The sequence below is a fragment of the Gossypium raimondii genome, chromosome 3 (genome assembly GCF_025698545.1).
Source record: "Gossypium raimondii isolate GPD5lz chromosome 3, ASM2569854v1, whole genome shotgun sequence".
In the NCBI taxonomy this organism is placed as follows: domain Eukaryota; kingdom Viridiplantae; phylum Streptophyta; class Magnoliopsida; order Malvales; family Malvaceae; genus Gossypium; species Gossypium raimondii.
In genome coordinates, this window is record NC_068567.1 from 4,691,742 (window position 1) to 4,835,920 (window position 144,179).

A 144,179-nucleotide genomic window follows, 5' to 3' on the forward strand; every position below is an offset into this window, starting at 1 on the left:
TAGAACAGTTGGAAGAAGAGAAGATGCATTTGAGGCTAGACGTCGATGTCCAAAAATTAGAACCTGAAAAATTAAAGAATGGGAAGAATAAAGTAGAGGAGGATCTCGATAGCTTAAAGACAGACTACAAGAGGTTACAAGTATCAATGAGAACTGCCGGGCTGGGAAAGACTTCAGAGCAGTGGCGACAAGAGATCCAGAAAGAAAGAAGCAAAGCTGATCGGTGGGAAAGAAAGTCCCGGGAGACTCAAGTTCAGAAAGAGACCTTAAAGCGGCAAGTGTTAGAAACTCAAAATTATCAAGCGGACCTGAAAGCTAGAATAGCGGAACTCGAGAAATCACTTGCTGCGTATAGAAGTCGTAATTCTGTAGTGGAATTAAGGACAAGTCTTTGCAAGATTGAAGAATTGAAAAAGAGGATAGAAGAATTGAAGTACACATTACAAGGCTGTAGACAACGGATCGAATCCTTGGAAGGAAACGAAGAGCGTTGGAAGGAGCAACTTAATCATTCGCAGAATCAAATTCAGAACAGGGATTACATTATGGGCAGAGCTATTGCTCAGGTTCGGGAGGTAGCTGATCATTTGCAAACAATGGCGATTCAGACAGATGTTTTAAGTGTAAAGTATGAGCTGGAATCGGATCGGGGTTAGGAGTTAGCTTCATTGTTGAAAGAAGTTAGAGCTCTGAGCATCAGGGCAAAGCGATATCTGTAATCCATTTTATGTAAAGAATTTTGTTTATCAATAAAGTTTTCTAAAATGAAATTGAATCAGAATTGACACTCCATTTTGCATTCATTTCATGCATCTGCAATACATGTCATCATATACATTTAAAGATTATTAAAAGGGGTTTTAATTGGTTAAAATTGTGCTTCAATTAATCTAGAAACCGGCAAAAACTCATCAACCAAGCACCGCTACGGTACCCGTGCAAAATCAAAAATTATGGATCAACGATTGAAAAAGTTAGAGCGACTTCAAAAGGAAATACAAGATCAGTTACAGATACAAATGAAGGAACAATTGGAAAAAATTTAATAGGACATGATAGAAAAGATGTTGGAGTCTCAAAAAGACATGATGACTGAGCTGACACAAATATTAAAAGGATTAAATAAGGGGAAAGGCCCTATGATCAATGATGATGAAGAAGACAAGACTGGACCCACCTATCCTCCAGGCTTTACACCTCCGCATGCGCAGGATTAGACTGAGGTGCAGCCGCGTAGATCCTCTGTCTCAAAAAGGCCTCAGCGGTTTCAAGCTGGATCAGGTTCTAACCCCGGTGAAAACCCAGTGAATCTTGCTATCCCGAACTTCGATGAAGTAGCTGAGAAGGATAAAGAAAAGGAAGAATTACCAAAACAGTTTGAGGAGAAATGGAAATAGATTGAAGAGAAGTTTAATGCGATAGAAAACATTGAAAGTTATCGTGGAATAGATGCAAAAGATCTGAGTCTGGTTCCGGATTTGGTAATTCCTTACAAGTTTAAGATGCCGGAATTTGAGAAATATAGTGGGAACAGTTGCCCTGAAGGCCATATTACAATGTTCTATAGGAGAATGACTGGGTACATTAACAATGATCAGCTGTTAATACATTATTTTCAGGATAGCCTCATTGGGGCGGCGTCTAAATGGTATAACCAGTTGAGTCGGGCTAAAATAAACACTTGGAGGGATTTGGCGCAGGCTTTTATGAGACAATACAGTCATGTATCTGAAATAATGCCTGACAGAATTACTTTGCAGAACTTGGAAAAGAAATCGAACGAAAGTTTTAGACAATATGCACAGAGGTAAAGAGAGATTGCAGTTCAAGTTCAGCCACCACTTTTGGAAAAAGAAATGACGATGCTTTTCATCAACACATTGAAGGCGTCGTTTATCACGCACATGTTAGGAAGTGCCTCAAAGAGTTTCGCAGATATAATCATGAATGGCGAAATGATTGAACATGCTATTAAAAGTGGAAAAATAGATGGTGGGGAGAATAATCGAAGGTCAGCTTCAAAGAAAAGAGAAGGTGAAGTAAACAATGTGAACGCATACAGTGAATCAATTACGGTGAATCAACCAGGGAAGATGGTTGCTAATCACCAAGGCTCATCGAAACAAGAATCGAGAATGAGGCAAAATACTGAGAAGCCCCAGTTCACTCCCATTCTAATGACATATAAAGAGTTGTATCAGAAGTTATTTAATACACATGTTGTTGCCCCTCGTTACCTAAGTCCTCTACAACCCCCGTATCCAAAATGGTATGACACGAAACCTCAATGTGGCTACCATGCGGGGATTTTAAGACATTCAATAGAAAATTGTACTGCTTTCAAGAAGGTTGTAGAAGGACTTATAAAATTGGGGGTTGTCAAATTTGATGACTCACCCAGCACAGAAGGTCCATTGCCCAATCATGATGATAAAGGAGTGAATATGTTGAGCGAATGTACAGGGGAAGAAGTCAAGACTGACATTGCTGAAGTAAGAACTCCATTGAAACGGGTTTGGAAAGAGATAGCAAAAAGAGGGTTAGTTATTTCAGATTTGGAGGAAGAGTATGAGATGGGAAATTATTGTGAATTCCACCATAAAACAGGGCACAAAATCCAAGAATGTGAAGGATTCAGGGCTTTAGTTTAAATCATGATGGATAACAAGGAGATGATATTCTATGAAGATGTAGAAGAAAGGAGGAGCATATGTGCGATAGAGTCGGGAACAGGGGCCCCGAAAATAAATCATCCTGTAATTATTATCTCACGCCCTAAGAGTAATGAGGCTAGGGCTCAGGTAACACCAAAAATTGTAATCACGAAACTGTCAAGTTTCACATATAAGGATGATAAAATGGTCCCGTGGAATTACGGATGCAATGTGACAATCCCAGGAAAAGAAGTTGATGGCAATATGGTAAAAGAATACCAGGAAAGGGGTTCCTATACACGTAATGGGAAACGTTATGACACTCGAGCAGAATTTCAAGAGAAATGACTCCGACGGTGGAACAGAGAAAAGGGAAAGCGGTGGAATCTGAGCCATTGGTTAATGAACCAATAAAAGAAGAAGAAACAAAGGAGTTTTTGAAGTTTTTGAAACACAGTGAATACAGTGTTGTGGAGCAACTGCACAAACAACTGGCCCGTATTTCTGTATTAGCTTTGCTCCTAAGTTCATAAGTACATCGAAGTGAGCTGATGAAAGTACTAAACGAAACATATGTGGCCGATGACATCTCAGTCAATAAATTGGATCGCTTGGTCAACAATATAAGTGCTGACAACTTTATCTTCTTCAATGATGACAAAATACCTTCTGGATTTAGGGGTTCCACTAAGGCTCTACACATTACTACCCGATGTCAGGGGGACACATTAACGGGGGTTTTGATCGATAATGGATCCGCATTGAACGTATTGCCTTTGTCCACTCTTAATCGATTACCTATGGACAGTTCACATATGAAACCCTGCCAGAATATAGTAAGGGCATTTGATGGAACAGAAAGAAGGGTTATAGGAAGAATTGAAATACCATTAAGAATTGACCCAATTACTTATGAGGTGGACTTTTTGGTAATGGATATTAAGCCTTCCTACAATTGTTTACTGGAGAGACCGTGGATACACTCGGCAGGGGCAGTACCTTCATCGTTACATCAGAAGGTGAAGCTAATATCAGAGGGTCGATTGGTAACGATAAGTGCGGAGGAGGATATTATCGCGATGGTAACGGGTGATGCACCTTATGTAGAGACCAATGATGAGGCAGTGGAATGTTCCTTCCGGTCTTTGGAATTCGTGAATGCAACATTTATCGCTGAAGGAAATAGGATCCCGGTACCAAAGATATCCAAGACTACTGAGATAGGTCTGCAGTTGATGGTTGGAAGAGGAGCTTCGCCATGAAAAGGGTTGGGAAAGTACCTTCAGGGAAGGGTTGAGGCACCCATGCTAAAGGGAAAGTTTGATCGTTTTGGCTTAGGTTACAAGCCGGATATGAAACAAAGAAGAAAAGAAGTAGAGAAAAGGCAGGAGAGAAGAAGGGCACGTTTAAGCGGAGAGGAAGCCAAGTGGGAGCTTTTGACCTTCCCTCACATATTTAAATCCTTTGTGTCAGGTGGGTTTATTTACCCTGGGTGAGGGGTGTCCAGAAGGGAAGGCATTGAGGAGATGTTGGAAAAAGTTCATATCAATGCTATAGAGACAGCTGAAAGAAGGTCCTTGTTGAAGATTGGCCCTTACGAACCTAGGAGTGAGCTAAACAATTGGACTGCGGAAGAAATACCTGTAGTCTTTAGAGCTTATTCAGAGTAATGTTCAAAATGTTATTGTTGTTTTTAGCCTAAGAATGATAACAAATCCTTTGTGAAGTAGGCTTAAGTCTGAATATCTTTATCCTAATAAAATACATCTTTGCATTCATTTCGAGCATTTTTTCTTTTATTCTTTCCAAGCGAGTAAATATTTTCCATTTGATTAATTATCTTCCAAATATTTTTTCATTTATAACTTAATCGTGCAAATAATTATTCATAAATTTATATTTGGTATATTCTTCGGTGTATCCCCATAGGTCCTCAGATATCAATGACATGAGTGATGTCGTTTCAAACACGGAGTCTCTTTTTAAGCAAGACATGTGTTTGGAAGGATCTCATGACTTTGAAAATGACAAAGACTGTGGTGTATCTCCGGACTTGTTGAGAATGGTGGAGCAAGAGGATAAACAAATCCTACCTCATAAGGAATCATTAGAAATTGTGAGCCTAGAGAAAGGAAAAGAGGTGAAAATCGGAACTGATATCACCGCAAAGACAAAATGTGACCTCATTAAGTTACTCCGAGAGTTCAACGATGTTTTCTTATGGTCCTACCAGGATATGCCAGGGCTAAATACTAGCATTGTGGTACATCATTTACCTATAAAGGAGGATTGCAAACCAGTTCAGTAGAAAATTAGAAGAATGAGACCTGATATTGTGTTGAAAATAAAAGAGGAGGTCAAAAAGCAGTTCGATGCTGGGTTCTTACAGGAGGTTAAGTACTCAGAATGGGTAGCAAACATCGTCCTTGTTCCCAAAAAGGATGGAAAGGTATGAATGTGCGTGGATTATAGGGACCTGAATAAGGTTAGTGCAAAAGACAATTTTTCGCTGCCGCACATTGACACTTTGGTAGATAACACAGCTGGCTACTCATTATTTTCTTTCATGGACGGCTTTTCTGGATACAATCAAATAAAGATGCATCCGGAGGACATGAGGAAAACCACTTTCATTACCCTATGGGGAACATTTTTGTTACAAAGTAATGCCCTTTGGATTGAAGAATGCAGGAGCAACGTATCAAAGGGCAATGGTCACCTTGTTTCATGACATGATGCACAAAGAAATTGAGATTTATGTTGATGATATGATTGCAAAATCTAGAACTGAAGAGGATCATCTCCGAGTCTTGAGGAAATTTTTCTTAAGATTGAGAAAACTTCAACTCAAGCTCAACCCAGCAAAATGCATATTTGGAGCCAGATCAGGAAAGTTGTTAGGCTTCATAGTCAGTAGGAAGGGGATTGAGATTGACCCTGATAAAGTTAAAGCAATATGAGATTTGCCTCCTCCAAACACCCAGAAAGAGGTCCTAGGGTTCCTTGGAAGGTTAAACTACATTGCTCGGTTCATTTCACAATTGACTGAGAAATGCGATCCAGTATTTCGTCTTCTAAAGGAACATAACCCAGGAGAATGGGATGAGGAATGTCAGAAAGCTTTTGACAAGATAAAACAATACTTGGCTAATGCTCCAATACTATCACCGCCTAGTCCAGATAGGCCTTTGATATTGTATCTAACGGTGTTTGACAATTCCATGGGATGCGTCTTGGGCCAACATGACGAAACAGGAAAGAAAGAAAGAGCAATATACTAATTGTGAAATGAGGTACTCGTCCATTGAAAAGTTGTGTTGTGCTTTAATTTGGATAACCCGAAGACTAAGGCAATACATGTTGTATCATACGACTTGGCTGATTTCAAAGTTGGATCATTTAAAGTACATGATGGAATCAACTGCTTTAAATGGGAGAATGGCTAGATGGAAAATTCTGCTCTCTGAATTTTACATAGTATATGTAAGTCAGAAGGCTATAAAAGGAAGTGCAATCGCTGATTTTCTAGCCAGCAGAGCCTTGGAAGACTATGAGCCTTTGAACTTTGATTTTCCAAATGAAGACTTATTGTATGTGGCAAACACTAAAGAAAACCCTCGAACAGACCGCATCTGAAAGTTAAATTTTGATGGAGCTTCAAATGCTATAGGTAATGGAATTGGGGCAGTTTTGGTATCCCCAAGTGGAGATCATTATCCTGTCGCTAGAAAGTTGGACGTCGATTGCACAAATAACATGGCAGAATATGAAGCATGTATTATGGGTATTCGTACGGCCATTGAACGTAAAATCAAAGTGCTTAAAGTGTACGAAGATTTCACATTGGTGATATACCAACTCAAAGGAGAATGAGAAACCAGAGACCCTAAGTTGATCAGTTATAAAGAACTGGTTCTTGAATTGATTGACGAGTTTGATGACATCACTTTTTGTTATCTCCCACGAGAGGAAAACTAGATGGCTGACGCACTAGCTACTCTAGCCTCGATGATTAAGGTGAACAAGTTAGAAATCATGAAACCAATTCAGATGAGCATATACGAAGTTCCGGCTCATTGCTACAGTATTGAAGAAGAGGGAAAAGATGATCACCCTTGGTATCAGAGTATACTACAGTATGTGAAGAATCGAAAATACCCTGAACAAGCGACAGAAAACAATAAGAGAACGCTGAGAAGAATAGCCATTGAGTATGTCTTAGATGGGGAAGTGTTGTACAAAAGAGGGAAAGATCAAGTGCTGTTAAGATGTGTAGATGCCATGGAGGCTAGAAAGATCCTGGAGGAAGTCCATGAGGGCATTTGCAGAACCCATGCAAATGGTTTTACAATGTCCAGACAGATCATGCGATTTGGATACTATTGGTCTACTATGGAAGGGGACTGCATTAGCTATGCCAAGAAGTGTCATAAATGTCAGATTTATGGAGATAAGATACATGTACCTCCCTTACCTCTGCACGCTATGACTGCTCTGTGGCCGTTCTCAATGTGGGGCATGGATGTTATTGGGCCGATATCACCAAAGGCTTCGAATAGGCTTCGTTTCATCTTTGTGGTCATTGATTACTTTACCAAATGGGTGGAAGCTTCTCCATATGCAAATGTCACGAAATCGGTGGTTAGTAAATTCTTGAAAAAGGAGATCATTTGTCGATATGGAATGCCTGAAAGAATCATATCCGACAATGCATTGAATTTGAATAATAACACAATAGCGGAGAATTGTAGTCAGTTCAAGATTAGTCACCATAACTCGTCCCCATATCGCCCAAAAATGAATGGTGTAATGGAGGGGGCCAATAAGAATATTAAGAGAATTGTGGGAAAAATGACTGAAACCTACAAGGATTGGCATAAAAAGCTATCATTCACTCTCTTAGCTTACCGAACAACTGTTAGGACCTCTACTGGGGCAACACCCTTTTCTCTAGTTTATGGGATGGAAGCTGTTTTACCCATTGAAGTGGAGATTCCATCTTTTCGGGTATTAGCTGAATTGAAATTGGATGAGGTAGAATGGGTTCAGTTTCAATACGACCAGTTGAACTTAATAGAAGGGAAAAGGTTGAGAGCCATCCAACATGGTCATATGTATCAAAAACGGATGATACGAGCCTATAACAAAAAGGTTCGTCCCAGAGAATTCCACGAAGGGGATCTGGTATTGAAGAAAATTCTCCCTATACAAAAAGACTTTAGAGGAAAATGGATGCTAAATTGGGAGGGTCCTTATGTCGTAAAGAAGGCCTTTTCTGGTGGAGCTTTGATTCTAAGTGAGATGGATGGAAAAGACTTGCCAAATCCTGTAAACTCAGACTCAGTCAAGAAATACTTCATTTGAAGGAAAGGGAACAAAGTGAAAACCCGCAAAGGGCGCTTTGATTCCTAAAAAAAAATGATGATGATGAAAAATGGAGAGGCTAAAGGGAAAACCCGCAAAGGGCACCTTAGGCCAAAGGGGGATTTGAGTTGAAAACCCGAAAAGGGCGGTTCAAATATTGATCAGAATGGGGCGTGAAATGTTTAGAGCAGCTTGTATCTTGATCAGATCGGGGCGTATGGCAATCTTGCTATGCCTGAATCAACAGGAAGGGATAGACGACGTCTTAGGGCATCGACAAAGCACTGAAGATCTCCTAAACACATGTCAAACTCAGAATGGCCTTTAGAAAGTTTGTACAGAGAAGTTCAAGCTGCGATATCTGGGGGACCCAATTCTCCTATTATCTATATTGAATTTGTTGATTCTCGGAATAATTTTTTTCTTTTCCAATATCTACATTCCCAATCAATTTCTTTATTATCCTCCTTTACTATTTGTGATAATTTATTCATTTTGAGCTATTCCCAGAACCAACTTTATTCTTATCCATTATTATGACCATTTTTGCAAGCATGTTGCATTGGAATAATGATTAATAGACTAATAAAACTTTCACAAAGGAAGTTTTGCATATTACTCTAAAAAATTTCTAAATAATATAGGAACCTGAAACAGGACTATTGTTTAGAACACACCAAATTTAAAGGTTGGAAATTTGAGAAGAAAGAGTCTAAATTTGGACTTTCTCTTTGGATTTTGTTGTCAAATGCATTGATTGAACAAAATAACAAGATGTCATGTTAATGATAAGGCTTAAATAAACGAGTAAGCAATGATCATCAGGCAATCAGAAGAGGTTACCTAGGAGAAGAAAGCCTTCACTTGCACATGAGCCTTTGGTACGACACCCCGAGAATGGTGTAAGAAACCAGAACGATCCAGATCCTATATCCTTGAATTGTAATAAGAGAGGATTGACGAAAAGCCACATATTTCTACCCTTGGATTACAGTGGGAAAGTGGTGGTACAAGTTTTGGGGCCTCAATTGATTAAACTTTAAGGTTTACAGTGGGGGCAATCTGACTAAGTGATGCTTTCAGAAAAGCCGGTTAAGCGAGAAGGAATTGTAGCACGCCAGTGACAAAGCCTTAATAAACTTCAAGTAATGACAACTTAAGCAGAATCATTTTCGAAAAAAATTAAAACTCTGCATTCGTGCAAACACTATTCACATGCCTAGTTAGTAGCATTTGATTCATTTTGATCATACCATCCTAATCATTAGGCATAATTAGGTTCATTATACAGGTCATGTTCCCCGGAGAACAGATCTAGGAAATTACAGATCTTGTTTCCCTAAGCAATAATGGAGCAGATCGAAGACGGCAAATCTCATCTTCAAGTGTAAGGAAGCAGATTGAAGCTAGTAATCCTATCTCCCTGAGATTACAGTGGAGCGGATTAAAATAAAGGATATTATCTCTCTAAAGTTACAGTAGAGTAGATCGCATCAAATTGAAACCAGAAATCTTATCTCCCTGAGATTACAGCAGAGCAGATTGAAGCTAGTAATTCTATCTCCCTGATATTACAGTGGAGCGGATTAAAATAAAGGATCTTATCTCTCTAAAGTTACAGTAGAGTAGATCACATCAGATTGAAACCAGAAATCTTATCTCCCTGAGATTACAGCGGAGCAGATTGAAGCTAGTAATCCTATCTCCCTATGATTACAGTGGAGCAGATTAAAATAAAGGATCTTATCTCTCTGAAGTTACAGTAGAGTAGATCGCATCAGATTGAAACTAGAAATCTTATTTCCCTGAGATTACAGTGGAGCGGATTAAGATAAATGATTTTATCTCTCTGAAGTTACAGTAGAGTAGATCGCATCAGGTCTTATCTCCCTAAGATCACAGTGGAATAGACAGAAGAAACCGATCTTATCTCTCTGAAGTTGCAGTAGAGCATATCGCATCAAGTCTTGCCAACTGGGGATAGCAAATTGTATTATTTTAGAAGTTACAGGCTATGAATCCTATCTCCCCGAAGTTGCGGTGGAGTGGATCAAAGCACCAATTCCTATACCTCTGAAGATGCAGTAGGTTGGAATGAAACTACCAAGGTCCAGCTCGACCAGACAAATTGGCCATTCTTAGTCTTTGCTTCATTCCCGTTACACGACAATAAGCAAAGAGAGGCAGCTGTAATAAGCCCAATTTGCCCGGGCCCAAAATCACAAACAAAAATTAAACTAAATAAAAAAAAGTCCAAAATAGCACAGTCCATTTCTTTACAACAACAGGGCCAAATTCAAGTAGGCCCAACTAGCCTAAAATTTCAAGACAACCTAAGCCCAGACGCTACAAACCCATTACCCAGACCCAAATCATTTTTTACCCAAACCCAATACAAACCCACTAAGCCTAATCAGTTAACCCTGGCCCAACCTAGCCCTTGGCAACCCAACACCAAAAGAAAATCAGAAAACCCTAGCCTTCAGTAGCATTGGCTCCCAGAGCCGCAGCGGCCAAGCTTTCCCCCCGTGCGTGCTGTGCCACCACGCGCGTGTGCGTCTCCTAGCTGGCCTCCGTACACTCCACGTCCCAGCCTCGTGACGATCGCACTCGCAAATGTAATGAAAACAAAGACAAAGAAAGAGGAACCAATAGGGGTTTTCTATTTTATTTTTTGATTTCATTGTATTTTTATTTTCGGCTTCTCGGTCAAAAAAAGAGAGGATATAAGAACCGGAAGAATGATTGTACTACTACTTACGCAATCAAAATAAAGAGAAATCAAATTTGAAAAGAGGTGATTTTCTGGGTTCTTCCCTTCTTTTCCATTCGCAGTTTGTTTCGTTTCGGTTTTACTGATTGCTAGCAAAGAAGGTAACAGAGGAGAAAGGTTCATAAACCTTACCTGGTGGCCGATCTTCCTTCTGCTCCATCGTAATCGGAGTTGGGGGGAGGATAGAGGCTCGAGGCGTCGCTTCATCAAAACGGCGCAGAGGGGTTTGTTTGCTTTAGTCCATGTTTTGTTTTGATGTAGAGGGTAGTGTTTTTTAGGGTTTATTTAGTCTTAAGTGCAGGATTCAAAACGTCGTCGTTCAAAGCCCATACAATGGCACTGAAACGGCGTCGTTCAATGGCCCGACCCAGGCGGTGACCCGATCCGGGAAGGATTCGCGTCTACTTGTTGGTTGGTCTATTTTCCTAATAAGTCCCTCCGTGTTTAATGAAATTATGATTTGGTTTCTGTTTTTTATTTGTAATTTATACCTCGAATTTAATTATTTATTCAGTTAGATCCGAATGTAAACGGCGTTGTTTACTGACCCGATCCGAGCGGTGACCCGGTCCGGGAAGGATCCGCGCGTTATGAAGCGTTTGGTTTATTTATTCGACGGGTCCCTCTATGTTTACTGCATTTGTAATTTGATTTATTTATTTGTTTGTAATTTGTACCATATATTTGTTTCTGTTTTCATTTAGGTCCAGATTTAAACAGTACCGTTTTGTGGATGATTGAGATTATTTCGATACTTGTGTTTAATTGCTGGATCGATCCCTCAATTTTGGAATAAATTTCAATTTAGTGCAAATTCATTTTTTATTTATTTCAACAATATTTATATATATATACCTAATCCTATTTTCATATATCTTAGATTTTAATATTACTTATAGTATTTAATTTTAATAATGTTTAAAATTTATTATTATGATAGTTTAATATGTAATAAATTATTATTTTAGTCCGTATTTTATATTTTGGACTCGTTATGTATTAATGCTAAGCTATCGTATTTTATTTAATTTTGTTTCCCTCATCGTTTTAATTTTATTTAAGCCTCGTTTTAAAATTGGTTGATTATTATTTTCAAAAAGTAAAAATACATTTCCTATTCAATCATGATTTAAAAGATTTCTTTAATAAATCAATTTTTATATATATTTAACCATTTTATTTTTAATTTTGATTTTTTTACAATAATATTATCGATTACTAAATGTATAATTTATACTGGAATTATTTTAATATATATCCATATTTATAAAATGTGTTATAATTTGAAATTTATATTGTTTTATGTTTTAAAATTTTATTCATTTTGATTATTTCAATTGGTTTACTTGCGATTAAATTATTTTTATATTTATTTTGGCTATTTGTAGGATGGATTATTAGTTATTTGATTATCATTGTTAATGCATTATACGTTTGGGTGCTCCAAATTGTAGAATTAATTTGTTGTTCATCATTTGCTTCAGATATTGTTAATCAATCATATTGTTTGTAAGAATTTCATTTCATTAAGATATTATAATCATTTCATTTCAAAATTCAAAAAAGGCTTGGTGTTAAATAATTCTCGAGAGAATTGTGCCCTAACTTCTTGGGCTTCAATTCTTCTCGATGAATTTATATCATCAAGTATCCATTTTTAAGACGTACATTTTTAAAATAAAATTATTTAGATTTTAAAATGTTGAATCCTAACTTCTTGGATATGACATTTTGTTATCTCGTTTTTAAAATAAAGGTAGTATTTGGTGTTTAGAAATTTTAAAAAAATTGAACCCTAACTTACTGGGTTTTGATTTCTCGAATGATCTAAATAACCAAATATCCTTCTCAAAATGTATGAAATTTTTTAAAAAGGATGAATCCAACTTCGAAGATTGAATCGTTGCGCTCTAACTCACTGAATGTGACGATTTATTTCTTTAAAGTGGGTAAGTCTTATTTTCCAATTCGATTATTAAAATTTTCTTTTCAAAGGATCGTAGTCTAAAATCTTTTCAAATTCTTGACACTAAGACATTAAACATTTGATTCGGTACCAATTTTGGGCGTCAGGAAGGTGCTAACCCTTCTTCATGCGTAAATGACTCCCGAACTTGTTTTCTCAAATTCGTAGACCAAAATCATTTTAATGGTGAACCGATCACACCTTAATAAAAGATCGGTGGTGACTCCCGTTTTCTTTTTAAAAGTCGATCCCCGTTTTTTTAAATATAAAAAAAAGTGGTTTCGACAATACATAACTTACATAATTGATCATAATACAGCACTTACATAATTCACAACTTACATAATATTCATAATACATAACTTACATAATACATAACTTACATAACTTACATAGCTTAATTATACTTATTCTTAAATCCTAAACCTGTGCAATTTATTGTCAAGATCAGACTTCAAGAATTAAGAAATGAACCGGTCTTGGATGAATTTGTCAAGGGTAAGCAACGGTTATCGAAATGGAGTACAGACGTTTCTAAGTTTTGCATTTCAATATGCAAGCCAAGAGAACATGATTCTTGTAATTATTATAAGACAAGAGACCATAAAAGTACTTTGAAGAAATATTATTATAAGACAAAAACAACCCTCGATGAGAAATTGCAAAATGTCCCGCCGGGTATGCTGAGGTACCAATGGGAAGATGCGGTTAGATTTTGGCATTCAAAGAAAGGCGAGGTATAACGTACTTCCAAACTCTTATAATTATTTTGGTTTATAATATTTACTATTTACGTACTAAAAATTTCATAACGTAGGATCGTGAACAAGTTGGAAAAAGCAGCAGGCAGAAACAAAAATTCACTCACACAGTCGGGTCGAAAAGTTTTGCATGTGTAGCTGAGGCGGAGGTATTTTTAATTTTTTAATACTGTCAATTATTGATAACTTTCCATTAAATAATATTTTTACTATTATATTATAGGAACTGTCGTCCGGTCAAAAAGTTGGATGCCTTCAACTTTTTGAAATTACACATAGGAAGAAAGATGGATCTCCTATGACTCCTGAAGCTGGTGAAATTATGGTACGTTTACTTAATACGATTTGACTTGTTTTAGTTATTTATAGTGTTTATTTTCTAATGGTTTAATTCATTGCTTGTAATGCGACTATTGTTATGTTGCATTTGTTTTTTTAATATATATTGCGTTCCTAACTATGTGATTTATTTATTAAGAAAAACTAAAGGATAAAAAGGCGGAGTACGAAGCGATTGCTTCTAGTGATAGTTCTGTTCATCTTGAAGACATTGATAACCGGATTATTACTGAAGTTTTGGGTCCTTAAAGGTATGGTCGGGTTCGATTTCAAGGATCTTTTGTTAGCCCAACCCAATATTTTGGATCCAGCTCGTAGCAATACATGCATTTGGGGAGTCAAGCTCAAGCTGAAGTTCAGAGGTTAAAAGACTAGATGGCTTAGATGCAAGCGACCACAGTTGAGGTTCAAAGGAAATATGAAGAACTCCAGCTGCAACTTAAAGCAGAGGCGGCAGCGAGGGAAGCAGAGGTTGCAGCGGGAGAAGTAGAGGTTCAAAAGAAATATGAAGAACTCCAGCTACAACTTAAAACAGATACGGCATCGAGAGAAGCAGAGCAGAGTAGAAAGTACGACGAACTCCAACAGCAGCTTAAGAATATGATAAAGATGTTTTAGCAGCCGCAACTTCCGCCGTCATAGTGTATTGTATAAATATTTTTATCATTTTAACTTTTAACATTTTTGTAAAAATAATATGAATTCTATTTTATTTATTGATATTAATATTATTTCATTCGTTTAATTTGAAATATCATATAAATTTATTACTTTTGGCTAGTTTAGATTTGGTTGCTTTTGATTTGTTGTTACAGGAGAGCTGAAAAAATAAAAAAATTTATTTTACAAAAATCCCAAAATTAGTGGCGTTTTTATAAAAGCGCCGCTAAAAGCTAAAGAGCATGACCATAGCGGCGTTTGTGGAAAAAAACGCCGCTAAAGAACATTACTTGTAGCAGTGTTTGTGGAAAAGGCTCCGCTAAAAGAACATGAGCTTTAGCGACGTTTGTTGGTATGCGCCACTAAATGTCATGTTCTTTAGCGGCGTTTGTCGTAGAATCGCCACTAAAGAACATGACCTTTAGCGACGTTTTTTTTTGAAGCCCCGCTAAAGAACATGACCTTTAGCGGCGTTTTTTTTTTTGAAGCGCCGCTAAAGAACATGACCTTTAGCAGCGTTTATTTTTGTAAACGCTGCAAACGTTAGCGACGTTGTCAATAGCGGCAGGCCTAAATAAACGCCGCTAAAAACCTGTTTTGGTGTAGTGCCTTCCCTCATTTTACTTTCTTATATTCTGGATTTTCGCTATTTTAACCTAATAAAATTGTAGTTTTTGGTTAATTAATAAAGGTTAAGTATACTTTTAAAGGGATTTGGAAATTAAAGTTTTGTGCGAGCAGGTGGGAAGCACATTGTGGCCTCGTTCCCCAAACTTATATTTAGCAATTTAAATATATAAGGAATAGTCGATTGAGTCTTAAAATTTGATTGGCATGAGTATTATTGTCAATGGTGGAGGATCTTGGTTCAAGTACGTTGAAGCGTATTGTCCTCCTATTTATGAGTTAGGGAGGAGCTATGTGTAATTTTAAACATTGTCTCAAAAAGTTTCACTTATATAAATGATATGCATTCGTGATTGTTTATCTAATCAATGGATTTATTGGGTATATATTTAGTAGTGATTTTGAAATTTCTAAAAATTGTGAATTTAACAAAATTATATTTATATTTTTTAAAAATATATATAATACATTAAAATTCAATTAACTTATATACAGAATTTATACATTTCATTCTACCATTTCTATAACAAATAAAATTAAAATTCATATATTTAAAATCGGCATATAAGAAACTCAAGCTTCCAAGACCGGTGCAATACATCATTAGTGGTGACGAATGATAGGGAAACAGCATCATTTATGATAATCAAATAAAACCAAACACACCCTAAACCATCTTACATATAATAATACCTATTTTTAAACAGACAAAAGAGTTTGACCAATTGCGCAAGTTGCACAATTTTTATTGGTATATTATTTCTGTCTCTGGGCTTCATTTTCATTTTAGGGTCGAAAATGACTTTTCAGAAAATGATTTTTAGAAACAAATTTATTTTCCTGAAAAAAGTTAATATTTTCTTATGTGTAAAATATTTTCTGTTGTTTGATAGATTTCTTAAAATATTTCACAAAAGTTGTTTTGAATAAAACAAACATACATTGGAGATTTTCTTATCTTTTCATTGTTTAATTGGGTTTATTTTATATCTATAATTTTATATTTTATATTGTTTTTGCATATATTAAAAATATTTTTTAAATTCACGTTCATTACAACACCATTTTTAATTACATGACTACTAAGGGTGTATTTTTCTTTAAAATGTGACATCAATAAATTTGACAAAAAATTTAACAATATCAATAGTTGGACTTGATTTTCAAATATTAAAAGTAGAGGGAGTAAATTCTTGAAAATAAAAATACAGACTAAATTGCGAATTTGTGAAGAGTACGTAGATTTATGACATATTTTAACATTTATACTACAAAACATTTATTGTTAATATATTTATAATTGCAATAAATATTTATTATTAAAATATTAATATTGAATATTTTCAATAATATGTGAAGAATATTATTTTAATTATCATTTTAAAATTTATTATTAAAATAAAATTAAAATATTAAATAATTTATTAAAATAATAAATTATATTAATATATTAATAATTTATTATATGACTAAATATAAATAATTAAATATGTATGGTTAATAAATTTGAAATATATAATATTTTATATTAATATTTAAATATTTTAAAATAAAAATAAAACTATTATCAATATAATAATATTAAGCTTGATTTAAGTTGATTTTTAAATAAAAATAAAACTACCTATAGAGGAGCTCTTTTCCGAAAAATAACTTACGCTTTCATTTTACAGGAAAAATGGCTTATTTTCCGTTGACCAAATTATTTTCTATGAAACAAACATAGGAAAATGCAAAAAATATGTTTCGTAAAATTTTTTTACATGTAAACAAACGGACCCTTAGTTGATGTGGAAAGGAAAAAGGTTAAGATTCAATTTGAGTTCATAATTAGGTTTAATGGGCAGTAAATTTGATTACAGATTAAAAAAAAAAAGTAATCGTGATGAGATTAGTTACTATAATAATAAAATTAACCATTTTAGGGATAAATTTAAAATATATTAGATTCAAATGTAATAGTGATATCAATTACAGTTAGATAACAAAATAACTATTAAAGACATTAAATTAATTTTATGTATATAATAATATTTATAAATATATTTATATGTTTAATTGATGTAGAAAAAATATTAATTATTAAGTAAGAATAATGAATAAACAAATATTATAATTGAAAATGTTAAAATAATAAAACAAAATTTGCTATGACGAAAAAGATGTTCAATGTAAGGGTACTATACGTTGTGTGCAAGCATTTGGGCTTGTAATGCTTTGTGCCTTCTCCGGCTTTAAGTTCATTTACGCCGGCCGGCACTTTTTTCAGTTGTAGTATTTGGGCTAGGCACGTTTCACTATGATCCAGCATTACCCGAACAGATAAATAGATTTGTAATAGTAAGTGATGTGATCCAAATTGTTTTGAAATCTATAAATGCACGTTATAAAAAAAGATTAAAAAGTTTATTCCTGCATTAGTAACAATGTCCATGCCAATCGAATTCACTTCCCTCTGCATTGGTAACAATGCCCATGCCAATGGCACATTATAAAAACTTAAATGCATGTATACTTTCTAAAATTGAAATATAAATATATTTTTAACTTTTCATTAGTGAAAAAGATAATGGATGAAATGGGATCAGTATTGTAAACGATATTTGTATTTACATTCATATTTGTAGAGGGTGACTAACCGTTAAATTCTTTTGTATTTCAATCGACCACTTTGTTAAGTGCTCGATACCCTCAACTATATTTGGGGACAAGAGTGAGTTCCTCTAGCAAAACTTATCTATCATCAGCATTCCACCAATCATATTGAGTCACACTAGTGACAACAACGCTTTCAATTGAAAGGATCAGGATTATGGCTACATTTTTCAACGTGGTTGTCATTTCATCAGAAGGAAAGCAAAAGTTGAGAGTCTTTGATGTCCACCTTTCCACAAAAGCTATAAGCAACGATAATTGCATTAGATTTTGAAGTATCACATACACATTAAAAAATTGCTACCTCTAGACATGCTTTTAGTCGACCTTACTCTTTATTTGGAATTAGATAATGTTCATGTTGTCAATTTTGAAGGTTTCATTTGTAATGCCCAATATTTTCCCGGCCCAAACAATAAACCAACATATAAAATATATATATACAACAGTAGGCCAATTTTAAGTATCCATTTACAAACAACGGGCTCAATGGTCCAAATAAACCCAAAACAGAAAAACAATTTTTAGAAACCCCTAGGGTTTCCAGAATGACTCCAGCCACCGCAACAGTAGCCTCCCACACGTGCGCCTCCATGCCACTCTCCTCCGTACGGCCGTACCTGCAACAGACACACAAACAACAGCAAAGAAAAAGTCAATAACAAAAAGCCAGATGATAACAATAAAAAATATATGGATTTCTTTTGTATTTTTCATTTTTCTAGCTATATAAAAGCCAAATATGCATTGTAAACGGTTAGGCACAATCAATACACAAAAAGAATAAAAAAAGCAATAGAAGGGTTTTTGGAAGGTGATTTTCGAAGTTTTTTTTTCTCTTTTTTCGTTCTGTTCTTGCTCCTTTTTCATATACACACGAAACAAAAAGAGAAAAGAGGGGAATCTTACCTATGAGCACGTCGTCAGAACCTCTGCTTGCTCCGTTCCAAATCGGAGTTGATAGTAGAGGGATTTCGGGCTTGTGAGGCGGGTGAGAGTAGAAGGAAAGGTCTCCTGATTCTTAGGTTCTTTTTAGGGTTTTTAAGAGGCATTTATAAGTGTTCAAAACGACACCGTTTGGGGCTAGATTCAGTGGCTCCAAAACGGTGTCGTATTAGCATCTGACCCACGCTTGAACCCGACCCGGACGCAATCAGATCCGCGCGTTTTGGGTCTGATGGGATTTTTGCAATGTCGGTCCCTCCGCCTTTTATGGTTTCACAATTAAAACTTCTTTTATTTTTATTTTTACCCTGAAATTTTTGTATTGTTTTATTTTGGTCCTTTTCGAAACGTTGCGCATAGAAAAGACTGGGCTATTTACTGTTTAGATTAGATCCCTGCTTCTTCGCGCGCATTGTAATATGGTCCCTTGCCTCCTTTCATTATTTACTATTTGTACCCCATGTTTTGCTGTGGTTTCAATTTAATTCTTAACCTTTATTTTGATTTTTTTAATATATATTTTATCGTTTTATTTCCTATTTTTACATTATTTTATTTACATATTTTAAACTATTGTATATAGCACTTATTCTAATATATATATACATACATATATGTTATTTAGTTTAAATGGTTTTATATGTATTATTTCAAAATTTGATTAGCTTTAAATTGATTTATTTTAAAATTCCTCTTTTATATATTATATTTAACTCATTATATGTTATTTTGACTTGCTTTGTAAATGATTTATTTTAATTTATTTTACATATTATTTTGTTTTTAGTTGCTTTATATATATTAATTTTAAAATTATCCTATACTATTTGTTTTAAATTGATTTATATTAGCTATTTAAAACTCGTTTTCACGTACTATTTATTTGTTTTTTCATCACTTATTTAAATTGTTTTATATATCTATCTTTAAACCCTATTTTACTATATGCTTGGGTTATTTCAAACTTTATATATATTATTCATTTTAGATTTTCTTATACAAATAATTCATTAATTATAATTTTGCTTGTTTCATATTTCTTAAGTTATTTTAAAATGTGTACAATTTCATATGTGTTAATTTGTTTGGTGCTATGATTGACCTTTAATTCATTAGCCTTTGAATGTCAACATAATATATGATGTGAGATTATTATGTGCATTGTATTAATTATTTGTATTGATTGATTATTTGTGTTCATTAGTGTATATTTTGGCTTACGAACTATCACTTTGCATTGCACATTCCATCGCGCTTTATTTGCTTAGAAAGTTACGTTCAATATGGTTTAAGCTTCGAAATCATTTTATTCAAAACTTTCAAAATAACGCAACACTCGGAATTTGGGATCCCCGAAAAGATTGTGTCCTAACTTACTGGATCCCAATCTTCCTCGGGATCTAAGAGACCGAATATCCTTTTTAATTAAAACATAAATAAAAAGCTCATTCTCGGGAATTCAATACGTGGTGTCCTAACGCATTGGATATGACATATTATTTTCTCGAGACGAGGATTCTTCTAACAAATGAAAATAAAGGTAATATTCGATATTTAGGAATTTTGTGAAGTCAAACCCTAACTTACTGGGTTTAGATTTTCTCATTTGACCCAAATAATCAGATATCCTTCTCAAAATGCATAGGTTTTAAAAGTCAAAAGATGAACTTAATTTTGAGGATTTAAAATGTTGCACTCTAACTTACTGAGTGTGACAATTTATTTCTTTGAAATGAGTGAGCCTCATCATCCAATTTATTTCATTCAAATTTTCTTTTCAAAGGTTCGTATTTTAAAATCGTTTTAAATTCTCGACACTAAGACATTAAATAATCAATTCGGTACCAATTTTGGGCGTTACGAAGGTGCTAACCCTTCCTCGTGCGTAACCGACTCCCGAACCTATTTTCTCAAAATTTGTAGACCTAAAATCGTTTTCAAGGTGATCCGATCACACCTCATTAAAGATCGATGGCGACTCCAATTTTCATTTTTAAGTCAACTACTAAATTTTTGTTATCTAAAAAAATGGTTTCCACATCATTCCTCAACCTAATAAGTGCACAAAAACAAAAACAATCAAAATACTATGTGCAACAAAATAAAAAATTAAATATTGAAATTAAATATTAACAATAAATAAATACTAGATTAAATAACCAATTAATAAAAATTACCATATCCACATGTTATGCATATCTTGCTAGAATGGGCTTTGTCAACCTTATCTTTCCAATCACAATCTTATCCATGGGTGGCACCCTTCCAACTATGGTCATCGCCAACACATGCATGCTCGACACATGGAGTGATTTTAAACTATCTTGTCAAAGACAAATGTTCAGTCTCTTCCTTGCACAAATTACACAAAGAGCCCATGTAGGCTTTCTTCAAATCCGCATCAATCTAATCACAATCGAATCGCCAAATCCATTAGTTCTAATGTCTCCTGGGTAGAAGGCTATCATGTTCCTTAGGAGGTTAACCACAACAAGACCAACATAGACATGTATCAAGACCTAATGCCAAGGGGTAGTCAACCTTGAATATAAATACCCCTCCCTTAGCCTTAAAGAGGATCTTCTTCTTCAACTTCTTCTCTTTATGCTTCTACCTTGCTTAACCTCCCACTCAAATGGCGTTTAGCAAATCACCACTGTATGAGCCACCCTCTTCATTCTTCTTGTTTTCCTCCTCAACACCACAACTACTAAAGCAATGTAATCCTATAACAGAGCCACAACTACTAGAGGCCATTTTGTATTTGTTAGGGCTAAACTCCCTACCAATCAAAATTAAATACATTAAATTCAAAGAAACTCGATGTTTATAGGTGTCGAGTAGAATTATCCATGGGATTGGGATTGGACAAGGACTTTTATTTTTGAGTCGGCCTGACTCAAATTTAAATTAAATAAATTTTAAAATATTTTTATTTAAATTTAATTATTAAAATATATAAATATTAATATAAAATAATATATTTTATTATTTTATTATCTTTAAATTTGTCTGTTTTTGTGAAGAATAAAACACAAATTAGATTGAATTTTAGTTTAAAAATTATATATTATATATTATAAATATATTTAACTATTTAAAAAAGTAAACATTGGCCAATAACTAATCTACTTAACCTATTTTAACAGCATACAAAATTAAATTAATCATCATAACTAATGTAATTCATCCAACTTATTAAATCGATCGGCCTGTTTAATAGTGCTTAAAAAAAAGCACTTCTAGGTCCAAAAACACTTTTAGAAGAAAAATTGTACTAAACAAGCTGTTTTTTTTTTCTGAATTTTTGACTTTTCAGAAATGTTTTTCAAAAGCACTTCTAAAAATGAGAAGCAAAAATTTTTAGCTTTTCCTCTCCGAAAAGCACTTTTAGTGCTTAATTACTTTTTCACCCCTCCAATAACATAGTACTTTCTCCCTTTTTTTTCTTGGTGCTTAATTACAAATGTGTTAAAATCATTAATTAAAAATAAAAAATATTTTTTAAAATACTAATTACAAATATTTAACAGTTATATTTAAATATTTAAAATATAGTTTATATATTCTAATTAAATTTTATAAATAATTAATATTTATTGCTTAAAAATATTTAAAATTTATATTTCATATATTAAAATATTAACAACAAGTTATAATACTTTTTTATATTCTTATTAAAATATAATAATATTAACTAATTTAAATATTATTTAAATGCATATTTGTTACTTAATAATAACATGTCTAAAATGGACATTTTATTTCTCAAAAGTATTTTTTAACAGTAATACTAAACATTTAAATTTTAAACCAAACTTTTCAAAATCACTTCTCAAAAATACTTTTCCACGTCGCTTTTCAAAAGCATTGTCAAACTAAATCAGTTGCGTGGTTAAAATTGTAATAAATTATAGTTAGTAATTGTCAGAAGATACCACGTGATCGCTTGTCCCTAAACCAGTAGCCCATTTACGAGGTAAGCACCAATCTTGGGCCATTTGACTGCATATGATGGCAGGGAGGCTATAATATCAGAAGTACTACAATTTTTTTTTTTTTTAAAAAAACAACTTAAAACATGAGTCGGACTAGACCTGATTATGGTCCGGGTCAAATTTAGGCTGGGTCAATTTAAAATTTTAAGCCTTTTTTTAAGTTTGAGTTTGACCCGATCCGAAAAATGAGCCTAAAATTTTGTCGAAGCTCAACACAGATAAAAAATGCTAAAACTCGAGCCTGATTGTTCAATATCAAAACTTTTTTTATATAAAAACAAATTTAAAAAATGTAATATATCAAATATACTAAAGACATTAAAATAAATATTTTCCAATAAATTGAAAATATATTAAAAAATATCTTTATATTTAAATAACACTAATATAGTTACAGCTTAGCAAACAAATGCTTCTAAAATAGTAGCAAAATTAATAATAAAACAAAGTTAAACAATATCCAAATAATTACAAAAAAAATAGTAATATAATAGCAAAATGGCAACAAAACAATAACAAACAATTAGGAGAAAAAAAATTAGGTAGATTTGGGTCAAGCTTGAGTAGAAAAGTCTTACCGGAGAGCTGGTCCATTGTTTAGAAAACAGACATTATTTTTTTGTCTAAACTCATTTTTCAAACCTATATTTTTATCTAAACTCTTACACTTTTTGAGCAAACTTTTAGACCTAGGCGTGTGACTTGCCCATGATTAAGTCTAACTCAAACCCTAAGTATTGGAGCTTAAACTCAACTCATATTTTAAATTAGCTGAATATTTTTATTCAAATTTATTTTTAGAGCCTAAAAGTTTAGGCCAAATCCTCTCAAGTTCAGACGGATAGTAGAGATAAGTTTAATCGGCATGGTTTTCCACCATTGACAAATCCTGATTTCACAATACAAATTCAACCCAGCAACAATCATTACATGTTGAAGTTTGAAAGGATAAAACAAATGCTATGTTACTTGGACTTTAATTAAGCAACGTATACAGGTATATCCAATAGATTTTCATGTATTTGGAGGAATAGACATAAGTACTCGAACATGGAAGCAACATAAAGGCGCAATGAGTAGATAAAAAAAGCCCTCATGCCAGAAAACTAATGAGTGGATGTCCTCATGACTTCCCATCAAAAAGGGGAATAAAAGGGTGGCACTTAAACATGATGAATGCCAGTTTCTCATTATCAGTTAACATCTTCATGAAATCAAGGCATTCAAGTACAGGGTAATGATGATATATATATATATTATATATAAATTTCAGGAATGCTTAAAACCAATAATGCTATTCATTTTGCATGCTTCCACTACATCAGTAGCTACTTTCATATTGGGACACCATATAAATTGATTGCATTAAACTAGCAAGGAACTACAAGGAAACATATATGGATTTATATTTAATATATTAAGGGTAAATAATTCTATGCACTATTAGGGAAGATAGGCGTATAGAATTATAGATTGTAAGTGCATCAAATATTAACCCTTCATATACGAATATATTTTTTATAAATTAATCCAAATTATATATACTAAAGAAGTAAAGATTTCCCATACCTTCAAAAGTGGATACATTAATCTACTTCAAGCTTTGATTACAGGGAAAGCCTTTCCATGCGTAACTGAGATATTAACATCTTGTTGAACTACGAGGGTCAAGAAAAATAGGCTACAAATCTCTACATGTATTTGTAATATTCGAACTTCGTAATTAATCAATGTACAAATTTCCATATTTCATCTGCCATTCCATGCAGTCCTCGAAATCGAAACTGCTTGCACAATCCAACAAGGCGTTTTGCTGCTGCTCGTAACGGCATATGTAATTCAACCCAACAAGAAGCTCACAGATAGCTGCTTCGATCTTTTCCCTATCTGCAAAATATAATGTTTGGAGGAGAAGAACGTTCGTCCGAGTAACAATTTGTTGCTGCTCGAAATTCCGCTCGCTTTGCCATCGGATCATGTTATGTGCCATTGGGGCAAGCCAATGTAATATCCCGTCGAGAGTTTCTTTCCAATCGTGAGCCAATGGAGCATCGTATATCGCCAAGCTCTTGACATAGGACTTGAGATTAGTCCTCAGAGACAGTCTCAGACTTGTTGGCAACATCTGATACAGATCGTCTCGAGCTTCTTCGCCGACCAAATGAGGGTACCGCAGCAACTTCTCAATGACGATTACTACATTCGCGTAATGCAAGGCAAGAGCAGAACCTCCCACAGTGGAGGGTGAAGCATATACTGCTAACCTACTTTTAGGACCAAATTGTGCATTATTCAACACACCAAACTTGGATTGTCTCTGGTTTTCATTCAAAAGAACACTACATTGGGACTGAAGAAAAGGGGAGCTATTCTGCCGCTCTCTCTTCGGCCCATCATTTGCAACACTACAACATCCCGAAATCTGGCTACTTCGATTATCACAACCAACGTTACCATCATCATTGCCGTTGTCCCCGTACCTTGAAACTGAACAATTCAAACTAAGGCAATCAGTGAAAAACCTCCCAGGACTAGTCCCACAAGCAAAACCGAAATCCTCAACTCCAAACAACCCGAACTCACCCTTTCGAGAATCAATCCCCCTATGCTTCAAAGTCACTCCCCGTTTCTCCGTCACATTCCCAGGCTGAACACTCCCAACACTACTACTCTTACTAAGAACCCGTTTCAAATGCCTCGAAACAACGACGTCGTCTCGATCACGAAAACCACCATTAACCCTCCCAAATTCACTATCCTTTCTCAAAGAAGACTCCCCAAAAACAACAAGAATCCTAGCAAAAACAGTACAAACAGTCCTAACCAACAACTCAACAACCTTATCAAACGTTTGGTTCCAAAGTGAAACATTTTTAAGATGCCTAACATCTTGTTTCTGCCAAATCAATTTTTGCTCAAAAGCTCTCTTACTTTCCTCATGAGGGTTTGCTTGAAACTTCTTAGAACCCTGTTCTAATTCATTCAAAACCTCCATTTCATTATACAAATTAGCAGTGGAATTAACATAGCTTTCCATTTTCTTAACCATTCCATCCATATCTTTGACTAAAAATCCTAACTCTCTAACATCAATAACCCCATTAATTACATCTCCATAAACATGTTCAAAACCTGTTAAAGCAGGTTCATTACATTTTTTGCCTAGTCTAGAGACAACATTGGCAACCTTGTTTAACTCATCGAGCTTTTCAGCTAAAACAAGGGAGAGAAGGTAATTCTCATCAGAAGAAATCAAATTGGAAATGCCTTGGGAGTTTAAGATCTCGAATTTGAGCTTAGAAACCTCGGGTTCAGACAGGGATTTGTGGAGATGAATAGTTTTGGACATGACATTGGCAACTTCAAAAGACAAGATACCGACAGTTTCATGCTTTTTGGATGTTGGGTTGTTTTGGGTGTTCTTTTTCTTGGAAGAAGGGTCGAGAAGAAAAGCATGTTTAAGATTGGAACTTACCTGGCTTCCCAGTTTATGTATCCAAGTTTCTGCTACCATTGCTTCTTTGCCTTTTGGGGTCTCAACAGCTGAAACTGAAAATCTCCTTATTTTTTAAAAATGGGGTTTCCCTAAAGAAGAAGACAATCCTTTCGAGTTCATTTTATTTCTTTTGGGTTGAAAATTAGAAAGGAGAGAGGCGTGAGTGTTTGAAAAAAGAAGGGATGGTGGTATTTGAATGTTGTCTATGAGAGCTTTGAAAATGTTTTGCCATTGGCTATTCATCTCTCTTTTAATTTTAACCCTTTTTTTAATTAATCAACATAATTATGATTTATAAATAAATAACATTATAAAATTACTCATAATCTCTTCCCAAATCTTGATTAGAAGGATAAAGCGGTTCAGCAGATTCGAACCCACATCCTCCTACATTGGTAACCATATCAATATCAATTAAACTAAGATTCAATCGATAAATTAATATAGATTGAATTAAATCAACTTGAGCAAATTTACTCGATTTGTTGAAATCTAATTCAAATATGGTATCAAAAAATTTCTTTTTTTTAATATTATTTGAATTTAACTTTCTTATCCAACCATCCTATAAACATAATATAATGGACATCAAATGTAGAGTTTGCTAATTGAGATGGACATTTTTATTTAATTTCTATATTAAACAAGACAAAAAATTTGTGCTAGCACTAGGATATTACTAATTGAGATGTACATTAATGGCATTCATTACATTTGAAGGTTCACTTATATTGTGGTTGATATCACCACCTAAAAGGTGAGACCTCATTAGTACTAATATATCAAGTGGTTTTGACCCAATTTTTTTTTCTTCTTATTTGTCAAAAAAGAGAAGCAACCCAAACCCACCCAAACCAACATATTTAGAAAGTAGTTTGACTTAGTTTCCAACCCAAATATTTCACACTTTTCACACATACACCATAAAGCTTTCATGTATGAATGTTTGTGTGAAGGAGAGAATGCATTAGATGTTGCTAGACTGTCAGTTGGGAGGGTTTGGGGAGAAAAAAAAAATGGTCCCAAAAATAAAACGTTTATTAATTTCCTATACCTTCTCCAAGGGGAATAAAGCATTTCCAAAGTGGGCAAATTGCTTTGCAAATTGGGAATTTTAAATATGTAGAGTAATTGGTCGAGTATTAGCTCGATTGCATCGATATTATTGTCAATGCAAGAAGACGTGGGTTCGAGTGCGTTGAAACGCATTATCCTCCTATTTATGAGTTGAGGAGAGACTATGGATAGTTTTAAGTATTGTATCAAAAAGAGCATATATAATCGACTACACAATGACACTCTTTGAAGCCTTGGTCCCACTCCGTTGTCATCACTAACAATTAAATTAACAATTTTAATAATGGGAGGATCAGATTAGTATAAGATAGATAGTTTGAAAAGATAATTAAAATAAATTTCAAAATTTAGAAATATCTGCAATTAACTCAAATATAAAAAAAATAACAATAAACCTGAGACGATACACTAAAACATACCAAAACAAAACAAATCTACCGATACAATGTTAACCCCTTTAATTTCAAGTCAAAGGTTACATGTTTTAAACTTTTTCCCAACAAATTCCAATCAAAAGAGTTCCATCCTAAAGAAGGTAAAATGTTGGTTTAATTATTACACTTGCAAGTTTAAAACTTTGAAATGTGCATTCGTTACACCATTTAGGTCTAACTTCTAAATCCAACAAATATTTGGTCAAATAAGAGGAATTCATGTAAAAATTAACGTAGGTTTATATATTTTTGTAATTGTTTATATGATTATTATTTTAACGATTTGATGTTAAATTTATCAATATAATTATATATATTATGTACGTAAATTCTCAAACTAATCCAATGCCTCTATTACATCAATTTAAAACACTCTATATATAAATATATATTCAATGTTTGATTTTATTTTATATAAAACAATTAATTAGAAATTTAAATTTACATCAAATTTGACATACATAATCTATATAAATATATCATAAAATATAACGATTGAATCGTTAAAATATTATTCATATAAATAATTAAGACAATATATGAAACTATTTTAATCTTTACATTGAATCCTCTATTAGCTAAGTTGGGTTAGGTATGGTGGCAGAACAACAATTCCAAATCTCTTACCTAAATCTATTTGGATTGTACTTGGAATTTTATCTAAATGATTCATGTTATTAAAATATTTTTAATAATAATTTTTCTAGTAAAATTTTAATTCGAGTTGGGTAAGAAATCTAAAATTTCTATTTTTAAATTATGACTTCTTTTAAATAGAAAACTCCAAACGGTAGTAATTATCTTTTTCAATGAAGCAAAATAATATAACAAAAGTTGAAGGGTTAAATCACTATTTTGGGGTCTGTACATTGGGCCCGAATTATTTTTATTTAAGTTAGATCCTAAATTTGACAATTGTTCCCATATTGGGGTATGAACTAAGTAACCGTTTCCATGTTGGAGCTTAGACTTTTTTTATCCAAATTAGTCATTGAATTTAGAAATTGTTCTCACATTAGGGTTTGAACTTGACAATTTTTTTACATGGGGGCTTGAATTTTAGGGCTTTCAAGGTTAATTTGGACAAAAGAAATTCAAGCCTCAGTGTAGAAACAATTTCCAAATTTAGTGCCTGACCAAAAAAAGCTTAGACCCTTATCAAATTTAGGCCTCAATTAGTTATTTATCCCTTCTTTCAAACGCAACTCGTAGTAATCAAACAAAAAGGAAAGAGGTTGTTGGATGAAAAACTAGCCACATGGGTTGGCCACCCTTAATAAAAACAGGTCAAGTAAACAATAAAATAGTGACAAAAGGAAAGGCTTGAAGATGGGGTTCTCACTTCAAATTCCAATTCCACTTCAACAAAAAGAAACAAAAGAACTGAGTCATGGCAATGCTACCAGCTTATGATCTTTCAACACCAGTCTGCAAAAGGACAAACCCACAGATTTTCATTTTGGGGACATAAATAGATAACATCTATGAAAAGATCCAATGTTTGTTCCAACAAACATATGACTACTAATAATATGACGTTTCATGTTCTCGTCCATTTTATGGTTTTGAGTGAAAAGTAATCTTCATGTACAATAATAATTTCAGAATTTAAATTTGATTCAAGAAAAAGTCTACTTCCAATTGTTGCAACCACTTTTTGAGTCCTCGATAAATAATTTGAGATTTATAGTTTTATCTTTTCAAACATTTTGAGGCATTCTCATTTTATAAACCCTACAAAATTTTCGATAGAGTTGGGAAACAAAATTTTAACTGATCATGTTGTGGGCTCAAAACACTCAATAATTTTCTGATGTTTCTTTTACTTTCGTTTTCAATTCAATTCTTATTAATTTAAATTAAATAAATATAAAGTCATCCTTAAAGAATATAATATTTTTATAAAAATGATTTAATTCATTGATTTATATTTTATTAACAAATTTAATTTAATTGGAGAAAAGTTATAACGACATGATGTGATTGGGCCCAAAATTTTCTCCTTACCAAAACATAATTGTCTTCATAACAGAAGTCTAAGATTAAGATCCCTTTAGGAGCTTGTTTCTTTTGAATTTTCTATCTTTTCACCCAAAAGAAAAATGTAAGTGAAATAAATAGGTCAATTAGTGGACAACCAAAGTGTAATTTCAAAAAATTAAAGTGCTCATCATGACAATTTGCCCATCCATTAGCTGTTCAGGATAAGTTACATTGCAAGGAGAAATCAGCAAGCAAAAGGGGTTGGTTGATGCTCACATTCTCTCTCCAAATTTTCCCAATAGCTTTGAGGTTGGACTCAAATTTTATGGGTGAGAAATAATTAGTCATTGGAAAATTTCTAAAATATACATCAAAACATGATATAACCCACATGATAAAAATCATATATAAAAATATCAAAATTTCATATACCAAATATTAATCGTATGTCTTGAATTTAAATCTTATCATATAAATGCATCATATTATATTGGGTCGAAGGTTACAAAAACTACTTTATGTATTACACAACTGGGTTGCTTTTGATGGAAATGACATACGTAGAGTGGCACTTTCATGGGGGGGGGGGGGTGGCATTGTTTTTTAGTGTTTATCTTTATAAGAAAAGATAAAGATTAGAATAACCTCATCATCTTTTTGACTAATTTGATTGATTGATTAAGGAATTGGATAATTGGATTCATAATTATCAAAAGTCATCAAAGTGTAAACAACTTCTTTAGCAATCAATCAAAGTTTTCTTCCATCACCAACAAATCTTTTGGCAAAAGTTTTGATAACGCGGGAAATTGTTACTTTCTTTAGGTTTAATTATGAATTTCCTTCTTCTCATTAATTTTCTCAAAATTGAGTTTCTTACTTTACGAAAATTGATAAACTAGTCCAATTTAACTTGAATGGTTAAAGTATTGACTTTCTGGTAAACAATTTAACTTGCAATGTTACCAGTAGTGTCCAATTAGATTAAGTACGATGGTTAATAGTATCTAATCTCACCGTCACTACTGTTTTTACATTAACAAAAGGTAAACACACTGTCCATTCAAACCCACCCTAAATTTTTACAAATGAAAATAAAAAGATTATTCATAATTAAACCCTTTCTTTATGTATACATTTTATCCCAGGTTTAGGTTTGAAAATTTTTCCAGCCAAAATAAGACAACAACGAGAAAAAGAAAATGTTAATTGAAAATAGGTTAAAATAAGCTATTAATCTCTCAACTTTACAAAATTTAAGATTTAGTTCATGTACTTAAAAGTTAGAAATTCAATTTTCTTATTTTTAAAATTTATCAACTTAGCATGTTTATTTTCTGTTAATCATATGAAGACATTTAATCAACATGTCAAATTGACAAATTTTGATAGAAATTACTTACGATTTTAATGATTGGACTAAAATTTTAAATATCAAAACAATTGGAAAACTTAATTTTAACTTTTAAATATAGAGACAGAGAACAAATTTTAAAAATAAATTTCAATACCAAAAAATAAACTAAGTCGACTATTAAGTTAGGTTGAGTTCGATTTTTTGTCTTAACGCATAAACAAATTTGTCTAAATTTTTATATAAAATGAGCTATTGATTTCTACCAACTCTTTTGACTATATCTCAAATAGTAAAACGGATCGGACCAAGACACAATATTTTATCTAACTATTGACTCGGTAAGTATTTATTTTTGTCTAAATATGTTTTTCAAATTTAATATTTTTGTCGGAACTCTTTTAAATACTAGATAAATCTTCAATATTAAATGAAAAGTTGAATAGATATAGAAAACCTAAAGCCAAAATAAGTTTTTTAATACAAATTTCAAATTACTTATAAATCTTCTAACACTTGAATCCAAAGATATTATATTCCTAAACATATTCAAATTCAAAACCTCAAAATTATTGTAAAATGAAATAAGACTGATTTGATTAAACCTAAAATAATTAGCTCAACAAGTAAGAGACTCTTGAAAATTAAACTGAAAAATGAATCCAATTAATTGATACTCATGTGAAAGAGATCAAATGAAAAAAAATTGTATGATAAAAATGTTTAATATATATATATTTGGTGAAAATTAAAAAAAAAATACATGCTCAAAAAAAGTTAGACCTTCAAAGGAGGATCCTCAAACAATCTTAAACCTGGTCGTCTATCACGAATCATCTTAACCATACTATCTGCAAATGTGTTTTCTAAGGATTTCAAGTAAAAATAATTATGGAGCTCATAATTATTAAGAGTAAATTAATTCTAAGAGAAATATTAAAAACCCCAATTGGCAAGAAACCTAATGAAAAGATGGGCGAGACATGTAGTTAATAGAAAAATGGGATAATAATGGCCTTTTGGGTCTACACTTTAAAGGAATTGATAAACCCAAACAAAAATTGCTTTCCAATAATAATTTATTTTTAGGAAAATATTATTCTCCATCTTACTAAATACTACTTGATTGAGCCAAATTCAACATTAACCCTATTGTAAGTTACAAAGTACATTTACTCACACATGGAGTTGGATGAAATTAGATTCAAATTTATTCTTATTTAAGACTTAATTTGATTAGTTGAATTTGTAAAATTGTAATTATTATTTAAATTATATTAAAATTTTAAAAATTAAAAGAATATTTTGGATATGAGTTTTAGCTTCTTCAAGAATGTCTTTTCTGAAACAAATAAATGTACGAAATCTTGACATGAATAAGTAATTTTTAACTTTTTCTTTTTAGGATACTGATAATTTTATTGACTTATTTTGGATATGTGATGAAACCGCTGGCGAGGTGACGACGGCGCATGAAAAGAGGGTGCGGCGCTGGAGGCTAGGGTTTTCAGCATTTTGAAATTTTAGTTTAGGCTAGGGTTTTTGTTAGTTTGGGCTTGTAATTTTTCTTGGACTTTAATTTATATTTTTATTTCTATTTTTATTTTATTTTGGGTTTCTATTTAGGGCCCGTGCAAAATTAGGCCCTTACATTGATGATTTGAGTTCAAATCCCATGATTCTTAAAATGTGCATAATTTATCAAAATACAAAAAAGATATAAATACCATGAGGTGTGATATAGTGGTTTCATTTTTTCTCTTAACCACGTGATTGAGAGTTCGATCACTACTCACGATAACGAAACACATTGAAGACAATAAATTTTTGATAATTTGTTAATTAAATTGAAATTGATTAATAAAGGAAGAAATAAGGTGATGTGGTTGGACAGGATAATCTAAACCCAAACAAAGTTCATGCTCTGCATCTAAGCCTATATGACTAGGTTATAATTGTAATGTGGTCGCACCACCTTGTGCTTCATCAAAAGCTTCTACTATTCCATCATTCACGAAATGGTAGATGTGATATCTTTAGCAGTTTAAAGGAGGTGAGGGAAGATGATCCATTGAAATGTGGATGTTTTTGTCAAATTATTAACATGAACAAATAAACAAATATTAATGGCGTGTACGTTGAACAAAACCAAAATAGAATAACAAGCTCAACACACGCCGTTACATCTAACAACATTTCTTTGTTTACATCTAAACCGGCACAAACGGCGCCGGTTCGTAACAAAACGGAGCCGCTGGATGTTGCCACATCGCAAAAACACGCTTCTGACGCTCCGTTGTCTGCTTTTGCCGCTGCTGCTCTTTTCGCGGTAGCTCTTCTCTTTTCTCAGTCATCCCCAGATCAATCGAGGGAGGCGAAGGAGGGACCGGTGATAAGAGAGGGATCGCAACGTTCCAGTTCGAAACCGGACTGATCCGTATAGAAGCCGGAGAACACCGTTGAAGTCGACTAGGTTGCCGCCGATCGGAGCCGTCGACGGCGGAGCTTTTTCTCGGTGCTGTTGACATGTATGAGGTGAAATCTGAGTGTTTTTGTGATTTATTTGAGAGGAAAAGGAAATTATTTTTTGAGAAAATATGGAAGTGTATTGATTGGGTTGGGGGATTTATATAGGGAGGGGAAAGCGTGTGGAGCGCACGTGGAAAGGGTTGGCACAGCTGTCAGCTTATTGGCTTGGCTTTTACAGCTAACAGCTGTGCATATTTACGAAATTATAGGGAACTATTTGACTTTGACCGCTTTTCGAAGAATTCTAGAAATTTAATTAAAAAATATTTATTTTTTTATGTCATTAACCTGTTAAAATTAATGCTATATGTCTTTATTTGTTTATAATGTTTATATCAATTAAAATTTCTTTTTCTCATTTTCTTTTACAATTTAATTTTTTTCATCAAATAACTTTGAACATTATGAATTTGTAAGTTAAAATTCAAACAGTTTTTTTCTTTAGTATCTGACACTGATCGTCTGATCAGCTTGGATTTAAAGTAAATTCTTACACTTGTTGATGGGTACTAATCCAATATATTAATTGTCGAATCGTTGTTTAGAACTTGTTAGCTGGATTTTTAAAAAAAAAACTTAACTGCTCAATGACTTAAATAAATTTTTTTAAATAATTTAATGATCATTTTATAATTTTTTTTAAAATTAAAAGTCGAAAAAATTCTCAAAAATAATTTTAAGTAAAAAAATATTTTAAGAAAACAAACAAATAAAGGCTGAGCCGAATAAAATATTGTGAAGCCATTCCACCTCCAAAGTCGGAAAACACGCCTCAATTGACCTACTAAATATAAAAAATAAAACCGGCTTGTCGACTTCGGCTACGGGGCCGCAACTATAAGCCGTGTAAGGCCAGTGTACACGCCATTGGGTTTTGACGCTTTTTTATATAAATAATATAAAAAATTAATTAATTATGAAAATAGGTTGAGATAAATTATTTACAAAAATAAGCTATTTTCAGCCATGTTCGTCTGTGTTGCTTGATAGATCGGTGGCATCATCTTCTCTTTTTGATAATCATAGCTCAATCATGTGTTTAAAAGAAAAATTTTGTGTCGCTACCCTGTTAAGTAATACTAATTTACATTTTTCGAAAATACTTGTAAAAATATGAGTATATTAACAGAGAAAAACAAAAAAGAAATTTAATAATGTTGTCGATGTGTCAAGCAATATCGATCAAAATTTTAAAAAATATTAATTAAAAAAATTACGGATTAAAAAAAGAAAATGGGTGATTGATGCTTCAATTGTATCGAGACATTAATTACTTTTTTTTTCCTCTCCTTTGTAAATGAGGCAATGGTCTCTCCTTGCCTCAACACCTCCATAGGGAGTTTAAGAAAAAAAAAATTGTGTGGGCTGTTTTGTGTTAGTGTTTGGGGGGAGAAATTACTTGTGTAGAAGTTGTAGGGAGAGAGTGATAAAATTAAGGTATGTTTTTTTAATGTAGTTTGTATATTATATGTTTGTTTATTAAATAATTATTAATATTTAATATTTAATATTTAAGATTGTTTGTGAAAATTTTGTTATGTGTTGTAGTTTTTTGGGATAGATTATGATAGTTTTAAGTATATATTATTAATATTTTTCTTAATATTTAATATGTGATGTTTAAAGATTATATTTTTATTTGTAAAAAGAATAGTTTGAGTTGGATTTCTGTGGTGAAAAAAAGAATGTATGGTTTTTTTAGTAGTAAAATGGTAGAATTACGGTTGATTCATGAAATGATGCGCTAAGAATGGGAAATTTGATTACGACATGTGCCGAGATCTCAGAATGAAGCTACGGATTGCTTGGCTAAAATAACCACTCGTCTTGCTAGTTTACAATCATTTGTTGCTCCTTGAAATGTAGTGAAGGACATTTTGTTAGAGGATTGTAATAAAGCTTTTTTTGTAATGAAACCAGTGGTTGTAATCATATAATAAGTTGCTATTTATTTTCTACCAAAAAATATATGTTTATATTGTTATTTTTATGTTTGTAATTTCTATTAAACTAGATTAGTTAGGTTGATATTTCTATAATTTTTAATAAATATAGATTTCAACTGCAAGAATATTTTATTATGCGTATATGACCATATCGATTATTTTAAAATTTTTTGTTTAATTGGTGATTAATTATTTAAAATGATATGTTTATTCAATTTTATTTGTGCAGATCATATCGAAATGAGTTCTCTAATCAAAGCAATCAATCACACAACAACGATGATTAATGTGCTGGTAAAAAAATTTATTTATTTTTTTGACAAAAAAACTCAGAGGTCAAAACTCAATTAAAAGAATCACGAATTACAATATCATGGATTTCCTTAGATAATTCATACCAAACAAGATATTACAATTATTTAGAATAGCATATTTGCACATAAAGTCCGCAACGTTATTGCAGCTACGATTGGCCCACCATCAACAGTAGTAAACATCTCCAAAGTTTTATAGGTCTTCTTAATGCAATGGCCAATATTAGTAATATCATCTTTACGTTTCTTGAACCTATTCATGAGGCTGGCACAATCAGTTTCGAAAATGGCGTTAGCAATAATCAAAGAACGTACAAGCTTAAGGCCCTCCTCGAATGCATATAACTCCGTCCATTCCATTGTCATTTCCTCATCTTTGAAGCCACCACCCCCACCAAGGACAAAACCATCGGAGTCATGGATAATCACTCCAAAACTTGTTTTGTTGTTGAAGACAGTAGCATCAATATTAGTCTTCATAGACTCGCACAATGGCTTTTCCCATTTTTTAATAGCAGGAGTTAATGGAAGCACCGAATTGTTGACCAAATTATGGATCCAAAAATCATGACAATGCGTTCTAGCCCTATCCCAAATGACCCAAGCTTTATCTTCCTTCCCACAAAACACAAAATTGTTTCGGTTATTCCAACTGTTCCAAAGCATCATTATAAAGTCTTCAACAACTTTTTTATCCAAAATACGCATAACATCTTCGAGCCAATCAATATAGTAGAGGTAATCTTTGTTGAGGGGACTACCATCTAAACCACCAAGGGTAAGGATGGCCCTAGTAGTAGGATAATCTTTGAGAGCATGGATGAGACAATGTGGGTCATTTTTTATTTAATCGGAAAAATTTAAATAATGTGGTAATTGTAAGGGCCCGATTTTGTCCGGGCCCTAAACAGAAAATAAAAATAAAAATAAAAATTAACAGTCCTAAAGTCCATTTACAAAAAAAAAATCAGGCCCAAACAGCCCAAATCAATAACCTAAAGCCCGATAGCCCCCTAAAGAAAAACTGAACTTTTCAGGAGCGCCAGAAACCCTAGGGTTTCTATTAATTCAGAATAAAGCCTTTTCTATTAAAATATCTTAATACGAAGGGATCGCATTTTAAAATCTCTTCGAATTTTCAATTTTCGAAATTAAGACATCAAGTAATCAATTAGGTACCAATTTTGGGCGTAACGAGGGTGCTAATCCTTCCTCGTGCGTAACCGACTCTCGAAACCATTTCTTGAATTTCGTAGACCAAAAAATCATTATTTTAGTAAATCAAACCTTTTATTAAAGTGATCAAATTACGAGGTGATCCGATCACACCTCATAAAAAGGATTGGTGGCGACTCCCATTTTTGTTTTTAAAAAAAATGAAAAGTCGATTTTAAAAATAGGGTTTCGTTAGTAATTTAATATAGATAGTGTGATGCCACATGTTGAGGGCATGTGTCCACAATCCAAGCTACCGGCCGGACAAACGTATTTCTCCATACTTGGATGCCGTCAAATTTGGAACAGCGGCATTGATTCGGATGTTTGAGTTGATGGTTAACTTAATATCCACCTTGGTTGAGAGATGGCGCTCGAAGACCCACATATTTTATTTTTCATGTCGGGAGTGCACCATCACCCTGGAATATGTTGCATTGCAACTCGAGCTTCCAGTTGAGGATGATGTGCTCACGGGTTAAAGTAAAGTGTTCAAACCTGCAACGCTTTGCTATCAGTTGCTTGGACGTTCGCTCAGTGATGGTGAAGCTAGGTTTACAAGTTTGAAATTTTCCTGGTTAAAAGAAAATTTTGAAACCTTACCAAGTAGTGCCACTGAATGGACAAGATGTGCGCTGCTCAGGCATATATACTGCAACTGATAAGGGGTACTTATGCTGGACAAAAATAATAATAAAGTCCACATGGTGTACTTGCCACTATTTTTTGATTTGCAAGCTGCCCATTCGTATAATTGTGGTTCAACAGTATTAGCAACGTTGTATCGTGACATCTTGAACATGCTCCACATTCACAAACTCAACTGGTTTAGTGTTCATGTTCTAGTCGAGCAATAAAGTGCGATAATTGTATCTATGCCGTCATCATCTATAAGTTTCATCTCGGTATATTTCCATGGATTTGACGAAATTGGAAATTTGTTTCATATAATTGACTTTTATATTCTTATTAAATCTCATTCCTATTTATTGGCGAGATTCAAATATATAACCAACAGTTGTTTGTAAAAGTACTTCCTCAATATTAATGTATACAAAGAATTAATTATTCATCTTCAATACTAAATCTATAAAATAAATTAAAAATAAAAATAGCTTTTATTTAAAGAATATTAGGTCCTTATGAAAAAAATAATTACAAACTTGATTTATTTTAATTTAGTCACTTAATTATTAATTTTTAATTTAATCACTTAATTGTTCAAAATTAAATATTTTAGCCACTATTATTGTTAATTTAGTAAAAACAGTTCAATAACAAATTTATTGGCCTAATATTTTTTCATTATCTAGGGTTGCTTTTTTTTATTGGCCTAATGACAAATTTAGTCTTTCTATGTTTATGCATTCTATCAATTTGATCTTAAATTTATTTTTTAAAATTTCTAATTTTTTTAAAATTAGGACTATAATGATAAATCTTGTAAACATTGAGGGCTAAATTTGTTGAATTTTTATATTTAGAATCGATTGATAGAATGTGTAAATATTGTAGGGCTATATTTGTTATTAGGCCAATAAAACAAAGGCCACATTAGACTTCCGTCAACAACTCAATGAAAAGTGAATAAAATATTTGATTTGAAAAATTGAGTTATTAAAAGCGAAAAAAATTAATAATTGAATGACCAAAATAAAACAAACCGAACACTAATCGACTATTCTTATGCTTTACCATAAAATTAACAATTAAAATTTTAAATATTAATAAAAAATCATGAAAAGTGTAATATATATCAATTTAAGTCTAATATTATAAGTGAATCTCTCCTAAATTATATATCAAGTAATTTGCATTTTATTTTTTATTTTCTTATTATCATTTTGTTCAACTCATAAATATAGGAGTTGATCCTAAACTTGGAATTTAGTTAACCTCCTTTTAGTCTTAAAGAGTGGGAAGAATGGCATTTCTTTATATTTACTCAAACCGATAGAATCACTCTAAGTCTTACGGTCATTTTCATTTTTTTATGCAAAATGAAAATCTTGATTAAAATAGTTTAATTATAATAATGTATATTTTATGAATCTCGGGTTGTGATTTATTAATCGTGTGTTTATCTATCCTAAATAGTGCGGATTTGAATCATTATTATACTAAAAACATATATTTTTCTATTATTTTCATTTATTTGATACTTTTTTTTTTCTTGGACATATTTATTTGATATTTGAAAAATTAGATGTTAATATATACTTCTAATACATCTAAAAGAGGTCTATGTTCTTATATGTGTATATATTTTACACGTATAATATAATTAATGTCGGTACATTGCTAATCACATCCACTACACCAAAACAGACTTTTAGCGGCGTTTTTAGTGGCATTTGGATAAAAAAACACCGCTAAAAATCAATCTTTAGTGGCGCTTCTAAAAAAACCCCGCTAAAGATCGAGTGTTAGTGGCGTTTTTCTAAAAACGCCGCTAAAAATGAGCATTAGCGGCGTTTTCCAAAAAGCGTCGCAAAAGCCTAAGCCCAAGGACGTCGTTTTTGTGAGTTTTTGGGACTTTAGCGGCGTTTTTTCAGAAGCGCCACTAATGCTCAGGGTTTTAGCGGCGTTTTTGAAAAAGCGCCGCTAATGCTTGGGTCTTTAGCGGCGTTTTTGAAGAATCGCCGCTAATGATTGGGTCTTTAGCGGCGTTTTTGAGGAAGCGCCTCTAATGCTTGTGTCTTTAGCGGCGTTTTTGAGGAAGCGCCGCTAATGCTTGGGTCTTTAGCGGCGGTTTTGAGGAAGCGCTGCTAATGCTCAGGGCTTTAGCGGCGTTTTTAGAAAAGCGCCGCAAAAAATATTTTATCTGTCTATTTATTATTTAATTGATTTATTTATATTAATTAAAATTCAAATTATTTTTAATTGAATATTCAAAATCTTCAAAAAAAACAATGACACGTAGAAATAAGTTGAAATAAAAAACATAGAAAAATATTTGTTAAAAATGGAAAAATTAAAATACTATTTTTTAAAGTTTTTCGGGTACATTACTGAGTGTTTTTAATTTACATAGTAAATAATTTCTTATATAATCGTAAAAGAGATAGTATTAATTTTAAAATATTGAATTAATTAGTAACGTATATCCCATTCTACAAAGATATACGAGGATGAATTGTTTAGATTATAGGAGTAACTGATGTTATGGTAAGGATGAAATTTTATTAAGAAAAGAAAAAGAAATTCAGTGGTGCAGCAAACGTCAAGCATGGATTGTACATTTTATGCTCTTTATCTTATCGTTTGTGCATATTTTAATTCTCTCATTCTTCAAATAGTTTAAATTTGCATGAAAATACGTGAACATATTATCAGAATTGTGTGCAAAGCAGTTATAATTTCTATAGTGCTATCAAATTGTGTTGCATGAAAATAAGAAAGTTTTTTTTTTCTTTAATACAAAATTAGCTTTTGTTGTCTTTTTAATATCCAGACTTGGCGTTAGGGTTTCTACTTTCGGTTCATCGATTCTATGATACACTATTTTATATTAATCATATCTCCTCCTTCGTTTTCTCCATTACTAATTGGAAGGAATTCTATCAATTGATCGGTCATTTTGCATGTAATATTTTTTAAAATTTATTCCTTAATTACATTTTTAAAATTAAGCTTTTATAGTTTTACGTTTGATTAACGTGATTAAAATTATGGTTCTCATCGTGAATACTTCCTTCATCGTATTTTACTTTGATTCTGATTTCATGTAAATTTGTGTTACTTTATTTGCGAGTTAATAGCTTTCCACTATGGGGTTTAAAAGGTTTATAAATGTTTGATGGATATTTCCCTGGTATTTCTTTTACTCATTTTAATCCCATGCTATAATTGATTTATGTATGTGTATAACATAAAGCGTGGTGATTTGGAAAAGAAATGTAACAAACATGCGGTGCAAGTATATTTTCTTACACCCTCGCACATGTTGATTCACAATTCTAAAAGTTGTTGCTATCGAGAACTCTAAAGATGTAGACGCATTGCGGAGATTGTTCTGTCGAGATTACGCCTTACCTATCTAAACGAACCGTGGTGGTAGTTCTTCCTCATGGAATAGGAGCCCTCTGTGCAAGCAAATGAAGGTAGCTTTTTTATGATTTAGTTGTAGACTTGTTTTTTTCGCATTGTGCTTTGGCGGTTTGCAAGTTTGTGGAATAATTAGTTGTTATCTCTGTATGTTCTGTATTGTGGTTTGAATGTAATCGCCTTGCATATTGGAGCTTATGCATTGATCTATTCACTGTTTAATGTCATGCATATATTGTTCATTGAACTTGCACAAGTAAAGCAAGTAGCACATCATCTTGCACTTCATTTTCATTAACATAATGCATAAAATTTTAGGGAGTTCGGATGTCCATCCTATAGTCACCATTGTGTATTAAAGTTTATTGTTTCAGTGTACTAATGTTAGAGCCAGAAATTTGCCCACCTGCTTCATTTTTCCACAATAAGGTAATAATTCAAACTGTTTCCTTGTTGTGGGAAACTGAAATTGCTTGATACTGGCATCATTTAGTATATAAGTCTCCTTCTCGGCACAAAAGGTCTCACAGGGATCATTCTTTGGAAAGAGAGAATCGTTCTAGCCATACGAAGTCTCCAAAACATGCTAGTTCACGTTCTCCTTCCCCCAGGACAAAGAGGTTGAGGAGCCCACAGGCTGAAAGGGAAGTTGAGAAAGTGGAGAGGGAGTATGAGAGAAATCATAGCAGGGGTAGTGAGAAGAGTACACATAAGGAAATTGAACATACTCATCTCAGACATGCCTTCATACCCATATCTGACATGTCTTTATACTGACACCTAACACTCATACCTAAGTCCGAGTAACATGGTTCTTTTCTTTTTCAAGTTATAATTTGTTTAACAATAGGTTCTTTGTTTTCTTAAGCTGGGATGATGAAGATGATTCTGTTGCCAAGATGAAGGCAGCTAAGGAAGCCTTGGAAGCAAAACAAAAAGTAACAAATAGCTTGTCTGCTTCCTGTTCTTTTTATTTATTTATCATGTTTTATAATTTTGTGACAAATTGTTCTTGATACTCAAGATATTTATGCAAAATTACCCTATGATTCTATTGTATTTATCTTGCATGGTCGCACCATGTATTTCTTAACTAGTTTGATAAATTTTATGTGTGGTGTTTAATTTTTCGTTATTGTCTGTGTAACTTGCGGCAAAAACCTACATTTGAGCTATCTTTCCATTGTTTATTTTAGTTTTGATTCTAAATTTTATTTTTACTTTAATATTTACGACAACTTGAGTTCTAACTTTTGAATTTTAATTGTGTTATTAATTTATTATTTTAAATTCTAAAACTAAATTCATTAATTTTTATATTTAGTTTTAAAGTTAAAATTTTCATAGAAAATTTAATTTACATAATATTTTTATTTATCCTTAAAAATATATTTAAAGTTCAAATTTTAAAAATAAAACATAATATAATATTTATCATAAAAATAAATATTATTTGATTAAAATAATTTTTTTAAAGATTATGTTTTAGCGGCGTTTGTGGGAAAAGCGCCGCTAAAGGTTGTGGTCTTTAGCGGCGTTTGTGGGAAAAGCGCCGCTAAAGGTCATGGTCTATAGCGACGTTTGTGATAAAAGCGCCGCTAAAGGTCTTGGTCTTTAGCGGTGTTTTTGGGAAAACGCCGCTAAAGGTCTTGGTCTCTGGCGGCGTTTTTGGGAAAAGCGCCGCTAAAGGTCATGGTCTTTAGCGGCGTTTGTGGGAAAAGCGCCGCTAAAGGACTTGGTCTTTAGCGGTATTTTTTTTTCTAAAAACGCCGCTAAAGTTAGAGACGCGTTCTTTAGCGGCATTTTTTCCGGCGCTTCTCAGAGCGCTGCTAAAGGCCTAAAAAAGCGCCGCTAAAAGCTTATTTTGGTGTAGTGATCATTAGTTCAGTGGTAAATTTGGGTTTCAAGTTGATTGACTTGATGTTCATAATTCGATTTGTAAATCTTTTCTCCTTCTTCATTATAATGTAATTGTTCACTTGTATAAAAAATATATGCATGTAAGTTAATTAATGTAGTGTGATTCTTATAATCACTCTCTCTATTAGTTATTTTGTTATTATAATACATGAATACATGTGTATATTTATAAATATATATATGTATATATTTATGTTTACTAAGAGATTAAGAAAGTAGTAAGAGTATTATGTTGTAAGTATAAGAAACTGGATTCAATCTTAAATAATTCTATTCCCTTCTTCGAGTGGGATCATTATAAAAATAAAACCTAATAATGGATAATTAATGAAGTTTGCAATTATTTGAAAATATAAGTGTAAAACTAATATTTCAAAAATTAAAAAGAAAAGTGTTGATAAGGAAAAAAGTTTAAAGAATTCCTTCTGTAAACAACTTCTTGATAGCTTCAAAAATTGGCAAGAATAACTAGCACAAATAAAACTATAAAACCATAGATTAAACCTCCCCAAATGCATGATTTTGTTTCCTTAACCAAATACTTCAAAAAATTTGAGAACATTAAAAAAAAAAAAGTGAGAGAAAGAGAGATGGATATGGAGATAGGATCACAACACTTTGGGCACCAACATCCGGTGGTGTTCAAAGATGTGTTGAGTGATCAAACTAAAGAAGCTATTTGCTTAAGGTGCGGGGAGATGGTGTTCGGTTCAAGCTTTAGTTGCATGGAATGCGAGTTTTACCTTCACAAGAAATGTGCTGAGGCACCTTCGAAGATTGATCACCCTTTTCATCGTAACCACCCTCTGGTTCTCTTACCGGAGCCATCATACAAGGGATGCCTCTGCCATTTTTGCGGCAAAACTTGTGAGAAGTCTGTTTATCATTGTTCTTGTAAATTAGACTTCCATATCAAATGTGCTTTATTTCCCCTTAACATGGCTGAAAAGAAACTTGAAGAGCTTAAACACATAACTATCAAAGTTCCATTGCTCTTCACTGAAGATGATAATAAGGAACTTGAAAAGCTTGACTGTTTTATGTGTTGGGAGCCATTATTAGAATCTATGTACTTTTCTCTTGATTGCGGGTTCAACCTACATAAGAAATGTGTTGAATTGCCTCATGAAATCAAGTACCCTTTTCACAAGAGACATCCTTTGATTTTGCAGTTTAATGTTGATCATTTCTCTTGCAAAATATGTCTCCAAAAGCCATCTGGAAAGGGATTTGTCTATTCTTGTTCACCTTGTAGATTTGCCGTTCATATCAAATGCGCAGAGTTTCCTCCTATACTCAATCTCCCATGCCACCGTAACCATCCACTTTTTCTACATGTCAAAAGGGAAGGTCGCTCTTGCCACGCATGTAGAGAAAATCCTTCTTTTATGACATGCGAAGAAACCCAACAAAATAAGTTTTATCGTTGTTCATCTTGCACCTTCGGCCTTCATTTAGAGTGTGCTTTACCACCTCTCACCATTAAAGAACAAATTCATAAGCACCCTTTCTCTTTGTTTTGGAGACAAGTCTCATTCATTTGTGATGCATGTGGTCTCGAGGGAAAGTTTGTTTCCTATATATGTTCTACATGCAACCTTTTAGTCCATAAAAAATGCATTTCCCTACCACCCATAATCAGAATCCCACGACATAAACACCCAATTTTTCACAAATATTTTCTTCAAGGTCATCAATTTAAGGATTGTGATTGTAGACTTTGTGATTGTCGGGTGGAAATAGAGTATGGGAGTTACTCTTGCTTCAATTGCAAGTTTGTCGTCCATGTGAAATGTGCTTTAGAGAAAAAGGGTTGGTACAAGGAAGTTGACCCAAAAGATATAGATAGGAAGTTGGCAATAGTTCCCAAAATGTCTACTAACCCCATCGATTGTGTCATTGAGAAAAATGACGATGGAGAAATGACAAAAATAAAACATTTCAGCCATAAGCATAATCTAATATTAAGCAAAAACCTCATTGAGGAACATTGTGATGGGGCCAGTCTCATGGATAAATATTGTGATGGGTGTGTGCTACCCATCTCGAATCCATTTTATTATTGCTCAGAATGTGATTTCCTTCTCCACAAATCTTGTGCTAAATCGCCTAAGCAGGAACAGTTGTGGTTTCATATATGTCAAAGGTTCCTCATCCTTCTTGTGGGCTGCATTTTCAGATGTGACCTTTGTCAAAGTGAGAGCAACGGCTTTTCCTATATGTGCAAGAAATGTGATGTTCATTATTGCCTTTATTGTGCAACAAGGAACTACAGAATCAAGCATCAAGCGCATAAGCACCGACTTTTCTTTGATCGTAATCATAAAGGACGATGCTCTGCTTGCAATGTTTCTGTACGTGGTCTCTTCAAATGTAAGAGTTGTGGCGCTTTCAATTTACATGTCGATTGTTTAAGACTACCACTCACAGCTTGGCATAAGTGTGACGAACATCGACTTGCACTCACTTATAAAGAGGTTAATAAGTACTCAGAATATCAATTCTGTGACATTTGTGAAAAAAAAAGAGACTCAAGGAAGTGGTTTTATCATTGTGCAACTTGTGATATTTCAGCTCATTCTTATTGTGCTCTCGGAAGGTATCCATTTATCAAACCAGGAAGCATTTACAATGAATTAAAGGATCACCCACATCCTCTAACTTTTGCAAGGAAGATTTTTTCTGGTCCTAGATGCCACAAATGTTTTCAACCATGTCGAGATTTGGTTCTTGAATGTGCAGATTCTTCATGTGATTATGTTGTGCATTGGGACTGTGTAAAGCCCGCTTACCTTCGTAGCGAAAAAACTGCACGTCCTAAAACTGAAACAGGTGAAATCGTTGAAGATACCTCGGAAGGCTCGTCTTGCATAATCTTGGTACAGTCCTTTGCTAATTTCTCATTCCAATATTTTTTGCTTCTCTAATTTAATATGATCCTTTCAAATACTTACGATTGAAAACTTTCCTATAACATATTTTTCTCCTTTCTTCCTTCCCTATAATTTTTTTTTTAATTATGAAGTTCTTATCTGTTTATCAAGGTCATGGACATTTCCATGTATTAATCTGATTTATTGGAAAATTGTACAGTGAAGAAGAAGAAGAAGAAGAAGAAGAAGAAGAAGAAGAAGAAGAAGAAGAAGATTTATAATGTTTATTAAATGTCATAATTATTGTAATGCATATATTGTGTGTCCATTCGTGGATTCATACAATTTATTAATAATGCCTGTGGGGAAGTTGTTGCTGCCCCTTCTATGTTCTGTTGTGATTAAAGTTGAATTTAGTTTGTAAAATATTTGACAAAATAAAAGTATAGTTGGACTTGGATACTATGTCTTTCAGTCAAATACTTTGAAGTAATTTGATAAGCTTGAAAGGTTTTTTTTTTTTTTTTTGGTGATTGAAGTGCTATTTTTTAGAGATAAATATCAGATTTATTTAAGAGAGTGTTTTGGAACTATTAAAAGATAGATATATAGAAGAATTTACTTAATAAATACTCAAAGATAATTAACGAGATAATTTCAGCTACTAAATACAAGTTTAAAGCCTATCAATATACTGTTGTTGATTACATTGGGGAGCATATAAATAGGCTATTGATCAACACTATTCTTCAGTCCTGTGGGGTGTCTTTGACACGCTCTTGTGTTGGGATTTTTATAATTGGGGTCAGTATTGGAGTTACAATTACTTTTTTTGTATAATGATAAATTGGGTTTAAGCCAATAGGTGATCCGAATAATTGATGAATAAAATCATTTTCTAATCAAGACTTTACAAATGTAGGATAAGAGAATCCGAATTGCGTTAACAAATATCATTTGTCGATTCTCTCTTATCTTTTTGGCTCACTTGTATTTTAAATTTATTTTGCAAACTCTCTTAATTTTACCTATATATTTTTCCATCAGAAGTTAGAACAAAATTATTTTTTGAACGATTGTAAATCAAATTTTATTATTCCACCAATAGTATGTACATCAATGCTCAAAACGTAGTGTTCAATACACATTCCTCACTTTCATGTCAATTGTTATATCAGCAATCAATCAACTTATAGATCCAACTTAAAAATAATTTTAAAATTATATTTATCTTTATTTAGTTTTAAAATTATTTATTAATTTACTGATGATATGTGATATGGAACCCCAATATTTAAACTCCCACTTTGATTTTTGAATTACTTAAATTCAAGTATAAATTAAGAATCTCTTTGAACCTTAAAAAATTAATACTTGGCTAAATTTTATTAATTCTCAATAAAAATTAAAATACAAAAGGTATGATGGAAAAATTAATTTTAATGTTTATATTTTTATTAATTTGATTTTATTTTTTAATTAAATTTAATCATCATCTTTTAAATATATTTGAATTTGATCATTAATTTTTTTAAAGTTCAATTTTTTAAACAAAATTGTTTAAAATATTAAATTTATAAATATGTCAATCCGTATGATAATTCACATTTATTTCATGCTAATTATTATTATTTTTAAAATTTTGAATATTATATTTTAAAATTTTTAAAATATTTGTTGATGTGGCATATAAGACAATTAGTACTATATTAGTATGAAGTACATGTAGACTATTGGGTTGTCAAGCCAACTTTGTTCAAAAATTATTATTTTAGTTAATTTTTTATTTAAAAAAGATTTGATTCTTTTAACGGAATTGACAAAAGATGTAAACACTGAAGATTAAATTTATCTTTATGTCTATTCTATATATAGACTTTGGGTATTTTTCTCAATTGCTTTCAAAAGCATTTTGAAGTTAAAAGTGTTTTAAGAGGCAAAAGTAATGCAAAATATATAATATTTATAAATAATTAATATTTTGACAGCAATACTATATATATTTTGACAGCAATTTTCATTAGATTATGGTACCTATTTTTAAGAGAAGTGGTGTTAAGATAACTTTTCGATCATCAAAGTTGAAAGAGTAACAATTTAAGAACTTATAATCATTCTCTTATTGAAAAGAGATAGAAATAATGTGGAATCATAATCTCATATAATTGATGAGAAATTTTTATTGGCATCAATTGGGTAATAGTTACGTGTTAAAATGCTATTCTAGATATTTTTTAAGCCCCCTATTTCTTATTTTCTATTAACACGTGTCTGCTCCATGTTGAATAAAATCTAATATAATCTAGATTTTGCAAAATGTGCCACAATCAATTTTTTACCCTTAATCATATTGATTATCAAGCTTACCAGTTTTTACCAATCCAAAATGTGCTCCGTAGAGAAACGTGGAAACCTTTTCATCCTCACCCCTCGTTGGCCAAAACATCGAGAACAGGCTCAACCCCGAGGTCTTGAGCTCCATCATCTCAGCACTTTCACGAGCCAAGGCTGAGTCAACCCGTGGTTCAGCTCTGATCACTGTGTCAAGCATCATTTTATGTTTATTTTAGTTGTATATAAAATAATTTTTCATATTTTATTTGGGTGAGTATTTGACAAGCCAATATGTCACAAGTAAATCTAGGATGATGCAACAAGTATGGATGGACAAGCTGTTTCAAACAAAAGCAAGCCCATCGTAGACCATGCTATTCCACTTGCAAGGCATTGATGTGACACATTACAATCCTTTGTATAGGCCATCACTCCCATTTGTGTGAATCCATATCCTCAAACCCCAAATTCTATATTTTATTATTTCAAATTCTTTGCTATATTTCTAACCCCAAAACCCGAATAAACAGCAATAAGAATAGGATAGATCCGAATCCAAAACTTTCAAAACCCGATACATGTTCTTTAATTTACAACATTTAGTTTAAAATGAATATTTTATTTCTTAAAATATTTTTAACATTAATATTAAATACTTAAATATTAATCAAATTTTTCTAAAATAATTTTTGTATCACCTTTTAAAAGCAACAAGAAGCTAGCCTTTAAGTTATGTGAAAAATAAGAAAACGATCCTTCTTCTTTTTTCTCTAAGCAATTAACTTAATCATGACCCTAATTAATATATCCTGAAAATATCATGCTTATGTCAATTAATTAATTCCAATTATTCTTCCATATTAAAAAAATAGGAGGACATAGAATTAAGTTTAATATTATCCAATAATGGTTTAATTTTTATTAGCATCAATTGAGTAATAGTCATGTGTTAAAATACTATTCTTGATTTTTTTTAAGCCCCTGTTTTTTATTTTCTATTAACACTTGTCTGGTCCATATTGAATAAAATCTAATAAAATCTAGATTTTGAAAAATGTGCCACAATCATATTTTTTACCCTTAGTCATATTGATTATCAAGCTTACCATTTTTGTACGAATCCAAAATGTGCTCCTTAGAGAAACGTGGAAACCTTTTCATCCTCACCCTCACTGGCAAAAACGTCGTGCACAGGCTCAACCCCGAGGTCTTGAGCTCCATCATCTCAGCACTTTCACGAGCCAAGGCTGAGTCAACCCGTGGTTCAGCTCTTGTCACTGTGTCGCATGGCAAGTTCTTCTGTAATGGCTTCGACCTAGATTGGGTCAATGCCACCGGTTCCAAACAAGAAGCCCAACAACGCTTCGATTACTCGCTCGACTGCCTCACGCAGCTCGTCCAAGCCTTCATCTCCCTCCCCATGCCAACTGTCGCCGCCGTCAATGGTCATGCCGCTGCTGCCGGCGTGGTAATCCCCCTCTGTCATGACTACGTGGTCATGAGACGTGACAGAGGTGTGCTTTACGTGAACGATTTGGAAATGGGGCTTAAGATTCCTGAACTGTACATGGCATTTTTTAGGGCCAAAACTTCGGGGTGGGCGCTACGTGATTTGGTGTTGCGTGGGTTGAAGATAAAGGGAGAGGAGTTGCTGAAAATGGGGATAGTGGACGCCGTTTACGACGGCGAGGAAGGAGTTACAAATGCCGGAATGAAGATGGCCGATAATTTGGCCAGAAGGAAATGGGATGGTGAAGTTTACGCTGAAATTAGAAAAGGGTTGTATTCTGAATTTTGTGGAATGCTGGGAATAGCTTCCAAAGCTATTGGAACCCCAAAACTTTGATTAACATGTTAGTGCATAAAATTAACAAGGGAAGGAAGTGGTGGTTTGGAGGGCGGATCACCCTTAGCCATATAGGTGAAGAGAGAGAGAGAGTGCCCCCAATGACCCCACCCATGATCAAATGTGATTACTAGTGTGGGCCAAAGCCTCTTGGCGTAGCCACTGCTTAACGGTGTGGAAGGTAAGTTTCCTTAAGATTATTTCATCATATTCACTTTTAGAATTTCTTTTTTATATTTCGATTTGAATATATCTGGGAGTATTTTATGAAAAATTAGTTTATATGTTTGTTTGTGTAAGTTTTAAATTTTACAAGTAGATTTAAAAGTAATGTTGTTTAAACTTGATTAGATCAGATTTATCAGGAATTGATTGAGATATCCGTTCGAAAAGAGGTTTTGAATTGGTTGATACGAAAATCGGTATGAACCAATTAATCAAGGTAAAAAATTAGTTGAACCGATTGAATTGAATTTTTAATCAGACCAATAAAATTAGTCAAACTCGTTGGACCGATGAATTGGTAGCCTCTAACCGATTAGACCACAGATTCAATTTAAAAAATATTTGTTGAAAAAGCTATACATGACCATAAAGTATGGTAAAGAAAAATAAAACCCATATTTAAAAAAAATTGGGAAACACGTCACCCGTTTAATATTACTTTCGGAATCTAAAAATTTTATTAGTCATATATAAACTAATTATTCAGATTTTATTTAGGTGAGTATTTTGCATACTGGTCGTGCACTTTTTTAACTCTACAAACAAATCTAGGATGATGTCTGTCGAAACCGTTTTTTGAAAATAAAATTTTAGTTGTCGACTTTTAAAAATAAAACTGGAGTCGCTACCGATCTTTTATTAAGGTGTGACCGGCCCACCTTAAAAATTATTTTGGTCTGCGAATTTTGAAAATAGGTTCGGGAGTCAGTTACGCACGAGGAAGGGTTAGCACCCTCGTAACGCCCAAAAATCGGTATCAAATTGCCTATTTAATGTCTTAGTGTCGCAAGTTAAAAAAAGATTTTAAAATAAGCTTGAATGATGAAATTTGTAAAAGGATAATCAATTGTTCAAGTCATGTAAAGGAATCGAGTCCCAATACGTTAGGGTACAATTCCTCATAATCCCCAAACTTGAATATCACTTTTATTTTATACGAAAAATCTTCATTTCGAGAAAGTAACATGCCACACCCAATACGTTAGGGCACAACAAGTTAAGTTCCCAAAAATGATTTTTATGCATTTTGAATAAAAAATATTCTCGGTCATTTAAGATTGACAAAGAAAACCGGAACCCAATACGTTAGGGCTCAATTTCCCTCGAAAATCCCAAACTTTCAATAATGCTTTTATTCAAAAAGAAAAAACCTTTAAGTCAAGAAGATAACTTTGATGAATGGTAAAAACTAAAATATATTTTCAAAAAGGGTATGTTAAAAAAAATAATGTACAATATGATACAGATACTTCAATTTAACATATACATGTATGAGTATACATATAAAAAGAAGGAATGAATTATACCAATAGAAAACTAATGAAAAATGCATGTATATGTATTTGAAAATCGTGAAAATAAAATGAAAATAGAAAAATATGTATATATGTATATATTTACAAAATAAAAAATGTATAAATGTATGTATTTTTAAAAAACGTGGAAAAAAGGGTATGTAGATGTGCATATCTTTGCGAAATAAAACGTATAAGTATATATATCTATTATAAAAAATGTGTATTTTGAAAACATGTGTATTTTAAAACGTGCATGTGTACATATACATATATTTGTAAAATGTCTATGAAGGATAATAAAAATACGTATGTACATATTTTCAAAAAAGAGGGAAAAAATCATTATAAGAGAATATATAGAAACTAGGGAATGAAATTGAAAATTAAAACGGGTGAAAAAAATATATATATATATATATATATATATAAACGTATACTTATAAAACGTATGTACATTATATAAAAACTATGCGCATATATGTATGTATAGGAAGTAATGAAAATAAAATAGTAATAGGATATATATATATATATATATATATATATGGAAAATGCACATGTAATTATAAAAGTATGTATATGAAAGATGCGTGAAAATGTATAAAAATAATGAAAATGATAATGACGACAAAAATAATAAATAATATAATAGTAAAAATGCAATAATAATATTAACAATATTAAAAAAAACTAAAATGTCAAATGAAGGATTAAATCGAAAATAAAAGAATTTTGAGGGCCGAATTTAAAATTAGAAAATACGAGAATGGACCCAATTAAAGTGCGCACAACAGAAGGAGGACCCAATTGGAAATTAATCCATCCTCTCAAAACACTGTGCAGCTAGGGACCAAATCGAAACAGCAATAAGGTGTGCGGTAAAATTTAAAAGACTTAAGAAATCTAATTAAAAACACTGCAAAAATAAGGGCGACCAAACGCGAAATTAGACCATTTAAGGTCTGAACGCGCGGGCCCCCCTCTCCCCAAACGGTGCTGTTTGTTTCTGCTTTAAGGAGAGCAAATCTGAAAAAAAAAGGAAAAAAAAAACATTTTGTTCTTTCTTTTTTTAAAAAAAAAAAAATGGTCTGCTAGGGTTTCTTCAACCCCCTTTCTTTTTTTGCGCCGCCGCCGCTCATCAGTCCTCTCACCAAAGGCCCCACCGCGGCGGAGATGGCGAGGGCTCGGCGACTTCAGTGAATAGGCAAGTTCCCTTTCTTCTCTTTGAAAATGAGTTAAATATCTGTATTCTCTTTGAATTCCTCTGCTTCTCTCTATCGTATTTCACACTGAAAAATCCCCCCTTTTTACAAATTTTAATCGGCTTTTAAATAGCCGAAAGTAGCAAAAAAAATAAAAATCAAAACAGAAAATCCCCTCTTTTTTGTTATATTTTCCTTGTCGTTGGTGCCTTGTTCCTGTTTATTGTTGCAGGTGCAAGACGAGGCGCACGTGGAGGCGCGATTTGCGCGGAGAGGGACTCTGGCTGCTGCGGTAGAGGCGGCTGCGTATAGGGGAGGCTGGTTTAGGGTTTCAGCAAACTAATTTTGCTAGGCTAGGGTTCGAAAAAAATGGTTGTTGGGCCATACAGGTTATTGGGTTTGGGCCCAGGCACTATTGGGCTTGTACAATGTCAAAGTATCATTTTTAATTATTTTATATTTTATGCAATATTGGAGCAATGGAAGGGGAATAACACGGTCTAAACACATGCTAAACATGTGTTTGATAAAAATTTTAACCGTTTCTCCATACAAATCAAAATATTATTATTACAATTTTAAAACAAATGACACTAATCTAAACCCGCTTCTAAAGATTTTTTTTACTCCAGCAATAATGTATAAGATAATAATCCTTTATTTAATTTTAATGAAACTTATAAATATTTGATTTTAGATGATGTTATTATTACTATTAGTTTAGATCAAATTATATCATTTTGTTTTGAATTTGCTTTACAAATTTTCATAATTGAGATTCATCACAATTTGATAGTTTGATTTACACCATTATTGAAATGGTTACTAGCATAGGTTTTTCCTTTTTCAATGAGAAATTTTCATTTATATATAAATAATTATAATAAAAGAAAATGAGTAACAAGGACATCCCCATAATGATGGGTATAAATATTTGAATCGTGAATCTAAATATTATGATGGGTATAAATATTTGAAAGTACATTAGTTGTTATAAAAAAATCTTATATTAACATCACCTTTGTAGAGCATAAAAAATAAGGTTGGATCGTACTAACATTCATAACTTCATTAATAGGTGAAATTGAGGCAGTCCATACTTTGAAGAGTATGTAAAAAGAGATCATGACAATCTGAATAATACAAATTCAAATTTAAAACTCGATCAAAGACCAATAGACGATAATAAAGAGTATATGTAAAATATAAAACAAGGAATAACCAACCTACGAAAGAATTGTATATGATGTTTATTTTTCTTATTATCTTTTATTAATAATTGCATTATTGACTTCTTTTTAACCTAATATAATTTTTTTATTGTATTGATAATTTGTACGGTAATTAATTTTTTTAAAATATATAAATTATGTAACCATATGTAATTGTAATTACACTTTGTATTATCAAATATGGCATAAGAAATTTTTTCAGCCAAAGATGTATAGGGAATTATAATTCTATATAACCATAAAAGAGTATAAATATAATTACTAGTCTAACAATTACACTTTTATCTAATTACTCAGTACTATCCAAACAGACCCTAAAAAGATAAAATTACATTTAAATAAAGTCAAATGTTAGCTAATGGTTGACTATTTTGCAAAAAATAATAAATGATGAAAATGTAATTTATTGAAAGTTTAGTGATTATTTGTGTAATTTGCTTTTTCTTTTAAGGAAGCATAAATCGAGAATTTTAAAGTCAAACATGTTACTTCCGAGCACCCAACTTTAATTATGTTGAAGATCAAGCTAGATCTTCAATAGAATAATCTTACAAGCCTTTTAATCTTGGATTTAATTTCGATCAGTTCATCATTTGTTGCAATTAGCGCCCGGTTTTGTAGCTTTACAATTTTAAGTGCCAATCCGGCATGTGTTCCTTAGAAAAACGTGGAAACCTTTTCATCCTCATCCTCACCGGCCAAAACGGCGAGCACCGGCTCAACCCCAACCTGTTCAGCTCCATCATTTCAGCACTTTCACGAGCCAAGGCTCAGCCAACCCGTGGTTCAGCTCTTGTCACTGTGTCGCATGGCAAGTTCTTCTGTAATGGCTTCGACCTCGATTGGGTCAACGCTGCAGGATCCGATGAAGAAACCCAACAACGCTTCAACCTTTTACTCGACTACCTCAAGCAGCTCGTCCTAGCCTTCATCTCCCTCCCCATGCCCACCATCGCCGCCGTCAATGGTCACGCCGCCGCTGGCGGCATAGTGCTCGCCCTTTGTCATGACTACGTGCTCATGAGACGTCATAGAAGTGTGCTCTACATGATTGATTTGGATTTAGGGATCAAGATCCCTGAACCCTTCATGGCTTTGTTTAGAGCAAAAATTTCGGGCTCGGCTCGACGCGATCTATTATTGCGCGGGTTGAAGATAAAAGGAGAAGAAGCACTGAAAATGGGTATAGTGGAAGCAGTTTACGACGGCGAGGAAGAAGTGACAAATGCCGGGATAAAAATGGCCGACGATTTGGCCAAAAGGAATTGGCATGGTGAAGTTTATGCTGAAATTAGGAAAGGATTGTATTCTGAACTTTGCGACATACTGGGAATCGCTTCCATACCTATTGCAACTCCTAAACTTTAATCAACATAGTTGAAACGATTTAAGAATAATACTGGAGGGTCGGCCGAGCGAGCCAACCCTATTTGTTCCCACAAATTATGTCGGCCATATGTCTTGATAGCCATACGGCACCCACCAGACAAGGGTGGGCGTGGCATATTTAGCCAACCGACCCTTTTAAGTTTACCATTTGGTTTCTACGCTTATATATAGACGACCTCTTTCGTGCCCCTTAGGATCTCCACCCGGTGTGGGATACACATTGTAATACTAGAGAGTGTGCTACACAAATTTGTATTGTTTGAATGCAACAAGCATGGATGGACAAGCTGCTTCAAACAAAAGCAAGCCCATCGTAGACCATGCTATTCCACTTGCCAGGCATTGATGTGACACATTACAATCCTTTGTATTTGCCATCACTCCCATTTGTGTGAATCTATCTTCAACCCCAAATTCTATATTTTATTAGTTCAAATTCTTTGCTATATTTCTTAACCTGAAAACCCGAGTCAACAGCAATCAGAATCGGATAGATCCGAATCCAAAAAACCGGCTATTTTACTTATCTAACTCAAAAAAAATTAATATTTATAGAAATGACCCTGATTTAAAAACATTCATCAAAATAACCTAAAATAAATAGTAGATTTGGGTTCTAGGAACTCAATGGCCAGCAATACCTAGTATTTTGGCCCCATCATTACCTGATGATCGTGTCAGGTTTTTAAAAAATTATTTTTTTGAGTTTGGGAACCCAATGGGCGGCACCAGAGTATTTTTTTAAAAATCGTATTATACTGGTATACAAAAATATCAGCATTTAAAAAAAATTGGTTCTAGCCATGTATTGGCCGACACCAGTGTATTTTAAAAAAAATTTAGGTGCTGGCCAAGTACAAATTTCGACTCCCAATGCAAATTTTTTTTTATTTTGGAACACTGATAGCTGACGCCAGTGTATTTTTAAAAAAAAAGATGAAAGGACGTCCCATCCAGGCTTGCTTCAGGCCTGGTACATTAGCGGCCGGCACCAGCAGGCCTAGTACCTGCAATTTGACCCAACATTTAAGGCCTAAAAAACCCAAAAAAATAAAATGATAAATTTTTTAATTTAAATTAAATTTAAAAATTTGTAATGGAATGATATTTAAATTTAGAAAAAATTTAAATAAAATATGAAAAATTTTAAATGACCACGATATTGAGACTACTTCTAATTAAAATGAAAAATATGAAATGAATTGAAAAAATTTGAATTGAAAAAGATAACTTGAAATGAGACTACTTGTGATTAATATGGAAAAAAAATTATATTAGGAAAAAATAAATTTAAATGAAAAAATTAATGAAATGAAATGTTAAATGAATATGAAATGTAATGTAATTTGTAATAAACATGAAAATAAATTAAATGTTAAATGAATATGAAATGAAATGATGATTATGAAATGGAATGAAAGTTTAAATGAAAATAAATTATAAATTCAAATGAAAGCAAAAATTGAAATGAGAAATAATTAAATTTAAATAGAAAAAAGTAATTTAAATGAATGGAAATGTAAATGAAATGAAATGAAAAAAAAAAGTTTAAATGACATGGCTTATGGTCCCCCACTATAAATGGGGGACTTCAACCCAAAACCGCTGACCATTGCCGAGAATTGCCGCTCTCCGCAGATCGAAGACCACCGATCACCTCCAAATATCTCTGACAACCGTCGTTCACCGTCAACCACCGCTAATCACTCCATGGATCCTAATTCTAATATTATTTTAAATGACAACAACCACATTGCAGCCTGTGTGAATAAGGTAAATAAGAAGAAAAATGTCTCATTTAATTTTAAATATTCATTTAAATTCTTTTTTAAACTAGAAATATAAATTCTATATTTACTATAAAAGCAGGATATGTACCGAATTGTGAGACCCCAATTGCATGATCCGGTTATTTTCTCGATTGAAGAGTTTTACCGAATTTGAATGTCGCGAGTTATGGGATAGCCGCATACAATCAAATATCTGAGCTACGGGCCGATTTAATATCGGCCTTAGTTGAAAGATGGGGCCCAGAGACACATACGTTCCACCTCTCGTATGGGGAGGCAACTATTACATTGCAAGATGTAGCAATCCAACTTGGGCTGTCTATAAACGACGAAGCAGTGACCGGGCTTAGAAAAGTGCTCGATCCGTGAGGCACTTGCGAACGGTTACTTTGAAGAGTGCCCCCAACAATGAGGAATGACGATTAACCTATATTAAATTTACTTGGTTAAGAGAAAATTTCCAACATCTTCCGAGCAGTCCAGCGCAGATGGACATTATCTACGTTGTAAGAGCGTTCATTCTGCAACTTATAGGTGGGATACTATTGCCGGACGTCAATCAAAATAAAGTCCACATCATGTATCTCCCTTTATTAGAGGATCTCGAGCTTGCTGGAAGATTTAGTTGGGGCTCTACAGTATTGGCGTGCTTATACCGCGAGCTTTATCGAGCGACAAAGCCATCTATGAAAATAATGGGCGGTTGCTGCCTTCTGCTGCAGTCTTAGGCGTTATACTGAATGCCATTTCTAGCATCAGTGAGCCACCAACCGTATGTGTAGCTACTTGTGAATAGGTAAATATATAGTTCAATTTTGCCATCTATTTTTTAATTCTATAGTATAGTATACTTATTTTTACATGGAAAAAATAATTATTCATTTTTTTAGATGGGCAACTGCACTAGAAATTGGACGATCATTCACCGTACCTGTGTACCGTATGATGATAGAGACTCATTTCGGGGATGGCGTAAAATACGTTTTCGAATCTTTCTTTTTTAAATACAATAATTGCACAAAAAAAATTAATAACGTATTGTCTATATTATGCAGTTTCTCTGGATACCATATGTCGAGGAAGAGATCGCAGGGCTCATACCGTCATGGGTTATCGAGCAGCAATAGCTGTTCATGTCAAATGTTCCGTTGATTCATTTTCATATGGTGGAGTGGCACGATGAAGGTCGGGTATTGAGGCAATTCGGTTGCGCACAATCTATCTCAAACCCTCCTATCGACATTAAAGAAGTCCATGGAATGGACAAAAAGAATTCGGGTTGGGAGGCTTTAAATTGGGCAGAAAAATATGAACCGTATATCTTTCTGTGGAATGATCGACATTCGAGTTACCCTCCCTTGTATGTCTTAGAGGGAGGGTTCTCTCCTACGCACGAGTACGCAAAATGGTATATGGCACACGGGAAGCCCTTTATATTCCAAGGTCGTTATATGCTGATCTCGGAAGATGCGCAACCGAAATCTTTTCGATGGCAACAGAGGAACGCGCGACCGTGCTATAACCGGGTTTCACCATTCGGGAACACCGAAACTGATTCTGCCTCTAACCCCGATCTCAAGCCCCAATATAAAGCATCCAGCTTCTCATCACACCACCCAAAGCCCGAGCTCGAGCCTTAATTTCCTTCATCGTTTGAGGATATTTTTGGTGACGAGCCCAAGCCTCAACATTTGATAATTAATCAAGATAAACATCATCATAATCAATGGGTATATATGTAATGAATGTCATCATAATCAATCAAGATAAATATCAATATCACTTTATAATTACTATTTAAACCCATGAATTGTTATTGTATTAGATATAAGTACTATGACATCCTCAAAATTAAATATATTGGTATGATCCTTCAACTAGGTTCTAACTCAATTAAGAAATTAACAAAAAATATTTTATTTACAAAGTAAAATTATATTATTATGAACCAAGAACACTATAAATATCGAATCTTCAATGTTACAATTTTGACTAAAGTATCATTTAATTTTTATGTAAACTTTTAATAAGTTTATATAAATTTCAAATTAATCGAGTTGATATGCCTTATTTTGTCAACTGGATTTGATTTGAATATCAAAACTGAATCAAGTGAAAAGAAAATTAAGTAGAACCAAATAAAAAATTATTCAAATTAATCGAATTTTCGAATCATATTTTACCGATCCCACTTGATTTGAATTTTTAAATCTGAGTCTTATTTCTAATTAGTGGTTGTAATAGTTAGAATTTTTTTGGTCTAGATAATGACATGTTTGTGGCCAAGTCAACGATGGAGTTGTGTGGACTTTGTGGAAAGGTTGCTTCCTTTATATCCTATTAGTAACATAGACTTTATTTTGATCCAAAATTGCCTTATTACATAAACAATTTCATTCAAAAATCAACACCATGGGCTCAAAAACCAGTGAATTTCAGGTAGATTCTAACCTAGATTACGATCGCGAAAGTGAAGTATAGGCTTTTGATGATTTAAAAGCCGGTGTAAAGGGAATAGATTCGGGTGTCACAAAAATCCCTCGTATATTCATAGATCAAAGCATTATCCTTGAGAAGAATAACACCGATTGTTCCAATAATCAGCTGAGTGTCCCGATCCTAGCCCTCCAAGGCATCAATGGAGACTCGGCTTTGCGTGCCAAGGTGATTAACCAAGTTCGAAATGCTTGTGCGAATTGGGGTTTCTTTCAGGTCGTCCATCATGGGATTCCTGTAAGCGTTTTGGATGAAATGATTGATGGGATCCGTCAGTTTCATGAACAAAACACAGAGGTGAAGAAATAGTTCTATACACGCGATGCAACTCGAAAGGTGTTGTATCTAAGAAACTATGACTTGTATAAACCGAAAGCTACTAATTGGAGGGACAGTTTGGGTTGTATCATGTCTCTTGATGATCCAGCTCACCCGCAGAGTTGCCTCAAGTTTGCAGGTACGTGTTAGTACTAGGCTACGTTACTCGAATTCAGTTGTGAGTATTGTATAGGTGATAGATATTGAGTTTTGTTGCAGTGACATAGTAATGGATTACTCCAAGCAAGTATTGACATTGGGGTTCACACTGTTTGAACTACTGTCTCAAGCTCTTGGGCTCAACCCTAGCTGCCTTAATGATTTGGGTTGCGCTGACTTACTACTTCTAATGGGACATTACTATCCTCCATGTCCTCAACCAAAACTAATAATGGGAACCACCAATTACAAAGACAGTAACATCATTACCATTCTTCTACAAGATTAAATGGGTGGGCTCTAAGTTCTTCATCACAATTATTGGATTGATGTCCCTTGCATACCTGGAGCTTTGGTAGTAAATGTTGGAGATCTTCCACAGCTTGTATCAAACGAAAAGTTTAAAAGCATGAATCATAGGGTGTTGGCAAAATGGGCAGGGCCTAAAATATCAGTGGCATGTTTTCTGATAATGCAAGCGAATAACAAAGAAAATGAATCGAGACTTTATGGACAAATCAAGGAACTGTTGTCTGAAAACAATCCTCCGATCTAGAGAGAAATCTTGATCAAGGACTATTTGTCACAATACTACTCGAAAGGGCTGAGCAGTAGCGGTTCACTTTCACATTTCAAGCTGTCTGAAAATTAGTCTACGTAAGATCATTGTAGGCAAAACTTATGAGTTGCACAAGAGATAATAGTTCTTACTTAATCTTTGAATAAATTAAATTTGTATACATATATGATGAACAAGTTAAGCACAAGTATGTTCTGCCTTTGTCCCTGTCCGTACATTGCTCTGTTTTTAATCTTTATGAAGAAAAAATAGTGGATAGTAAAGAGCATGGGACCAAGCAACTATCACTGGTATCATCGTTTTCGACGTGGTTGATTACCATCCACACTACTGATTAACAAATTTCCATATTTTTCTGAATCGTTTTTTTCGAAACTGAATAAAAAGAATTGATTAATAATAAAAATATCTAGGTGTAAAATTTTATACGAGAATGATCTGTTTTCTATAGTGACTATCGGTGTCGCCAACTTGATCGGCGATATCACCCCTCATCATTACCCAATGATTATCGATTTTAATGCCGCCAACCTGTCCGGCGATATCACTCATCATCATTACCCAATGATTATCGATTTTAAAAAAATAATTTTTTTGTGCCGCCATTGTGTCTAATGACACCGGTATGTATTTTCTTAAATACCCTTTAAAAATACGAGTAACCTGAGAGGAAAAAAGTTTATATTTTAATAGGTGTCGTCCTCTCTAGCGGTAGCGGAGAAATTTTTTTTAAAGTGTCAGATAAAAAGTCAGTATACTTTTTGGTGCCGCCATTCTTCTTGGTAGCACCGGTGTCTTTTTTTAAAAAAAATCAACTTTTTTGTGCCTTTGGTGTGTTAGGCAATCCTGTTAAAATTTTTTAAAAATCCAAGAAAATGAATATTAAAAATCCTGCCAAAACTCATTGAAAAATTTCATTGCAACGTTAAAGAAATGAATAGTAAAACAAGGCAAAACCCACAAAAATAAACATGGAAAAGTTCTTTGTAATAGTAGAGTAATGAAGTGAAAACTTTGAAATCTTCACTTATATTGAGAAAGAAAATTTAAGAAAAATTGAAAGTTTGTTTCAAAATAAAACTTCTTTCTGAGTATTTCAGCAACACATAAAGTTTTGATGTCGAAAATTGGGAAAAATTAGTTTTCCGGCACTAGTTAACAAGAAAAAGTAAATGAACCAAATAAATTTTAGAAAAAATTTAGTTAGAAACCAATTTTATTATAAAAATAATTATTATAGTTATATTCAATGTCTTGTAAGTTGAACACATTTAAAATATTTTGACTTTTAATCTGTGTGTAGATTCTCAAGATAATATTTTAGAATAAATTACTTGTATTAGGAATTAAAATATTGTCTCAAGAATCTACATATAGATTAAAAATCAAGATATTTGAAATGAGTTCAACTTACAAGACATTGAATAGAACTATAAAGGATACAAGATATCAATGTTATGGAAATGCAATGTGATTTTCACGGGGAGGATATCCGGGAGCAATCGTTAGGGGAGGAGAGTGAATAGATTACCCGTGTTTCTTTTAAGGACATGTTGGTTGGATTCAAGAGATCGATAGGGCAGGCGGTGCTGGATATGGATGAGGATGATGTTTAGTTGCTTGAAGTGGATGTGATTGTTGGAACAGAGGACAACATGTCGACGATTATATTTTCTGGTCGTGTTCATCAGATTTTGTGTAAGAGCATGTCAAGGACGATTTTCGTGAAACTTCTGGGTAGGAAGATTGGTTATCATGCGATATCTAATAAGATTTATAGTCTGTGGAAGCCTTCAACTACTATAATGATCATGGATCTAGAGAATGATTATTATTTGGTTAAACTACATGAGGAAGCAGGTTATGTTCGGGCTTTTACTGAAGGTCCGTGGATAGTGTTTAGCCATTATCTCACGATGCAACATTGGTCTGAATATTTTTCCACGAGTCAACCGTTCCCATCTAGTGTTGTCGTATGGATTCGATTCCTAGGTGTTCTAGGCTTTATGTATAGAAGGAGTGTAATTAAGTCGATTGGGGAAATAGTTTGCGAGGCAGGTTTGTTCGTTTGGCAATTATGGTTTACATGAATAAACCATTAGTATCTAATATTAAAATGGATGGTCGGGTGCAGAAGGTGGAGTATGAATCTCTGCCTAACGTGTGCTTTGCGTGTGGTTACTATGGTCATATGAAAAAGTTGTGTCCGGCTTTATATTTTCAAGAGAAGCAAGGAGGTGATGATGTTGTATTGCATTCAGTTATACTCCCAGTGGACTTAAGGTTAATCATGAAGGGGTTGAGGAGTATGGTCCTTGGATGATAGTGGATTTGTGGTCAATGAGAGCTGATCAGAGTAAGGGCTCTAGCAAGGATGACAAGGTAAGTGCAAATCTTCAGGGATCCCAATTTAATGCTTTGCAAGATTTCAGGGAAAATGAGTTGAGTTGGGGGATGTGCAGATTTCTAAGCTTGGAATTATTGCTAAATATAAGGGATAATCCATTGGGTTGGGTGATTCAGTTATGGATCGTGACGATGGGCAGGGGTTTGGGCCGTGTGGATTTGTTAAGGCCTCTGAGATTGTTAGCAGGAAAGGTCGTGTCTTTGGAATAGATTGGGAATGATTCGTTTCCTTTGATTAATTCGGGGGGCTAATGCCCAACTTGAAGGTAAGGGAATTTCGTTGCAAGATAACACTTCACGACAAATTGAACTGACTACGATTGGGGGGTCTAGTTTGTTGGTGGAAAAAATCATGAGAACCACACTTAAGGTAGATAATCATTCGGTGGAAAAAAATGTGTCTGTTACAAGTATTAAAAAATATTTTTTTAAAAAGGGTGGCCAAAAAAGTTATTATTACAACTATTAAAAAATATACTTTTTAAAATGTATACAACTTTATTTCAAGGTTGAAAGTGCCTTAACTACAATTAAAAGAAAATATTTTAAATTTATTTAGTTTTTCAATTCAATTGATATTTTTATTTAGCAACTTTTTAATAATCACATTTTTCTTTATGACAATCACTTTTTTTCTTTTAAATTAAATTAACCAGTTATCAGCTTTATTATGGAGGAAGGGATGTTGTTGGAGAAGATGAAGATGAAAAAGAGAGGAGCCTTATTATGAGATTTTAGTAATGGTGACGACGTTTTTCCTTCTTTGTCCTCATGCTTCTTCACTCTACAATGAAAGTGTCTATTCTTTTTTTGCTGCATCGGATCCAGGTCTTCATTTTAGAGAATGGATGATAAAATTATTTTTAAAAAAAATTCCAGTGCCACATGATAGACCGACAAAAAAAATTATCCGGTGTAGCCATAGAGGCCGGCCACCCATAAAAAAATATTTAAAAAAAAACCTCTGGTGTCGCAAGAGAGGTCAATGACACCAATTAATTTTTTTTCTTTTTTCTTTTTCCTTCTAGAATACTCGTATTTTTTACGGGTATGTAGAAAAAAAATAAATATTAATGCCACTGGACATAATGGCAGCACCCAGAAATATATATATTTAAAAAAAAGCGATGATTGCATGATGATGATGATGGGGTGGTGCCAGCAATGGGTATAACGACATCAACGTGCATTGTAGAAAATAAATTATTCTCGTACAAGATTTTGGTCTTAAATTATTTTCATAATTAATTATTTTATTTAGGTCAATTTAAATAAAAAATTTTAAATAAACTTTAAACCCTAAACATGAATTTGATAGAAACATATTTTTTTTAAAATTTTAAAAATCGAATTTTGAGATGAGATGGAACAAATTAGTTTATCATTAAAATTTTTGAGGTCGCGTCGGGATCAAGTTTAAGAAAAATTATCTTGCTCTCTTATTATATATTTACAAAATACATCTCTTTTAATTTTGTAACTATTTTCCTGTTTTTAATTATAATTTCATAATTTTATAATATGACTAATATATATTGTAATTTTATAAATATTATTAATTTTTTAAGGTTTTATAATGCATGGTTTAATTTATAAATATTATTTAAAATTTCGGAGCATGGGACCAAGCAGCTATCATCGGTCCTATCGCTTTCGACGTGGCTGATTACCATCCGCATTACTGATAAACAAATTTCCATGCTTTCTTAACCTCATTTGTCATTCTCAGAAAATTTCAAATGCTTTTGTTACATTAAAACGATAGGAACAAAGCACACTGAAAAAAATGGTGGTCACCAGTGGAGCTGGAGTTCATGATGATTCCAACAACTACGACAGAGAAAAGGAACTGAAAGCATTCGACAATTCAAAAGCCGGTGTCAAAGGTCTGGTAGATGCTGGAATCACTAAGGTTCCTCGTATGTTCATCCGTTCAGACATTTCATCGAACACTTTAGAGACAACGAAGAAAACCCAATACAAAATTCCAGTTATTGATCTACAAGGGATCGAAGATGATCCACGGCGGCATAAAGAGATCAGTGACCAAGTCAGGCATGCATCAGAGACATGGGGCTTCTTCCAGATTGTCAACCATGGGATAACTGTAAGTGTTCTTGAAGAGATGAAAGATGGGGTTCGAAGATTTTTCGAGCAAGATACTGAAGTGAAGAAAAAGTATTACGCAAGAGAATCGGGAAGCAGGTTTAGATATCAGAGCAACTTTGACTTGTATACAGCTCCATTTGCGAACTGGAGAGATACCTGTTTCTGCATGATGGCTCCTGATCCTCCCCAGCCTCAAGAATTGCCTGAGGTGTTGAGGTAAGCTTATTAATTCTTTCGGATATTAATTTTTGGGTAAACTACATTAATAATCACTTAACTATTAGAAATTTCCTTTTAGGTGGTGATAAAAAAAGATAAAATTAAATAGATGAGTAAACATTTTGTAAGTTTTCGTAGATAATATTAACTACTAATGTAATTACCCCAAATTCCTTCAAATTACACATAGAATTATATTGAACAGAAAAGCATACTTTTAAATAAAAGTTAAATTCTGATTTTGATTTTGATTTTGTTCCTCTATTATGGTTAAATTTAGATTTTAGTTTTATATTTTAATTTAACATTTTAATTGACTATAGTTAACAATGTTAGTTATTTGAATTAACTAATAATATTATAAAAGTAAAAGAATCTGTAAAATTAAAGTACATAGATTAAATCTTAAATTTGATGTAGTAGAAGGACCAAAACTGTAATTTAATCTAAGTAAAGGACTTGATTAATTTTATATTTTAAAGCTTTTATTATTAAACTAACCCTTGGATTGCAGAGATATTCTAGTGAAATACACGAAGGAAGTAATGAGATTGGGGAGTTGTTTATTTAGAGTATTGTCCGAAGCTCTTGGACTACGCTCAAATCACCTGGAGGAGATGGGATGTGCCGAGGGACTTGCAGTCCTAAGCCATTACTATCCGCCATGTCCCGAACCCGAACTGACCTTCGGCACGAGCAAGCACTCCGACAATGACTTCCTAACGGTGCTTTTACAAGACCAAATTGGGGGCTTGCAAGTGCTTTATGAAGATCAATGGCTCGATGTTCCTCCGGTGCCTGGTGCCTTGGTGATTAATGTTGGAGATCTTTTACAGGCAAGTCTCACTTTCTAATTATTCTAGTTTCCCCCACACTTGGATGTCATCATTTTTATATTTATAGTAAATTTTTATCTCTACGAATATTAAATCCTTTAATGATTTTGGGGTCACGATTTAATAACATCAATTCAATTGGGTAACTCTTACTTTATAAAATAAATTATAGGGTAAATTATAATGGAGGTAACCCAACTATGATTTTCTTTCTTTTTTAGTCACACAACTATAAAAAGTTACAAAATGGTCTAACTATTCAATTTTATCTTTTTGTTACCAGCTGGCTAATGTAGAAATGGAAACACCCAAAAATACAAGATAGTTGGGTGACCAAAAAGATAAAATTACATAGTTGTGTGACTATTTTATAATTTTTCATAGTTGAATGAAAAAAAGAAAAAAAACTATAGTTGGGTGACTTTTATTGTAATTTACCTTAAATTATATTAGTCTAGGAGTATTTTGTCATTTCATATCTCTTATATAAAAAAATACAAATATAAATACACATAATAAAATTTGAGTCTAAGTCTATAGTTTTCAACATTTACCTTTTACCATTCAAACAAAGTATGATTTACTAATTATATTAAATTTTTTATAAATATACTTATTACATAATTCAATGAAGAAAATAAAGTAATACTAACCTCTATTGAGTCAAGTAGGAAGGAACTTGGTGCCACTAAAACAAAATATTAGTTTTGAGTCTTGTGAATGAAGAATGACCTTAAAGAAAGCTTTCTCTTCTTTTGAGGATCAACTCGATGCAATTCAAAATAAATCGGGATTTAATGTGCTTATCAGATACCAAAAGGTATTAGACCAAAAAGATAGTTCACATATTTGTATCTATAAAGTTAGAGATTTAGTATATGTTATTTCATTTGATAAATCACATTAAACAATTGAATTAAACTCCGAGTTGGTCTGCATTAACTTTATTTGTTTGTGGTTTAATAGCTTATAACAAATGACAAGTTCAAAAGCGTGGAGCACAGAGTTTTGGCAAACCGTGAAGGACCAAGAGTATCAGTGGCAAGCTTTTTCACCACAGGCTTATTACCATCTTCAAGAGTTTATGGACCCATTAAAGAGCTGCTCTCTCAACACAATCCTCCACTTTACAGGCAAACCACAGTTAAAGACTATGTTTCCTACATTTATCAACATGGTCTTGATGGAACTTCTCCCCTTCATCTCTTTAGGCTCTGAAAACATTTTCGCCTACATTTCAAGCTGTAAACATTAGTCTACATATGATCATTGCAATTTGCACCCTAAACTTGCGAGTTGCAGAAGACATAATGGTGTTCTTATTTACTTTTAGAGTAAATTTGTTTACATATATCATTGCAGCTATTATCGTTTTTTGACGTGGCTGATCTCCATCCACTCCTCTGGTAAATAAATTTTCCTATTTGGTATTCTCATGGGGCTGCTTTAGTTAAAGGAACAAAAAGAACCCGACAAAAATGGTGCTTGAACTAATTTAATACATAAAATTTGATGATTTAATTGGAATATTTTAAATTTTAGTTTATAATTTAATGAAGTAAGATGTAACCTTAGATAATTATGGATTGAACTAAATTTAGTTTCATTACTCTATGATGTAGGATAAATAAAAATTTAAATTATGATAAATTTTGAATTGATTTGTTCTGGATATAGGGTGGCAAGGGGTAGACTTTCTTTTTAAACAGTGGTAATGGAGCGGTTTAAATAACTGATTGACCTATTCCGCTCTTTTCAGTAATTGAAGATTATACAAGTGGAGCAGAACAGATGGTGGAGCAAAGCATACTAATTATGGTGCGGTGGTGGATTTATCATCCCTATATATGCTCATACATCTCAAAGCGTTAAAATATAATTCAGGTTTTCCTTAATAAAAAAAGATGTCTAAAGATAGAAAAGAGGTTGTATTTAAAATTGAATTTGTTGATTACCATTAAGAAAAAAAAAAGTTTGAAAATGGAATAATTAACTAAGTGAAAAGCTTATCCGAAATTCATAATCTAATTTAAGCACTAATCTGTTGCTTTAAAAATACAAAAAAAAGAGAAAAAGAATATTGTCAATAAATGCAAAAAAGATCATTAATATTTATTTCATTCAAATAAAATTTCAAAGTATCTCTTAAAAACCATTAAATTTTAATTAAAATCTGAATAAATTTTAATATTTAATTATAAAATAAAAGAACATAGATCAATTTTTCAATCTAAAATAAAAATTTTATCAAAGTACAAATAAAAATAATATATTAAAAACTTAAAATATAATTCAAACAATAAAGGGTAAATTATGCTATTAGTCCTTGTACTTTATAAAACTTTTGAATTTAATCTTTGTACTTTAATTTAGTCATTTTAGTCCCTATACTTTTCAAATTTTAAAATTTCAATCCTCAAACGATAATTTTAAATTCATTAAGTTCTATCATTTCCAAAATTTGATGCAACTAACATGATATTATCATATCGTAATATTATTATAGCATGTTATTTCCACATATTACTTACTAAAAATGTAGTTATTGGATCAATGGTTGTAATTTATGTCAAGATTGAAATTTCAAATTCAGAAAAGTATAGGGGCTCAGAATGATCTAATTGAAGAATATGGACTAAAGCTTCAACTGTATGCATAATACAAGACTAGTAATTTTAACCTAACGGAACCAATTGCTAGTGTTTGGGTCAAGACTAAATTTCAAAGCTTGAAAATTAGAGGGACTAAAGAAGAAGTTAACCAACAATAAAAACCTTAAAAGCGTTATTAACACGTAAGAACAGAGTCGGGTGAGACATCAGATAAAGTTACTTAGCCCATTAAAATTGAGAGTTGAGCTCAGGGGGAGTTAGGTAGTTGAAACTGTTGAAACCTTGAAATTGAAAATGGAAAGTGACAATTTTTTTGGTCGGTATTTTATCATTACCATTACCATTATTGTCAACAAAACCTGTTTATTATTATTTTTTTTTTTTTTGCCTATCAAATTAATGTCCATAATAATTTTTTTTAGTAGTCAAGTTGCTTGTTCGACTTGTTAATGCCGCCCTCCTCGTTATTGTTCCTTTTGTATTCTCTGGGTTTCTTCAAAATTCTTAATTTAAAAAATTTATCATCTAATCTGCCGATTTCAGTTTCTGGGTCTTTTTTATTTCTCTTAAAAACAACTTCCTTTTTTTTTTTTGTGAGCTATGGAGATTTAGTGAAAATTGTTCTTTGGATTTGGAGGTAAAAGTAAAAAATGAGAGCAATTCCTGGAAGTCCAGGGACTTTGACTAGCCTATTTTTGAGGATTATGCAGTGTGTTTTTGCAGCTGGTTCAATTGCTTCCATGTCTACAACTTCGAACTTCTTCAATTTCACTGCTTTCTGGTATTTTCCCTTTACCTCTTTTCCTGTCCTTCCATTTTGGGTATGATTTTTCTGGGGCTATGCTCCTTTGCTTTTGCTTTTTAATTTCTATTTTGTGTTGTGAAGTTGAAGATCATGTTAGGTGTGAGAATCCTTTTCATAGTTTTTGTTCATTTTGCAAAATTTGGTTAGGCATATTTGAACTGGCCGGCTGTATTTAACTTTTGTTTTGATGCTGTACTAAAGATCTGATTTAATGGATGGATTCTCTCCTTGAGGTTGACTAATAAAGGCAGTGCTATATATATATATGCATGTATGTATATGTTTGTTTATATTAATTTGTGAGGTTGAAAATATATGCTTTTCTTGCTGTTTATGGTAACGGTGAGTTGAATTATTTTGTTCAGAAATGAGTTGCATTTTTCTGTAAATCGGTATAATCTAACTGAAAAAATAGGAAATTTTTGATGAATTTGATACTATGTTACTCGGACTTGTGGCGAATATCGAATGTGTACACTTGTTTTATCCAAGTTTTTCCATGCATTTAGAGAATCATACTTCAATAGCCATAACTGAATCCGAATTTGTGTCGGGCAGTTTTGGGGAAACCGAAGGGTTCGGGTTACATAGCGAATGCATTCTTATCAAACTATTTAATTTATGAAAAAAGGAGAAGGCAGACTGCAAATCATATGTATAACTTTCCAGATTCAAGTAATTTTGTATTAGGACAATTATGGAATTCGGGTTTTATTTAGGGTTTATATTTGATGCATGAACAGATACTAGGTAGACATGGATTAGAGAAAAGAAAGGGAAGACAGAAATTACTTATTCATTGTGGCAGATTCTAGTATGTTAGGCTAGATAAGGGATGATATATCTGCTTATGCTTTAGTTTAGATCTTCTTCATGTATCCTTTGTATCTACCAGGGACGGTATTAGGATCAAGTATATGACAACAGGATTATGCCTTGTGAAGTTGCTAGCTGAGTTAGAATATAGTAAGGTTTAAGTTTATGATGATAAAATTTTCATCATCTTTTGGAACCATAGCAGGGACATATTAATGCTAAGACTTCTCATTGTCACGATATCGGTCTGATGCCGATCTTGTTTTATGGCTTAAACAAAGTTAGTTACCAGATATGTAAATAGTTCATGCAATGAATTCTACATTTTTTAATGTATCAAATTCTAGTGCTGAAAGTTTTGTTTGTTTTACTAATCCTTGTGAACAAAGATATTGAATCTTAGCTGCATATTTGTGGTTCATCGAGTCTTCATGGTCCATTCCTATATGTCCCCGCTTTACTCATTTGTAAAGAAGTTCAAATCCATTACTTAGACTCAAGTGTGAGTGTCGGATATAATGGCTTTTCAATTATTTATAAGCTTTTCTAATGTATTTGAAGGGTCTTTTGATGGTTATATCTCTGTACTGATATCCTCAATGCAACGAGTTTATAATTGGATAACTCTTTAACGGTTTGCTTGTGCAGCTACCTTATTGCTTCAATGGGATTGCAAGTTGTGTGGAGCTTTGCACTTGCGATATTAGACGGAATTGCCTTGGTGAAAAAGAAGGTCCTCCATAATCCAGTTTTAGTCAGCCTTTACGTTGTCGGAGATTGGGTCAACCACTTTTCAAACCTTCAAACCCTCTTGATATTTTTTACTGCCAATGAAAACTCAACTTTTATCAAATTTTACACAGGTGACCGCGTTGTTGTCTTTGGCTGCCGCATCTTCCTCGGGCGGCATTGCCGTATTATATTTCAATGACTTGGGAAGTTGTGGACTCGGAGAAGAGTGCCAAAAATATCAATTGGCAGTTGCCTTAGCTTTCCTTGGTTGGGTGGCAGTTTCGATATCATTCTTAATCATGCTATGGCTATTTGCGGCAGGTTAAACCGGTTGTTGTACAGGCTCTCGGTCTTCTTCCACGCTCCAAGAAACTGTTAGTCTTAGAAATTTTGATTGTTTATACCATCCATAGAAAAAGAAAAGGGGTTGATTGTAGTTATACTCAAGCAGCATTATTTTATTCCCTTATTGGTATCATTTTTTGTTTCTGGTCTGGTAAATGAAAACATCAAATTTGTGGATTTGGAAAGTAAATAGATAGGGGAAGTTTCCTCCTTTACATGCAACCAAGTTGAGTTACCTGAAGAACTAACTGTTCTGAATTCTGGGTTCAATTTAGTTGATTCATGCAATCACTAATATAGGTTTAAGGTTCGGGTTTTAGTATCTGCAGTCCTTTTTCTCAATTCCCGTATCACAACCTCTTTTATAATACAGATTAAGCAACATTTAATCTTTAAAATCGGTATTTTTTTTCTTAAATTCGGTTTTTGTAATGACATGATGCTTTGAGACTATCATATTATCGTCTAATTCTTTATAATTTTTTAAGTGATAGTACGACACGATATAAAAATGTCACATCATCATCATATTTATTCTTCTGTAATTGGAGATGGGATAAGGGAGAACATTATCATATTTGTGCATATCATGTGAAATTTAGTGGTAATTGGTTGCCCAGTCATGCTCTTGCCAACATGCTTAGAATGCAAGGCATGAAAAGTTACCTTTACCCTTTTCGATAACTTGCTGAAAAAAAAATTGCACAATGACAAATTTCGTCCTTAATATTTACATTTTTTTACTAATATGGTCATTACTTTTTTTTAGCTAAATTTGGCCCTCAACTTTTTAAAAAGAATCAAATTTGATCATCAATCTTTCAAAAAGAGTCAATTTGTTATTTTTTAAACATAACAGCCGGCATGACAATTCATATGTATTTCATGCTTTTTTTTTATTTATAATTTTTTAATATCTTTAAATTATTTATAGATGTGAATATAAGACAAATAGTATCATGCCAACATGAAGTACATGCAAACTAACCCGCGGGTTGACATGCCAATCTCATTAAAAAATTAATGTTTTATTCCTTATTTCCATTAAAAGAAAACAATTTGACTTTTTTAAAAAGTTAAAATTTGACTAAAAAGAATAAAAGCTAAATTGACAAAAGGCATAAACGTTGAGGATTAAATTTATCATTATACGAAAATAAATCAATTAAAATTTTAATTTTTTAAACAAGATAATTCTAATAAAAGTTTTCTATAAAAAATAATTAATTAATTACTTAATGTAATTTATTTAGTTAATTTTATTTCACAGTATATTATCCTTTAAAGATTTCGCGTTTAAAATTTTTAAAATTTATATTTATCAAACTAACTATATATATATATATTTCAATTAATTTTATTTAACATTATATTATCCTTTAAAATTTTAAAATTTAGATTTATCAAACAACTTAGCTATATTTGTTTTAATTTTATATAATATATTAAATAGATTTTATAATCTTTTAATATTTAATTTATATATCATTTAAGTGCTTGTTAGTTGCCCTTTCATTGTGTTAGTGTATCATCATTTCTAAGTGTAAATGCAATGTCAAACCTTAGTACAAGATATATTTGGATTTAATGCTCTACCCCACAACCATACACCATTCATCCTCAACCATCCTTTACAATAGGGGAAGCTAGAATATTGTTTAAGTCCCAAATTTAAAATATAAATTTTTACGAGATTATGGTATAATTTTATCATTATATTTATTTATAATTTTATAAATTTTAAAAATTAAAGGGTAAATTTATTTTTAGAAGGTCAAGGTTACCGTCTCCTCCTTTTACTTTTACTTTTGTTTTGTTTTCTTACAATATCACACGTAATTTAGAATTTAATTGATAAGAGTAAAGATGATAAAAAAACTTAAACCTCGAACATGTATTCCATAGAGATAGTTTTTTAGTATTTTGAAAATCAAGTTCTAAGATAAGATGAAATGGATCAGTTTATTATTAAAATTTTCGAGGTCCCATTGAGATCAAGTTTAGGAAAAATTCATCTTGCTTGTTAAGATATATTTGCAAAATACATATCTTTTAATTTTATAACTATTTTCATGTTTTTAATTATAATTTCATAATTTTATAATCATTTCTAACATATATTGTAATTTTATAAATTTTATTATTTTATAAGGTTTTATAATACATGGTTTAATTTTGTAAATTTTAATATATTATAAAATATTATTTAAAATTTCGAAACAGGTTGAGATAGGATATTTTAGGGTTGGGATGAATTTTTTAAATAAAATCGAGTTCATGATGGGTTAGGCGGGCAGTATAAAAATCGAATCAAGGTCGAAACTAGCAAAAAACCTCCCCGTCCTGCCTTGTTGCCATCGCTAGATAAGAGATAATATCTCTCATGTGTAATTTAATCATATGCTAAACATGCAACATAAAACTCGGTAATAGGTGAAAAGTCTCAAACGCACATCAAAACAACATAAATTACACACTTGGTAATAGGTGAAAACTCGCTAAATAAATATAAACAGCACATCATGACAATATGAACTACACTCAGCTATCATGTTAAACATGCAACATAAAACTCGATAATAGGTGGAAAAGGCTCAACCGCTTAAATTGGAGGAGGATAACACCATTTTATCACTTTTGTGTGATTTAGACAACCCAGCCTATCTTACTTCAAAAACAAGTATTTTCTACATGAGTATGAACACGACATAAATATATTCAAGATTATACTCCCACGCTAGTATATCAATATATCTATATTATATCAAAGGCAACTCATCAATTATTTATTTCTAAATTTAAACCCGAAACTTTGAAAAAGTGTTGGTACCCTCAAAATTATCATAAGGATGTTTATAGAATTTGCTCGATTTATTTAAAATTTTTCTTTGGGTAGTTCAAGGTGGAGAGGATTATTAAGGTACGTACGTCTTAAAGCGATAATAAAGCCATGGATTATCAATTTTTCGTGATCTTTTGACGTCTAAACAGACGGACAAGTTTGTAAAAATTGCTGTTTTAGACAAATATTCTCCACTTTAATTGGTGTTATAGCATCCATGAATTTCTGGTTGGAGATGGAAATATGACATAATGACAATCAAGCCAAAGTTATTGTCGAGTCAGCCTACTGGGAATATATGCAATTTTAGGCACATTATAGCCATAATATATAAAGCCAGGGGAATGAGTAGACCAGCTAGATAGGGAATTCAAACAATTTTTAATAATTGTAATTCCGGTCGAATTGAACCAATTTAAAGTATAAAAAATATTCAAAATCCGAACCTAACCAACCAATCAAACTCAGTAAAATAACCCATCCTTGAATAGGGGTAGACGTGAACCTTAAACAAACTTCTAAATATATACTGTTTTCCATCTAAAATTTTGCATGACATGCTTCAATTGCTTTATTTTTTCTTTCTCCATCTCTGGCCATAACTTGCTAGTTTTGGTACTGAATAACTAGGAGAGTTAGGTTTCAATCAATACCTTCTTCAAATAAAAAGAACTAATATTATTAGAATCAGATCAAATTGTCTAATCGAATCGAAAATCGATGATCAGTTGAGTTTAACTGGTAGTATATAATTGAAAATAAAGCAAATACCTGTAAGTTCGTTAAAAAATAGAAATTAAGACAAAATTTTGGTGATTCAACCTGTTTTAATTCTTTTCATTAATTTTTTATTTAATTATTGTTAAAGTAATTGAATCATAAATTAATAACCTAACCAATTACATGATTATATGTTTTTACAATAGGAGGAAATTTTCCAAGTCCCTATCCAAATGAATCTTGAATTAGGCTTGGTAGAGTCGAGGCTGCAATTAATATATATTAATTAAATTTAAATGAATTAGCTATATTTACTATAAAACTCTCATCCCAATTTCTCTCTTTAAGATGATAGCTAATATTATATCTTTTTCATACTTTTATATAACAATTAAAAATCACGTATCTATCAATTAAGTTTTAATTTGATTGGTATAGGCATTGTTGTCGATACAAGAAAATATGAATTTAAGTATGTTGAAACGCATTATTTTCGTATTTATGAGTTAGAAAGGAATTATGATTTTTATTATTAGTGAACGGAATTTTATCCTTTTGAATATTCTTCTAATTGAGGAGTATCTCATTATTCATGGTTGAAATGTTTTTTCTTTAAAATTGCAGAAGGATTACTCGAATCCAATTCTTTCAAACAATAAATCGATTTTAAACAGTTGTTTTAAAAAAAAATTAAAAGAAAACAGTGAACAGCAATAAGAGTTGCTGCCAACCAACAAAGTTCAATGTTAATTTTCTTCCCTTTTTCCGCAATTTGTACCTTACAGGCAATAAACATCATCTAATTTAGATATATTTTCTTAATTATAAGATCTCATTACATTGTATAGAACTGCCTCATTGAAAAACACTTACAAATTCTGGGTTTAGTTTCTGTTTGTTTCCCCGGAAAAAAAACTTGAATTTTCAAGGTTGATCATAGTTGGAATCATTCAAAGCCAAAAACCAGATTGATCAGGTCTGTTTTACTATTGTTTTACTTATGAATTTGGAAACTGAAAAGAAGGTAAATTATAAGAGTCAGAACATGCATGCATGCAACTGTTTATTTACTCACTTACTGAAGAATTTTTAATCAAATATTATCTATATATATATTTAAAGGTTAAGAATAAGAATAAAATCGAGATCGTAAAAGGATTCAATTCTGATTTTATTTGGACTGATAATTTTTGGGTAAATGACAGAAAACTCTGTAAAAACCAGCAATGTCACGTTCATGCTATATTATCCGAACATTTATGATGTTACAAACATTCAAATATATGAAAAAACTGACGTATACGTATATTTAATATTCCCCTTCGAACTCGAATAAACATAGGGTTTGATAAGCTTGCATGCCTACGCAAATTGAAGCAGATATTGACAACAAGTTCATAAATCTAGCATAATGAATCAAAGAATCAGGCATATCTTGATTAGATCATGAAGCAAATTGATGTAAGAATTTTTTGAAAACCAACCATCAGTTTATGTGTTTTTTTTTTTTAAATTTATTTCCAATGCTTGGTATTAAATCACTTGTCATGAATTATTCGAAACAAAAGAATTTTCATAAAGAATATGGGAAATTATTCTTTGATTTTTTTTTTAAAAGACATTCATGAAGGGAATCAACAAGAACATGATACTGACAACAACATGGCAACAGTAATGGAGATTAAAAGAACAATGCACATCATCACTTTTTTCATGCGTGTACTTATATACTCAGTTTTGCTTCTTCAGTTTGTTAAGAAAGTTGAAACAGAGGGAAAAGAAACAAAACACCGGCGACGGCAAAACAATGGCAGACAAATCCGGTTCCTCGTATTCGGACATGTACCGGAGGTTCAAGCCTCATATACTTATGGTGCTTAGCCAGTTTGGTTACACTTTCCTATATATTTTCACTGAAGCTTGCTTTAATCATGGAATGAACCCTCATGTCCACATTACGTACCGACATGTTGTAGCCGGCATCGTCATGTTCCCCTTCGCCTATTTTCTCGAAAGGTAAGTTACTATTTTACGTTGTTCTAATAAAACGCGACGGGTCAGCCATACTCTGCACTAATCTTTTATAAAAGTGTTTGGAATATTCAGGTCTGTTTTTTTTTTTCTTTTGGTGCAGAAAAAAGAGGCCAAAGCTGACTTTTGCCCTTTTTCTAGAGATATTTGTTCTCTCCATCTTAGGGTACGTATTTTTCATTTTTCTTTTTAAGTAGAGATGTTCGACTAACATGAAAACAACCTAAACTTGTGCTTTGTTGGATTACGACAGGGTGAGTTTGACCCTCAACATGTATTTCGTGAGCTTAAGATACACTTCACCAACATTCCTTGCAGCACTGGTGAATACCATAGCTTCATTGACGTTCATAATCGCAGTTGTTTTCAGGTTAGATATCGATTTCGAATTCCATCCATAAATTAGCAAAACCTTCCATGAATATTCAACTTTTATTACAGATTGGAGGTCGTTAATCTTCGGAATCCACGAGGAATAGCCAAAGTAATCGGAACTTTTGTCTCCTTGGTCGGTGTAACAATGATGACATTATACAAGGGTCCTGCAGTAAAAATCCTAGGGCCTCCTCTTGTTCAAATTCAAGGCAAATCCCCCATTCATGAGAATTGGTTGAAGGGTTCAATTCTCATTGTTGCAAGCTGCTTAACTTGGTCTATATTATACATCATGCAGGTAAAAATAAAAATAAAACTTAAAACCCCAGATTAAAACATACATATACTAAATCACTATGCTTATGATGTTCTAAAATAAATTGTAGGCATTTACACTGAAACGATATCCAGCACCACTGTCATTAACGACATGGATGAGCTTTGTTGGAGCAGCACAATCAGCTGTTTTCACTGTCATTGTGAACCATAAACCAGCTTCTTGGAAAATGGGGTTCAATATTGACTTCTGGGCTACTTTATATGCTGTAAGAATCCAAAAAAGGGTCATGTTTTTCTTTTTTTAATGTAAAGTTCTAACATTGAATCATGCATGACAGGGAGTGGTGTGTTCTGGTCTGATTATATTTATTCAACTGTGGTGCACCGAAGTGAAAGGGCCTGTTTTTGTGACCATGTTCAATCCACTTTCAACGTTATTGGTGGCACTTCTTGGGTATTTCGTCCTTGGTGAAAGGCTTTATATGGGCAGCATATTAGGGGGAGCTATTGTGATAATTGGACTGTATTTGGTGCTGTGGGGCAAAGATCGTGACCAGGAAGCTCAAATTGGCACGGCAGAGCTGCCTTACTTGGCTTATGACCACAAAAACGATACTAAAGCACATAAAATCCTTTCAGTTGAAAGGGAAGCACCGCCATCCGAACCTTGAAGACCAGCATATTTTGATAACCAAAAAAATATCCCAGAAATTATATAAAAAAATGGGAGAAGATGAGAGCAAAAAAGGGGATAGAAAAAGCTTAGAGGAAACAAGTACATTTATGGATCTTAGATAGTTTTAAATGCATATCTGTAAATTAATGTTCTAAATTGGAGCCTGCCTGCTTCATCTATGTTTCTTTTCTGGTTGAAATATGAAAATCTACCATTGTTTTAATAGCCAGTGTACAAAACTAACACAAACTGTTGACTAACATTTTTGGACAATTAGCATGAATTTGGATACCCCCAGCACTGAAAATTCTCTTCAGATAAGAAAGTTCCAGGCTCAAAGTTCAATATTATGAAGCAAAAGTTATCATTAATGTTCAGATTCCCGGCAATAGCCATTAGAGACACAGATTTCAATGGAATCATTTACTATCACCCAACTATCCATTAACCAATGGTTGAATTTTCAGAATTCAAAATATGATCAAATAAGAGTTAAATTTTTCGAAAATATTTAAATAAGGACTTTTCAAGTATTATATATTAAATTTTAAATTATTTTCTTTTGAAACAATATCCGATTCAGCTGTTATATATTTTTATTCTAAATATATTAACATTTACCTAATTTTTACTACAAAATGGACTAAAATGTATAAAAAGAAAACTTTTATTCAAGTACTTTTGCAAGAAATTAGGCCTTAATTTAGGCATTTAACCAAGAAAAAAATCCATAACTTTTTGTTGAAAACAATTTGATATGGGACCATTTATTGGGCCTACATGGGTCTAGTCCATTAGGCTTGTTCTGTTAATTACAATTGTACCTCGCAACTCGAAAGGGTCAGACTACTCATCCAGAACAGTCGGCTTAATGTGCTTGGATCGAGCTTTAAATTTAGGTTGTTTTAGCTTATGCAAGTTTCTAATTTAATAATAAAATATATTTTATTTATAATTTTTATATTTTAATATTAATCAAAATAGTGAAAATGGGCTTTACAAGTCAATCTAGGTTTGACTTAAAAAGAAATTCATAATTTTCAATTAATAAAATAATTAATTAAATAAATAACACTAAAAGTAATCGAACATATAAAATACAAAAAAATATTATATCATCTGTCACATTTCAATCAGACATTGATTATTTTTGTTATCCAATAAAAAATAACGTTGGTAGTATATTGGAGTAATTTGTAAAACATCTGACAAGTACCAAATAGAACATAAAAAAAAAAAGATTAGGTACCAAATTAGGAAAAAGAGTGAAGTTCATGTACCAAATTGGACTCCCAAAAAGTTTTAAGTACCAACTTAAGAAAAAGTGTCAAGTTTAGGTACCACATTAGGAAAACATGTCAAGTTTGGGTACCAAATTAGACCGAAAAAAATTTAGGTATCAAATTAGGAAAAAGTGTTAATTTAGATACCAAATGTTATATTAAACTAAAATTTTATAGATTGTAAAAAGCCAAAAGTTAAAATTTCCATTTTAGGGTACTACCACTATTATTATTTTTAAGAAACTAAACCAATCTAGGAATAAAAGACTTATTTCTATATTGTAAATATATAAATATATATATATATATATATATATATATATGATTAAATAAGATTTAGTTATGTTTCAATCCCTTGGAGAGGAAGATGGGCTAAAGAGGTTTTGTGCTGAAGACAGTCAAGGGCTTGCAAAATAAAAGGTGTCTTGGTACTCTAGGCTGCATGAGAGTACGTGAAAACTTGAGGCTTAACTGTTCTTTCCTCATGATTGGTGGAGGTTAATGTCCTTTCTAGTCGAGCTGCTCATGCCCCTTGATCATTGGCAGGTATTCTTTGATAGAGATTTATTAAATTACCCATCATGTGACAACCAGTTATTATGACATTTTCTCCTTTTAGGTTGAGTGGTGAATATTCTTTGAGGACTGATCCCTCCAACATAACAAGTTTTGTTCATATAATTGATCAAATTCTAAGAGGTAGATTTTAGAGACCCAAAATTTGAGTGTAGGCAAAGAGGGAATAGGACCATTACCAAATACCCAACCAAGGCCAAACCCTATATTCTTTCTTCAACAACCACAACATTATTGACACTAGAAGTTGATAAACTTTTTCTTTTATTCTCTCAATTGGAAAACACCCCACCAAAATCAATTGAATGGGACCTCTCTCCTTCCTTCTACCTCTTCCTCTTCTTTTTTAGTCTTTTGTCTCTTATCTCAAAGCAAATATGAGACAAATAATGGATCCAATCAAGCAAAAAAGATTAAAAAATTAACAAAAGAAGGAGGCAAATGTTCATCACTGTCTAATAATATTGATTAAAGTGATGATAAAAGGAACATAAAACTATAATTAATGAAGTGTGTTTTAGATAATAATTACATAATCTTTAATCAACTACTTGTTTAAGCAATAAGTAATGATGTCCATAATCATGGCTTTGAGTCATTTGAGAACATAATGGACCAAGTCATTATAATTTATAAACCCCAGAAACAAATCCAAATAAAGTCATCATTTTCTTTTTCTATTTTTGAATCCCATTCTTTAATTTGTTTTTTAAATCATTAAACATTGCCATTAAATTACTAATCTCAAAATTACTCATTCAGCAATTTATATGTAATGAATAAGCATAAGTCAAACAATAAGATAAGTAGGGAATAATTTCTAATAAATTAAAATAAATAAACTAATTTTTCAATTCTCATAAAATAAAATAAAATTCACAATTAATTTTTTTTCCAATTTCAATTCTATGTCACAAATTTACTCATCTAGTAATACATGAAAAAAAAATCTCAAAATTGTTAAAAAAAAAAAACAAACTAAAGCTGTAGTTTTTATGTCTCCAAATAAACAGGTAAAATTGCATTTTTAGACCCTCTACCATGACTAAAAGAGAAGAAAGACCTTCTCATCACTCTGCTACTGCAACCTTCAATGGGGCTAATACCCTCATTCACTTCCCTTTTCTGTCTTATAGCTTCTTGAACAGCTAGATATAGCTGCCGATCTGCTGATGAATCCATTGAAATCGACCTCCTTATTGGTTGAATCCCAAACTCTGCACCTTTGTTTCTACTATCAATCCATTCATCCCCCATGCTTGTCCCTTTATGCAACTTCCTTCCTCGTTTCTCCACATCCTTGAGCTCCATAGGTGAACCACTAATTGACTCATCGCTTGAACTATGGTTATTATTATCACCTAATTCAATCACCACATAACCTTCATCACCACCATTAATGATTGGATCTTGTGGAGCTAAGCTTGGTGCATTGATGGTACTACTCGAAATTCTCGTTCTGCAAAGTGGGCAATTCGCATTGTTTTGAAGCCAAACGTCAATGCAATCTATATGGAAAACATGGCTGCAATTTGGTATCATCCTTAGCTTCTCATCTTCTTGAAACTCATTCAAACAAACAGCACATTCACAAAGGGTCTTTTCATCGATGTTCCCATTGTTTTTCTTGAATTGGAATAATGGGATTGATCTTATCAACGATTCATCTAACCCTCTATGTTCCATTGCTGGAGAGTAAGGCGTTATTGGGTCTTCGGGTCGTCTTCTAGATAATGAAAATCGTCTTAGAAGGTCAATCCTGTGCCAATTGAGACAGCATTTGATGACGAAGATGTAGTAGCTTACTAACAAGAAACCAGTGGCTAAAATCCCTATTACAGCTATAGCTATAATGGGGAAACTTGGTTCTGATGAATGTAAATGAGGAGGAGGACCAGATGTGATATTTGGTGAAAGTGCTTGTGAGCTTTTCCTTACAAGATCCATGAAAGATTAAAAACCCGGTACTGTTTTGCAGAAACTAGAAATGGGTATTTGATGAAATGGAGAAAGAATCAAAGAAAAATGGAGGAAAAAAACCACAGGTAGGGGGACTATATATGAAGGAGATGTCAAAATTAGGGGGATTCAAAGGAAAAAGGCTATGAATATGATATCAATTTATAAAGTGAAAAAAAAAAAAAGGGGGAAATCTTTATTTGTAGTTGTACATAATTTGGTGGGTTTTTTTCTTTCAGATTTTCCACCAGCAATTTGGCTGCTAATATTAAAAAAAATATTTGCAGACTTCAGTATCCCCATTATTGTGCCTTTATATATATATATATATAAACACGATTTTATTAATTAAATAAAGGTATAAAAAATTGGGTAGGGGGGATTGAATGGGTTGGCTCAGCATAATGAATGATGGGGGTGGCTTCAAATAAACGTAGGAATGAAGAAGTGTGGGGACACCAAGCCTTTGACGATTTGAAGTTTAAACTTAAAAAATGTGGTAAATAGTGTTAATTAATAGTACAGTTTTAAATACTATATTTATTCTTTTTTACACAATGCGTAAAATTATTTATAATTCTTTTTCAACTCATAAATTGAAAATAATGTGCTTCAACACATTCGAAATTCTCCTGCATTGATAATAATGTTAATGTCAATCGAACTAAAACTCAATCGACGAAAAAACACCTTTTAAAAATGCTGAAAAAGACGACACACTAAGCCTTAACATATGCATATTATTTCAAATTACCTTAGTTGGTTGGGAAAATTGATTTAACAATCTTTCTTTAAATTTAAACAAATCATGCTTTAAATTGATTTAAACATTCTCTTCTCCTACCAGATTGTAAATTGCAAAAAAAAACATGGAAAAGCTAGAAAAATCTAAAAAATAAATTTATCACGTAACTTACAATTTTATAATTTTAATTTACCATATATTTTTGGAACCCACATATATATATATTGTTTAGATAAATATACCTTTCAATATGAAACTACCTACAAGCAATTATATAAATTCTAAACCTAATCTAAAGTACAAACAATTAATTGGAATGAATGTAATTAAGGTTGGCTCATTTCAATTGCTTGCCTTCCTTTTCTTTTCCCAATCATCATCAATCATAAAGCAAAATAAAAGGTCTCAAAGTCACATGCAACCATCATTTTTCTTTTTAATTTTGTTTACTAATTTATTGATTACCTTTCACATCTGCTTTTCTCTTTTTCTTGTTAAATCCATTTACACTTCATCCAATTTATTTAATCTATTTTTATTTCAAAGTTTACGGATTCCAAGTTTAAGTCTAATTATCAATGAAGAAGGGTACTTAATTTGTTAACCCTTAGATCCTTTTTAGTGAACTATAATAATAAGGTAAAGCCTGAATAATAAACATAATTAGTATAACTGGAATCCAGGTTACACCTAAGATAATGAACATTTGATGGGGTTGGTTTAACGTTAATTCTTTCATTACAAACCACAGAAAGGGGTTTAGAATCCAATTTTTTAAAAGAAACCACATTTATGGCTAATTTGATGAAATATGAGACATAATATTTTGAAGTGGATCCTTGATCTTCATCACTCCCAAAAAGCTATATCTTTTAACTAATAAAGTCAAATTTGTATAACAACGCTCCAAACCCAAGGCAGAAGAAAGGTCCACAAATTTTATTTATTATTTTGAAAAAACCGACACTCTCCATATTTGTCATGTTGACAAAGCTTATACAAAGACAACCCCTTTTCTTAGGTGAGAAAAACAGTCTCTGTATATTTTGAAAATGGGCATTTCCATTTGTTTTAGTCAAAGGTGGTGTGCTCTTTTACAAAAGAAACTTCTTCTATTACAACAAAAAAAATTCTAATCTGCAATGACTTTTTTGGTTCACATCGTTGTCATAGAATTTGTAATTAATTCTTAGTGAACCTTTAAAGGGTTTAAAACCTTCTTTAATTTGCTCAAGGAAAGAATTTCTTTTCCCCTTATTAATTGCTAAATAAGTAAAGGCAGTTGAAGGGTGGGTGTGAATTGTTAAACTAGCTTAGCTAGAATAGAACCCAATGTTGATTCATGTTAATTTATTTCTTTTTTTCTAGTAATGTTTTGGAGAAAATGATTATTTTAATAAGGGGCAAAGGGAGTTGGGTAAGTAGGGCCTAATCTCCTTAAAATAGAAAATTATAAAATTTTATGTTAATAAATAATAAACTTATAGTTTTGTCCTGTAAGATGATAAAATTTTAATTTAGTTATTTTAAAAACTATAAACATAGATCTCAATATAATGATGAAATTGCATTAATTTTAACTTTCATAAAAATATATAACTCGATCTCGATTCCAGAGAAATTTTTTGGCTTTACCCTTTGATTTTGATAGATCATGGTTTAATGCCATCTGCCAATAGCTTAAAAGAGCAAGCAATTAAAGTTTTTTTCTCGGCACCTCAAGGATCAACGTTCAAATTTTGCTATTGGCATCTTGTCTTCACTCTCCATAAAATGTATGACCAATATGTGGTTGAAAGAAGTGAAACTTCTTTCTCAATCATTTGAATTGAGTTTTGTTGATATGAGTAACTAACATGGAGGAGAAGATGGTGGTAGAGGGGAGTGTCGGTTCACCTTTGACAAGCAGAGAGCTAGAACTAAGGAATTAATGAGGAAAAGGAGAATAAGAGAGAGCTAAGGTTGGTGTGTAAGGTTTTTCAGGGGAGAAAAGGTTGATCCTTGGTCCCTCGTTCACTAGGGATCACCCATTGCCTTGTAGTGTTGCATAACCAACAATGCAATGTCCTTTAAGGTTGTCTGTGCCAGTCAGGTGCTAGGGTCGTTACAAGTCAGTTGTCACCATATAGGGTATTGTGTGGTCTTGCTTTGACATTCTCGTCCTGAAGGTTGTACGAGATTGTTATGCCTTGGTGGTCCCTTAGTGGTTTGCACAATGGTGCATAGTGAGCCGTCTCCAATCTAGTTCAGGTAGGGTGCATGGGAGGTCACTTGTGGGTTGTCCTAAGCGAAGGGTTGCTACAAATAGTTTCTATTGAAGGGTTCTATGCAGGCTGCTTCCAGTAAATGGTCGTTTGTAGTTTGCTTCATGTCTTGCTTCATCTCGTTGCCAAGGTGAGGGGTATAACAAGTTCAAATCTTAAAGTAATCGCTATTAAAAGAGTTTTATATGAATACCATTTCAGTTCGAATAAGATTAATATCTGACCATAAAACAAATAAAAATACATATAACTATAAAAATATGTATAAAAAAATTTTATTCAAATTTCAAATCCCTATTTTTGTTCCAAAGGCAAGAGGTGAAGTTTTTAATTACATGCCCTAATAAAGATTGAACTAAATTTCAAAATTCATTTGAATTTGAATATGAGAAAAAATTAATAATTCAAATAAACCTAACACAAGTTTAAAACTTTACAGTTTGATGTTATAGAATTCAATTTGAAATAATCAAATTCAAAATATCAATGTAAGATTATTGGAAATGATATTATTGAGAGACAATCATGAACCCCCAAAAAATAATTTTCATGAACTAAGCATCGAAAATTCATTAATTCTACCAAACAAATCAATATAATTTGATTCGAAGAACACTTAAAAACTACTTAAATCATGAGGTGAGGTGTGGTGTGATGGTTGCTCACCTCATCCTTTAGGGCCAATTTAGTATTGTTGAAGCACTTTTGGGACAAAAATATTACTAAACAAGATGTTTTTGAGCTTTTTAAAACTACTTTTGCAAAAAATACTTTACAGAAGCATTTTCTTTAACCAAAAGCAGAAGCATATAAATTTCTAATTTTTGCTCAAAAGTATTTTTTTAGCCCCAAAACACTTTTGAGAAGTAATGTTAAACTAAACCTTAATCATGTGACCAAAAAATCGATCTCATTATCGATGGTGAATACCTTGATTACGATCATGTAATAAAAAACAAAAATTACTTCAAAGTTGCGAAACCCAAACTTATTAACCCAATTACCACTTTTAATTTTAATTAATTACAAAAATCCATAATTTCTATAAAATTCTATATTGAAAATTTTGTTTGCTAAAATTTAGTGTAGGGTTCCTCTAAAGTTCTCTTCTTATTTTTAATACTTACCAACCTATAAAAATTATGGATATACAAACTGTTATTCTCTACTATATATATTGGATGACCCCACTTCCATTTTGGCAATAATGGTAGAGTAGGCCTGTTTTCTTTTAATTAATAGTAGAATTTATAAATAAATGACATGTAAGTCTAGATTTCTTAGCCATGGGAACCTACAATGCATTACCATTCACCTAACTTTTACACATCCATAAGTTTTGATCTTTTCTTGGATAATCTTATTTATTCTTTTCTACATTTCAATGCTTCACCATTTCGCAACATCCCTATTTATATTTTTATAATCGTATTAAAATTTTTTATGAATATCAATTGAGTCTTAATTGATTGGTATCAACATTTATGAATAATCCTAAATGTTTTGTGAAAATAAACTAAACATATTATTAAAAGTCTTTGCCAATTAATTCACTTCATTCTTCCATTTACTTGCATTATTACTAACCCACTATTTTGAACTTTGACTAAGATCATGGTAGTTGATTCTCTACCCAACATAAACTACAAATCGTATAGCATATGCTTTGTTTCCTCTTTAATTGGGACTCATTCAATCGTCAAAGTACGAAAGGAGCCGGTATTTAAGAATAGATTGTATTCCGGTCATTCTTTTAAGAATACATTTTGAAACGTGTAAAATGATTCTTCCGTAAAAAATATTAAATTTTTTGGGTAAAATATAAAAATATCATATAATTATGCATTTTGTTCTATTTTGGTCACTCAATTATTATTATTTTTAGTCATTAAAATTTTTGAAATTAAATATTTTAATCGCTTGGAGCTGATGGGGCATTTTTATTGGTCTAGTAACAAAATTAGCCCTCTAATATTTACACATTCTATCAATTTGATCCTAAATATAAAAATTGCAACAAATTTAGCCCTCAATGTTTACAAAATTAGTCATTTGAGTTCTAGTTCTAAAAGATTAATAATATTTTCCTCAATATTTACATAATTTAGTCCTAACTTTAAAATTTTTTAAAATAAATTATTTATAACCCATGAGATATTAAAATAAGAAAAAAGTATCCTATTTTAAGTCACTTGTAACAAATTTTGAACTATAATTTAAGCTTCACACTAAACCAATATTTAACAATTTCCTACGAAGTGATAACATAAAATTAGCTATAACTAACTTTATAAATACTAGGCCAATCCGATGGTTGTAATTGGCTGATCAAATTGGGAATCAACCACATCCAAAAGCATATAATAATCGCTTCACCAACAAAAATATTATTAAGAAAACAATTAAATATGAATTTCAATTTTTAAAATTAAAAGGGAAAAAAAAATTTGCACATGCAACAGCTGTTGATGAGAGAAGCTGTTTTACCTGCTTGTCAGTCTGGATATTATTATTATTATTTTAAAAAAAATCAATTTTCGATTTACTGTTTTTTTTTAAAAACAAAATTTCCTTTTTTTTTTTAATTCAAATTGTTTGCTTGTTTGGGTTTTGTTGTTTATGTCATTTGACTCTCTTGTAGGTTTTGTAATTATATATTTGTTCAGTTTAAGTTGACCATCATCTTCCACATGAAAATGGTAATTACTTCGTTTCAGTCACTTTTGCAAGTATATCGATTGAGGTGATTTTGAGTTGTCGGAATTTAAATTTTGAATCACTCTCTAACATTTAAATTAAATGAAAAAACGACGCTAAGCTCAAAATTTTAAATCTAATATAAATGTTTAATCATTTATTACTCTTGATTGTTTTTTTGTTGATTTCGGTATTGTTGTCAACGCTCATGGCTATTATGTTTAGGCTTAATGATTTTATTTTTAAATTTAATATTTTTATAGAAAAAATTTGAGGTATTTTGATATAATAATTGGATAATCATTAACCTGACATATTTAAGGATATAGTGCCTATCATGTTTATTACTTGGATACATTTATTTATTATTTTCTTTTATAGTCCTCGTACTTTCATGATTGGAATAATATTAAGAAAATTGAATTTCATACAATATCATTTTATTTCATGATTGGAATTTTATCAAGAAAATTGTATATTTTTATGATAGTAAAATGCTATTTCACTTTTTAATATCCATATCTTTATACTTTTAAAGGATTAAATTAATTTTTTTATCATTTTAGGAGGTCAAAGTATAATTTTACCTTTGCTAATTTAAATTTTTATAAATTTTAAAAGAATCTAAATAAAAAACTTTCCATTTTTGGGAAGGCCACGGCCTTGTACAACCCTGACTATCTTGAAAAATATTTTATTTAAAATTATTCTAAAATAAATCAAAATTTTCAAAAGAAAAAGTAAATAAATACTTACAGAGAATAAATATTCGATATTTAATAGTAATATAAAATGGTTTTAAAAGCGAAATTTTGATAAATAAAACTAAAAATATTCTAGTACTTCTATTTTTAAAATTTGAAATCAAACTTTAAAATAAAAAAATAAAAAGATTGAAATTTTTTATTAATTTTTTAACTTAGATATATTGCGAATTTAAATATTGATAGACGATGTATTTTTTTAAACATTAATTTGATTATATGTTCTTATAATATCTGTTCTTTTTGATATAATGCCTAAAACTATCCATAACTCCTCCTCAACTTTTAAATAGGACGATAATACACTTCAGCACACTCAAACCCAATCCTCCTGCATTCGTAACAATACAGATACCAATCAAGTTAAAACTCAAACGGCTTAATAGATAATGTTTTTAAGGGCAAGTTTAAAAGTAAAAGTATCATAATAATCTTTATATTATATCTCATATCGCATTTTAGTTATTCTGTTAAAAATGGACAATTCGATCCTTGTAAGGTAAAAATAATATTTTTAAGGTCAAATTTTTTATTAAGCATGTAAATTACCAAAATAGGTATTTAACGAAATTGATGCTTATGCCAAGACATCTAGGAAACAGCAAATCACAAAGTGACATGTGTACAAGAAGGGCCAAATTTTGATGTATCAGATCACGTGAGAGCTCACGTTGGATTATGAAATCACGTGAGGTTCTGAGCTGGGAATCAATAAGAAATGTAAACAATTTTCACCATTTTCTTTTTCAACAAAAACAAATAAAATAAAATAAATACTACAAAGAAAGAAATACGTTTTAAACATTGACTACATAAGGACTATCACGTGCTGTCACGTGCTTCTAGAACCGACTATTGCCACTTTCATTTTCAAGCAGCTTCTTTGGGTCAAGCCAGTCAAAAGCTGAGAATGGACCATGTTTTGGATCCTTAAATTATTTTTCCTATAAAAAAATGTTATCATAAAAATAATCAAATTAAAAATGTTACCCATTTTGTTAAGATAAAAAAAATGTTGCTACATATTAAATTTTAATTTAATTGGTATGAATATTATTTTTAATATATGAATATGTGGATTCGAGTATATTAAAATGTATTATCCTCAAACACCACCACTGACGGATCTCCAACGTCAGCGTCGGCATTCTAACACTAAAAAGATTGAATTTAATCTAGAGAGAAATAATATGTTTTGCTATCATATTTTGATTGAGATATTCTTTCTTATATTATATAAACTAATGTTAATCTCATATAGGGTCAACATTTTTATTGAAAAGGTCTGTCCTTAAATTAAATTAATTTCATAATCTCACATCTATAGCTAAATGGTACAATAGGTCTACATAGAATTTTTAAAAGAAAATATTAAATACATGTACGATTGTAATTCATATTTAAATAATTATTATTAGACTTAAATATTATAAAATACTAGTGAATTAATAATTAAAATATATTTAAGCCTAAATCAAAATAAATTTATATATGACACACACATAGTTAAGTTTAAAGGTTTATCATAAAGGAACTACATATTGTTGAAATAACTTAAAACATTGTTCAATACATAACACCTTCCTGCATATCAATAGTTAAAAGGGATTGTTTAAACAGCTAGGAGGATTCATACATAAATAAAATAAACATTAACATTGAATTGAAATAACATCAATTAGAGATGAGTCGGGTTGAAAATTACTTCCAAGTCGAGCTAAAGCATCATATTTGTCACTTTCTTGAAAATAATGTTTCACAGGCCTAGCCTGGGGTTCGTTTGGAGGTGCAGTTGTCCAAGGCCTAAGGCCGAAAGGGGTCTAAATTTTTTTTTTTTAACTTTTGAAAGTCCAAAAAAAAATTACCAACTTTTAAGGGCCCTAAAAAAATTTAGCTTTTAAAGGCCTAAAATTCTTTTTACCAACTTTTAAGGGACCTAAAAGAATTTTTCTTCAACTTTTAAACAATCTAAAACTCCATTTAATTGTTTTGCCTAAAATGCAAAAATATAAAAAACGAGCCATGTTTGAGCAAATTAAAAGTCATATTGGAAAAGAACATCCTACACTCATCAATGGGATAAGACAATGTTAAAGACTATCGAGAAGAATAATAGAAGCGGCATCCACTTCTATTTCAAGATTGTTTATATTCAAATCTCTAGCACTAGCCATTCTCTCAAGACCCAGAGTTCTGCCTCAACACTAGTGTCTCTTAGAACATGTCAATTGACTTCAATTATCTAGTCACCAGAATGATTTCTAATGAGAGCTCTAGCCTCGGCTCTCCCAGGATTACCCAAAGACAAACCATTAATATTAAGTTTAAACTAATCCATTGTAGGTGATTTCTAAAAGATTGGAACAAAAGAAGGTAGCTCTCTCCAACTCACTGCAAGAGAAAGGACAAAAAACTTTCTAGCCGTAAAGAAAACTCTATCAAAAAGATGCTCCTTAAGGTGGTCATTTCTGAAAATCAACACGTTTTGAATAAGCCAAGTCTCCCATAAGATGAAAGCAAAAATGACATTCCAAGAGATTCAAGGTTTAATGACCCGAACTTTGGAAGAGAGATCTACAACAAGCCAATCCCCCCCCATTACCTCCAGTAGAGAGGGGACTTGGGCAGAAGACTGAATAGAGCACCAGGAGCTGCAAGTAACTTGACATTAAATGTTGAATATCCTCTTGTGCATTTAAACGTAGGAGTCTTTTTTATAGACAATGTAAAGTTACTTCTAACGGTTGTATTCTTTTATAAAATTATTTCTTTTACTAAATATTATATCTTTACATAAAATAATCATTGGACTTACACTTTGTTTATTCGTTAAATCACTAAGAACATATTATTTTATATTATTTATTTTGAAAGTAATGCGGAATCGAATAAATCAATATCACTATAAACAAACATAATTAATGATTGACTCGTTTAAGTTTGATGGCCTGCCTAAAACTTAGAAGGGTTTACTAAAAGAATAATATTATGTTCTAAAAATGGACTTAGAAAAAAAAATAGATGCATTTAAAAAATAGGCGAGGATCAGACTTGTACATTCAAAGACTAAGCCTGACCCAAGTCGACCCGTTTTCTAATTTTTTAATATATAATATAATTCGATTTACAAGACAAAAAATAATAAATTCATAATAATATATAATACTATAATGTAAACATTAGAAAAATGATAGGTTACCTATATATATAATTTTAATAAATGAAAAATAATGTAAATATTTTTTAAAAATATTAAAATTATTACATTTTAAATAAAAAATAATAGAAATATATATTTTTAAAATAAAAGAATAATTAAAAACAATTAATTTTTGGGGTTCATTGTGATTCAGAATTGATAGCCCAATGCAACCCATCCCACAATCAAATCCAGAACAGCTAAGGCTTTGTTCCTACTTTTCAATCCATGTTGCCATGGATTTTGCATTGGGCCTGCTTTTGGGACTACACATTAATTAATTTCACTCTTTAACCATATGCAATTTCCCCTTATTTTTCAGGGTAATTACTTGGTAAAGAGACGGTGAAAAGTTTATAATTTAAGTAAGGTTGAAATTTTGTCATAGATCTTATTTATTTTTTAATTTTTTTTAAATACAATTTAAGGATACATGATAAAATTCCAATCCTGTTTGTGCAGTTAAAATTTTCCATTGCTTAAAGGTGTAAATGAGACACAGGTACCCGCAAACTACAAACTTGATTCGGTAAATTATTAAGTGTAAATAGATCTATCCATTTTATTTAAAATTTTTATATTGGAATGATGGAAATAAAATTATAAAATTGTGAGGTAACTAAATTAAAAAAATTATAGTGAAAGGTTCAAATTGCATTACTAACTTGTTTTGCAAAATCAAATATAATTTTATTGTTTAACTAAAAGAGAAACCAACACCATTAAAACTAGTATAACATTTATATAAAAACCCTTCATGTAAAAGAATTTACAAGTTAAGCTACTTTAATTAGTGATGTAAAAATATGGTTAGTAAAAGTAGGTTTATTCAAATAGACTTGATTAAGAGTTGGGTTATTCATTCAAATATAAAATTCTATAAGAAATTTGGAAGAATTTAGGAAAAAATATTAAGTACAAAAATGAGTTTGAGAAAAAATTAGACCCAATTAAAATTTAAAATAGATGTGGTAACTTATTTATAAAAAAAGACTCATATTAGCCGTCCATTTAAATTTTCTCATTTTTTAGCACTTGACCTTAAATTATTTGTCAAATCACTTTAAAGTGGATTGATAAGTTAACGTTTGCTAACTTTGTATCAACAATTAATTATTTTTTTTAAAATAAATAAAATATTTTTTTATACTTTTAAAATAATTTTGTTTTTGGTTTCCTTCAAGACTAGTGTTGTTGATCTGCTGTTGTTTTTGGCTTCTGTTTGAGATGTTGGCTTTTGAACTCTTTTTATGATCATGGTGTTGTCCTTGTGGGGGAGTAGGGTATTGACAAATTCATGATGTTTTTATTTTTTTATTTTAAGCTTAATCCAACCTGATTCTTTTCATACTTTTGTTTATTAAAATCTTTTTTTGGTGCTATATTTTATACATAGTAGTAGAAAACATTGTACAAGTTTATTAGTAAGTTTATGTTTTTGTTATTTAATTTTAAAAAGTTATAAAATAGTCACTGAATTATTTGAAAAGTTTTCGTTTAAGCCACCAAGTTCTTAAAATCGTTATTGTATGGCTTTCTCTGTTTGCACCAATCAAAACCTCTCATTTTCTTTCTCTTATACAATTCAATTTTTTTTTATGAATCAACTTTGAATGTCACGAATTTAAAATCTAAAACAACTTTCTTTTCCGATCTTCGACATTGACTATTAGATCAACTTGGATCTAAGTTATGTTCTTCTACTCGTCAATGGGTATTGATCTATTGTATAGTCCAGTGGCTTAAGTGAAAACTTTTGAATAGTTTAATAGTTATTTTGTAACCTTTTGAAGTTAGGTGACCAAAACATAAATTTACTAATAGTTTAATGAGCTTAGGTGTAATTTGCCCTAATTTTTATGATATTTTTTTACATTAGATATAAAAGGAATTCAGTATCTATAACTTATTAATATTATATATATCTATAACTTATTTTTAGAAGTTCTAATAAAATATATATTATATACACAAGCACAATTTTTTGGTATGCAGACTAAATTTTTAAAATTTTGTGACTACCCTTTTAATAAGATCATTTTATGATTTGAACTTGAGTTACCCTAAATTATTTCTTTTAGGGTACAATTTATATCTAAAAGATGCAAAAGAAAAATTAAAAATCACATAAATAAAAAAAAAACAACTAAGTTAATTTGTTAAAATATTTCAAAATTAATTTTTGTTCCTCGTTTTGAACCTAAAAAGTTAATTTCTTAAAATATTTAGATATGAATTACGCACATCTTCAAAAAAAATATGTTTGTTGAATCAAGAATGGTTAAAATTCAAAATTAAAAGGAAAATCGAGAATATTTTAAGTCATTATCACTAATTTATACATGAGTAAATAGAATTGGGTTTTGATTTTAATGATTATTTACACTTCTTTCTCGTGTAAGTTGTGTTCATCGAAACCCTTTTATGCATCGATTTATCAACAACTCTTAATTTTGTTAAATCATGACTTAGTTTGTTTGTGCATAAAAATCATAAATTAATTAAGATACCAGAAGGTTAATGATTACACAATAAAATTTACCTGAATAAATTAACAAAAAGAAGGAGAAATTGGAATTGGGTTTGTGCATAGGTAATATTTAATTAATATGGGGTGAATTAGCCGGTACGAAACAAAGGTATATTAACTCTCACCACATGTTCATATTATTTATTTTGTTATGTCATAACAATTATAGCCCATCAACCAAGAAATTTGAGCTTTGAACCTTAGAAAATAAAATAATTTAACTATGGAATAAAAATAAAAACTAACATGCAAAATTTGAATTGAATTGCATTCATAAAGGCTAATCATTTTATATTTTATTATTATAAATATAATATATTTACGAGTAATAATATTCAATTAATTGTAAAATTAAATTAATACAAAACACAAAAGATAATGAACGAAAAAAAACCTCGGATCAAATAGAGCAAGAATTGGATAAAACCTACCCATAACATATGTATATAATAAGATGAAAATCGATACACTAGTATTACACATGATGAACCTCAAACTTAAATCCTGAAACATCCAATATTTCTTCCTTAAATATCACTATTTATTCCATAAAATAATGTTTAAATGGATATCGCATTTAGAGTATAGAAAATATTAAGTTTGACAAGAAATTGGGTTCAAAATCAAATAACAGTAACACTTAATTATTGTACGAATTTTCTGTTAAATGATTTGACATAAGTCGGTAAAATGGAATGTTAAAGTCAGATTTAATTAAAAAGTTGAGGGAAAAATTTGAAGCTTAGTGACTAGGCAGATTTTACTTTCCAAGAAGAATCTGATCTTTTTGGAGGAGATAGAAAGGGCGTAGGCTTTCGTGTGTAGGAGGGATTCGCATTTCATAATTGATTGAATTTAAATATTTTGGTCTAATTCAGCTCAATTTCAATTTTCTTTTCTCCAAATCTTTTTATTGGACAGGTTTACTTCAACCCCACGTACTGAGTGTTTCAATTTGAGTGATTGAAAATTTAAATATTATTTTACGATAAAAAAATAAGATATTAAAACTATTTATTTCAACTTAGAAATTTTCATGTAAATTAGGATGGTCAACGTAAAATTATTTTTTTATTCTCGTAAAATATCTTACCAAATATTTTTTCGTAAGCCATTTTCTAAACTGATAAGGTTCTATTCACTGTAACATCCCTATACTTGACCCGAACATCAGGTCAAAGTACCAAGATGTTACATTCTCTACTATATCCTTCACTTATCAAATATTTTTTTTATAAAATTTCATAATTTTTCAATTTAGTCTCTTTTGTCATAAAAGTTCAATATTCACTAATTAATAATATTAAATAAATTCTCTTTCTTGTTACACTTTAATCACATAATTTATCTCAATATCTTGTTTCACTTATCAAATTTCTATGTATTTCGCTTTTATTATTTCATCCACATATTTTCTCAAGTTTAACAATTTAGTCCTTGTCATCATAAAAATTTCATATTTTTCCATAATTTTACTTTTACAACACTTTATGCATATTTCATCATCTCATAACACATTCATTAAAGTTTTATCATGATTTCCTTATTCACATATTAAATTGTTTCACACTTAAAATTTTATACAATTTTCAATTTAGTCCCTATTACCATGTAATTTATTTTTCACCATATAAACACTTTAATCAAATAATTCATTATAATATCTTATTTCAAGTAGCAAAATTTCATGTATATCACTTCTCTTGTGACTCCTCGAATTTGGGGTTAGAAGAGACATGGTTTGTAGGATGAGTCATTGGGTGTGATGAGACTTTTAAATATGTTTTCATGTTTTAAATATAAAATGAGCTTGTTGGTTTAGTGGTACAATGCTTGTTAGTTTGCTTGTAAGTCTCGTATTCAAGTCTTTGTGGGAGTTTAGAGGAAATTATTTTTTTTAATTTTAATTCTGTTATAAGAAAATGATAATTTTTGAAAAGTTAGTTTTATTTTATCTTATTTTAATTTTTGAATAAAAAATAAAAAAGGAAAATCCTAAAATTTTCTCTCACGTTTCCCTCACTCTCTCCTATTCACGTTCTTTTCAAGCTCCACCTGCTGTAAAGTGCCACTAATTTTGTTATCCTTTTGTGAATCATTGTTCTTCTGTCACGGGGCTAGACCTTTCGTCTCGCAAACCGTGCGGCCTTAGGCGATCCGTTTGTTCCAAACTCGCCTAAATCAGCCTTTACGCCCAAAAGTGAGGATTCCTTATAACTCCTCCAAGGCACCAATTTGTATAGCGGAAGCGATTGTGCCAAAAGAAGCCACAAAAGAACAACAGAAAACCAAAGAAAGAATGCACACAAAGTGTTTGAGTAAATGTTGAAGGAATTCTATTACTCTTAAGAATTCACCTTACAATGGATGAGTACAAATAAGGGGGAGGCTCTCTATTTATAGTTGAGCTCCCCCAAAATCGACGGTCAAGATACATTTACATCGACGGACGAGATTCACTATATCCCTTGATTTTAGGGATTTACAAGATTTGCCATATCAAATCTAATCTAATCTTTACAAGATATGATTCTCTCTATCTTCTAAGATTAGTTACCAAAATTAGCCTAAGTTGCCATATCAAATCTAATCTAATCTTTACAAGATATGATTCTCTCTATCTTCTAAGATTAGTTACCAAAATTAGCCTAAGTTGCCATATCTTTATCATCGAGCCAACCAGGCTTCAATCTGACAGGCTTCTTCAATAGTTCTCTAAATCGGGCCAGTTCTTGTGGGCTAAATGTTCCCCATCTAATCGATAGACCTCTATGGGCGCTTCTTGTGCCATGGTCACGGGCTTTGCACTTTGGCCCGTGACATTCTCCCCCACCCATTCTCGCAACGCCCTCGTTGCGACTTCTGGATGACACTGACTTGATTCACTTTGGAACTTTCTCGTTGCCTCGGCTTCTTCCCGACTTGTCTTACAAACGGGTTGTCCCTTCCTTCGAAACCTATGCCTCAGCTTCCGTCGCCTCTTATCTTGAACCGTTGCGCTCGTTGGTACATTCTGTTGGCAAGAAGTCTCCGTTTTAACTTGCCCCAATTTTGACTTGTTTCTACTGGAATCCCTTAGATTCTCACATCTCGGCTTCGTCCCGCCCACAGTTCCTTGGCCTCATTGCTTATGAACTTTGAAAGGGCCCCTACGACTTTGCCAAGCCAACAAGTCAGAATTCAAAACACTATCAGAGTGTTTGCAATGCACCTTACTCGCAGCATTTACTCGTCTCCACTGTTTTTGCATCGCTCCTTTCCCCTCGAAGCTTGATGCACAACCTACCTTTCCCAAAGGTGTAGGCTCCACAGTCGATCCCACAGGCTTCATATCGATCCCTTGCGCCACTAACACTTCCGAAGGGGCTTTCGTAGCATTTCGTTTTGACGATTTCATGTTTCTCCCATACGAAACATCTTCGACTAATTGGATTGACGATAACACCTTGGTCCCAACCTTCATATCTCGATGCACTGATACAACCGTTTTTGTTGACGGACTGGTGACAATATAGATTTGATCGGCCCATGGTTGCAGAGTTGCCTGAATCCTGACAAGGAAGTTTAAGCCAAGCACAAAATCGTAATCATCTAATCGGATTACCTCGAATTCTTCCTTGCTCTTCCATTCGCCGATTTGTATTTCCACGTCATAAACTACCCCCACAGTTAGGGCTTTCTCAGAAGTTGCTACCTTGATCTTCTTATTCGATTTTCTAATCGCTAGACCAAGCTTCTTTACAGCATTTTTCGATATGAACAAGTCCGATGCTCCCGTATAAATAAGAGCACTCCGCTTTTGACCCGCAATGTTGATGTCCACAAACATCAACCCATTTTCACCATTCCTCTTCCTAGGAATGAGCACCATCGAATTGACTTTCGATGTCTTTACCTCGGTAGGCTTCGCCTCTTCCTTCAGCTCATCCTTCTTTTTGATTACCGAAATCATCGCTTTATTCGAGCATTTTCACGTCATGTGTGGTCCTTGACAAATGAATCATTTTATCTTCTTCCTCTTGTCCCTTGGGTTGTCTAATCCCCGCTTCGCATCTCGTGGTTTCCCATTACCACTTGCGCTATCGGTACTGTTGCCATCATCGCTATGTCCCTCTTCATCTTTTTCATGGTTTCTCTCACCATTGCCCTTTTCATTGGGCTTAGATGCCTCAAGCTTGTCTCCCGCTGGATCAAGCTCAACAAAGGACTCTGCTTCGGCCATGGCTACAGTAAGTTCAGTGAATCCTTACCTTCGCAACTCATGCTTTGCCCACAGTTTTAACCCATCCTCGAACCAATAGAAAGCTTCTTTCTCGCTCAAGTCGGAGATTTGAAGCATCAACTCGCTAAATGCCCGAACATACTCCCGAATCGTGCCTTGTTACGTGAGACGACGCAACTTTGCTCGAGCCTCCTTCTCGGCAAACTGAGGGTAAAACTACTTCTTCAACTCTCTTTGGAACTCCTCCCAAGTCCCAATTGTGTTCTCACCACGTTTCTCATCCGTGGACCTACGAGGCCACTACAAGAGAGCCACATCAGTAAAATATATTGAAGTAGTATTTACCTTAATGGCATCATCCTCGATGCCCATCGCTCGGAAGTATTGCTCCATTTTCCACAAGAAGTTGTCCACATCCCTTGTGGATCGTGCACCCTTGAACTTCTCCGGTTTGGGAACATCCATTGCTTGTTGCTTTGACTTTGAAGATAACATCCAATTACTCAAAGCGACTTTGTAAATCGTGAGCTCCCCTTTGAGCTCATCTATTTCTTCCTTCATGGTTAACATCATATCCTCGAGATACTCATCCATCTCTGCCAGCTTTTCCTCAGTGGACTCGAGTAATTCCTTTATCTTTTCCCTATTTGCATTGAGAGAATCCAACACAAAACCTCTGAGTTGCTCTTCCAATGAGTCAAACCCATTCGTGCATCCCTCGACCAATTCAAGCGTATCTTTCACATTCCCTACGAATTCCTCGAGATTAACCACTCGATTTTCCAAAGCTGTCAGTATTTTCCTCGAGCGACTGGATTTTCTAGCCCTCCCACGGGTCTCCATTGGCTCACTCTAACCAACGACTTCTTTTGACATCCCAACGGTGCCTTCAAACCAACTCGAATATTACTTGGTTCAAACCTAGCTCTGATACCACTTGTCACGGGGCTAGACCTTTCGTCTCACAAACCGTGTGGCCTTAGGCGATCCGTTTGCTCCAAACTCGCCTAAGTCAGCCTTTACGCCCAAAAGTGAGGATTCCTTATAACTCCTCCAAGGCACCAATTTGTATAGCGGAAGCGATTGTGCCAAAAGAAGCCACAAAAGAACAACAGAAAACCAAAGAAAGAATGCACACAAAGTGTTTGAGTAAATGCTGAAGGAATTCTATTACTCTTAAGAATTCACCTTACAATGGATGAGTACAAATGAGGGGGAGGCTCTCTATTTATAGTTGAGCTCCCCCAAAACCGACGGTCAAGATACATTTACGTCAACGGACGAGATTCACTATATCCCTTGATTTTAGGGATTTACAAGATTTGCCATATCAAATTTAATCTAATCTTTACAAGATATGATTCTCTCTATCTTCTAAGATTAGTTACCAAAATTAGTCTAAGTTGCCATATCTTTATCATCGGGCCAACCAGGCTTCAATCTGACAGGCTTCTTCAATAGTTCTCTGAATCGGGCTGGTTCTTATGGGCTAAATATTCCCCATCTAATTGATAGACCTCTATGGGGTGCTTCTTGTGCCATGGTCACGGGCTTTGCACTTTGGCCCGTGACACTTCATCATGGTTGATTCATCAAAAGTCACATCTCTACTGAAAACAATCTTCCTTGTATCTGGACAATAGAGACAATATCCTTTTATTCCACCAATTATACCCATGAATAATGCTTTATTTGCTCTTGGGTCTAACTTAGATTCTTTTACATGATAATATGCAGTGGAACCAATAACATGTAAAGAATCATAATCAGTAGTAGGTTTACCAGCCCACCTCTCCATAGAAGTTTTTCCATTTATTGCAGTTGATGGCAACCGGTTAATTAGATGGAATGCATATGTAACTGCCTCAGCCCAAAATTCCTTACCCAATCCAGCATTGGACAACATACATCGAACTTTCTCCAGTATAGTCCGATTCATACGTTCTACCACCCCATTCTGTTGTGGTGTATCTCGAACAGTGAAGTGTCGCACAATGCCCTCATCTTGACATACTTGTAGAAATGAATCATTCTTGTACTCAGTACCATTGTCTGATCGAAGTCGTTTGACCTTTCGACCAGTCTGGGTCTCCACCATCTTCTTTTATTTCAGAAATGCATCCAAAACTTCATTTTTTCTTTTCATTAGATACACCCATACTTTTCTTGAATAATCATCAACAAAAGTAACAAAATAGTGCATACATCCCAAAGAAGCCACTTTAGCAGGTCCCCATACATCACTGTGAACGTAGTCCAGAATTCCTTTTGTATTGTGAATTGCTGAACCAAATTTTATCCTCGTCTGCTTGCCCAGAACACAATGTTCACAGAATTCAAATTTGCAAGAATTTGCACCGTTCAACAAGCCTTGTTTCGCCAAACTCTGCAAAGCTTTTTCACCAGCATGTCCCAATCGCATATGCCATAACCTAGTAGCCTCTGAATCTGCATCTTTCGCAGAAGCTATTGATGTTGATCCAATAACTGTACTTTCATTTAAATAGTACAGATTATTCATTCTTGTGCCTTTCATCACCGTCAATATCCCAGCTACTACATTTAGTAATCCATCTCTCAAAGTGATTGTGAGCCCTTTAGATTCTAGAACCCCTAATGAGATGAGATTTTTTTTCAAGCTAGGTATCTAGCGAACATCTGTCAAGACTTGAATTGAGCCGTCGTGATTCTTCAATTGGATTTACCTACTCCCATTGTCTTACAAGCGCTGTCATTGCCCATAAAAACAACTCCACATTCTAGTTCTTTAAGACTAGAAAACCAGTCCTTATTAGGACACATATGGTAAGTACATCCCGAATCCAAAATCCACTCATCTGTATGACATGCCATTGCCATGCTAACCAAGCTAAAGTCTGACTCCTCATCATGCTTCACTACACATGCATCAGAAATAGCCTTACCCTTTTGTAACTTAGGACAATTCTTTTTCCAATGCTCTTTCTCACGAAAAAAAGCACATTCATCTTTGGTAGGTCTCTATTTGGACTTACTCCTTCTACTAGATTTGTTGCTGTGCGAACGACCTCTTACTGTTAAGACTTCTGTAGTTGTATCTCTATGATCTTTTTTATCTTTCTTTCAAGTCTCAGATCTATACAACGCACTACAGACTGCATCAAATGTGATCGTATCCTTCCTATGAAGCAATGTGGTGGTAAGATGATCATATTCATCAGGAAGAGAATTTAACAACAGTAATGTCTTGTCTTCATCTTCAAATTTCTCATCCAAATTTAGCAAGTCTACTAAAATTTTATTGAATGAGTTCACATGGTCATTCATCGACATACCGGGTGCATACGTGAATTGATAAAATTTATTTTTCATATAAAGCCTATTTTCAAGACTTTTTGTTAGAAACTTTTCTTCTAATGTATCCCACAACTTCTTCGCTGATGTCTCCCTCATGACAGAGTACTTCTGCTCTTTGGCCAAACATAGGCGAATTGTTCCACATGCCTGTTTATTGATCTTAGCCCACTCCTTGTCATCCATCTTGTCAGGTTTTTCTTCAAGGGCTATATCCAGCTCTTGCTGACATAAGACATCCAAGATTTCACATTGCCACATACCAAAATTATTGGTACCATCAAATTTCTCTACTTCAAATTTTACATTGGTCACAGTAGTCTTTGCTGATGACGATACCTTTTCCATTTTTCTCCTCAATCCCAACTACTGTAAGTGAACAGTACCGTGAACGATCATATTCCCCAAGTACGAATCTAGCTCTGATACCAATTGTTGTGCGGAAGCGTGTAAAAGAGTAAAATTATTGTACTAAAAAATCACACTAAGTTCAATTCTCAAGAAAGAGAGGTGGATCACAAGGATCGCTTAAGTACTAGGTCTTTCCTAGCCAGAATATCCCTCAATCGTAATTTAATAGCACAATAAATCACTACAATCACAATCACAATTTTTGCAGAATAATACAATAAAGAACGCAAGAATTTAACGAGGTTCAGCAAATTTTGCCTACGTCCTCGGGCACTACCAAATATATTTCACTCCAAAATACAAGTGAGAATTTACAAAGAGAGAGAGAGAGAGAACAATGCTTTAAGTAGAGAATGACAAATATGAGATACATAATGAGAGATGGTTATGCCTATTTATAGTTGAGGTTCAGGGATCAACTTGCAAAGTCACTTTGCAATTAGGGGCCAAATATTGCAAATATCTTAAATTTCTTATGCCAATATCTCGATACCCATATCTTTGATTTTCTAATATTTGATACCTATATCTTTGACTTTCCATTATTTGATAACCATATATTTGATTTTCCATAAATACGGATGATTGCCAATAAGCCTATTCACTCGTCCAACTTGAGAGCGGTAATATCTTTGGCCTCCTCTATTGCCGTGACTTTAATTGTTGTTCTGCCACAATTCGTGATAGCAAATTAGGTTCTTTCTAGCACTTAATGAGCTTATTTTTGGCATAAATTAGTGTTATTTTGATTAGTTTTACATTTTAGTCTTTAATGTTTAATTTTCGTAAAATAAGCGTTTTTACACGTTTTTAGGTGTTTCAATGACCCATTAGGCCAATTCGGGCCTAGGGTTAATAGGCTACTTGAGTGTGTAGGAACAAAGCAAAATAACCACAAGGAGAGATAACATACAATATTTGTTAACGTTGAAAAATGTTAAATGCAAAGTAACACAAGGAGAAAACTAATGAGAGATAATAAATATATTTGTTAATGTAGTTCAAACACAACGGCCCTACGTCTGTGAAGCCTCGCCTAGTGAATGATTTTATTCAATAATCGTCCAGATCACCTATTGGCTTAAGCCCAATCTATCTTTACACAAAGAAGTAATTGCAACCTTAATACCGACCTCAATTGTCACAAATCACTCACCCAAATACTTCACAATTAAATCAATAAGCTCTCCAAAGAATGCCTAAAAGAGTGCCACAAAATAACCACAACAAAGTTGTCGACAAAGACACTAAAAAACTACTCTCTATGTGACACCATAAGCAACCTATTTATAAGCTTATACATGAGTCCATCCAATAGAGTTTTGATAAGCTTTAAACTCCTATTGAAAAGCTGAAATTGTCCCATTAATTATCCCGAGTATTTATAAAATAAAAGTATTCATAAATCAATTTTCCAACTGCTCCAAAACTCTCTCAAGAGATAAAGATAAAGATAAATATTGTCTTCACTTTAAACTTTCTCAATATGACTAGTTAAAGAGCTGAAGAGTCCTAAGTGAAAACCAACTGTTGTTTTGTCAAACATGACACTCTTTAGTAGGCCAAAAAAAATTCCAGCACCCATGGGGCCAAAACAACCCACGACCCAAGTAGAAAATTCATTCTTATTCTAGCAGAACATGGAACGAGCAGGTCAAAAACCCCAGTAAGAAAAATTCAATAGATCATTTAAAAAGTTTTTCAAGAAGACCAAAAGTAATGCTGGTGGGTGTTAGCTTTGCTGTCTTAAGCTTTTGGTAAAAAATATTTATGATAAATTTTAATTATTTATTTTCTAACTCATTTGGGGAAAATATGGTTGAAAACTTTATTAACATTTTCAAAGACTTGCGATATGCTCAAAAGCATCTTTTAAACATGTTTTAATTTATTCAAATATTTTTGAGTCATTATCAAAATGTTTTAAGGTGTTTAAAATGTTTTAAAGAACTTTAGTAGTTAAATCTCGAGACATAGGACTTTAAGTCTCAAGACAAGTAAGTTAGTAGCCAAACTTTGCTCTAGGGGGTGCAAAGTTTTGAGACATAGACTACATGTCTAGAGACGTAATAGTAAACTGCATGGGATTTACCGTATGTCTTGGAACATGGCATGCATGTCTCAAGACATTGCCTTAATGACTATTTTTCAGCCAAGTCTCATGATATATTGGCAAGTTTTGATACATAAATTGCAGGGACACTTTTTTGTTTTGCTCAAAATAAATGCTTCCAACGACTCTATTTCACCCCCAATTGACATAAGCATTTGCAAACTTGTTCTTTTGTATAAATAATCTTCATGAACACTTCAAGACGTAATAGAGCAACAATCAAGCTTAAAGATTAAGAGAAAAGTCTACAAATCTTCTTTATTTCATTTCTCTTATAAATATTCTCTAAAATCTTAGTGTCAAATCTTTTATCATTCATATATCTTTGTAGTTGAATTGTTCATTTTTTATTTCACCAATTGTAACTTGGGGGGGTTTTAGTTGAGCCATAAAAACTAAAAAATATTCTAGTTTAGCCATAAAAGTTAGGAGGAAAGGTTTTGTCTAAGCCTTAAGGAAAAGATAATTTTGTAAAGGTTATGACTTCTCCTAAAAGCCATCAATTCTAGTAGTGAATTGAGAAATCCTTAGTGGTGAAAAATTACAGTAGTAGAGGTAAGCAATCGGGGTCTAATCACTATAACTTCATTTTGTCAAGCTATTATCCCTTGATTTTACCATTTAGAATAGTTTTTAAGAAAAATTTTAAAATTCAAGTTCACTGTATTTTGGGCCTAATAATGGATGTAGTAAAAACAAAGGCAAATTTCCAATCACTAAACATTGGATGTTGCTTAAAGGGCTCACACACTTGAACATCTAGAGGCTAAGCTCATTTTTTTCAAATCACAAATCAATTTTATCAACAAAAGGAGGAATATGGTCTTTCAATACACTGCAAATATGAAAAGAACATCAGTTTCGTTTTTCTTCCTTTGATTCTTTTGGTAAAAAGAAAAAGGGAGATTAGGAAAGGAAAGCAAATTGGGAGTGAGAGCTGAAGCTGGGATTGATTGAGACAATGGGATAGCTTGAGTCAGTAGGAGATCACTGACCAATTAAAGTTGTATTTTGCTGGAGCTTGTAGAGTTCTTATTTGTTGGCACTGTTGTTTCTTTATAACTGATGACTTTATTTTTTCCTTTCACTGTTGGCGTGTAGTGACTTCATGCTGCATGGTATTTGGTTGGATATTTATTACTTGATTTTTGGTTGAATTGGTTAAAGAAATATGTTTTTATGTTCCTTCGATATATCTAGTTTCTTATGATTGTGTTGCTTACTATGGAAGAATTTATTTTGCTACAGGGTGTACAAGCCCATTTTTGCCCGGGGCCCAAAACCCACACATTAAACCCAAATCCCAAAAGCCCATACCAACAAAATAAAAACAGCTACCCAACTCAACTAAACCCAAACATGCCCAAATTAAAAATAGCCCAACAGGCCCCAAAAAAAAAAACAATAGCCAAACTAGGGTTTCAGTTTTCTGAAACCCTAGCTGCCGCCAGCTACCAACCCCGCCTCTGACCAGCGCCGCACCTACGCCACCAACTCCCTCACCTGCCCTCTGACTCCCTGCAAGATGAAAGAACACGCAAAGCAGAGACCAAGTAGTAGAAAATAACATTTTATTGTATCGTTTTCGGGGGATAAAAAGGCGGAAGATCATCTCAAAAAATGGGAGGCTTCATCACTGTAATCGGGGGGAAATCGGTTTAAAAAAATCGATCTTTGCATCTGTAAAAGGGGTTTTTTTTTCAAAAACATTCAAGAAATAAAATACAACCTTTTCAAGAAGATATATTTTCTGTTTAGGTATTTACTTAGATTATTTACTCCTATTTTTTTTCTATTTTAATACGAAAATAAAAAGAAAAGGGAAAAAGGAACTCACCGAGAGTCGCTCCATCTTCTAGCCGTCGGAGGCTCCTTCTCCGGTGATAGAACCGATTGAAGAGAGGCATAACGGCCTTTTCCCCTTTATTTTTGGTTGTTTTGAGGGTAGATCCGGACTTAGGGGGTCGGGATATAAAAAATACGTTTTTTTGCCTTCGCCGGCGATCGAAATCCGGCACGGTGGCCATCGGTCGGGTTATGAACTAAAGGGGAGAGGTTTTTTTTGAGAGAAAGTTGTTTTTTTGGAGAAGCAGATAATGAAGCTTTTTAAAATTTTTTTTGATTTATAAAGGATTAAAACGGCGTCGTTTTAGGCCCTAGCTCCAGGCGCCAAAACGACACCGTTTAGGAGCCGACCCGATCCGCCCGACCCGCTCCGGCCAGGATCCGCGTGTTTTGAGCGGAAGGGCTAATTGCGCTTTCAGCCCTTCCGCTTTTAAATGATGTTGCAATCGAGTTCTTTTGTTTTTTTATTTTGCCCTGTAATCTATTTTGCTTTACAATTTGGTTCATCTTGAAGCTGTGCGTTTTGTAAGCGAGGGGTTATTTCCCTCTTTGGTTCTTCTCCCTTTCGCGCCCTTCCGTTTTGGTCCTCCTCTGCCCATTTTATTATAGTTTTAACCTTTGAGTTTTATTTTTAGTTCAATTTGGTCCATTTTATTGTTTTTGTTGTTTTATTAATTAATCTAGTTATTATTATTATATTTTCCCTTTATATATATATATATATATTTACGCTACTATTATTATATCATTAGTTCCTCCTTATTATTGATATATTTTATTTACTTATTTAATTTTAAATGAACTTGTCCTATTATATTACTATTATATAACTATTTATATATCTTTACACCTTATTTTATATATATGTTTATATTTTCTTATATATCTATACTTCTTTATGTATGTATTTTTATATATATGTTTTCTACACCTTATATATACATATATATATTTATATACATATTCTTAATTTTCATATATATATATATATACGTAATTCTATACTTTTTATATACTCTTTAATTTATATATACATACTTTTATATATACATGTTTTATATATTTCCATTATTTTTATAATTCATGTATATATCTTTATTTATTTTCTTCATGTACATATCTCGCTATTGTTATTTTATCTTGCTTAGGTTTGTCATTTGATATTTTTATATATATGTCCCATTACTTATTTATGTTTTGTTTTGCTCGTGATTATTTTACTCACATTATCATCATCATTTCATTACACCTATTTTTAGATTTCAAAAAGAAATTTTAAAATATAAGTAATATTCGGTATTTTGATCTTCGAGAGAATCGAGCCCTAATGTATTGGGTTCCGATTTTTTCGATGAATTTAAATAATCGAGATTACTCTTTTAAAAATGATAAAAAGCTCGTTATCGAGAATTCAATACGTTGTGTCCTAACGCATTGGATGTGACACGTTGTTTTCTCAAGACGAGAACTTTTCGAAATAAATGCAATATTCAATGTTTAATATTTTGAGGAATTGTGCCCTAACGTATTAGGTTGCGATTTTTTCATTTGATTTAAATAATTGAATATTCTTTTAAACTTTATTACACGAACTTTTTCAAACTCAAGTTTTAAACGATATCGGGAATTAAAAAAAGATCGTGTCCTAACTTACTGGTCGTGATTCCTTTTCTAATCCAAGATAGTTAAATATCTTTTAAACAAAAAAGCATTTTTCATTCGCGTATCGAAAATTCGAGACATTATGTCCTAACTTACTGGATGTGATTCTCTTTCTCGAATAACGTGAAATATGCCCATTTTCCTAAAAATTTTCAACGTTTTAATACAAGGATCGTATTTTTAAAATTATTCTAAGTTCTCAATTTTCAACATTAAGACATTAAGTAATCAACTAGGTACCAATTTTGGGCGTATTGAGGGTGCTAATCCTTCTTCGTGCGTAACCGACTCCCGAACCCGTTTTTCTGAATTTCGTGGACCAAACTTGTTGTTTTAATAAAATCAAACCGTTTATTAAAAACAACCATTTTTCGAGGTGATCCAATCACACCTCATAAAAAAGGATTGGTGGCGACTCCCATTTCATTTTTCACAACCCAAGTCGACCCCGTTTTCATCAAAAAATGGTGTCAACAGCTTGGTGACTCCGCTGGGGATTTTAAATAAGAGAGTCAAGCCACGAGTTGATTATTTCATGTCTTTTTGTTTAAAGTTGAAAATGTGATTTAAATATACGATCCTCTCATTGCATTTCAATTGCTTTGAGTTTTCATCATGTTTTGTATTTTAAATTTTTATATCTTTCTGCATTGCATTGCTTGACCGTTGGTCACACCTTTTTAAGTGGGAGTGAGAAGCTAGTCCTTCGTGAGGTTTTCACCTCCATGCAGGATAGTGGATCACTTTCGGGATACATCCGTACCTATGTCTTCGTGAGATTTTCATCTCCGTGTAGCCATAGGGAAATGTATTCCCCTGAACCGAACTCGGTCTGTATGAGCCTATAATGGGTGAAGATCGAGGAATCTGCTGGTTCGGGTACCTTGACTTTAGAACCAAACCTCATATAGTGGACTTAGGAACTTAACCTAGGTAGAGCCACTTCAAATCCCTAGTGGTTACCCGACTAGGTACTTTTTTTCTTGTTTGCTTATGTTTTGTACTAACCCCTCTTGTTGTGTTTTGATTGCATTGCACTTGCATCTTAGGAAAGAGATATTGATTCAAGTTCGATTACTAAATTAAAAATCTTGTCATGGAATACGGATTCTTTGATAAAGTGGAAAATAATACGGCTGCCTGAATATATTCTGAGAAACACAAGAAGGGCGATGGAAGAGTTCCTGACCTTGCTTCGCGGCCTGAGGATTCAAGGCGATTGTCTAAGAGCCTTCAACTCTCCAACTCCCTTAAAGAAGCTGACGAGCCTTATGAAGATGGGCAGATGATGGATCGCGACCAAGATTAAGAAAATGAGCTAGCAGTGGCATCTATTGAAAATTGGCGAGATTATTACAAACACGCGGATAAAGAAAAAGATCGATGTTGTCTCTTGGAATATAAGGGTGAGGCCGTACATGCATCTGCTTTATGTAAAGGAATTTGCCTTCTAGAAAAGTTTTCTAAATGTAATTGAATCAGAATCAACGTCTCTTTAGGCATACATCCCATACACTTGCATTACATGCATTAAAATCCATTGAAAGAGTCTAATTGAGTCAATTTATTTCAGCTAATTTGGAAAACCAACCAACCAAATACCCTTACAGCATCCAAGCAAATACTAGAGAAATGGAACAAAGGTTGGAGAAATTAGAGCGAATGCAGATACAGATGCAGGAGCAATTGACCGAATTTCAACAGGAGATGAAAGATCAGATGCTAGAATTACAGAGAACTATGATGAACCAGTTCAACCGATTGCTAGCTAGAGAGTTAGAAAAAAGGAAAGACCTGATAGACCACTCTGGGGTTGATAATGAGGATTTTGCTTATTTTCTAGATTGTACTCCGACAAGTGTCCAGGTCCAACCAGATGGGCACCCACAAGGGGCACTCTTTACCATAAGATCTCAACAATATCAAACTGGTACAACAGCACCAGTGAGTGGCTTGACGGGCCCAAGATATAATTTAAGGAATAATTTTCTTATAGCTCGTGATGATCCAGTAGAAATGAAGCAGGTGAGGGCAAAGTATCCAGATACTATAGAGACCCCAAGGAAGAAGGGGAATAGGGGGATAATGCAAACAGATATAGCAAGGGCCACTCAAAACCAATTGTTGTGGGCTGGACAAAGATAGAAACCACCAGACATCGGAGTCCTTTAAAGCAAGAATCTAGAGTGAAACCAGGTACCGAGAAGCTCCAGTTTACACTTATTTCGAGTCATATAAGGAGCTGTATCAAAGCTTGTTCGATGCGCATGTTGTTGCTCCTCATTACTTAAAACCCATATAGCCTCCGTATCCCAAATGATATGACACGAACGCACAATGTGACTACCATGCGGGAATTACGGGGCATTCAATAGAGAATTGCATTGCCTTCAAGAAATTAGTTGAAAGATTCATTAAAATAGGCATTGTCAAATTCGATGAGGCCTCCAGTACAGAAAATCCGCTACCCAATCATATTGATGACGAGGCGAGTGTGATGTACGAAGAAATTTTGGGAAACGTTCACACCAATGTTATACATGAAGACAACTGAAAAGGGACCTTGTTAGATATCCGCCCTTATAAACTTGGGAGTGTTCTAAAAAATCAGACTACAGAAGAGATCTCTATAGTATTTAGAGCTTAGTTAGAGTGATATTTAGAACACACTTGTTGCTTTTAGCCTAGAGGCAATAAGAATTCTTTTGTGAAATAGACTCATGTCTGAACGTCATTATTTTAATGGAATGCATCTTTGCGTCTTTTTGAACCAATATTCTTTCATTTCTTATGAATGATTATTTTTTATTCTTTTATTCTTTCTTCCAAATCATTATGGCATTCATAATCATATTGTACATAACTTCATATGTTCAGTCTATATTCTTTTGTACCTACAATAGGTCCCTAAATATCAACGACATGAATGACACTGCTACAGACTCAGAATCACCTTTTGAGTGAGACATGTGTTTAGAGGGATCTCATGACTTCGAAGATGACATAGATTATAGCTTATCTTCGAACTTATTGAGGATGGTAGAACAATATAGAAAACAGATCCTACCCTATAAAGAATCATTGGAATCCACGACTTCTCCCTATGTGGGGCATGAGTGTCATTGAGCCAATCTTGCCAAAAATTTCTGGCAGCCAACAATTCATCTTTGCAACAATCGATTACTTCACTAAGTGGGTGGAAGCTGCTTCATATGCCACTGTCACGAAGTCGATAGTCAGCAAATCCTTGAAAATCATATGTCAGTATGGAATGTTAAAAATGATCATATTTGACGATGCACTAAATTTGAACAAGAGCACGATATCAAAAGTTGGTAGTCTGTTTAAGATTAACATCATGTCGCCCCAAATTGAATAGTGTATTGGAGGTAAAAAAACTCTGCTGAGGCAATGCTGTTCTCTTGGGCCTATTGCGGTTTCGCCTATTGAAGACGAGATTCTTTCTGAGTTTTTGGACCTAATCCCGATCGAGGAGGAATGTTCAAAGTTATCCATCATGGTCAAGTACGCCAAAAGCAAATGATGCGAGCTCAAAAAAAAGAGAGGAAGAATAAGAAGTTCGCCCTAGAGAATTCTATGAGAGGACCTGGTATCGAAGAAGATCCTTCCCATACAAAAAGAACTTCATGCCAAGATGGGAATAACCTTATGCAGAAGGCCTTATCTGGAAAAGCGTCAGTCTTGATCAGAAGGGATAATAAGGACATGCCTAATCCTATGAGTTTAGATTTAGAAAGAAAAAAGAATAAAAAAGAATAAAAAGAAAAAGAATAAAAAGGAAAAAAAGAAAAAAGAGATGCCAAGGTGAAAACTCGCAAGGGGCGCCTTTAGACCAAAGGGGCTTGAGTTGAAAACCCGAAAAAGGGCGACTCAAATTTTGAGCAAAATGAGGCATGGACATCACCATTATCGAAGACTTCTAATGGGCATTGCTTCATTTTTTTTGTGAGAGGCTACTTCATGGATCAAGGTCATCCTATACCGACACAGAATTTCAGAGATGATGGTATTGGAAAATGCATTGAACTTAAATGATAGCACAATAACTGAAGTCTGAAATCAATTCAGAAGTAGACACCACGTTTTGTCACCGAATTACCTAGAGGTGAACAAGGACTGGCATGGGAAATTACCACTTGCCCTCATTTCTTGTCGAACATATGTACTGGGGTAACATCTCTCTTTTTGGTTTACAGGATTGAGATAGTTTTACCTACTAAAATCCCCTCATTGCTTGTTGGAGGGATCCAATTGCGATGTGATCAGTTGACCCTAGGCAAAGGGTTAAAAGCTATTCATCAGGGTCAGATGTACCGGAAAAAAATGATATGGGCCCATAATAAATAGGCATCTCATAGAATTCTACGAGAGGGCTGGATGTTGAAAAAGATTCATCATTAACGAAAAGATTCTAAAGGGAAGTGAATGCCAAACCGGGAATGCCCCTATGTTGTAAAGAAGACCAGTTTCAAAGGAGCACTGATCTTGAGTGAGATTGTCAATCCTATAAACTCAGATCCAGTTAAGAAACACTTCGTTTAAAGAAGAAGGAAGGACCAAGGTGAAAACCTGCAAAGGGCACTTTGAGTCGAACAAAAAAAATGAAAAAATGAAAAATGAAAAAATGGAAAGTAAAAATGGAGAGGCTAAGGGGAAAACCCGCAAAGGGCACCTTAGGCCAAAGGGGATTTGAGTTGAAAACCCAAAAAAGGGCGGCTCAAATTTTGGAACAAAATGGGGCATGAAGTGATCATAGCGACATAAATTTTGGATCAAATTGGGGCATGGTGGTGATTAGAGCAGCTCAAATTTTGATCAGACTGGGGCATATGATGATCTTGCCATACCTAAAACAACAAGAAAAGGTAGGCGACATCTTGGAGCATCGACAAAGTCCTGAAGATCTCCTAAACACATGTCAAACTCAAAATGGTCTTTCAAAAAGTTTGTACAGAGAAGTTCAGGTTGCGATATCTGGGGCATCTAGTCCTCATACTATTTATATTGAATTTGTTATTCTTGAAATACTTCTTTCTTTTCCAAGATACATGTTCCAGTCAATTCCTCTTTTTATTCTTGCTATCCTTGATAATTTATTCATTTCGAGCTATGCTCTCAAATCAATTCTATTTTATCTATCGTTATGATCTTTTGCAAGCATGTTGCATTAGAATAATGATTAATGGACTAATAATACTTTCACAATGGAAGTTTTGCATATTACTCTAGAAGTTTCTAAATAATATAGGAACCTGAAACAGGACTATTGTTTAGAAAACACCAAGTTTAAAGGGTGAAATATCTAAGAAGGAAGGGTCTAAGTTAAAGACTATCCTTTCAGATTTTGTTGTCTAAACATTGATTGAACAAAATGACAAGATGCCGTGTTGGTGACAAAACTTCAATGAACAAATAATTAATGATCACCGAGTGATAAGGAACGGTTTTCTCGGAGAAGAAAATTTTGCAATTGTGCATGAGCATTTGATATGACACCCTGGGAATGGTGTAGGAGACCAAAGAGTTTCACATTCTGTATCATTGAATTATGATAACAGAAAATCGAGAAAAAGGCCAGGTCTTTCTAACCTTGGGTTACAGAGGGAGAAAGATGACTCAAATTTTGTATCCAGTGGATTGAACCTTGAAGATTATAGTGGGGGCAATCCAACCAAGCAAGAGATGAGCATTACCAACCGGATAAGATAGTATTCAGACGCGTTGGCAATAAAGCCTTATTTAGCAAGGGGCAATAACAACTCAAACATTGAAAGATCATTTTCAATTTGCATTCATGCATACACATTTAGCCAGGATATTTTGATTCATTTTGATCATGATCACTAGGCATAAATAGGTTTATATAGGTCATGTTCCCTAGAGAACAAACCAATGAAGTTGCAGATCTTGCTTTCCTGCACTGACAGCGAAGCAGATTGAAGAAACCATAGTTTGCAATTCAAAGATTGAGGCCACAACGGTAAATCTTACTTTCTCTGGCAGTGCAGCGGAAAAGATTGAAGCCACAATGGTAAATCTTGCTTCCCCGACATTGCAAATTAAAAGACTGAGGCCACAACAGCAAATCTTACTTTCCCTGGCGGTGTAGTGAAACAGATTGAAGCTACGACGGCTAATCTCACTCCCCTGACATTGCAATTAAAAGATTGAGGCCACAACGGCGAACCTTACTTTTCCATACGATGCCGTGGAACAGATTGAAGCTACAATGGCGAATCTCGCTTCCCCGACATTGCAATTAAAAGATTGAGGCCACAACGGTGAATCTTACTCACAGGCTGTGCAGTGGAACAAATTAAAGCTACAACGGCGAATCTCACTTCCCCGACATTGCAATTAAAAGATTGAAGCTACAACAGTGGATCTTACTTTCCTAGTGTTACAGTGGAACAGATTGAAGCTACAACAGCGGATCTTGCTTCCTCGGCAGTTAAAAAGATTGAAGCTACAACAACGGATCTTACTTTCCTAGTGTTGCAGTTGAACAGATTGAAGCTACAACAGCAGATCTTGCTTCCTCAGCAGTTAAGAAGATTGAAGCTGCAACAGTGGATCTTACTTTCTTAGTGTTGCAGTGGAACAGATTGAAGCTACAATAGCGGATCTTGCTTCCTTGGAAGTTAAAAAGATTGAAGCTATAACAGCGGATCTTACTTTCCTAGTGTTGCAGTGGAACAGATTGAAGCTACAACAGCAGATCTTGCTTCCTCAGCAGTTAAGAAGATTGAAGCTACAATAGTGGATCTTACTTTCTTAGTGTTGCAGTGGAACAGGTTGAAGCTACAATAGCGGATCTTGCTTCCTCGGCAGTTAAAAAGATTGAAGCTACAACAGCGGATCTTACTTTCCTAGTGTTGCAGTGGAACAGATTGAAGCTACAACAGCGGATCTTGCTTCCCCGACAGTTAAAAAGATTGAAGCTACAACAACGGATCTTACTTTCTTAATGTTGCAGTGGAACATATTGAAGCTACAACAACGGATCTTGCTTCCTCGGTAGTTAAAAAGATTGAAGCTACAACAGCGAATCTTACTTCCCAAGAAATGTAGCGGAACAGATTGAAGCTACGACGGCGAATCTCACTTCCCCGACATTGTAATTTAAAAGATTGAGGCCACAACGGTGGATCTTACTTCCAAGCGATGCAGCGGAACAAATTGAAGCTACAATGGCGGGTCTCACTTCCCGACATTGCAATTTAAAAGATTGAGGGCACAACGCCGGATCTTACTTCCAAGCGATGCAGCAGAACAGATTGAAGATACGACAGCGAATCTCACTTCCCCAAAACTGCAATTTAAAAGATTGAGGCCGCAACGGCGGATCTTACTTCCAAGCGATGCAGTGGAACAGATTGAAGCTACAACGGGGAATCTCACTTCCCCGATATTGCAAGTTAAAAGATTAAAGTCCCAACGGCGAATCTTATTTCCCAGCGATGCAGAGGAACATATTGAAGCTACGACGGTGAATCTCACTTCCCCGACATGGCAATTAAAATAGATTGAAGTCACGACGGCGAATCTTACTTTTCAGGCGATGCAGTAGAACAGATTGAAGCTACGGTGGTGAATCTAATTTCTCTAACATCGCAGTTAAACAGATTGAAAATCGCAGATCTTATCTCTCTAAAGTTGCAGTAGAGCAGATCGTATCTAGTCTTATCTCCCTGAAGTTGTAGTGGAGCAGACAAACGAAACCAATCCTATCTCTCTGAAGTTACAGTAGAGTGGATTAAAATCACAGATCTTATCTCTCGAAGTTGCGATGAAGCGAGATCGCATCCGATCTTATCTCCCGAAGTTGCGAGTGGAGCGCATGGAAGAAACCAATCCTATCTCTAAAGTTACGATGAAGCGGATTAAAATCACAGATCTTATCTCTCCGGGTTACTGATGGGCGAGCATGAAGAAACCAATCCTATCTCTCTAAAGTTGCAGTAGAGCGGATTAAAATCATAGATCTTATCTCTCCGAAGTTGCGAGAAGCGAGATCACATCCGATCTTATCTCCCTGAAGTTGCAGTGGAGCAGATAGAAGAAGTCAATCCTATCTCCCTGAAGTTGCAGTGGAGCTGATTAAAACCGCAAATCTTATTTCTCTGAAGTTGCAGTAGAGCAGATCGCATCAGATTTTATTTTCTTAAAGATGCAGTAAAACAAGTTGAAGCTGCAAGTCTTATCACACTGAGGTTATAGTGTAGCAGACTGAAGATAGTAAATGTTTTCTCAAAGAGCCACAGATCTTATCTCTCTGAAGTTGCAGTAGAGTGGATCACACTATAACAAGTCCTATCTCCCTGACGTTGCAGTGAAACAGACTAAAACCACAAACCTCATCCCCCTCAAGCTACTACAAAGAAGATTGAAGCTACAAGTTGTATCTCTTTGAAGTGCAGTAAAGTGGATTGAAGCAACAAGACACAGTGGATTGCGAGAAGGCTACCTGAAGAAGAAAGGCACCAAGAAGTCAAGACTCGGCAAGACCGGGCAAAATTGGGCTTTTTCGTCTTTACTCTGTTCCCGTTACACGACAACAAGCAAAGAGGGGCAGCTGTACAAGCCCATTTTTGCCCGGGGCCCAAAACCCACACATTAAACCCAAATCCCAAAAGCCCATACCAACAAAATAAAAACAGCTACCCAACTCAACTAAACCCAAACAGGCCCAAATTAAAAATAGCCCAACAGGCCCCCAAAAAAAACAATAGCCAAACTAGGGTTTCAGTTTTCTGAAACCCTAGCTACCGCCAGCTACCAACCCTGCCTCTGACCAGCGCCGCAGCTACGCCACCAACTCCCTCACCTGCCCTCTGACTCCTTGCAAGATGAAAGAACACACAAAGCAGAGACCAAGTAGTAGAAAATAACATTTTATTGTATCTTTTTCTGGGGATAAAAAGGCGGAAGATCATCTCAAAAAATGGGGGGCTTCATCACTGTAATCGGGGGGAAATCGGTTTAAAAAAACCGATCTTTGCATCTGTAAAAGGGGTTTTTTTCAAAAATATTCAAGAAATAAAATGCAACCTTTTCAAGAAGATATATTTTCTGTTTAGGTATTTACTTAGATTATTTACTCCTATTTTTATTTTTTTTTCTATTTTATATACGAAAACAAAAAGAAAAGGGAAAAAGGAACTCACCGAGAGTCGCTCCATCTTCTAGCCGTCGGAGGCTCCTTCTCCGGTGATAGAACCGATTGAAGAGAGGCATAACGACCTTTTCCCCTTTATTTTTGGTTGTTTTGAGGCTAGATCCGGACTTAGGGGGTTGGGATCTAAAAAATACATTTTTGCCTTCACGGCCACAGTGCAGCTGCAAGACATCGACGCCGTGACCAGGAATCTGCACAGTGGCCATCGGTCGGGTTATGAACTAAAGGGGAGAGGTTTTTTTTTAGAGAAAGTTGTTTTTTGGAGAAGCAGATAATGAAGCTTTTTAAAATTTTTTTGATTTATAAAGGATTAAAACGGTGCCGTTTTAGGCCCTAGCTCAGTGCCAAGCACGATTGTTTAGGAGCCGACCGATCCGCCCGACCGCTCGGGCGGGATCCGCGTGTTTTAATGGAAGGGCTAATTGCGCTTTCAGCCCTTCCGCTTTTAAATGATGTTGCAATCGAGTTCTTTTATTTTTTTTATTTTGCCCTGTAATCTATTTTGCTTTACAATTTGGTCCATCTTGAAGCTGTGCGTTTTATAAGCGAGGGGTTATTTCCCTCTTTGGTTCTTCTCCCTTTCGCGCCCTTCCGTTTTGGTCCTCCTCTGCCCATTTTATTATAGTTTTAACCTTTGAGCTTTATTTTTAGTTCAATTTGGTCCATTTTATTGTTTTTGTTGTTTTATTAATTAATCTAGTTATTATTATTATATTTTCCCTTTATATATATATATATTTACGCTACTATTATTATATCATTAGTTCCTCCTTATTATTGATATATTTTTATTTACTTATTTAATTTTAAATGAACTTGTCCTATTATATTACTATTATATAACTATTTATATATCTTTACACCTTATTTTATACATATGTTTATATTTTCTTATATATCTATACTTCTTTATGTATGTATTTTATATATATGTTTTCTACACCTTATATATACATATATATATATTTATATACATATTCTTAATTTTCATATATATATATATATATATATATACGTAATTCTATACTTTTATATACTCTTTAATTTATATATACATACTTTTATATATATATGTTTTATATATTTCCATTATTTTTATAATTCATGTATATATCTTTATTTATTTTCTTCATGTACATATCTGCTATTGTTATTTTATCTTGCTTAGGTTTGTCTGTTTGATATTTTTTATATATATGTCCCATTACTTATTTATGTTTTGTTTTGCTCGTGATTATTTTACTCACATTATCATCATCATTTCATTACACCTATTTTTAGATTTCAAAAAGAAATTTTAAAATATAAGTAATATTCGGTATTTTGATCTTCGAGAGAATCGAGCCCTAACGTATTGGGTTCCGATTTTTTCGATGAATTTAAACAATCGAGATTACTCTTTTAAAAATGATAAAAAGCTCGTTATCGAGAATTTAATACGTTGTGTCCTAACGCATTGGATGTGACACGTTGTTTTCTCAAGACGAGAACTTTTCGAAATAAATGCAATATTCAATGTTTAAGATTTTGAGGAATTGTGCCCTAACGTATTGGGTTGAGATTTTTTCATTTGATTTAAATAATTGAATATTCTTTTAAACTTTATTACACGAACTTTTTCAAACTCAAGTTTTAAACGATATCGGGAATTAAAAAAGGATCGTGTCCTAACTTACTGGTCGTGATTCCTTTTCTAATCCAAGATAGTTAAATATCTTTTAAACAAAAAAGCATTTTTCATTCGCGTATCGAAAATTCGAGACATTATGTCCTAACTTACTGGATGTGATTCTCTTTCTCGAATAACGTGAAATATGCCCATTTTCCTGAAAATTTTCAACGTTTTAATACAAGGATCGTATTTTTAAAATTATTCTAAGTTCTCAATTTTCAACATTAAGACATTAAGTAATCAACTAGGTACCAATTTTGGGCGTATTGAGGGTGCTAATCCTTCCTTATGCGTAACCGACTCCCGAACCCGTTTTTCTGAATTTCGTGGACCAAACTTGTTGTTTTAATAAAATCAAACCGTTTATTAAAAACAACCATTTTTCGAGGTGATCCAATCACACCTCATAAAAAAGGATTGGTGGCGACTCCCATTTCATTTTTCACAACCCAAGTCGACCCCGTTTTCATCCAAAAATGGTGTTAACACAGGGTTTTAGCAGAAAATAACAAAGGGAGAAAATGTTAATGCAAATAGTTATTGCATCGTTTGTTGCAACGTGATGACACAAGAAGTTCAACAACAAGATCAAATTGATTTTTCACGACTTGGCAAATTTTGATATGTAATTATGAAAAATAATATTGCAACAAAATATGAGATAAATAGTTGAAAGTAGGAAACAAGAAAAATAAGAGTCCAAGCTATGCAAACGACTTCTAAATCAAGAGATGATTAAAGCTACAAAGATTGAATGCTTCGATTAAAGATAAATCAACAATCTTATCCCCATTTCATGGAAGCTGGAGTAATCAACTAAGCGAAGCTAATTTTGTTATTCTACTTTTAAGTTAGCTTAATATTGTTATTTTTATGAACATTTTGTTAGTGCAAAAAATAGTTGAATTACTTATAATCTGGATGAGTGTTTTACAGTCGAAGCAAGTATCTGAAAGAATGGATTCACATTAGAAGTGTGATAACGAAGCTACAACAGTTAAGTGATTGATTATTGTATTTTAATAATGGATTCATCTTTAAATAAGACCTTGAAAACGTAAATTTATATTAAATTACGTAAACATTTCATGATATCCTTTTCGTATTTGCTTTATTACTTATTTTTACAGATCCAACAAATTCATACCAAATATGTACGGAGAATGTCCAACATTCATATAAACCATTATCATTCATAAAGTTTGGAATTATACACTAATAATCAAAGTTGGAGCAATTATAGATTTAATTTAATTGATAGTTTGAGTTTAGGAATTATAAATAAAGTATAGATTTGGTTAATCCTAATATTTTTGTTGAAAAAGAAATTAAAAAGTTTTTGAACAAGATTCTGTCAAACTAGTCTCTTCATCACAAAAGCTAATAAAAGCAAACTTCAAAGTAGATTAAACAATAGAAACGTAACGTGCTTCACCTCATTGAAAATATAGCTCACGTGCCATGAAGTTGACAAATTTTGGTGTCGTCTATTAAGCCAACAAATTCACCCCTTTGTCCACTAGCAGCTTCACCCAATTCTTTACTGTTTTGAAGGAAACCCAAATTTGAACATGTTTTGTAATTTCCATTCAAATTATTCAACTTGAATTTAACTATAATATATAATCTTATAAAAAAACTATAAAATATAATAATTATTAGGATAATTATTTTTAAGAATAAAATAGCAACATGCTAAAATATAGTATAGAATAATTATTCTAAATATTAATAACAAAATAGAGTTTTCAATCCTGTCATATACAATCCAAACCAAGCACTTTTTTTTTTTTTTGCTAATGAAGCCTTAATTTAAACACAATGTTAAGGTTTTGTGAATTTTGAGATTCAGATTCCAATATCATGACTTTATGTAAATTATATCAAAGTTTTATTTTGATTCAAGTAAAATGTTTAATTGAGTTAGTGTCACAAGTCAATTCGATTCTAATAAAATAATTAAAATATTTTCGTAAATGTGACAAAATGTAGCCACGTATAAGCTCTTTTCTTTTCAATCTATTATGGTCTGTAATAATGGATTAATAATCCTATTTTAAATGTGAACACTTTCATTCTCTTCCTTTTTTGATCGAAATTTTAGAATCGAACCTACTAAGAAGTGACACCATAAAAGAGAGGAAAAGAAAAAGGGATTCTGAAAACTCCATAGCCATCACATTGACCATCCAGATACATTGGACAAAACAAACTTTCTGATAACCACGCGGAAACATTTCTCAGCCATTTAAAATTCCTTCATGTTTGTTTTAATTTTGTAGGACCCTACAGTACTGCTTTTAATTCCATAAATCAATTAATTTATCCATATAAAATGCTGTTCCCCAAACAAATATAAGCCATGCAGATAATACAAACACACATTTTTATTATATATGTTATGGAGGGTAGTAGTTCTAAGGGAAAGGAAGAAGGGGGCGAGACGACTCGATACCGAGGCGTACGAAGGCGGCCGTGGGGGAAGTTCGCGGCTGAGATACGCGATTCGAATAGGCACGGTGCTCGTGTTTGGCTGGGGACTTTTAACACCGCGGAGGAAGCAGCTCGAGCTTACGATAGAGCAGCTTATTCAATGAGAGGTCACTTGGCTATTCTTAATTTCCCGCAGGAGTATCCAATGGGTAGCGGCGGAGCTACCGCTTACCGTGGCTCGTCTTCCGCCGCTTCTTCTTCTTCTTCTTCGTCGTCGTCGATGGATCAAAGAGGGAAACAAGTGTTTGAAATTGAGTATTTGGATGATAAGTTGCTTGAAGAGCTTCTTGAAAATGAAGAGAAAAACAAGGAAAAAAAGTGAGTTGATGGGGCAAGAGGAAGAAGAGTGTTGTTTGGCTTCTTGGTTTGACTTGTCAACTATCTTGAATTTTTGCTTCTCCACAACTGATTAAAGCACTCATTTTCAGCAACGATAATAGCTTTACGTCAACTCCATTAATCATGAAGCTCGTTTCCTTTTTTCCCCTTTGTTCTTTTAAAAAAAATTTATATATATGCGCACATACTAATGTAGAAGACAATAGCTATAATGTGGATTATTACACCTCATGTCATTTCTATAACTTGAAATTATATGTCTTCCCTTTATCCAACTCCCCCCTTCTGAATAATTTAACATTAGTTTTGTTTTATATATATATATATATATTAATGAAGCCTAACATTTGGCTCATTCATTACGGGTGTAGCCCTATTTAAGATTGTAGTTTTATTTTGAAATTCTCGTTAAACTTCAAATTTTCTTTTAATTTTTAATTAAAATTTTTAAACTTTTAATTTTAATTAAAATTTTAATTAGACTCTAAAATTTAATGTCATGTCATTGTCTACATTCACTTGCAAATCCGGATAACATATGGACTATCATTGTTTAATTCCTTTTGCTATAATTGTTATAACTTTCAGAAGAAATGAATTAAAAAATATGGATTATCTGAAAACTTATGCTGTAACGTCTTAAAATTGGTGTTTTTGAATTGTTAGAATTAATAAATGTGGGTTAATCTGGTTTCATGGTTAAGCATTGTGCTTGTGTGTGTGAGGTTCTGGGTTTGAATCCTTTTCTTTGAAGCTTTGATATTTTTTTGCTCCAACCCCTATTTATGGATATTAAGCTTAAAAATTATTTTTGTTCAATAAATAACAGAATGAGTCTGTTGATTCAGTAGTAAAACTTTATTTTTGCAAATTCCCCTGTCTATCCCAGCCATATGGTAGTGTTTGGTTCAAATTTGAATTCTAAACAATCAAATTTGATGATAACAAGGTAGGATTTAGTGGGAGTGGAGAGATACTTCCCTAATTTTTCTCTCCAAAACTCTCTGACAATTTTTCTGTCTCCCACTTCCCTCATTCTGCCGTTTCACGCTCCCATTCCCTTCATCTATCTTCTTTTCGGTTTTGCTCATTGTTACTGCCAAAGAAAATTCTTTGACTTCTTTTTTTCTCAAAAATTTCTCATTCATTCTCCGTGTTTTCTTTATTCGCGCTTGCTCATTGTTGCCATTCCTTTCTTTGTTTTTGTCTCAATTTTGATTTCCATATTTTCTGCACAGTCGATTGTTGTGCTCATGTTGGTAAGTGGTTGTTGTTATTGTTTAATTAGTGTAATTATTTCCTAAGTTCGTATGGAGAAATAAACTTTTTTGGTTAGTTGCTAAAGTGAGAATTGAGCATTTTGGTTTTCGAAAGGAGAAGAACGTGAGGCGTGCAACGGTTCTTCGGTGATTTAGGTGCTGTTCTAAGCCACTGCCTTTTCTAGGGTATTGGAATTCTCACTGTTGGATTTGCATAAAAAATTGACCAAGTGTGTAACGAAAAACCCGAAAAAAGCGAGTGGCTTAAGGTCGAAAAGTAGATTGTTGACATCACACAAACTGGATCAGCTAGGTCATGCGGGCCACACATGTGTGTGGGCGCATTTTCTGAAAATTTTACCTAAGGTTGTATTGTTGTACGATTCGTATTTAGCCAATCTATAGGGTCCATATTGTATGAATAAGACTTTGAAACATGAAATCTGATATTTTGCTATTGTGTGTGATATGGGTAATGTATATATGTATTAATTGCTAGCATGTCAAAATGTGACATTCGTATTTGATCAGTAATCTAATAATTCTGTTAGCATGTTCTAATGTGAAAAGCATGTATGACATAAGTGCATTCGATATCTATTAATATGTGCATGAGCATTAGGGTGGGAATATGATTGATGGAGGAAGTGTTGGCAGTTTAATAATCTGCCTTATCTGGTGGTAAAAACAAAATATATCTGTTCTGGTAGCTTGACCACATATATCTGAATTTGATGTTTACTGCATTACATATGGCAGCTTGTCTGCATATATTTGAAAAGTGATATACACTCACTTATAGGTGTGTGGGGTTGGATGAGTATTTGTTACCCTAATTGGTGTGTAAGGATGGATAAAGATAGTGTGTAGCGGATGGGGTAGGATTTATATCTGTAACTGAATTTGGTTTTGTATTTGTTTGTTATTTGTTGGTTGGGCTAAGTTACACATTGCGCTCGCTAGCTCACCCTTCCATATTTATCCTTTCAGTAATCAACAAACCTTGGACCGGACAACGTGCAGGAACTCGACTAGTTTCTCATTAGTATGACGGTTACTAAAAGACTTTGTGTTTAAACAGACTTTTTGGGGACTATAATTTTTTTCAGACTTTATTTTCTCTTTGATATGTTTTTGGATGGATTCAGTAACCGTTTATTTCAAAACTGCAAAACTATCCAGTTTTTTACAAGGTAAATCACGGTTTTTCACAACTCTATAACTTAAAAAATTTTGCTGCAAAATGAGGTGTTCACTTTAATGTTTTTTTCCGTAGTAAAGTAAATGGTTTTAACAAACCCTAAAACTGGAAAAAGAATTATCAAGGATAACACTATATTACTACTCAAACTCGATTTCAAATTTTGGATTTTCAAATAGTTATTTTACTCAAGATTCGGCCATAATGTTTAGGTCAGGCGTGGGATATTACATATGCCATAAGTATTACATGCAGCATCCAGTACTGAAGCATTACAATGGTGTTTAATTGAAAATTTTGGGATTTAAAACTTAAGCTTGTTTTTGTTGAATTTTTGTTTGAGTTTTCTTTTAATTTGATTAACCGAAATAATTTAAATCTCTTAATGATTATATGAAACCACTACTTTGTAATCTTATCACCATTGATGGTAATGGCTTCACCAAAATGTGTAAAAAGAAATAAGCCAATTAATTTGAAGCAATATCGTCTGAATGATTATAATGAGATTTAGAATTTGAATTTGAAATAGTATTTAATATTTAAGAGTTTATATGAAGATAGATTTGTACCATGAATCTTTGATTGAGTTTATATTTAAGAGTTATGAAGATGGATTTGTACCATGAATCTAACCTCAAAATATTTTTTACCCTCAATGAGCATAACTTGAGAATGGGTGACCGAAAAGTGAAAGATAATCCGAGAACGATATTCGTGTACAATATCTCCGATAGCATGTATTGGAAAGGATTATAGACGTTATTTCGATTTCATGGAATGTATTAGATGCTTTTATTCCAACCAAGAGAAGTATGAAGGGTAAGAGGTTTGGATTTGTAAGGTTTGCAAAACTGGTGGATGCTTAAAGGGAAATTTTAAGGCTTGATGGGTTTGTGATTTTGGGAAAAACAATTTGGGTGAAAATGGCCAGATTCAGTGGTAAAAGGAAAATATGGAAAAAAGTTCAGGCAAAGAAAGATTTAAGCTAAAAGGAGGAGATGCAGTCGAGAGGGATGGAGTATCAGGAAGAGGAAAGGGAAGAATCAAATGTCAATGTACTAAATAGGAGGTTAAAGTCAGTGGAAGTGGAAAGAACATGGATGGACAAAATTAAAGTTGTTGAAGACCATATAGAGAATGAACAACTCTGGAACCTACAACGTTGCTTGGTGGGGGAAACGACGTCTTTCTGTAACACAACTAGCTTGTCTGAAAGAATAGCTAGAATAGGCCTTGGAGAATTAACAGTCAAGAAAATTCAGGATAGATACTTTCTAATTGAAGTTCCTAATGATGAGCTATTAGAGATATTAAAGTAAAAAGACTGGGCATATCAGAAAGAATTTTTCATTAATATAGAGCCCTGGTCAGAGAAATTTAAAGCAATAGAAAGGGCAGCTTGGATAGAAGTTTCAGGGGTTCCACTTCATTGCTGGAAGTACCAAACGTTTAAGAGAGTGGTGAGATTATGGGGAGAGATAATAGTAATGGGAGACAATCTGACAATGGTAAACAACTTTGAGAAGATGGAAATTTTGATATTAATAAAGCAAGCATATAAACTCGAAGAAGTAATAATGCTGAAGGTTGGCAATGATATATTTCCAATCAGAATAAAAGAAAGAGGTTTGGTGGAAGAAACAAATGAAAAATAAAAAAAAGTGGGGAGCAAATGGTGAGAGAAGAAGGCGCATCATCGGAAGTGGGATCGGCAAACAAATCAGAGATGGAGCTGTCACCGGAGGGAAGACGAAATGGTGGGGATGAAGGAGTTATTGTACCATGCCTCGAGAATGAAGGAAATGAAAAAGGGGAGCAGAGACTATCGGCTGAAGCACTTAATGTGGAGAATAATTCTTTAAGTCATGAAATGAGTTTACCTGAAGAAGGGGAGGCTATTGAAGCCTTAACAAATCGGGGTCAAGAAGATTTAAATAATATGGGGTTGGTATTGGTATTGGATCAGAATAAAGGGCTTGAAACACAAATAATTGGGGGCAATGAAATGGACTTAAATGAGAAAGAAATGTAGATTTCAGTCAATGAAAGGAGCCCAAAGTCAAATCAAAATTTAACATTTTTATCAGAAATAGAGGGACCAAGGGATCGGGTTGCAGCATCAGAAATTGAAGAGGAATTTTTCCAAATAAGACAAAACAAAAGAAATAAGAAAGTGTTGAATAAGAGAATCAGATCTATGCGAGAGGACAGGACATAGTGCTCACAATGAAAGAGAAGCTAAAGAGGGATAGAGGAACGAGAAAATTGAAGGAAAAGGGGGATTCCAGGAACGACAAAAGCGTAGCAAACCTTTTGTTATCAGACTCGAACATCAGTAACAGAAGAAAAGTCATTCTAAAAGAAGCGAATAAGACGTGGGAGGTGGGGAAAAGATTGGGGTTTAGTGTGCAAGGCGATAAGGAGATAGTTATCGAAGAGATAATGAGGTTTGAAGGGCAGCAATAGACAACTATCAAAGGCAGAGGGAAGAGGAATTCGAGATACTGCTGCAATGGGTAGGACGGCGATGTTTTGGATGGATATATGGTGTGGTAATCATCCATTAAAACAGGAATTTCCAAGGCTATTTCGCCTTGCAAGACAAAAGGAAAGAACGGTTGCTGATTTTATGAGAAATTATGCGTTTAGTAGAGAAGAATGGAACAAACTCTTTACAAGATTGTTATTAGAAAGAGAGGAGGTGATGCTTAGCAAATTGTTGGAGAGGGTGAGGAGCACAGTGTTAGTTCCGGATGTGGGGGATAACTTTTGTTGGGTACATGATATAAACGGGGGATTTTGGGTAAAAAAATGTTCTGAATTATTGATAATGGATGCAGGGGAGGATATAAATTTCGCTTTTGATAAAATATGGAAACTTAAGGTACCACCAAGAGTGCGAAGTTTTCTATGGATGCTCGCTATTGACAGAATTACTACAAAGGAATTTCTTGTTAAAAGAGGGGTGAATCTTCAAAACATCTCGATTAGTTGTCCATGGTGCGAAACAGTTTCGGAGAGTGCAAACCATCTATTCTTCAAATGAAAATTTATTGAAGGTTTTTGGGTTAAAATATTCAATTGATGGGAGGTTTGCTGGAAAGAGGTAGATGGTTTTGAGGATTTCTACTCATTGTGTAATAACATGAAAATGACTGAAATTAGGAAAAGTTTTTGGTTGATATCAATTTCGGCAGCTTGCTGGACAATATGGTTAGCAAGAAATGGTATGGTCTTTGAAAGAAGGATGATGACTATGGAAAATTTGATTTTTCAATCAAAGATGAGGACACTGTTGTGGATTATATTTGTTTATGATGAATTAATGTTGCAGGAGAACTTTTGGTGGATATGTCTGAATAGGTGTAGGATTGATTTAATTAAATTCCAAACCAGCTGCATTGATATGGCACCCTCCTCCGCATGGATGCTTGAGTTCAATGTTTGTGGGATTGCAAACGAGGATAGAGCAGGCTGTTGAAGTGTCTTGAGAGATAAGGAGGGAGTCGCAAGAGCTTTATTTTTAGGTCCAGTAACAGCAAATGATATTGATTTGGCAGAGATTGGCGCGGTGATGGTAGAGGTGATCATGGGTTGGGCCACTCGGCCCGCCCAAAAAATGGGAGGGTTCGAGTAAAAATATAGGCTCGAAATATGGGTTTGGGAAAAAAGTGAGGCCCGTTTAGAAAACAAGCTGGGCCTCGGGTAAGACTTTTTTGTTGCGAGTTAGGGGCGTCTTACCAATTATATATTAAATATATATTTTTATTTTTAATCAAATATACTTTTTATTAAATATATATTTTTTGGACTTTTAATCTGAATTATATATTAAATATATTTTTTTATTTTTAATTAAATATGGGCCGGGCCGGCCGGTCGAGCTTAGCAATTTTCTTTTGGGCCAGGCTTGGACAAATTTTTAGGCCCATATTTCAGGTCAGGCCGGACTCAGACCTATAAAATGGGCCTAAAATTTCATCTGGATTATATTTGTTTATGATGAATTAATGTTGTAGGAGAAATTTTGGTGGATATGTCCGAATAGGTGTAGGATTGATTTAATTAAATTCCAAACCAGCTGCATTGGTATGGCACCCTCCTCTGCATGGATGCTTAAAGTTCAATGTTTGTGGGATTGCAAATGAGGATAGAGCAAGCTGTGGAGGTGTCTTGAGAGATAAGGAGGGAGTCGCAAGAGCTTTATTTTCAGGTCCAGTAGCAGCAAATGATATTGATTTGGCAGAGAGTGGCACGGTGATGGTAGAGGTGATCATGGGTTAGGCTACCTGGCCCGGCCGACGGCCGCCCAAAAAATGGGAGGGTTCGAGTAAAAATATAGGCCCGAAATATGGGTTTGGGAAAAAAACGAGGCCTGTTTAGAAACAGGCTGGGCTTTGGGTAATACTTTTTTGGCCTGAGCCGGGCCGTGCCGGCTCGAATTATATATTAAATATATTTATTTATTTTTAATCAAATATACTTTTTATTAAATATATATTTTTAGACTTTTAATCTGAATTATATATTAAATATATATTTTTTATTTTTAATCAAATATGGGCCGGGTCGGGCTCTGGCTTAGTAATTTTCTTTCTGGCCGGACTTGGACAAATTTTTAGGCCCATATTTCGGGTCAGTCCGGGCTCGGACCTATAAAACGGGTCTAAAATTTCATCTGGATTATATTTGTTTACGATGAATTAATGTTGCAGGAGAACTTTTGGTGGATATGTCCGAATAGGTGTAGGATTGATTTAATTAAATTCCAAACCAACTGCATTGATATAGCACCCTCCTCCGCATGGATGCTTAAAGTTCAATGTTTGTGGGATTGCAAACGGGGATAGAGCAGGCTGTGGAGGTGTCTTGAGAGATAAGGAGGGAGTCGCAAAAGCTTTATTTTCAGGTCCAGTAGCAGCAAACGATACTGATTTGGCAGAGATTGGCGCAATGATGGTAGAGGTGATCATGGGTTGGGTTACCCGGCTCGGCCCGACGGCCCATCCAAAAAATGGAAGGGTTCGGGTAAAAATATAGGCTCGAAATATGGGTTTGGGAAAAAAAGAGGCCCGTTTAGAAAACAGGCTGGGCCTCGGGTAAGACTTTTTTGGCCAGAGCCGGGTCGTGCCGGCCCGAATTATATATTAAATATATTTTTATTTTAATCAAATATACTTTTTATTAAATATATATTTTTTGGACTTTTAATTTGAATTATATATTAAATATAAATTTTTTTAATAAAATATGGGCCGGGTCGGACTCGGGCTTAGCAATTTTCTTTCGAGCCGGGCTTGAACAAATTTTTAGGCCCATATTTCGAGTCAGGTCGGGCTCGGACCTATAAAACGGGCCTAAAATTTCATCTGGGCGCAGCCCGAACTTGGCCTGGCCCATGATCACCTCTAGGTGATGGTAGCATTGGGAGTATTTTTAGCTATGAAATGGAAGCTAAAGGATTCTCTATTTATAGAACTTGGTTCAATAGTGGTGTTTTATTGGTGTGCAAATAAGTCGATGAGACCATGGTCTCTTCAAGCAACTTTCGCAGATATTGAAAGAGACATTGATAAGGTAGGGAATGTTGTTTTTTCGATGGCAGAAAAGAATGGAAACGAAATGGCATATTCCTTGACGATTGCAGGCATAAATCGTGAGGAAATGTTTAAAGCTTGGTGGTGAGCTATTGCTTTGATGTAAACGTAGGTCTGCTAGTGATTGAATGCGTTTTTTTTTTAGAATGCTGTAATGTTAAACTTTTAAACGTTGTTCTGTTTATTTTTTTTACAATAGAATAGTTCGAATGAAGCAAAAAAAAAAAAAAAATCTTTGATAGTCCCATCTCAAATATTGTGTTAGGCAATTTGTTTTGTTTTTATTAGAGGAAATAAAAGAAAAAAAAAAACATGCATGATTAACTGTTAATAATCATTGTCAACTAAAGATTTGTAAATTGCCTTGGTAGTCCATGATAATCTTGTTGGTGAATACTTCTTGGTAGTCCATGATAATCTTGTTGGTGAATACTCCTGTTTATTTTCGTCTATCAAAGTTAAATATATTATTACGAATAAGATATCAATTTTGCGTTATTACTCGAATTGAATTTAAATAAAATATGTTTAATTTATTTATTTCATGAAAAATATTTATGAGTATAGAGGATTCACTTATATCGATGTAAAACTAAACTACTCTTCCGTATATTTTTACACAATTAATATTTCATGATCCATTTACATAAATCATGCATGTCAAATTGAGATTAATTAAATCTATAGATGATGCATATTATTTTATTTGATATTTAAGAATTAAATTCATATAAATAAAAATATAATTTTAATTTTATTAATATATGAAACAAATATAATTGTTTTCAAAATCAAATGCTAGAATTAAAAGTTGCAATTTAAATCTAAAAATATCTTGACTTAAACAGAACTATAGTATCTCCCACCCTAATATTTTATATAAAAAAGTTAAATTTAGAAATAATTTTGGGCTGAGATATCCTAAAAGACCTGGGAAAAGAAAAAAGGATATATATTGGGCTTTAAGTTCATGCACCGGCCTGTTTATCTAACTTGTTGGGTTTTCATAAAAAAATTAGATGCAGTGTTATTTATTTTAGTGGAGTAGATTAAATCTGAAATCTAAGACTTAGATTTATTTATTTTGATCCGAGGATTAAAAATAATTTAATTCTTATTTTAAGAATTCTCATTATAATTATCACCATTTTAATAACATCATTAATTTTTATTGAATGTTTTATTGTATTCTTAAAAAAATTCGGATTCAAATATTAAAACCACCACAAACCCTAAAAAGTTAATCTACTATAAATAAATATTCTTTTATTCCAATCCGTTTTCTGTTTTTGTCAATTGTTAGGCCAAAAGCCAGGGGAGATCCCACTAGCGAGATGCTTAAAAATTGTATATATCATTTGGTATATGTTTTAAAATAGTTAGAAATAAAATAAAAAGTAATTAATATATATTTAAATGTACAATTAAAAGGATGAATAAAATTCTTATAAAAAATAACTTTATTCAATATAAACGAAAAATTTTCGTGCTCTTTTCATAAAAATAAATCATGTGAGTGACTAAAAAATATGATTATTTTATAGTCCAATACTGATATTAAATGTTGAGTTAAATGTTGGAAGTACTTTCTAACCCAAAAAAAAAGTTTTAAATAGTTATTATTTAATTATAAATGATAATTTGTTTGTGTATTCCTTTTTTTTTGTTATATAAAATTTGAAATATTTGTATATTATTTATATTATTTTTATCGTGTTTTTCCTAATGTGTGATAAGTAACAATTAAATTTACAATCAAATCATGTCCTACATTAAATAAAAACCAAAATTCTTCCATATTATTTTTTTTAGCATTAATCTCATTATATGTTCTTATCATATATGCTTTTCGATACAATGCCTAAAACTACCCATAGCCCTTCCCCAACCCTTAAATAGGAGGATAATGCGCTTGAGCGCACTCGAACCAACATCCTCCTATGCTAACAACAATACCAATATTAATCGAGTTAAGACTCAAACAACCACTTCCATATTATTATAACCATTACCAAAATTCAAACCCTAAAATTATGAAGTTGTCATTGTCTTCAAACCAAATATTGGAAATGGATGAGAATAAAGCAAAAAAGAAAGAAAGGTACAAATCAATCAATCTAAGCCTACATTAGAGGTACATTGATCCTAACCACAATAACAAAAATGCTGCTTCTTTTCAAGACAGAGAAATAACATTGTACTTGGCTAAAATGGGAAAGGACAAGCAAAACAAAATCCTTACTGGTGCCATGTTTACACTGTGAACTCAGTAGGGTTTAACGAAAATTAAAGCTTGGGTGTCCAATGAGATCGTGACATTAAATTATTATTAACATAAGTTGATCATGATGAGATTAATTGAAAATGTTTCTTTAATTTGTTGTTTTAAAGTAGATTCATGTACCGATGGAAAGTAATTTGATTCATTTTTTTAATCTCTATATTTCCAATCCACCAATTTGTCCGTTGCTATTTTGATTCCTATTGGTGTGCTATAGTGAGTATTGTTTAATTCTATAGTAAAGAGAAATTTAGTTTTAATGTTTCTACATTTTATTAATTTGATGTTGTTTTTTTAATTACTTTGGTTATTGATTTTTAAATTTTAATAATTTTTTTGTTTTAAAATGAAAGGTGTTTGAACTGTTAAAAATTTAATGATATTAATGTGGTAGTCATGTGGCAGCTTAAGTGTACTTTATTATTGATATTGATAATTTCAATGTCACATTGCCACATTTTATTTCAATAATTAAGCAACCAAGAATAATATTTAAGTAGTTATGTAAACTTCTTTTCTGATGTGAAAGATCAAACAATGGTACAACCGCAAAGCATACTATTAAAATTTCACTCCTCCAGCCAAGATTTGATACCATTTGTAGAACATCCATCCCCACAACATTACAAAACCAATATTTAACAACACCTCTCAACACACCAAAATAAGAAAAAGAAAAAGAAAAAGGGAGAAACTTAAAGAAACAAAATAGAAATATATACGTACAAAAAACTAGTTCAAGCTCAGAAATGGCTAGATTGATCCAAATGAAGCTATGAAGTGTCAAGCATTGGGAGATCAGACATATCCCAAGAGAAATCAACTTAGCAGCTGATCGGATTGCCAAGATGGCGCCTGCAGTGATGGAGGGAGTTAATGTTATGGCATCTGCTCCTAATATTCTAGTAGTTCTTGAAAGTGACAAAATTAGTTCTGCCTTTGATTGTATTAATTAGTGTACTATAATCCTTTAAGTTTTGTTTTATAAAACTAATTATAAATTATTGTAAATATAATAATATCCATATTGAATATTTATATTATTTATTTTAAATATAATTGTTCTCATCTTATTATTATTTTATAATTTGTTCCTAAATCACTTGCTAATTATCTAAAGAAAATAATTATAAATCTTAGTATTAATGAATTCTAAAATTTTAATATTCTTTATCCAAACACAATACTTTTTAAATTTTAATTTTTGGTCAACAAAACTCGAATCCAAACTTATATAAATTATATAATACTGTGAAATCGTCATAATCTTTCGTAAATGGTTGAGAATAAAGCAAAAAATAATGACAATGAAGTTACAAATCCATCAATCTAAAGCCTACATTATTGGGACTAACCACAAGAACAAAAATGCTTCTTCTGTTCAAGACATAAAAATAACGTTGTTTTAGGCCTAAAGGGAAAGAACAAATAATTAAAAGCAAAACAAAACCCTTGCTAGTACCATGTTTAAAATGTGAACTCAACAGGATTCAACGAAAATTAAAGCTTGAGAGTCCCATGAAGTGATGACGACAACTTGATAAAATCGATGATGTGTGACATTGAATTATTATTCTTTCATAACTTGATTATGATGAGATAAATTGAAAATGTTGTTGTTATTTATTTTGAAGTAGATTCATGTACCAATTACATCTTCGGAATAGGGGAAAGTAATTTGATTCCTTTTTAAATATGTATATTTTCAATCACTACCATACCTTTGAATTTGTTCGTTGCTCTTTTAATTTGTTTTTATTATCAAGGGATTGCATCATAAATATTACAATTCAATTCCCATTGATTTGTAATACTGAAAAATTGTTTGAATTCAATGTTGCTTTTACTTTTCTATAGACTATTAGGAGAGATGAGAATTACGGTTTGAATCTATATTAAACAGTGTCTAATAAAAGTATTAATCATTATTTTATAGAAGTCAAAATTTAGTATTGCTTTTATTGTTGATTATATTAACTAATTTAATAGATCAATAAGTTCTTTACTATTTTAGCTTGCCAAAGTGACTTTAAAATGGGTTGAGAATTGTTGATATAAAACTGAAATGATGGTGGTTGATGAAAGTTCAATTGGTAGGTTGAGAGTCGCAGCTAGAATAGCAAGTACGAGATGGAGTACACATAAAGAGAGAAGTACTCTAAACCTTTGGACTTGAGGTTTTATAATAGAATAGTGTTGTTCCTTTTCAAGGTGTCATGTGTTGTACTTTCTAGAGTTCAATCGACCTATTGTCATTTTTTTTCTCCTAAGTATAAATTATCTTATTAAGATAAAAAGTAAATGCAACAACCAGATGATAGGTGCGTAGTCCCTGTCAAGACAGTGGCACTATGGTATATGCTTGCATTGTAGTGATTTTGCGAGGTTGAGGTCCTAGGGTGCTCGTTGATAAGGTCTAGTTTTTTTGTTATTTATTTTATCTCATGATGCATCTCGTGAGAACAAGAAATCTCTAAACAAACTCACGAGGTAAAAGTATTTCAACATAATTAATCCTTGTTATAATAAATTGTTTAAGCCACTCATTAATAGAATGAGTTAATTTGTTGTGAGAATGTGGTATAGGATTCGAATAACAACAACCTTTTCACATTACCAAACTATGTAGCCTCCATTGTAATAGAAAAAAGACAAATTGAACTCTTTTTTTATAAATTCTTTTTAGTGCAAATGAACTTTTGCAACGTGTTCATCATTTTCATTCTCATTTATAATCATGCATATATATACATATATAATGCAAAAGTCTAGTTCCCAATCATTTTCCTTAGATAAACAGTTAAGAATTAGAAGAAATTAGCACCCAATTATTAGGTTTGAAATTTTCAGAAGTTTTAGGATCTCCACTATTGACATTATTATAATATATGGTGTATATATATATATATATATATATTAAAAATGTAGCATAGATTATAAGTGGAAATTAATTTAACCATATTTTTGTTTTGATATCTATTATATTTCTTGACACGTGTGTGATATTTTGTCATTTTTATGGTCAAATTACAATTATGCTTCCTTTATTATGATCATATTTGTAATTTAATCATTTACCTTTCCAATGAGATTAGTAAATCTAAAGATATTTTATCCTTATACTTTAGTTTCTAACATAATTTAGTCTCTATATTTTTATAATGTTATTAATTAGTCAAAAGAGTTAATATCGTAAAATTTCGATAAAAATATTAAGTGATTATATATAATTTAAATGCCTTAAGAGTTTTAGAAACAGACACAAGGTTTCTCTTTTATTTTGGGCTTCTCTTGCTCTTTTTTTTTAAACATTATAAGACAATGGTCAAAATTGATTTTCTCCCATAAACTATGCTAAAACTTGAGATGTAGTATATATACCTTGACATAATTTGATTCCTCTACTTTTATAATGTTATCAATTAGTCTAAATAGTTAATGTTGTTAACCTTTTAATCAAAATGTTGATGCCAACTTTTTTATCATGACGTGTTTGAATGGATATCGTAAGAAAAGAATCACATCAGTATTTTCAACGTTATTTTTATTGTTACATGACTATGAAGTGATTTTTTAAAAATTTTCAAATGTCACACAAATGAATTTAATAAAAGAATTTTAACGATGGTAATAGTTGGACTGAATTTTAAATTAAAAAGTAGAAGAATTAAACTCTTCAAAATGAAAGTAGTGTGACTCAATTCCAAATGTAGGAAGTATATAGGTAACTAAAACGTATTTTAACCTTCAAATTTTTACCTATAATTTGACACAAATTGTAACACCCTAAAAATTAGGGGTTAGAATTTATAAAATAATCATGAATTGAGTCTTAATATTATTTGTTAAGTGCTTAATAAAATCCCTTTCAAACATCATTTTTTGCATTTTTCCTCTTTAGTTTTCAGCAATTAAGGATGAAAACCAAGTTAGTATAAGAAATAAATGTGGTAGAAAATGGTTAAGAAATGGGCAATAATCCAATGGCCAAGCATCACTTCATTCTCTACTGATTTTGAAGTTCTATTCGCGTTAATTCCCTTCCGTTTGTTTTAACTTTCGGCAGGAAATTTTATTTGCCAAAACAACCCTCTAAAATTTATTTAATATTGTCATTTGGTCCCTTTCCTAATCATAATAGGATTTTGATTATCTTTTACAACCCCATTTATAATTTCTTTTCTCTCTTATTTAAGTACATATTTTTCTTTTATTTTTCATAATTCTTCATCTTCTTTTGCTTTAAAATTTATATTTAAATCCTGAACTCGGAATCAACCCCATTCAATTCGTTTTTCTTGTCGGTTTAGAGAAACATCGTCAAATCCGTGTCTAAACAAGCCAAGATCAGTAAGCAATCTTGTTTCTAATTCCATAGAACCCTAGGATTCTAGAATAGCATTGTTCTTGACAATCTTTCAAACCAATTTCGAATCTTTTTCGAGTTTTCCCGAAAATCTTGCTAAAATTTGGTAAATCTTGAAAACCAATTCCGTGTCTAAACAAGCCAAGATCAGTAAGTAATTATTGCGTTTTTGTCGATCAAAAGACCCATTGTAGGTGACCCGAATCAAATTTGGACGTGAGGATTGTCGTACGAGACCTCAGAAATCAAGTTTGTGTTCTTTTATGAGAAAATCAAGGCAAATCAAACCCAACCTAGACCGCACAACCATGTGACCCACACGGTCTGGCCACACGACCATGAGCCATGTTTTTTAAATCTTACAATTTTACCCAAAATTTTATGTTTTTGATCATTTTAGTCCCTAGATAGGTTTCAAACTATTTTTAGCGAATTAAGTTATGCAATTAGGTCCCTGATGATTTGAGGCATGCTAGAAACCATTACTGATCGAATTAATGTGATATTTATTTGTGATTTTGACTGTGTGCATGAATTTCGAAAAGTATATATAAATTATCGTATATATATAGCTATCTATTTGTTGTGACCATATGAATGATATACCTAAAATATTATTAAATAAAATATATGGAAAGCATGACTTTGCTACTTGATTGTCATGTGTTAGAACATTAAATGTTTCTATATATGATTAAATTAAATCAATTAGATTACATTGTATGGGGTGGGTTGATATGCACAAAGGAAGAACCAGCAAAATTTTTACATTTAAATGTTCATTGTGTACCCACAACTGTAGCAGATTCCAACTGCAACATTTTACTGTGCATTCACAACCCTCTAACAGCTTTCATCTGCGAGTAGTTTGTGTTTCCAAGGACATCGACAGATTTCACTTGCAATTAAACTGTAAACTGTTAGTGGTTAATCCACAAATTGGAGTGATGGTGGTGGGAGTTAGAGGAACTCACAAATATGGAGCGTAGAAATGGGGGTGGGATAAATTCAGTTAAAATCGAAATTGTATGGCATCTTCGACATCATGTGCATACACGTCTAAAAGTTATGTTATAAGATTTTTGTTCTTATGAACAATTTCATACTTATAAATGTGTATATTTCTTGTATGATTAATATGGGCAATTTTGAATATTTGATTATCTTGAAATTTGTGATTGTGATTTCTAATGCTTAAATAATTTGTAGCATCAAAATATCGTATTTGAACTGATTTGAAAACTATGTGCAGTATTATTCAATGTTTCCTAACAACTGTTTGTGTTGGTTTTATTGTAATTGAACTCACACTGGGCGTCACAGCTCACCCCTTTTAAATTTCATCTTTTCAGTTAACCTGCAAGGTTAGGACTCGGACTCGACATACGTAAGGCTCGACTCGAAATATTGGTTTCTATATAAAAGTATTTTAAACTAAATATATTTTATAATTCTGGTGATTTGAAACTATATTATTATTGTTGTGGCATTGGGACTTAGTTTACGGTTTTTACTTAGGCATGCATGATATTTAAATCATTTAGCCTATTAGAATATGAATTTTTATTTAACTATGCATGAAACATGGATTTTATTAAAATTACGTTAATATCACTTTTTTGCTATTAAATTGTAAATGTGTTTTGTTAAGAAAGTAATTCAGATTTTCAACTAAAGTTTTCAACAGTAAACATCGTTATGATGAACATGTTAAACTTAATCATTTTTTCAAACTCCTATGTTTTTCGAAAAGAGACTAAATTTTCTTCTACAATAAACAAATGTTTTAATTAATTATTTTTAAAACTAAAATAATTCTGTTAGGCCATTTCGGTGGCCAATGTAATCTCTCAAATTCGGGTTTAATGTCTAAGCCGGGTTGGGGAGGTTACACAAATAAATAATCAACCCAATGCAAAGCGTGGGAACCATACTAGCAACCAGTTGCTCCCTACGCCAAAAAGCCAACCAACTGCTTTTTAGGTATGAATGCTTTTCATGTGTGAACATGCCTTCAAGGCTATGAGGGGCTCAACTGAACGTAACAACCTCGTACTGATTGAATGAATAACAAAATGGGCACCACTATACACGTCTTTTACACATTGAATGAAGATAATCTTCTTTGGCAATTTGTCATGTCACACTAAAGGACAAGAGGACCTCTCCTATAAATACCTTGACCATCGATGAAGAAGGGGTCGATTTTCCAACACCCTAAAGTTAATCTAAGCAATTTTTCTCTCAATCTACTTATCCTCTTGTCCTTGTTCCGACTCTCGGTCTCTTTAGGTGAATCGACCTCCACAACACCACCTTGATCGTCCCTGTCCTTTTCCCTTGTACCTATATCATATTATCATCCCACTTAGCTCTCACTGAGAGTTGAAGTTTTGTAAACCTATAAATGGGAAATATAGTCATGGGACTTAGAGTGCACAATTTGATTCATTTATAAGAATATTTTTATATGCATTTATTTGATATTTGAGTGATTTATTTTTCTACCTTTAATATGAACTATTCTTTTTTATTGCGGGAGAATACATACTAAGTATACAAGGCTAAGGATGTAATTATTCAAATTTTAGGTTAGATTGAGTTTAAATCATTACTTGTACAATGCAATTCAATAGTATAATACTTCTCCGAGTGAAGCCTTGTAGGCGTAGGTTAAGCCCGACTTGCATTAACAACTTCCTGTGTTCAGAATTTCATTTATTCTAGGTTTGTATTAATTTACCCACATCTCTACTAGTTGCATATTTTTAAGTATCACCTAAACTAACATTCAGTTGAGAAAAATACTTTTATTTAAATCATTAAAAATGGATATATATATCTTTGAAAAAGACTCAATATTTTTAAATAAATTTGATATTGTAACTTTAACATGAAATAAAATCCCCAAAAAGTTAACACTAAAAAAAGACTTATTTTTAAAAAAAATTATAAATATAATCACAAATAATATATATATAAATTAAAAATAAAAATAAATCTAAATCTAAATTAAAATAAACACTTATATATGATAATATTTAAATTCAAACAAAATTTAAACAAAAAAATATATTAATTATATAAAATAAAATTAAAAACTCAAAAGTTCTGGGGAATTTAATGCGGTGATTTTCTTTTTGTATGGCCAAACAGTGATCGGACGACCTGTGTGGCGGCTTGAAATTAGACATTGGATGTATTGGGGAAAACTGAAAAGTGGGTCCTCAATTGGCTGACAATTATTACAAAGTTAAATGTTGGAAATTCTATAATTCCGACCATGTACCATGAATCTGTTGGCATCACTGCTTGCCTAACAAGTCAGTCAAATTAATTAAATAATTTAAGATAAAAAATGGACCTTACACTTTATTTTCCATCTCTCATTTATTATTATTAAATTAATAAAATTATTTAGCTATCATACTCGTGCACCTTAAACAAATTATTACTTGTTATTATTAAGTGGGATAAACTATCAAAATAGTATCTTTTGTTTGCCTCAAGTTACGTTTTAGTCATTTATGTTTGAAATGTTACGTTTTAGTCATTGAGCCATTAATTGTAGTTAATAATATAACGGTAAATTGACGTGACATGTTAAATCATCATTTTAATTGAAAATTTTAGGTTAAATTCTATAATTTGTCCCTATATTTTTATCATTTTGAGCAATTTAAAAATTTTCTTTTATGTTCTTTTAATTTTCTTTTTTTTATTCATTCTCTTTGCGGGCAAATGACCAAAAAAAGCCCTTTTTTTTCAAAAATTACCGAAATGGGCCAATTATTTAATTATTTACCGGAATGGTCCATTTTCCTCGAAATTGCGTCCACGTCAGCACGATGTCAGGGTACGCGCCAGGAAATCGCGTCCACGTCAGCGCGATTTGCTTACGTGGACACAAATCGCGCCCTCTAGGACGCAATTTGCTGACGTGGATGAACAGTTTCTCATTTTTAGCTTGGAAAACTTTGAAAGGCCATAACTTTTCACTCGGTTGTTTGATTGAGACGATTTTTTTTATTTTGAATAAATTTTCGAGATCTACGTGCTGACAAACTGCCAAAGGCTGTTTGCCGCACTTTTCGTCGAAAAAGATTCCTTTTTGTCCCTAAATTTTGATTTTTTCGATTTAAAATTAAATTTTGAAACATTCAAATCATTATTTGTAGTGTGTGTATATGTTAATAGTTACATACAGAAAAGTCAACTGAATATAATTTTATATTAAATTCATTTAAGTTCTTCTCAAACGACCAATGATTCTAACTGTCTTAATTATATGAGTTACCGATGCCTTTGCCTAAGCATCGATGAGTTAACATTTTATATAAGTTATTTCTAATTGTAATTAGCACTTTCTATCATTATGCAGGTTGCTTTTCGTAACTTGGAGAAAACCACAATCTGCCATTTGAGGAACGCAAAGAGGATATGGCACAACAAATTTCATAAGAATTCTTTTTCTATGCTAAAAGAGTTGACTGTTGAGGAATGTAATGTGCATTTGAATCTTTTTGTACTTGTTGCTATTGACTCAAAAAAGATTTAAAATTGTTACCAACAAGATTCGAACCAAGGTACTAAAGGAAAAGAGAAAGCATCTTAACCAACTAAGCTAAACTAATTAATTGATATATTATAAAAATACTATTATTATCTTAATTATATTACTTACGTTCTTACGATTTATCGGACCTATTCCATACACGTGTCAAATCAGAAGAAATAATACAACAATTCTATAAAAAAAAAATCCGGTGTTTACTTCAAATAAATAAGGAAAATAATGATTTGAATGTTTCAATTTAATTTTAAACCGAAAAAATCAAAATTTAGGGGCAAAAAGGGATCTTTTTCAATGAAAAGTGCGGAAAACCGCCTTCGGCTGTTTGTCAGCGTGTAGATCTCGAAAAGTTATTCGAAATAAAAAAAAATCGTCTCAATCGGACAACCGAGCGAAAAGTTATGGCCTTTCAAAGTTTTCCAAGCTAAAAATGAGAAACTGTTTATCCATGTCAGCAAATCACGTCCTAGAGGGCGCTATTTGTGTCCACGTAAGCAAATCGCGCTGACGTGGACGTGATTTCCTGCGCGTACCCTGACATCGCACTGACGTGGATGTGATTTCGCGGAAAATGGACCATTCCGATAAATAATTAAATAATTGGCCCATTTCTGTAATTTTTGAAAAAAAAGGGCTTTTTTGTCATTTGCCCTCTATTTGCTTCTCCCTCTGTTTTCCTCCTTTCTTCATTTCTTTTAACGTAGTTTTTCTATGCTTTCCATTTGTTAAAACTAGTTCACAAGCTCACCTCACTCGAAAAAATTTAAATTGTTCAAAAAAGTAAAAGTATAGGGACTAGTTTTAACAAATAAAAAACATAGAAAACTACGTTAAAAGAAATGGAGAAAGGAGGAAAACATAGGGAGAAGCAGAAGATAATGGAAAATAAAGAAAAAAAAAGAGTTAAAAGAACATAAAAGAAAAATATTAAATTGCTCAAAACGAAAAAAAATATGGGGACTGATTGTATAAATTAACCTAAAATTGTTTGAAATGATGATTTAACATGCCACATCAGCTTATCGTTACACCGTTAACGGCAATTAACGGCTTAGGACTAAAATGTTACAACACGATAATGTAAGTGACTAAAACATAACATTTCAAACATAAGTGACTAAAATGTAACCTGAGGTGAATAAAAGTGACTATTTTAGTAGTTTACTCTATTAAGTGAATGTCCATAAAAATCAAGATAAGTTTGATATACTTTAGAACTCTAATAATTATTAAAAATAAAGTTTTATATCATGTATATTTCTTATGTCTATAAATATAAACTTGAGAAGTATTATAAATCATTTTGTTGATCAATAAAAATACGTTTTGTTTTGCTCTCTGTTTTTTTTTTCATAACATTAGTGAATTTTATGCATGTCTTCAAATGTAGAGGAAAGTTTTATTATCCGAATATCATTATCTAAATCCGAAATAAATATTATTGTCCATTAAATATATGAATTCTTAAAAAATTAATTACAAAATTTTAATACTTTTTGAATATCTGAATTCACAAAAATATCGAATTTGAATCAGCTAAAGTTATTTCTTTTTATATATATATATATATATATATATATATATAATCATTCTATAATTAGTGGATTCAAATATCTAAATTGGAATCTGCATTTATAATCTGAATAAGCAACATATTATTTAAATCTAAAAAATTGGAATATTTGAAAATATAAAATCTGCAATTAAATTTGTCATCTTTAATTTGGCTTTGTATATTTGAATTCAACCACTTTTAAATTTGCTAGTTTAATTAGGGTTGGAAAAAGTGAAAAAGTGGTGTGAGATTTTTAATAAAAAATTGATATAATAACAATTTTAATCTTTAATATTTATATATTATGTCAATTTGGTATAATAACTTCAATGTTTACATTGAAGTGACAAAGCGTTATGAAAATGCAGTGAGAATTGAGAAGATAAATTATTGAAAAATGATATTATCATATTATTTATAATGATAATTGAATAAATTAATAGTATTAAAACATATACAAATGTTTAAAATGTTTTACAAAAAATGATTTTAAAGTTTTCCAATAATTCATAACAATAGTTTTAGAATTTATAAGTGAATAATGTTTAAAATTTAAATATCTAAAAGTATAATAAAAATATGTAATTACTATATATAAAGATAATTAAACACGATTTTATTCATGTCAAAAACAACTTAAATCATCTGTTACTTTTGGTAAAATGAATTTTTCTAAAATCATGGCAAAAGCAAGCAATATATCATAAAGCTCCTTATATTATTTTTTATTTCTCAACTAAAATAATAGTTTTATTAAAACCTCAGGCGGGGTTGAGGGGCTGGTAGAGTACGGACTCCTAAAATGAAATTTTTTATTTATATTATTTTATAATTTATAAAATTTTAAATTAATAATTGTAAAGTTGTTTTTGACATTTTAAGAAATAATAGAATTTTGATTTAATTCTTTAAAAATATAAAGATATAAATTATTAAAAGATAAAATTATATTTTTACTATCATACAAATATATAATTTAATTTCGAGGCTCAAAAATAAATTTTTTTGACTTTATCCTTCAACTCGTAAAACTCTAGACTGCCGACACTTTTAGCAACGAAAACCACTAGCAGCAAGTAAGATAAATAATAAAATTCCTTAAAAGAGAATGAAATCTAATTCAAAATTCTGCTCGGAACATCAGCCTCATCTGCTTTGAAGCACCTAGGAAAATTGTGATCATATCTCCCAAGAGCAGCCATCTCAAGAAAACACCATCTCATAAATGGCTCCAATCAAGCTACAAAGGGAGCATTCAAATAAAATACCAAAACCAAGAATTTATATTAGCTATTTGATTGTATTTTGTCTCTGTCACTCAAAAAATGAGTAAATTAATCTCTGTAATTTAGATCGAAGAGCGGGCTAATTATTTTTATTAAAAATTTTATCCATTTCTACTGTTAAAAACTAACAAGACTAACAGAATAACCAAA

At 32.7% G+C, this 144,179-nt stretch overlaps 10 protein-coding genes, 1 long non-coding RNA gene, 1 other non-coding gene and 1 pseudogene across 13 annotated transcripts; 9 read left to right on the forward strand and 4 right to left on the reverse strand.

Moving 5' to 3' along the window:
- The first annotated feature begins 13,572 nt into the window (after positions 1 to 13,572).
- On the forward strand, positions 13,573 to 13,844 carry LOC128039676 (uncharacterized). Its single transcript, XR_008194133.1, has 2 exons — positions 13,573 to 13,667; positions 13,742 to 13,844. It is a non-coding gene; the product is annotated as an uncharacterized LOC128039676 (long non-coding RNA).
- Positions 13,845 to 24,277: 10,433 nt separating this feature from the next.
- On the reverse strand, positions 24,278 to 26,449 carry LOC105796711 (protein PSK SIMULATOR 1). Its single transcript, XM_012626502.2, has one exon. The coding sequence runs from the start codon at positions 26,254 to 26,256 to the stop codon at positions 24,466 to 24,468; it is 1,791 nt and encodes a 596-aa protein (XP_012481956.1). The 5' UTR covers positions 26,257 to 26,449; the 3' UTR covers positions 24,278 to 24,465.
- Positions 26,450 to 33,153: 6,704 nt separating this feature from the next.
- LOC105796715 (uncharacterized protein At4g14450, chloroplastic) lies at positions 33,154 to 33,679 on the reverse strand. Its single transcript, XM_012626505.2, has one exon. The coding sequence runs from the start codon at positions 33,612 to 33,614 to the stop codon at positions 33,297 to 33,299; it is 318 nt and encodes a 105-aa protein (XP_012481959.1). The 5' UTR covers positions 33,615 to 33,679; the 3' UTR covers positions 33,154 to 33,296.
- A 9,948-nt stretch (positions 33,680 to 43,627) lies between these two features.
- On the forward strand, positions 43,628 to 46,301 carry LOC105796710 (uncharacterized). The gene is made up of 2 exons (XM_012626501.2): positions 43,628 to 45,936; positions 46,151 to 46,301. Exons 1-2 carry the CDS (start codon positions 43,648 to 43,650, stop codon positions 46,151 to 46,153), a joined length of 2,292 nt encoding a protein of 763 aa, XP_012481955.1. The 5' UTR covers positions 43,628 to 43,647; the 3' UTR covers positions 46,154 to 46,301.
- Positions 46,302 to 49,329: 3,028 nt separating this feature from the next.
- LOC105796713 (enoyl-CoA delta isomerase 2, peroxisomal) lies at positions 49,330 to 50,394 on the forward strand. Its single transcript, XM_012626504.2, has one exon. It carries the CDS (start codon positions 49,391 to 49,393, stop codon positions 50,108 to 50,110), a length of 720 nt encoding a protein of 239 aa, XP_012481958.1. The 5' UTR covers positions 49,330 to 49,390; the 3' UTR covers positions 50,111 to 50,394.
- A 4,134-nt stretch (positions 50,395 to 54,528) lies between these two features.
- On the forward strand, positions 54,529 to 55,892 carry LOC105796712 (enoyl-CoA delta isomerase 2, peroxisomal). Its single transcript, XM_012626503.2, has one exon. The coding sequence runs from the start codon at positions 54,716 to 54,718 to the stop codon at positions 55,433 to 55,435; it is 720 nt and encodes a 239-aa protein (XP_012481957.1). The 5' UTR covers positions 54,529 to 54,715; the 3' UTR covers positions 55,436 to 55,892.
- On the reverse strand, positions 55,468 to 55,594 carry LOC128040296 (U11 spliceosomal RNA). The gene has a single exon (XR_008194952.1). It is a non-coding gene; the product is annotated as a U11 spliceosomal RNA (small nuclear RNA).
- Positions 55,893 to 59,658: 3,766 nt separating the features above from the next.
- Positions 59,659 to 60,998, forward strand: LOC105796716 (1-aminocyclopropane-1-carboxylate oxidase homolog 1-like; annotated as a pseudogene).
- Positions 60,999 to 64,913: 3,915 nt separating this feature from the next.
- Positions 64,914 to 67,720, forward strand: LOC105796717 (1-aminocyclopropane-1-carboxylate oxidase homolog 1). The gene is made up of 3 exons (XM_012626506.2): positions 64,914 to 65,530; positions 66,048 to 66,369; positions 67,336 to 67,720. Exons 1-3 carry the CDS (start codon positions 64,992 to 64,994, stop codon positions 67,585 to 67,587), a joined length of 1,113 nt encoding a protein of 370 aa, XP_012481960.1. The 5' UTR covers positions 64,914 to 64,991; the 3' UTR covers positions 67,588 to 67,720.
- Positions 67,721 to 69,199: 1,479 nt separating this feature from the next.
- On the forward strand, positions 69,200 to 71,901 carry LOC105796718 (CASP-like protein 5B3). The gene is made up of 3 exons (XM_012626509.2): positions 69,200 to 69,762; positions 71,251 to 71,383; positions 71,466 to 71,901. The coding sequence occupies exons 1-3, from the start codon at positions 69,632 to 69,634 to the stop codon at positions 71,658 to 71,660; spliced, it is 459 nt and encodes a 152-aa protein (XP_012481963.1). The 5' UTR covers positions 69,200 to 69,631; the 3' UTR covers positions 71,661 to 71,901.
- Positions 71,902 to 76,115: 4,214 nt separating this feature from the next.
- Positions 76,116 to 78,825, forward strand: LOC105796719 (WAT1-related protein At4g08300). 2 transcript variants are annotated; one of them, XM_012626510.2, is made up of 7 exons: positions 76,116 to 76,217; positions 76,991 to 77,257; positions 77,376 to 77,438; positions 77,526 to 77,642; positions 77,714 to 77,945; positions 78,034 to 78,192; positions 78,265 to 78,825. In XM_012626510.2, exons 2-7 carry the CDS (start codon positions 77,049 to 77,051, stop codon positions 78,595 to 78,597), a joined length of 1,113 nt encoding a protein of 370 aa, XP_012481964.1. In that variant the 5' UTR covers positions 76,116 to 76,217; positions 76,991 to 77,048; the 3' UTR covers positions 78,598 to 78,825. The 2 variants fall into 2 exon arrangements, with proteins under 2 accessions (XP_012481964.1, XP_052483982.1); XM_052628022.1 differs by lacking the exon at positions 76,116 to 76,217 and having other exon boundaries at positions 76,988 to 77,257.
- Positions 78,826 to 81,336: 2,511 nt separating this feature from the next.
- LOC105796720 (RING-H2 finger protein ATL16) lies at positions 81,337 to 82,748 on the reverse strand. The gene has a single exon (XM_012626512.2). The coding sequence runs from the start codon at positions 82,406 to 82,408 to the stop codon at positions 81,455 to 81,457; it is 954 nt and encodes a 317-aa protein (XP_012481966.1). The 5' UTR covers positions 82,409 to 82,748; the 3' UTR covers positions 81,337 to 81,454.
- Positions 82,749 to 121,426: 38,678 nt separating this feature from the next.
- On the forward strand, positions 121,427 to 122,183 carry LOC105796721 (ethylene-responsive transcription factor ERF096). Its single transcript, XM_012626513.2, has one exon. It carries the CDS (start codon positions 121,439 to 121,441, stop codon positions 121,889 to 121,891), a length of 453 nt encoding a protein of 150 aa, XP_012481967.2. The 5' UTR covers positions 121,427 to 121,438; the 3' UTR covers positions 121,892 to 122,183.
- The last annotated feature ends 21,996 nt before the right edge of the window (positions 122,184 to 144,179 follow it).

Coding starts and splice junctions, on each gene's coding strand:
- LOC105796711 (XM_012626502.2), bottom strand. CDS start 26,256: ATGGTAGCAGAAACTTGGATACATAAACTGGGAAGCCAGGTAAGTTCC.
- LOC105796715 (XM_012626505.2), bottom strand. CDS start 33,614: ATGTCAACAGCACCGAGAAAAAGCTCCGCCGTCGACGGCTCCGATCGG.
- LOC105796710 (XM_012626501.2), top strand. CDS start 43,648: ATGGATATGGAGATAGGATCACAACACTTTGGGCACCAACATCCGGTG.
- LOC105796713 (XM_012626504.2), top strand. CDS start 49,391: ATGTGCTCCTTAGAGAAACGTGGAAACCTTTTCATCCTCACCCTCACT.
- LOC105796712 (XM_012626503.2), top strand. CDS start 54,716: ATGTGTTCCTTAGAAAAACGTGGAAACCTTTTCATCCTCATCCTCACC.
- LOC105796717 (XM_012626506.2), top strand. CDS start 64,992: ATGGTGGTCACCAGTGGAGCTGGAGTTCATGATGATTCCAACAACTAC. Junction 65,531..66,047: donor GAATTGCCTGAGGTGTTGAG/GTAAGCTTATTA, acceptor CTTGGATTGCAG/AGATATTCTAGTGAAATACA. Junction 66,370..67,335: donor ATGTTGGAGATCTTTTACAG/GCAAGTCTCACT, acceptor GTGGTTTAATAG/CTTATAACAAATGACAAGTT.
- LOC105796718 (XM_012626509.2), top strand. CDS start 69,632: ATGAGAGCAATTCCTGGAAGTCCAGGGACTTTGACTAGCCTATTTTTG. Junction 69,763..71,250: donor TTCAATTTCACTGCTTTCTG/GTATTTTCCCTT, acceptor TTGCTTGTGCAG/CTACCTTATTGCTTCAATGG. Junction 71,384..71,465: donor TTTACGTTGTCGGAGATTGG/GTCAACCACTTT, acceptor AATTTTACACAG/GTGACCGCGTTGTTGTCTTT.
- LOC105796719 (XM_012626510.2), top strand. CDS start 77,049: ATGGCAGACAAATCCGGTTCCTCGTATTCGGACATGTACCGGAGGTTC. Junction 77,258..77,375: donor TTCGCCTATTTTCTCGAAAG/GTAAGTTACTAT, acceptor CTTTTGGTGCAG/AAAAAAGAGGCCAAAGCTGA. Junction 77,946..78,033: donor CTATATTATACATCATGCAG/GTAAAAATAAAA, acceptor AATAAATTGTAG/GCATTTACACTGAAACGATA.
- LOC105796720 (XM_012626512.2), bottom strand. CDS start 82,408: ATGGATCTTGTAAGGAAAAGCTCACAAGCACTTTCACCAAATATCACA.
- LOC105796721 (XM_012626513.2), top strand. CDS start 121,439: ATGCAGATAATACAAACACACATTTTTATTATATATGTTATGGAGGGT.